Source organism: Blastomyces gilchristii (genome assembly GCF_000003855.2).
Source record: "Blastomyces gilchristii SLH14081 genomic scaffold supercont1.3, whole genome shotgun sequence".
In the NCBI taxonomy this organism is placed as follows: Eukaryota; Fungi; Ascomycota; class Eurotiomycetes; order Onygenales; family Ajellomycetaceae; genus Blastomyces; species Blastomyces gilchristii.
In genome coordinates, this window is record NW_003101680.1 from 127,850 (window position 1) to 253,060 (window position 125,211).

A 125,211-nucleotide genomic window follows, 5' to 3' on the forward strand; every position below is an offset into this window, starting at 1 on the left:
GATTACTGAACTGAAATTGAAGGTCTGTACATATACAAGGATTCTAAACAAAATCAAGGTCTTGTGTATGCAGTGACAGGCTGAGACAGAAGTCAAATAATAATTAACATTCACTGTGAATCAAGCATTCACTATGAAGAGCTTCACTGATGCAATCATCATTATTAATAAGAATAGAGAAAACCAGATCTTAGATCTGCAGTAAGAGATTGAATATTTATATAGATAGATGACTATATCAAATCTGAAGATCTTATCACAATTGTTCACAATCTCTTCAGAAGTATACACATCATCAGAGATCACTGTGCAGGATGAGAATCTGAGCATGAAATATATCAAGCTGAAAGATCTGCTGAAGTTATCAAGCTTCAATGACAACTGAAAAAATGATGCTGCAATCAGCTGACTAAGTCAGATGCAATTATATTATTGAATTAAATGAGAACTCATAGACAGACAGTCAATGAAATTTCAATAAGTCTTAAGATCTGCTGCATTACTTTACAGAAAAGCGAAGTCATTATGAATGACTGATGAAAAGATGAATCTCACAGATCTGAAACAATATTCATTCTCATGAATATAAAATGAGTTTTCCAAATGAATCTTACACAACTTTGAGAAAGTGAATATGTGAGATAAGTGTTATAAATACTTCACTGAGTATAGACAAGTGAGCAATCTTATATTATACTTCACACACTTCAGTTTATACTATCTCATGTTGAATGAAGAGTGTAAGAGGCCTACGCCGAATAGATCAGTATAATATTGATAGATCTTATATAACAAAGAGAAAAACGTTAGAGAAGGAAAGAAAGAGAAAGTGCGAGAATCAGTGATCAAAGTGAATATTTATATGTGTATGTGATGATGTATGCAGTGGTGCTTCGGGGTGGAAGAATATACACACATTCATAGTGGCTGAGAATCAGTGATCAGAACATACACATTCATGGCAGCTGAGAATCAGTGATCAGGAATGAGACAGTAGGAATCTATGAAGTGTATGAAATAGTCTATATAATTGATTGAGCGCAGCCTGCCACATTAGTCCTCTCTTTTCAGAAGCAGTTCTCATCAGTCAAGGGCCGCTGTTTTGAATAATACAGAACTCAGAGTTCAGGTCAGTTGATCATAGCTGACTCATTTCATAAGATATTATTGATCACAGCTGTATAATCTCTCATTGAGAATATCTTCAATCTCTCACTCAAGCTCATTATCTTCTTCTATGATCTCTGGCAGCTGTCAGTTGAAAGTTAGTTGAGAAGAGAATGAATCAGTGACAGTACAGTGAAGCAAGCTTGTATGAAAGACATTGTAAATTTCTGATAATATGTCAAGACAGTAGTTATGACTATCTAGAACTTCTATCACTTTATACTTGACATGGCAGTAATCTAGTATACAAGATGAACATGTGATTCATATGTTCTTAAGATTCAATCATACTAGATCTTCTATCTTATATTGTTCAGTGAGATCTTAGTGAACATTGATTTAATTCTCTTGAACTTGTTTTTCAGTTGCTATGAAGATCTCTGCTCAATCACAGACATCTCAGAGCTTTGTTACTATATTATCAGTGATCTGAATTGAACTGCAGAGGTTCAGTGTGAACTGTGTGATCTCTAGAAGATTTAACATCTTCATGTGATAATCATGTGTAAGAAAGAATGAGCTTATATCTGTTAAAATAACATCTTATTCATTGATAGTGACCTCTGCATGTAGAAGCAGATCATGTCAATTATCTTGTAAGTAATTGCAGAACTTACAGAGATAGTTCTTTACAGTCTGAATTATCTGTTCTGATGCATCATCAGTCTCAGAGTGATAGACAGTTAATAGATAGTATATAATCTTGAGAACTTGACAGATTCTTATTCAGAGAGCACTCATGAATTGATAGCTCTGATTCAATACTATTGATCTTAGCAATTTATATATCTGATAGAATGAACTCTGTAAGAAGGCTTCAGTGACTTGTTCAGCATTCATCTTATTATAAGATTTCAATATTACATCTTTACTTAGTTAATCAATGATGATCAGAATGTTTCTACAATTCTTACTCTTAGATAGATTAACAGTGAAGTCAATCACTACATCTCATCAGATTCTATCAGAAATATCAAGTGATTTCAGTAGATCTTTTCTACAGTTCTTTCATGAGATAATAGAAGAACAGTGATTGCAGTTTCAGATGAAGCATCTGATACTGTTTAATATCTCAGGTCAATAAAACTCTCAGAAGATCATTCTATACAGTTATTCACAGTCTGAATAATCAGTCATATGTGAATCATGCATCTCTTGTATTATTCAGATGTGTAAGAGTTCAGAGTGAGAGACTCAGCATCATTCATAGAATTGTAGAGTATTATTATCATTGATTGAACATTCTGAGATGTCAGTTCTTACACATAATTCTGAAGAAAATCAGAATGCTTCTTATTATACTGCTTCAGTGAGTGCTTGAAGAAGTTCATCAGTTTGAGCTGCTGTATGTCATAGCTCATCTAATATAGATTCAGAAGAAGTTAAGATATCAGTGACAGTTCTAATCAGAGAAGCATGTATAGTGCTGTGAGCTGTTTCATCTTGATCAACTAGTATCTTCAGATTCAAGAGTCAGTGCTCTCAGTTCATCTAGCAAGTATCTGTTACATTGAATAGCATATCTTGCTCTTATCATGAGAGAGCATCTGTCATTGAGTTCTGACTGTCAGGACTAGACTGGCCGGCGGGACCATGAATTTCACATTTGGTTCCATTTGGTCTGATCTCATACATTTCTTAGCGTGAGTCCCACCAGGACCAAGCCTTAAAAAAATCTGAAAATGGACCATTTCTGAGAGAAATGGTGTGAAAAATGACCAGATTTAATTCAAGAACAGTGAAATGAGAGTAATTTCTCAGAATAAACTGTGAAAGATGATCATTCTTTCAAAATCAGAATGAGACTGAGACTGAAGATTAAAATCAGTCTCATTCAGTTCATTCAGTGATTGCTTATATAATCAGAATTTGATAACAATTATTGATAACACTCATGAAACAACTAAATACATTCTTGTGTAAGTTTATTCTTCATCTTCTCATGAAAACTACACTTCTCTAATATACTGTGATCAGAGGTATTAAACTGTCTGATAATTTCATGTTTTATAATCATGAGTTTCTTGATTATTTCTCCTTGTAATTGTTCTCAGTAATAGTGATAAATATCTCAACTTGAGTTGAACTTTCACTTCATTTTCATCTCTGTCAATGAAATTGTCAGAATATCACACATCATCAGTGCAACAGTTGAATATATACTCTCAACAATTTTTTATAACTCTAGAATTGATTTGATGTGTAAATTCATCAGATCATCTTGAAGATAGCAGTCAAATTCAGTTTTACAAGTATGTAGTTTTGCCTGATTTTCAGTTGTAATTGATGTATATAAGTTCTGTTTCAAAGTTAGTATTATAGTTCTATGTAATATGAAGTATTATCAAAGATTGTTACTTACTAGAGAATTGTATTTCACTGTCTTCACATCTCAAACATCTGCTCATTCAAATCTCTGATAGTTGATATTGTAGTAGTCTCAGACTAATTTAATATATAAGTCTCATTTCTTCTCTATTCAATCTTGAGAAGTGTAGATATTAACTCAATGAAAGAGATCTAGTAGAGCTGCTACAGTATAGTACTCTGTAAAAGATTGTTCAGTTTTGCTGTAGTAATATGCCAGTTTATTCCTTACAGTAATAATAGCCTGCACTATAGCATTATCTCAGACTGAATTTCTTTTTAAGTGATTCAACTGCTTCTTAAGATGAGTAAATAAACTGTTATACATTCATCAGACTGACTGCAGCATTGATGTATAAGTAATTAAGACTGTCTTTGTTATCTTATAAAACTGAAACAGTAAATCAATTACATATTTCAACTAAGTTCACTTCATATCAGAAAGTTTTAATATCTGAATCTTTTTCTGATCAGAGTGTTACACTCAATGATTAATTATCTGATATAATTGAAGAGTCTGAACAGTCATCTCATATGTTGAACTTCATCATATTCTAATATTCTGTATCATATTCAGTGATATGACTGATTTGTTTATTTATTAAATATCATGAAATTGTTATTATTGTTTAGAGAAGGTACAAATCACATTAGCAATATTTCAAATCTGTGATATTTAAATTATTAATCAATCTATTCAAAATTAATAGTAGTGTTATTAAAAAGTGTTATTAAAAAGCAATATTAAAAAGTGTTATTAAAAAACATTATCTTTTGTAAAGTGAATATAAAAGTTATTTAAGTAATCACTTTCATCTCATTCTCATCTCAAGAAACAGCTATCTCATTATTCTTCATCTCAATGTTAAGATTCTTTATCAGTGTTTGTATCACAAGTTAAATCACATGAGCAATGCAGGAGATATGACCTTGTTTATTATTTCAGAAATACAAAGCTAATTTTTACTTCAAGCTCTTCATCATAGTATAGTTATTCACAGTATTATCAGTTATAATTATAAAAAGACTGAGACTAATATCTCAATAGTTATTTTTAATCACAGTTATTAATATCTCTGTTATATAATTCTCAGTATGACTACTGATCAATGATTCAAATTCAATTAATGTCTCTTAATAAGTTCAGTTCTTATCAATGTAATAACATATAACTCTTATAAATGCAAGATTGTTTATACTAGTTCATGTATTCACTGTGAGAGACACTCTTCAATGATTCTTCAACTCTGATTCTAGATATTATATATTGACTTTATAGTGTATCTCAAGATTGAACTGAAGACAGAATTGATATGAAATATGAAGATTTGAATTAAGCATTTAAAGAAGTGTTCAGAATTCAGAGTTTTCAATTGATCAAAGAGAAAGATTCAGAGATATATACATGTGAAGTAATTATTTACAGAAGTTATCAGATAAGAGTTATGAAATCAGAGTACTGATATATGATCATTTTCATATAATTTTCTTTAAATTAGAAAGTTAGTATTATCAAAAATCATTATCTGATAGAGTAACTTATCAGCTCAGTAGTAATTTTCTGATTATTTTTCTTTTACTGTCTGCATTCTGATGACTTCAGATGTTGAGAAATTTCTTCAGAACTATGACTAGTTTATAATAAATGTTTCTGAATGAAGTTACAGTGATTGTAGTAGAGAGATGACTCTTCAGTAATCTGTAATGTAATCTATTAATAATTATTTCATAGTTCATCTCAATATTTGTGTTGAGTTTCTATAAATTTTATGACCTGAAATCAGATGTGAAGAATGAAGTGATTATTTATTATAATTAAAAGAGAGCATTCTGTGTTAAATTGTAAATAACATAGACTTTGTAATTCACAGTGATTTCTTAAAGAGTTTATGAATCTTCAATAGAAGTAAAAGAAGTGAAAGAAGTGAATTCAGAAGATGTGATAATAATTTAAGAAAGATAATAATTTATTTTTAATAACTAATCACTGATGTGTGTAAGAAGAATTAATATAAAAGAAAATAATCTTATTTCTTAGCTTAGTTATAATTTTAGTACTAACTCAGATTGAATATCATTGATGTATAAAAGTAAATAAATAATCTTGATTAATCTCTGTCATATTTCTTGAAATATATTAATATTGTGAAAGAGAGTGTTATTAAATTATATTATCAGATAATATCATTAAAAATATATTAATATTATGAATATCAATGTTGAAAAAATGTTGATACTTATATATTATAGTGATTTATGAATCATGATAGTTAAATATATATATATATATATATATTATTCCTGACTTGATTACAACTTGTACAATAATTTTTAAAAACTCAAAATTAATTTCAATGATTAATAATTATGAACTTATAACTAATTAATATAAAAAGAAAAAAACTTTTTCTACTCATTATCTTTTTACTCTTTCTCATTCTTCTTATCATTCTTCATAATTCACTTCTTATTCTTCTTCTTCTTCTTCTTCTTCTCATCTGAGATAATAATTATCTCAAAATCTCTCTTCACTATCTTCTCAGAGAAGAGTTCTCACTGCTTCCTCTCAGCCAGGTCAATCTGTATCTTAAAATCCTGCATTTCCTGATCTACTGTCTCAGATTCCATCTCAGCAGTAAGCAGATTAGCATGCTCAGAGAGCAGAACTGCCTTCTCAATGTTCTGAATCATAGAGCACATTCAAGACCTGAACAAGGCCTCAATTCCCTTCTTCTCTGTCAGCTTCTGCTAATTAATTAGAGAACAGAAGTATTATCAAAAATCATTATCTTTTAATAAATAAAAAACTTATCAGTTTTAACTTCTTTATCTCTCACTTTAATACTCTCTCAATCTTCTTCTACTGCTGCTTATTTATAGTAACACTCTTCTTCTCTCTCTCTCTCTTCATCTTAGTCTCAAATCATTCTTGAGACTTCTTCTAATCTTATCACTGCTGTATGAGACTCTTCACTATCTTCTTCTTCAATCTCTCACAGGCAGTGTCATTCACATTATTTCTATACTTACTTCAGTCTAAATCTATCAGAAGTATTACTTAAAATTGTTATCATTTTTTCTCTCTTACAGAGTCTCTTCAAGGTATTATAATATTTCTTATAATCTGTCTTCTCTTACTTAAACATCTTCTTCTTCTCTCTCTTCAATCTGTGACAGTGCTCACACACCTTGATGATCTGCAGAACTGTAGAATATTTGAAGATAAATGACATGATTGATTTCAGTGAGTGTTGAAGAGAGATGAAGACAGAAGAGACAGTCAGAAATAATATAATAATAATGATAATAATGATGATAATGATAATAATAATGATAGTAATAGTGATAATGGTGATAATGATGATAATAATGATGATGATAATGAAAGAGAAAGTGCATTAAAATATATTACTGACTTATCAAATATAAAAAGACTTAAAGAAAATATTAACAGCTTTCAGTAATGTACAGAAACAGCTACAGTATTGCATAGCAATATTATCTTCATTCAATGCATACACTGTTGATATTCTTTATATACAGTTATCATATAATCTGTATCAGAGATACATGCAGAAAACAGATCTTTGTTACTAGAACAAATGATTGCAGCAATTCTCTGTTTTCATATTATGAAGATAAGTTATTCTCATTTCTTTCTTCTCTCTTTTCTCTTCTTCAATCAATCACTAATTTCAAGCTGGTATGAAAACTATTAAAACACTCTCAGAAATTCTCAAATTAAAGAGTATAGACTAATTAAATTTCAAATACAGAAGAAATCAAATTATCTTCTACAGATTCAATTACTCATTTTCTCTTAAATAAAACAGCAGTTATATCCCTCTCTCCTCTCAATTAAATGAAACATGATCTGTGAAAAGTGAGTATCACATCAGATTATAATGACTAACACAGTCTCAGCACATAGAGCTGCATATACACAGTATATACTGAACTGAGAGACTGTGTGAATTATAAATCAGCAGTAGCATCTCAGAGAGAGTCATACAGCATGAGAAAGTCATAACTCTCAGTCATATATACAGAGAGTGAATCACTACAGTAAGTGTATATGTATTGAAGTAATACTTTTTGATAATACTCAGTCTCTGATATGATGAAAATAGAGTCTCTCTATGAGATCTGTTTTTATCAGAAGTCAGAGAATCTTATATTTCTCAAGATTATCTTCACACACCTTATCTGTGAAATTGATGAGAAGAATCATTGATTTCAGTGTTCTACTCTTGATGTCATTCAAGTGACAGCAGAGTTCACTCTGATCACACTTTTTAAGTGTATGTTTTCTAATTATTCACATTTATATAGATATATACTGATTATTTATTAGATAATATTAAGACAATAACTCATCACAGCTGTGTTACTCTCACTGTGAGAAATACACAGTTGATAATAAATATTATGAAGACTCTGAGAAGTGAGTATTTTGAGAATGCTGCAACTCTGCAATCTTGATTTTTTTTTATTTTTATTTTTTGTTTTTTTCTTTTTCTTTTCTTTTTTTTTTTTTTTCTTTCTCTTTCTTTCTCTTTTTTTCTTTCTCTTTCTTTCTCTTTTTTTCTTTCTCTTCTTTTTTTCTTTCTCTTTTTTTTTTTTTTTTGTTGGGATTTTTTCTTATTGTTTTATTTTTTATTTTTTTGTTATTTTTTATATTTTATATTTTTTTTTTAATTAAAATGATATTAATTATGATCTGTGTTCAGAAAAGTAATAATATTTGATAACACTCTCTATTGAATTTTCAACAAATGAGTACTATGTTATGATATTATGCAAGTGAGAAATGATTTCATAGTCTCATTTAATGCTATTTTCAATAATAAGATCAGAATGAAAATGTGACTAAGAATTCAAACATATTCTTTATCTGAGACTAGATTTTTATTTGAAAAGTGAATCTGAGACCTTTAATATTTGAAATAACATGATTTGAGAGCAATGTAATGAACACAAACCATGATCAGAAGTAATGCTTTTAGATAACATGACAACTGTAAAGTTTGATCCTGGTCTCAGACACGGTCACACGGTCAGTCTAGTCAGAACAGTAGTGTATTGTAAAATGAAAGCAGCTTAAGAACTCAGATCATTGCATCTGTTATCCAGTGAGTTTACAGATAGTTGTGAAGTATTTGAGGTTTTTATGATCTGTGACTATCTCAAATTCAGAGACACTTCAGAGTTCAGAGTCTCATTCTTCTAAACAGTGTATAATCATGAGAAGTTTCTTATCATAGATCTCATAATTGCATTCAGCAGGACTCAGTTTCTTAGACATGAAGACACATGATTGTAGAACATCTTCATCATTATATTATAATCTCACTTCTCCTGTCACATAGTCAGAGGAATCAGCTTCAGTAACTATCTTGCAATCAGAATTGAATATTATTAGCAGAGAAGTATTGATGAACATCTTCTTCATCTGTGTAAATGCAGCTTCAGTGTTCACTGATCATTGAAATACTGAGTCCTTCTTAGTGACTTCTGTAAGTGATCTCATGATATCTGAGAAATTTTATATAAATCACTGATAGAAGTTAGTAAATTCAATGAAGCTTCATACATCTTTCACAGTATGTGAAGCTTCTCATTCAAGAATGACAGAGATCTTCTCAGAATTCATTCAAATTCTCTTATCAGCTTCTATGATGAAATCTAAGTATTTAGTACTCTTAACTTCAAAATCACACTTGTCAATATCAATTGATAGTTCTGCTTCTCATAGTCATTGTAATACTCTTCACACATGCTCTTGATACTGTTTTCTGAATTCATCAGTGAAGATGAGAATGTCATCTAGATAAGCAGATACAAACTCATCAAGAAAATCTCAGAGTGCTCAGTTGATGTACTTCTGAAATGTACTGAGAGCATTAGTCAGTTCAAAGAATGTGACTATTCATGCAAAGAGATCATAATATGTTCAGAATGCTGTAAGTTATTCATCTTCTTCAGTGATACAAATCTTATGAAATGCAGCAATGATATCTAGCTTTGTAAATCATTGAGCTCATCTGATATATGCTAGGATTTCATTGATAAGAGATAAGAAATAATGATCTTTCTTTGTCAATCTGTTCAGATCACAGTAGTTCACACAGAATCAGAGTTCTTCACCTGGCTTCTTTGCAAAGAGAATAGAAGCTGCAGTGGAAGAGTTACTAACACATATGAATTTCTTGTTCAACAGATCATTGAGTGTCTTCTGAAGAAGAAGGAGTTCATCTTGAGACATATTATAAAGAGAGTCTCATGATAACTCAGAGTTCTTATCATTCTTCTTTTCTAATTTGATACTGTGATTCACTTCTGAGCCTTATAAAGAAGATATATTCATAATGTTGTCTTGTCAGAAGATATCTAGATATTCATGATATTATTGAGAGAGTTTTGTGTGAGAATCTGTTATTGTAGTACAGAATAACCTTTCTAAGATCTTTTTAATATTGATCAGACTGATGAAATAGATTGATATATGATTCTGCTATCAGTGAACTTGTCAGTGACTCTGTTGATAATTTTGATGATGACTTCTTTTTCAGAGTATTTCATAAGTGTTGGCAGAGATCTGTGTAAGGTTCATAGTCTTATAAATATTATCTTCATGAATTCTATCATCATTAGAGAATATCAAGCTCCTGTTTCAAGCATTCAGCAAGATGTCTTATTCAGATAGTCAGGCAAGTTCTAACATAAGATTATAATTGAGATTATCAACTTCATATACATAGGCATCTTTACATTGATGTTCTCTCACATCTATATTTAGTTTCATCATGTAACAGATACAAACATCTTTCAGATCATTAAATTCTGCAAGAAGTCAGAATTTTGATAAAGAGATATACTGAAGGTTATAATATCTTATAACTGAAGATTTTATCATTGCATAGTGATATAGACTGCTGTCTATCATGGCTTTCATATTATACATGTTATCAATTACAGTAGATACAAGAATCACATTCATTGTCATTTTCTCTTCAAATCATTGTCATCTGATCTCTTCAAGCTTCTGTTTATGAATTTGAACAGAAGCTAATCTTTTCTCTGTTTCACTGAGGCATTCTTATAGTTATCTTTCAAATCTTCCTTCACTGCAATGTGGTTGGCACGGACAGACGCTGATTCATCTTTTAAATAAGAAGACACTGATCTTTCTCTTGATTGGAGAGGTATATAGATTGATTGACAGTTGAAAGCAATGTGCTCTGATCAGTTACAGTTGATGCACACTTCTCATTGATATCAATCAGTGACTTCTTCAGAAGTGATCTCAGAAACTCAGAAGCCTGTTCAGACAGCAGAGACCCTTGCTTGTATGTAGATATTCAAGTCTACTTAATCCATGACATCTGCATCATTGTTATTCTTCAGTATGAGTGTATGAGTTGCTGAGATGTAATGTCTTCTGCCACTGTTCTGTATACTCTTAAGCTTGATAAGATGATCATTCAATGTCTGAAGCTGTGTGCAGAAGTCTTCATAAGTCTGATCTTCATCTACACTTACAAGGGCCTGTAAGAGTTTGAAAGTTAATGTCTTCTTGAGCATACTAATCTTCATTCAATTCTCTCAAGATTGATCTCCTGCTTCTAGAATTTTGATGTTGAAGTCAGGGATAAATGTTGTAAGAGAAGTGTTTCTCTGTCAGACACTCTATAATTAATCTAATACTTTCTGTTGTATAGCAGTGTCTCAGAACAGGATATCAAGATGTTTGATAATGTTATCAGGTGTTTGTAATACTGATTCATATACTTTCATTCATGAATGAAACTTCTGTTTCACGCGATTCTTCAATTATCTATTAATATATCAATCTTAATTGATTAGTGAACTGATGACATCTTCATCTATACTCAGTTTCACAAGCATTTCCATCCTCTATGATGAGTAGAGAGTGAGATCAGAAGTATCAAAATACACAGAAGTATCTAAGTGTTCTTTCAGTGCTTTTGTATTTGATTCTGTAGATGTTGAAATTGCATGAGTTAATCATTGAATCTCTTTGTATTGAAGTTATTGAGTTGTGTGCATGTCTGCTATCTGTTGCTGTTGTAATTTCAACATTGCTTATAGTCACTGTGATATCACTTCTATGCTCACACTCGAGGGTTCTTCCATATTATCATTAGACATGATTATATTGTTTGTCAGATGTGTGATATCTGTGAAATCTGAAGAAGTGTAATCATATTCTCATATGTCTGAGTGTCAGAACTCTCAGGTCTTTCACTGACATTCTCTTTGTAAGATCTTATTGCAGGGTCAGAATGACTGATGAGCAAGCTTCTATCTGAGAACTTGATGTCTGCTTAACTGTTTCTCTTTCTTGCACATTGTTACATGTTCAGATATCTCTCAATGAATAATTGTTTCCTAATAAGAAGACAATGAACATTTTTCTAGTGTAAGAGGCCTACACTGAATAGATCAGTATAATATTGATAGGTCTTATATAACAAAGAGAAAAACATTAGAGAAGAAAAGAAAGAGAAAGTGCAAGAATCAGTGATTGAAGTGGATATTTATACGCGTATGTGGTGATGTACACAGTGGTGCTTCGGGGCGGAAGAATATACGCGCATTCATAGCGGCCGAGGATCGGCGATCGGAACATACACGTTCGTGGCGGCCGAGGATCGGCGATCGGGAATGGGGCGGTAGGAATCTATGAAGTGTACGGAATAGTCTATATGATTGATCGGGCGCAGCCCGCCACAAAGAGCTTTCAATATCTTTCTGTTTACAGATCTTTATTCATGATCTTACATCTGAGTTGAGAGTAAAATGAAAATACTTAACCTCATAATCAGACACAGTGAAAGAAGCATACAATATTCTCATTATATAGAAATAAGTGAGTTAATTACAATAGAAAATACTGCAATTGAGTATATCTCAGTAAAGAATAAGTAATCAGACTTCTACAATACAAGTTACACACTCAGATACAATGAATCTAGATTTGAATATCATCACTAAAGTATCAAATCATCTGAAAAAAGAATCCCCTGAGTGAAAATCTTGATATTATGAGCATCAAGCTTGCTTCAACTGCAGATGTTAAAATCATGATATAAAAGATTGCACACAGTGTGCATAGTCAAGAGAGTTAAAAAACTAGCAGAATTAGTGAGCTCAGAGACACTTGCTGATATTCTATGAAAAGTCTTCAAAGTGAAAGAGATGCCTGTATTAGATGATTCTCTGAATTCTGTGAACATTAAGAGAAAGCAGGCTTCTGAATGAGATGCAGGTGAGAATGAAGCAGACATTCATCTCAATGTCTTAAGACTTAAAATATTAATGTATAAGAGACACTTGAGTAAGAATTAAGAGATGACTGTAAAAGTGTTAGTAGATATAGAAGTATCTATATAATATATTAATAATTATATAATCTGAAGACTGAAAGAAGTTCATTGATTGAAGAATTCCTGATGTATAAGATTGTCTGATAACTGATATTTGATATTATCTGTAAGAGTAAGAGTTCTCTTGCACTTCAGAGAATGATCTTGCTATATTTGAGCATGAGAGCTGCAGAACATGAAATACAATCTTATTCTCAGACTTAATTGATTTCAAAGATTCAATTCACAGATTCAATGATGTACATGTTATATACAGTTGACTGATAGAAAGAAAACAGTTCATACAATTCTATCAACTGATATGAGAAGAACATTTCACATCTCTGATATAGAAGAATTAAATCTGCTTACACACTAATAAGCAAAGAGAACAATTTATAAGATCTCATCTAAAAGCATTCTGTATATTATACAGAACCTGAAAGCAGAGAAAACTAAGATAAAGAATATACAGAAGAACAAGTGTATGAAGAAGCTTCTGAAGAAGTATGAGAAGATCTTATGAACAGATCTTTCACTGAAATTATCACCAGAATAAGGATTTATACATGAGATTGACACAGAGGACGTGAAACCAGTCAATCAGAATGCATACTCTCTGTTACAAATGCATCTCAAAGAACAGAAGCATCAGATCACAGATCTTCTAGAACATAATCTCATACAACTCTTATCAAGTATATGAGGCTTTTCAGTCCTATTCATGAAAAAGATGAGTGAGAAGTGATAAATATGTATTAATTATCAAACACTCAACAAGCTTACAATTAAGAATGAATATTCACTGTCATGAATTCAATAACAGTTGAATATGATTGAAAACACTTAATACTTATTAAAGATTAATCTTCTCTCAGAATACTGACAGATCTGCATGAATAAACTATTAGTCTTATAAACTCTATTTAATACATAATGAGAGAAGTTCAAATTTCTGATAATATCATTCAGTCTAATAAATGTATCTGTCATCTTTTAAATAATAATGAATACAATTCTTCATAAACAGAATAAAACCTTATATCTTGTATATCTCAATGACATTCTAGTCTTTTTAAACTCATACAATGAATATCTGAAGCATCTCAATGAAGTGCTTATAACTCTGACAGAGTATAAGCTCTATATGAAATCAATAAAGTGTATGTTTAAAATGAAAGAGTTGAAGTTTATAGAATATGTAGTGAGTGATGACTGTATACACCTTATTCTGAAGAAATTGAATGTTATAGTAAATTGATTACAGCTGAGAAATATATATCATGTATAATAGTTTCTTAAGTTGATCTCATATTACTGCAGATTCATCAAGAATTTCATATAAATATCTGTATCACTCTCAGATCTCTTAGAAGAAATAAATGCAAATCTGTGAAAGAAGAAGTTTTATTCAATCATCTGAAATGTTATGTGTGAAGAGGCTTTTCTCACACTGAGAGAATGTATAATAACATTCTCAGTACTTATTCAATCAGATTATAATAAATCTTTCTATATTAAGACAGATGTATCTGAATGAGCTATCAGAGACACTCTTCTACAGATGAGTAAGAATAACAAGCTGCACTCAGTGATATACAATGATAGAAAACTATCAGATACTGAGCTCAATTACTCAGTGTATGAAAAGAAATTACTAGCAATCAAGTATATACTGACATTGTGAAATAGATATATTAATAACAGATATCTAACAACAGTGATCACAGATTATAAAAGCCTCATCTATCTATAATTAATAATAAAACCTTTTAAATACTTAGTACATTGAATCTCAGAGTTTCAAGCATATAATCTTCATATTAAATACTGAAAGAGATCAGACACTGTAGTATCTGATGTAATTAATCACAGATCTGATTTCATGAGTGAGAGTTCTGTGAATCAGATATAAGAGAAGTTTGTGTTAAATATACTGAGAAGATGTAAGAAATCAGAATAAGTGAATGCAATGATCTCTTACTTGAAGAATGATAAGATATTGAATAATAAGTGTCTTGTAAAAGTAGTAGAAGAGATGCTTCTGAACTTCAAGCTGAGAAAATTGAAAAATGATGTTATGCTTTATCACAATCTAGAATATACAGAAGCTCTCTATCTAGAATATTCATTTAGACATGACTTGATGACTTACATGCATAAGGAATTCAGTCACTTAGAAAGTCCTGAACTCATGAGCATACTTAAATCAAGAGTATACTAGTCAAGCATGGCTGAGAATATTCAGACATACACTCACAAGTGTCTGAATTGTCAGATTGTGAAAGAATCTAAGAAAGGATTAGAATATGAGAAAGTGTAATATCAGATGAAGTGTACAATACAACTGTTCAAACAATAAGAGATCAATCTTATAGACATATTACTGCGAATATCAAATGAAAATTAATGAATAATCACTGCTATTGATTACACTATTATTATTATTATTATTATTATTATTATTATTATTCTTTCATTATACTCATATGCAAGCGGAGCTAATGATGAGTCCTTGCGTGATGTTAAATACAGGTCAAGTGTTGATTATACAGGAGGAAATACAGGTGTTGAGACCACGCCAAGATAACAAGAACATAGGAAAATACAAAGGAGTGACAATTAGATACATGCGATAATAACTTCCCAGCCCAGGAACATAGAGCAATTCATTGAAGCGATTTGTACACCTCTGTATTTATTAGGAACCTGAGGTGCTTGAGTTCCGGATTTAATGTATCCCCTGCGGGTTTCGAACCCACGCGCCTTGGTTTCCCACGCCAAGGCGCTACCGGGTGGCCGCATTAACCATTCGGCCACCGGGGCCTATTGATTACACTACTGACTGGCCAGTTGTGAAAGCAGTTTCAGAGATGACAGAGAAGATGATAATGAAGTTTCTACATGATGAGATTTATATCAACTATGAAATGCTGCATGAGATTCTAACTGATAACAGTGTGAACCTTGTAGAAGAAGCAGTGAGATATTTCATAAATCAGTTACAGACAAGATATTATAGAACAATATTATATTATTCACAGATGAATGAGAAGATGAAACACTTGAATAAAATCTTGAACAACATGCTGATAAAATATCTAGTAAGCAAGCCTATGAGACTATGAGATGAATATCTTGAACAGGTGCTATTAGTCATACAGATTCAACAGCATGCAGTCTTCAAATATTCATCATTCTATCTGTTGTATGAATTGCATCCGTGTATCTTGAAGAATACTTCAGAAAAGATGGAAGAGAAAACAGCAGTTGCAGACACATCAGTTGCAGATGCAGCAGGAATAGCAGTTGCAGACACAACAGTTGCAGATGTGGAATCAAGATTGAAAGAGATCAGCTATATATATATAAAAGCTAATAAGTTACTCCTGAACTGAGTAATTCAATTGAAAAGAATATGAGACTTACTAGTTAAGAAATTAAGTCTCAAGATAAGAATGTGAGTTCTTGTATATAATGAGAGTTCTGAGAAGTTTCAATCTAGATGATTTAAGTTATATAAAATACTTAAATCACATTCTCTGAGAACATACACATTGAAAGAATCAGAGAGACAGATCTTATATAACTTAATAAATGATTCACAACTTATAGAAGTAAAGATATAAGACTTAAATGAATTATGATTATCTACAGCACTATCATCAGTGTTGAAAAAGTAGAGACTTATAATTAAAAAGTCTTGTGAAGTAAGAGAAATTATAGATACTTATAAATCAGATGATCTCACTTATTTCAATCTTTTCATAATTATAAGAAAAGAATGAGAAGCAATGAAGAAATCAGATGAACATCACACTTTAATAAGTGATAAAACTGTAGTCAGTTATATAATAATACACTGCAGATAGTGAGTGCAACACAGTAAAGAGCAGTCTCAAAGTAGCAGACTTACATGTGAATCAGATCACAGAAGAAAAAGAGATTCAGAGTTGAATTCAACTGTTTATATCAGTTCAATTACAGAGATTACAGAGAATGAATTATCTGAAACATTTATAAATGCATGAGATCAAATTATCTTGATTTCTGAAAATGCTCAGAGATTGAATAAGGTTAGTTTTAATGAGCTGTTCACTGTAGTGATCTGAGTGAGTGAAGAGAGACAGTATAATGCATGAGACAGAATTATAAAAGATGAAAGCTGCTGAATCTAGTCACTGAACACTGTATTATATAGAGGTCATGTAAGAGTAGTAACTAGCAGATAAAGAAAAAGTGTAAGAAAAGAGAAATGAATTAATTATCAATTATAAGAGTCAGCTGTAAAAGACAAATGTTATTATATATATCTCATTCATTTTCATATATCACATATTTAATCTATTTCCAACACCACATCACTTGAAAAACATTAAAAATAAAGGAAATCTCAAAACTCAAGATCTGTAAGAGATTCAAGAACTTTAAGTCACTCTCACAATAATGCTACACATGTCTCTGATTTCTCTACTGCTCTGTATACAACATTAGGCCCGGTGGCGTAGTGGTTAACTACGCTACCATGGAGCCCCAATTAGCGGCCTTCCCCCCAGGGAATGAATGCCAAGAGGGGGCAGGTTCGAACCCTGCAAGAGCCATCTTAACCACAGCTTCCACTGTTAAGTCACAAAACAGTACCAGAGGCCCCCGGGTGCACTATAGTGAATCATCATCAAGCTTAAGATGTTCATCCCAGCAGTTCCCGGGTGCTAATTCTCACTGATCTTAGAATTAACAGCTCTTCAGGCGCTTCAAGTTAGATCAGTATTAGAGTGATTGAGATCTAGAGTGTCCACAGAATAGTGAATCATCATCAAGCTTAACTGGCCAGGTCTCATCCCCCTCACTCTAGGCACTCACTTCCAGGGAATGAGATTTAAAAACTATTCAATTAGAACACCCTGGGCCTAGCAAGGACCTAGATGAGACAAGGCCTAGGCACCCTTAATAGGTGATTAGTGTAAGCAAGACTGTGACAGCCAATTGATAGGCTGGAATGCTGAGATTGGCAGCTGGAAGATTAGAGACTTAACTAGAATTGAGTAGCTCTGGTGTTATTCTTAGTGAGGATCTCACTTATGAGTAAGCTAGTTACAGAAGCTAGCTGGGCGGCGGCCCTTTAGAGGGAATGATAATCCCTGGAGCGGGCCTGAGAGAACAGAGGCGGCGGTCGGTTATATAGAGTGTTAAAATATGTATATAGCTTAAAGTGTAAACTGCAGAGGTCTTGTTCTGTAGCTATCTATTTAATGTGTCTATCTTTAAGACTGTGTTCTCTTTTCCTTTGTCATGATATTGTCAAATGATTTCAAAGTATCAGAAGATGTTAAAACACTGTAATTTATAAACAGTTTTTGTATTCTGAGCTGAAATTTTCTGATTTTGCATATCTGAAATTGATGAATGTATAATAGTTAACTTTACAGATATAGGAAAAACCCTGAGAACTAAAAGTTCTCAGGTAGATGTCATAGTCTCTGACTGTATACATCTATAATTGAAGAATAATAATAATAATAATAGTATACAACATTAATGTCATTTATCACAAGATTAACTGAAATATCAATATAGAAATGTGTATGTGTACATGTAGAAAAATTAAAGAAGAGGATAGAACTCACAGAATCAGAAGTCAGAGCAGAGAGAATGAAGATGAAAGAAACAGAAGAAGAAGAAGATACAGAACTGAATAAATAATAGTGAAAGTCACTCAGAGCTGAACACTTACAATTTAATATACACATAATCTTTCTCACAGAAGAGAAAGAGAATGTAATGAGAGAAGCTTGAAAGTAGAAGAGAGTAGTTTCAGCAGTGTTATCATCTTCAATTAAAATGATCTCTGACACTGAAGTAACTAAGAACTATTATTAGTGTACAAAAACTGTAAAAGCAGGGATAACAATTACTGAATGCATATCTAATGACCTTAGAATTATACACACAATTACAACAGACACAAGGCTTCTCAGAAAGAGAGAGAGAGACACAGAGAAATACAGAAAGCAGAACACAGTATATAAACAGCCTATTCTCACAATAACATCTCAGATAAGATATACAAGTCTCATATCTGTGAGTGTAAAAGAGTACAATATCTGTGTTTTCATTTCTGAAAACACAGATATTCTTCACCTGCATTACAAAGTCAGATAATAAACATCAGAGAATAGGCTGATACAGATTAATTATTCTGAAGATATTCACTAGAATAGATATATCTGTAATATTGAATTTAACAGTTGTAAAAAGTTTCTTGATGTCTGTGAATGTCATAACTTCATATATAATAAAACTCATAACAATTTTCTCTAGAAAAATCAGCATTGAAAGAGAAGAGAAAAAAAAAAAGACTTATAATCTCAACACTGTTGAGAAGAAGAGTAATTCTTCAGTATAAATGAATAATTGTCTCATCACAAATATTTGAAATAAATGTAATAATCAGTGTCTGCAACTGAGCTTTAAATAGTTGTGTCATACACAGTCTTCATACAATAGATCATTCTAGAGGTTGATAAGAAGAGCAGAAGTGTATACACTGAGAAATATGATTCATTAAGTCTATGCAACATCTTCTTGAAACAGAGAGAGTTGATAACAAAAGCAGAGACAGCAGAAGCAGAGGAAGCAGAAGTAGCAGAAGTGAGAGTTGTGAGAACAGAGATAGCAGAAGCAGGAGAATCAGAAACAGAGACAAGAATAGAAGATTGAGAGAGAGCAGCAGAGAAAGAAACAGTGATAGAAGAGACAGAGAGAGACACAGAAGACTCAGGCATACATGACACAGACAATTTCTTTATTATCATATTCTTCAAGTTTTCAATCAATGATTCAACATTGAGATATTCACTATCATTAACAGATGCAGATCTGTCAACATGTGAAGATTCTATATGAATAAAACCAAACATCAGCATCTGCATCTATGTAAAATCATGTCAGAAAACATGATCAGAAGCTCACTGAGAAGAAAAACAGTCAAGAATATATAAGAAGATGAAGAAGATATGTTATTCATGATAATACATTCTAATGATTGTTAGAAGAAAACAAGTTCTGGTCACATTTCATAACATGTTACACTTACTGCTAATGAACTGCCTGATATAAGTACTACAATAATACTTGTTATGAAAACAAGAGATCATCACCAGAAACACATACAATATGATAGATAAATGAATAGAAGGTGTTGAACAGAAGAAGAAGTAGAAATCTTGAATGAGATAATAACATTCAATGATGATGATGATGAAGAAGATGATTGAAGAATGAGAAAAGTTAGTGAATGAGTGATGTAATATAGTGAAAGTTTCTTTGTGAGAGTGTACACAGAATGCTAGCTGAATCAGAGATAGATTACACAATTACAAACACTAGTGACACACTAATCCACATGAAGCTAGACAGATGTTATGATCATGTGAGTGTGACTGAATCTGGTGAGAGAGAATGTGATTCAGAAGAACATACAATCATCAAATAATAACACAGCCGCTTCTGAACTTGCTTACAAATGTAAAGAGGTCATAGCGGCCATCAATTAATTTAGTGTACAGTATATAAGAAGCTGATGTACGCCTGTAATCGTACACTGACTCAAGCAACCTTTGAATCACAAACTGAGAAAAGAGTCTGTATAACTAAATTCAATTGAGTTCAGACAAAGCAGAAGAAATGTCTCTATTCTAGTATATACAAAGACACTTGAACAGTCAAAGATCTCTGAAGTAAGAGTAGCAGATTTGAAAATGAGAGTTCATGAATACAAAGACTTAAGAATGAATCTCAAAGCTCAAACACAGTGTTCAAACTGTCAAAGATATTAACACTTTGTAATCTCTTATTTTAGAGACTCAAAATGTGCATTCTATGCCAGAGATCACAAAACTAGTGAGCATAAATGTGAAATATGCTTAAAAAGAGATGAAATATGTCAACACACTATGCTTAAATACTCTAATTGCAAAGAAAAACATGTATCTAGCTCAAAAGAATGTATGTTTACTTCAAGAACTCAAAAGAACTGAAGAAAAGATGAAGCTCAAAGTAAATCTAGAACTGAAGAGAAGAGTGAAGTCAGTAAACTCACAACTGCAAGCTTAAAAAGAAGAAACTCTCAACTATCTAAATCTTCAAACTTCAATTCTTCAGCTAAATGTAAACAGAATTTGAATCCTCAAACTTCTGTTAAGATTAGAGAATTGAGAAATGACTCTGATAATAAACTAGATATAATGCAAGCAGTTGAGATTTCTACTTTTCAGAATAGTTATAATCTACTATCTGATGACAGTGATTAGATTCTACTCTACTCTCTTTTAGTATAAATATACAACAAAAACAACAAAAAAAGTTTAAAAACTCTTCAAAAATCACATTTATTTAAAATAATGTGAATAGAAACTCAAATGACATTTATTCTTCTCTTCAAATTGCATTTGAATAAAAAGTTGATTTTGTACTGCTTCAGAAGCTGAATTTTGATACTGAGTAAAAATATGTCATTTCTCATTCAAGCTACTACTGCTTTCTATCTCAAAAGTCTGAGATAAAGTCAAGAGTAGTGATCTATGAAGGAAAGAGATCAAGATATTAATTTAATCTAAGATTTGATATCATGTCTGACCCTGATATTCTGATGAGTGATATTATAGATAAAGAGAATGAGTTTAATACTATACAGCTTATAAATATCTATAATGAAAAGTCATTGAAGAAAAATAACAATATCTGAACAATTAATAGAGGATTTCTGAACATAACTTCATTAAAAAACTCTATAATTGCAGGAGATTTCAATGCATATCATCTCTAATGAAATTCAGAATGCAAAAGAGCAGTAAGAGCTGATAATCTGATTGAATGAACCTTTGAACATTTAATAGATTTAGTTAACAAGTCTGATTAATAAACATTCTTTAGAAAAGATATGAAACAGAAATCTATTATAGATCTAATCTTCATGTCACAAAATCTAATGAAAAAAAGACTTGTAAACTGATTTATTAATTCAAATGAGACATCAGAATCAGATCATGAGATTATTCAATTTAATATTGAACTGAGTAAAGAATAAATGAGTGAAAATCCTCTTCTCTCTAATCAGTTTAACTTTGAAAAAGCTGATTGAAAGGCAGTTGAAGAAAGAATAAAACTGTTAAAATCTGAAAGACAGAGTGAGCTATATTGAAATCCTGATCAACATATCTCAAATGAAATGCTTGAGAATAGTGTGAAGCTCATTACATCTATTATTCTAATAAGTGTTAAAGATAATATTTCAAAGAGAAAGTCTTCTGAGTATTCAAAACCTTGATGAAATAAGAATATCATATCTAAAAGAAAACAATTAGCTACTGCTAGAAGAGATTAAAACAATAATATAATTTCTGATAAAGAGTTTAAAGCTGTCAGAAATGAATATTTTTCAGATATTAAAAGAGCTAAAACAGACTGCTGAAATAAATTTCTTGAAGAAGTATAAGAAAAGGAAGTTTTTAAAGCTTTTAACTATACTAAAACAAGAAGTGTAGCAAAACTTCCAGTCTTAGAATATGAGTTTCAGAATGAATGATATACAGTACACTCTTTTAAGGAAAAATGTTAAGCTTTTATAAGAACTCTCTTTCAAAACTTATCAGATTCAGATTCAGAGAAAGAGAATATATCACTTCTTAACTATATTAATGAAAATAACTGAAAATGACCTGATCTTACACAAGATGAATTAGAGTCAGCTATCTTCTCAAGTTCAGTTAAAACTGCTGCAGGGCCTGATTCAATTAATCACTTGATTATTTAAAATATATACTTCTACTTAAAGAATGAATATTTTAAGCTTCTTTTCAATCTCTTGAAAAATGAATATCATTCTGAATACTGAAGAGAAGTCACTGAAGTAATTCTTACAAAATCTAATAGAAAAACTTCAATTTCTAAGTTATATAGAGTAATATCTCTATTGAACTGTCTAGAAAAGATTTTAGAAAAGATAATAGCTATTTAACTATCTTTTATAAGCTCTATTAGTAATTCTCTTTTATTCAGTGAATAAATGAGAGATAGAAAACAATGTTCTGCAATTAACACTGTTCTCTCAGTTATTTATGATATTCAAATAGCAAAGCATGAAGATCTAGTCTTAACTGCAGTTTTTATTGATATAAAAGAAGCATTTAATCATGTTTCAAAGTCAAAGTTATTTCAGACTTTGAAGATGTTAAAACTGTCACTTTCTCTAATAAAATGAGTTAACTGTTTTATATCTAAAAGAATCATACAACTTTTCTTTGATGAAATGAAATAAGATAAGACTGAGATAAAAATAGAAGTACTGTAAGAATCTTCAATCTCACTCATTTTATTTATAATATACACTGTATATCTATTCAAAAATAGAGCCAGCGTGGCCCAGTTAATAAGACTGGTAATCAAGGCCGCACACATTAGAGGTGTGTGGGTTCGAATCCCACCACTGGCACCTGTCACTTCTTACTCATGAAAGCCCCCATGTAATAGAGGCTGAGCCTAATTAGTAAGGCTTGATGCGGGGTAGAACTCTCTACTGCAAGCCAAGTCACTAGTTAAGTGAGATTCTGTGAACACTTATCAGAGCTGATATGAAGTGTCAATGTCTCACTATTCTACTATACACCTGTCAAGGTTCTAACAATATAGAGTCAAGCCTAATGTAGTGATTATACACTACTTAAGCAAGTCTCTAACTAGGACTGTCATTGAAGCCTAGCTCTCTCTCAAATACAGAGAATGATTTTGAAAGTCATCTGACTAGCAGGTCTAGATGCACATCTAGGCTCTAGACAGAGCACTCTGATAGGCTAGAGCCTGTAAGCTCACTGCTAAGCTCTAATACTGATAGAGAGAACTGCAGTCATCAAGTCTATTGTTAGTCTCTAACACAGGACAAGGTTATGACAGCTGATTGATAGGCCTATGAGCATCTAATGAGGCTGAGATCAGCAACCGGAAGCTTGGTGTGTATGTCATCAAGTGAGCAGTGGCAGTCACTAACTAACACCCCTGGAAATTAGTGGCTAGCCCGAGAGGACGGACGCGGTGGTCGGTTAATTATAGAGGGTTAAATGTAATTAGCTTAAGATGCATTCTGCGGGTGGCTAGCACCTATAGACTTAGAAATAGTCAGATTCATAATGATCAAATGAATCTTGAACTGATCTTAAACTCTGTTTTGAAAATTCAAAAGAGAAGAATATCAAAACTGATAATTCATCTACACTGAGTTCCTGCTCATATGAATATTCATGGCAGTGAATTGGCTGATTCAGCTGTAAAAAAGAGTTCAGAATTAAGCAGATCTATTCAAAAAATTATGTCCTGATCTTTTATAAGAAGAAAAATAAAAGAATCTTGTTTAGACAAGTGAAATGAAAGCTGGCAGAAACAAAAGAAGAGTATATATTATTCAAGATTTGAAATAAAACTCAAGTGGAAATCTTGTTCAATTAAATGTAAAAAGAACATATTCTCATCTATAATACAGCTGAAACTAGAACATGGCTATTTTAAATCTTATATACAAAGATTTGATGATAGATTTGATTCAATAGAATGCTCATTCTGCAATGTAAATGAGAATTCTGAGTATATTGTAATGCACTGCACATTATACAATAGTCTCAGAGTCAGATTGAAAGAGAAGTATGATCTAAATTAATTAAATATAAGATTCTTATTCTCAACTGAAACAGGAATTAAATACTTAATAGACTTTCTATCAGAAACTCAAGCAGCTATAAGAAAATAGGTAAATTCAGAAATATCTGAATATGAAGAGAAGGAAATCAATCAGATATAGTCTGTTAAAGCAGCTATATACTATCTTTTAATAATTTGTTTTATTACAGTCTCTCTTTACTTTATCTTTTTCTTTCAATTTCTTTCTATCTATCTATTTAATGTGTCTATCTTTAAGACTGTGTTCTCTTTTCTTTTGTCATGATATTATCAAATCATTTCAAAGTATCAGAAGATGTTAAAATACTGCAATTTGTAAACAGTTTTTATATTCTGAGCTGAAATTTTCTGATTTTGCATATCTGAAATTGGTGAATGTATAATAGTTATCTTTACAGATATAGGAAAAACCCTGAGAACTAAAAGTTCTCAGGTAGATGTCATAGTCTCTGACTGTATACATCTATAATTGAAGAATAATAATAATAATAATAATATTCAAAAATAGAAATATGAGAATAGTGCAATCTTCAAGTTATGTGAATGATATTGATCTAGTCTACAGCTTAAAAACTATTAAAGAGAATTTAAAAGTGATTGCAAAAGCTGTAAAAGAAATCTTTGTTAGAGCAGATATCAATCAAATTCAATTTGATATGAATAAAACTGAGTTAATTCATTTCTTTTCTAAATTCAATGAGAAAGAACTATCTCTAACTCTTTTAAATAGAGAGATTAAACTCAGTGTAAATATCAAATGATTAGAAGGATGATTAAACTCTAAATTGAATTTTAAATATCATATTTAACAAAGAACTGTCAAGGCAGAAAGACTATTGAATAACATAATCAGACTATCAAATACAGAGAGAGGTCTATTCTTTCAGACTATGAGACAGTTATATATAGCCTGTATTATCTGAGTAGCTGATTATGAAGTTCAAGTTTAATGAAATAATCAAGAGAATTTCACTGAACTCTTTCAAAGTCTGCAAAACAGAGCTTTAAGAAGAATTCTGAGAGCATTCAAATCATCTTCTATTAAAGTAATGAAAATTGAAGCTTCAATTCTCACTTCTGCTATTAGATTTGAAAAGGCCTGTATGAACTATGCTCTGAGAGTTATAAAGATAAGCTCAAATTATATAATCAGAGAAAGAGTCTCTTCTTCACTTTCATTAATTAACTCTGGAAATGAACTGAATTGAAACAGATTTCCTGATTGAAATGAAAATAATTCTTTAAAGAAAATATCTTCTCAACTGTACAGACTATACTCACTGATTAAAAATCAATTTTCTTCTTTAAATGTTGAAAGAGTTGATCATGAGAAGATATTTCTCTGAAGAGAAAAGCTTGAATCTCTTATAGACTTGTAAATAAGTGAACTATCTAAGAAGAAAGAATATGAACAGTATTTGAAGAGAATTTCTACAATCAATATAGAAGACTCTATTCTGATTTATTCAGATAACTTCAAAAATGAGAATTTGAATAGATTAGGTGCAGACATTGCTTATACTGAAGATAATATCAATTTTATCTCAGATTTCTGAAATTTAGACTGTGAATCTGAAGTCTTTGATGCTGAACTATTTATAATAGTGAAAGCTTTCAAACTCATTGAAATAAAATCTTATAAAAGAGGAAATAGTTTGAAAGAGACATGAATATTCTCTGATAGTCAAGCTGCTTTAAAAAGACTTAGAAATAGTCAGATTTATAATGATCAAATGAATCTTGAACTGATCTTAAACTCTGTTTTGAAAATTTAAAAGAGAAGAATATTAAAGCTGATAATTCATCTGCACTAAGTTTCTGCTCATATGAATATTCATGACAATGAATTGACTGATTCAGCTGTAAAAAAGAGTTCAGAATTAAGCAGATCTATTCAAAAAATTATGTCCTGATCTTTTATAAAGAGAAAAATAAAAGAATCTTGTTTAGATAAGTGAAATAAAAGCAGACAGAAATAAAAGAAGAGTATATATTATTCAAGATTTGAAATAAAACCCAAGTGGAAATCTTGTTCAATTAAATATAAAAAGAAAGTATTCACATCTATAATACAGCTGAAACTAGAACATGGCTATTTCAAATCTTATATACAAAGATTTGATGATAGATTGAATTCAATATAATGCTCATTCTGCAATGCAAATGAGAATTCTGAGTATATTATAATACACTGTGTATTATACAATAGTCTCAGAGTCAGATTGAAAGAGAAGTATAATCTAAATTAATTAAATATGAGATTCTTATTCTCAACTGAGACAGGAATTAAATACTTAATAGACTTTCTATCAGAAACTCAAGCAGCTACAAGAAAATGACTAAATTCAGAAATATCTGAATATGAAGAGGAGGAAATCAATCAGATATAGTCTGTTAAAACAGCTATATACTATCTTTTAATAAATTTGTTTTGTTACAGTCTCTCTTTACTTTATCTTTTTCTTTCAATTCCTTTCTATCTATCTATTTAATATGTCTATCTTTAAGACTGTGTTCTCATTTCTTTTGTCATAATATTGTCAAATGATTTCAAAGTATCAGAAGATGTTAAAATACTGCAATTTGTAAACAGTTTTTGTATTCTGAGCTGGAATTTTCTGATTTTGCATATCTGAAATTGATGAATGTATAATAGTTAACTTTACAGATATAGAAAAAACCCTGAGAACTAAAAGTTCTCAGGTAGATGTCATAATCTCTGACTGCATACATCTATAATTGAAGAATAATAATAATAATACAATAACAGATTCTTATACAAAACTCTTTTAATAATATCATGAATATCTAGATGTCTTCTGATAAGATAATAATGTTACAAATGTATCTCTCTTATAAGGTTCAGCAGTGAATTACACTATTAAGCTAGAAATGAAGAATAATAAAGACTTTGAATTATTATACAACTCTTTTTATAACATGTTCTGAGATGAAATTCTTCTTCTTCAAAAGACACTCAATAATCTGTTAAATAAAGAATTCATATATATTAGTAACTTCTCTACTGCAGCTTCTGTTCTCTTTGCAAAGAAATCAGATGATGAACTCTGATTCTGTGTGAACTATCAAGAATTGAACAGATTAATAAAGAAAGACTGCTATTCTTTATCTCTTATCAATGAAACTCTAACTCATATTAAACAAGCTCAATAATTTATAAAGATAGATATCATTACTACATTTCATAAGATCTGTATCACTGAAGAAGATGAGTGACTCACAGCATTTCAAACATAATATAGTCTCTTTGAATAAGTAGTCACACTCTTCAAACTGACTAACACTCTCAGTATATTTCAGAAGTATATCAACTGAGCACACTGAGATTTTCTTAATGAATTTGTATTTACTTATCTCAATGATATTCTCATCTTCACTGATGAGTTCAGCAAAGAATATCAAGAATATGTATGAAGAGTATTATAATAATTATAAGAAGCAGAACTATTAATAGATATTAATAAATATAATTTCAAAGTTAAGAGTACAAAGTATCTAGATTTTATTATAGAAGCTGATGAGAAAATTTAAATGAATTCTGAGAAGATCTTCATCATTCTTGAATGAGAAGCTTCATATATTGTGAAGAGTGTATGAAACTTCATCAGATTTGCTCACTTTTATCAGCAATTTATATGAAACTTCTCAGATATTACAAGATCACTTACAGAACTCATTAAGAAGAACTCAGTATTTCAGTGATCAGTGAATACTGAAGATGTATTTATACAGATGAAGAAGATATTCATTAATATCTCTCTGCTGATAATATTTGATTCTGATTATAAAACAGGTATTGCAGCTCATTTCTCTGACTATATTACAGAAGAAGCTATATTATAATATAATGATAAAGATGTCTTACAATTATATATCTTCATGTTTAAGAAACTAAGTCTCATTGAATACAATTATAAGATCTATGACAAGAAACTTCTTATAATTATACACTGTGTAGAAGAATGAGACTCTGAACTCTGAAGTATCTCTGAATTTGAGATAATCACAGATTATAAGAATCTCAAGTACTTCATAATCACTTATAAACTTACTAAATAACAGATGTGATGATCTGAGTTCTTAAGCTGTTTTTATTTTATAATACACTACTGTTTTAACAGTCAGAACTTGATAATAGATACTCTCTTATAATAAGAGTAAAATATGTCATCTGATGTAACAGATACTTACTGAATAAACTCAGAACACTGACTCTTAAATCTGAAGAAACTAGTTAATTATAATGAGATCACTCATGACACTATACATATTTCTCTGATTAGAACACTCTCTCTTCACAATGTCACTGATATCTTAACTTCTCTCAAATCTACGCTGAATAAATTATAATATATAACAGCTCAAGCTAATGAACTTCTTCAAGTACTTACTTAAGCGGTATCTCAAGAAGCACTCAGATTTCTCTCAGAACTATGTATAAGAACTGGTATCTTAAAACACTTAATCAATAATAATAACACTCTGCAATTTTATAAATAACACTGAGTCTCTTACTCTGAATTTCTATATATCTGAATAATGTAAGAGATGCATAATTCTCATATAATCAGCTATTCAGATTATTAATAGCTGTATTAAATGATCTCTCAAGAGGTCTACTGATCTGAGATATTAAACAGTATCAGATGTTTTATCTGAAACTATAACTATTATTCTTTTATCATCTTATGAATGAATCATAGAAAAGCTCTACTAAAATCACTTAATATCTCTAATAGAATCTAATGAGATGTACCTATTAATTTCACTTTTAATCTCTCTAAGATTAAGAGTTGTAAGAATGTTCTGATCATTATTAATTAATTGAGTAAAGATATCATATTAAAATCTTGTAGTAAGATAAATACTGAACAAGTCACTGAAGCCTTCTTATAGAGTTCATTCTATTAAATATATACATTACTGAGATCTATTATATCTGACTAAGGTTATCAATTCATAAGTGCTCTCTGAATAAGAATCTGTCATATTCTCAAGATTATATATTACTTATCAACTGCTTATCACTCTGAGACTGATAATATATCAGAATGAATAATTTAGATAGTAAAGAATTATCTTTATAAGTTCTGTAATTATTTATAAGATAACTGATATAATCTTCTTCTACATACTGAAGTTACTATCAATGACTAAGATGCTATTTTAATAGATATAAGCCTGTTCTTTCTTATATATAGATATCATATGAAAGTGTTAAATCTTATAGAGATTATATAGTTTATATCAAATCTCTGAAGTCTGATTCAGATTGCTGATATTATAGTAATGAAGTTTCAATTCATCTGTGACTGAGTAGAAGTCTTTATAATAAGTACTAAACAAGATTAAGAAAGTTAAATTAATATTTATCAAGATTTCACTGAGTAATATAAGATAGAAGATCTGATATATTTAAATCTTAAGAATATACAGATCACACACTCATCTTATACATGAAATCACTGTTATATTATTATTATTATTATTATTCTTCAATTATAGATGTATGCAGTCAGAGACTATAATATCTATCTAAGAACTTTTAGTTCTCAGGGTTTTTCCTATATCTGTAAAGTTAACTATTATACATTCACCAATTTCAGATATGCAAAATCAGAAAATTCCAGCTCAGAATACAAAAACTGTTTACAAATTGCAGTATTTTAACATCTTCTGATACTTTGAAATCATTTGACAATATTATGACAAAAGAAATGAGAACACAGTCTTAAAGATAGACATATTAAATAGATAGATAGAAAGGAATTGAAAGAAAAAGATAAAGTAAAGAGAGACTGTAACAAAACAAATTATTAAAAGATAGTATATAGCTGTTTTAACAGACTATATCTGATTGATTTCCTCCTCTTCATATTCAGATATTTCTGAATTTAGTCATTTTCTTGTAGCTGCTTGAGTTTCTGATAGAAAGTCTATTAAGTATTTAATTCCTGTCTCAGTTGAGAATAAGAATCTCATATTTAATTAATTTAGATTATACTTCTCTTTCAATCTGACTCTGAGACTATTGTATAATGCACAGTGCATTACAATATACTCAGAATTCTCATTTGCATTGCAGAATGAGCATTTTATTGAATCAAATCTATCATTAAATCTTTGTAAATAAGATTTGAAATAGTCATGTCCTAGGTTCAGCTGTATTATAGATGAGAATATTTTCTTTTTATATTAAATTGAACAAGATTTCCACTTGAGTTTTGTTTCAAATCTTGAATAATGTATACTCTTCTTTTATTTCTGCTAGCTTTCATTTCACTTATCTAAACAAGATTCTTTTATTTTTCTCTTTATAAAAGATCAGGATACAATTTTTTGAATAGATCTACTTAATTCTGCACTCTTTTTTACAGCTGAATCAGTCAATTCATTGTCATGAATATTCATATAAGCAGAAACTTAGTGTAGATGAATTATCAGCTTTAATATTCTTCTCTTTTGAATTTTCAAAACAGAGTTTAAGATCAGTTCAAGATTCATTTAATTATTATGAATCTGACTGTTTCTAAGTCTTTTCAAAGCAGCTTGACTATCAGAGAATATTCATGTCTCTTTCAAACTATTTCCTCTTTTATAAGATTTTATTTTAATGAGTTTGAAAGCTTTCACTATTACAAATAGTTCAGCATCAAAGACTTCAGATTCACAGTCTAATTTTCAGAAATCTGAGATAAAATTGATATTATCTTCAGTATAAGTAATGCCTGCATCTAATCTATTCAAATTCTCATTTTTGAAGTCATCTGAATAAATCAGAATAGAGTCTTCTATATTGATTGTGAAAATTCTCTTCAAATGCTGTTCATATTCTTTCTTCTTAGATAGTTTACTTATTTACAAGTCTATAAGAGATTCAAGCTTTTCTCTTCAGAGAGATATCTTCTCATGATCAACTTTTTCAATATTTAAAGAAGAAAATTGATTTTTAATCAGAGAGCATAGTCTGTACAGTTGAGAAGACATTTTCTTTGAAGAATTATTTTCATTTCAATCAAGAAATCTATTTCAATTCAGTTCATTTCCAGCGTTAATTAATGGAAATGAAGAAGAGACTCTTTCTCTGATTATATGATTTAAGCTCATCTTTATAACTCTCAGAGTATAGTTCATACAGGTCTTTTCAAATCTAATAGCAGAAGAAGAAATTGAAGCTTCAATTTTCATTACTTTAATGAAAGATGATTTGAATGCTCTCAGAATTCTTCTCAAAGCTCTGTTTTACAGACTTTGAAAGAGTTCAGTGAAATTCTCTTGATTATTTTATCAAACTTGAACTTCATAATCAGCTACTGAGATAATACAGACTATATACAACTGTCTCATAGCCTGGAAGAATAGACCTCTCTCTGTATTTAATAGTCTGATTATGTTATTCAATAGTCTGTCTGCCTTGACAGTTCTTTATTGAATGTGATATTTAAAATTCAACTTGGAGTTTAACCATACTTCTAATTATTTGACATTTACACTGAGTTTAATCTCTCTATTTAAAAGAGTTAGAGATAGTTCTTTCTCATTGAATCTAGAAAAGAAATGAATTAACTCAGTTATATTCATATTAAATTGAATTTAATTGATATCTACTCTAACAAAGATTTTCTTTGCAGCTTCTTCAATTACTTTCAAATTCTCTTTAATAGTTTTTGAGCTGTAGACTAGATCAATATCATTCATATAACTTGAAGATCACACTATTCTCATATTTCTATTTTTGAATAGATATGCAGTGTATATTGTAAATAAAATGAGTGAGATTGAAGATTCTTGCAGTACTTCTATTTTTATCTCAGTCTTATCTTATTTCATTTTATTAAAGAAAAGTTGTATGATTCTTTTAGATATAAAACAGTTAACTCATTTTATTAGAGAAAGTGACAGTTTTAACATCTTTAAAGTCTGAATTAACCTTGACTTTAAAACATGATCAAATACTTCTTTTATATCAATAAAAACTGCAGTTGAGACCAGATCATCATGCTTTGCTATTTGAATATTATAAATAACTGAGAGAACAGTGTCAATTGCAGAACATTGTTTTCTATCTCTTATTTATTCACTGAATAAAAGAGAATTACTGATAGAGCTTATAAAAGATAGTTGAGTAGTTATTATCTTTTCTAAAACTTTTTCTAGACAGTTCAATAGAGATATTACTCTATATAACTTAGAAATTGAAGTTTTTCTATTAGGTTTTATAAGAATCACTTCAGTGACTTCTCTTCAGCATTCAGAATGATATTCATTTTTCAAGAGATTGAAAAGAAGCTCAAAATATTCATTATTTAAGTAGAAGTATATATTTTGAATAATTAAGTGATTAATTGAATCAGGCTCTGCAGCAGTTTTAACTGAACTTAAGAAGATAGTTGACTCTAATTCATCTTGTGTAAGATCAGGCTATTCTCAGTCATTTTCATTAATATAGTTGAGAAGTGATATATTCTCTTTCTCTGAATCTGAATCTGATAAGTTTTGAAAGAGAGTTCTTATAAAAGCTTAACATTTTTTCTCAAAAGAGTTTGCTGTATATGATTCATTCTGAAACTCATATTCTAAGGTGGAAAGTTTTGCTACACTTCTTGTTTTAGTATAGTTAAAAGCTTTAAAAACTTTCTTTTCTTATGCTTCTTCAAGAAATTTATTCCAGCAGTCTGTTTTAACTCTTTTAATATCTGAAAAGTATTCATTTCTGACAGCTTTGAACTCTTTATCAGAAATTATATCATTCTTTCAATCTCTTTTAGCAGTAGTCAATTGTTTTCTTTTAGATGTGATATTCTCATTTCATCAAGGTTTTAAATACTCAGAAGACTTTCTCTTTGAAATATTGTCTTTAACACTTGTTAGAATAATAGATGTAATGAGCTTCACTCTATTCTTAAGCATTTCATTTGAGATATCTTGACCAGGATTTCAATATAGCTCACTCTGCCTTTCAGATTTTAACAGTTTTATACTTTCTTCAACTGCCTTCCAGTCAGCTTTTTCAAAATTAAACTGATTAGAGAGAAGAGGGTTTTCACTCATTTGTTTCTCACTCAGTTCAATATTAAATTGAATAATCTCATAACCTGATTCTGATGTCTCATTTGAATTAATAAACCAGTTTACAAGTCTTTCTTCCATCAGATTTTATGACATGAAGGTTAGATCTATAATAGATCACTGTTATATTAAATATAAAGTGATAGAAGTTTTAGACAGTTGTAACTACTATCTTAATACATTATTAAAAATTTATAATATCTTTTATATAGACTTACTTCACTGTACTGTCACTAATTTATTATCTTCTTAACTAAGTTCTGACTGAGAGATATCAGAACTTATAAAATAAGATAATAAACTTGAATAAGAGTAGACTAGTTAGTGAGATCATGAATTTCATATTTAGTCTCATTTAATCTGATCTCATACATTTCTCAGCATGAGTCTCATCAGAATCAAGTCTTAAAAAAATCTGAAAATGAATCATTTCTGAGAGAAATAATGTGAAAAATGATCAGATTTAATTCAAAAACAGTGAAATAAGAGTAATTTCTCAGAATAAACTGTGAAAGATGATCATTCTTTCAAAATCAGAATGAGACTGAGACTGAAGATTAAAATCAGTCTCATTCAATTCATTCAGTAATTGCTTATATAATCAGAATTTGATAATAATTGTTGATAATACTTATAAAATAACTAAATATATTCTTATACAAGTTTATTCTTCACTTTCTTATAAAAACTACACTTCTCTGCTATACTGTGATCAGAGATAGACTGACTGTGTAACCGTGTCTGAGACCAGGATCAAACTTTACAGTTGTCACATTGCCTAAAAGCATTACTTCTGGTCATGATTTGTATTCATCACATTGATTTCAAATCATGTTATTTCAAATATTAAAGATTTCAGATTCACTTTTCAAATAAAAATCTAGTCTCAGATAAAGAATATATTTGAATTCTTAGTCACATTTTCATTCTGATCTCATTATTGAAAATGGCATTAAATGAGATTATGAAATCATTTCTCACTTATATAATATCATAACATAGTGCTCATTTGTTGAAAATTCAACAGAGAATGTTATCAAATATTATTACTTTTCTAAACATAGATCATAATTAATATCATTTTAATTAAAAAAAAATATAAAATATAAAAAATAATAAAAAAATAAAAAATAAAACAACAAGAAAAAATCACAACAAAAAAAAAAAAAAGAGAAAGAAAAAAAGAAGAGAAAGAAAAAAAGAGAAAGAAAGAGAAAGAAAAAAAAAAAAAAGAAAAGAAAAATAAAAAAATAAAAAAAAAAAATAAAAAAAAATCAAGATCACAGAGCTGCAGTATTCTCAAAATACTCACTTCTCAGAGTCTTTATAATGTTCATCATTAACTGTGTATCTCTTACAGTGAGAGTAACACAGCTGTGATGAGTCATTGTCTTAACATTATCTAATAAATAATCAGTATATATCTATATAAATGTGAATAATTAGAAAACATACACTTAAAAAATGTGATCAGAGTGAACTCTGCTGTCACTTAAATAATATCAAGAATAGAATACTGAAATCAATGATTTCTCTCATTAATTTCATGAATAAGGCATGTGAAGATGATCTTGAGAAATATAAGATTCTCTGACTTCTGATAAAAACAGATCTCATGAAGAGACTCTATTTTCATTATATCAGTGACTGAGTGTTATTAAAAAGCATTACTTCAATGCATATGTACTTACTATGATAATTGACTCTCTGTATATGTGACTGAGAGTTGCAGCTTTCTCATGCTGCACAGCTCTCTCTGAGATACTGCTGCTGATTTGTAAGTCACACAGTCTCTCAGTTCAGCATACACTGCATATATACAGCTCTGTGTGCTGAGGCTGTGTTGATCATTATAATCTGATATAGTACTTGCTTTTCACAGGCCATGTTTTGTTTAATTGAGAGAGAGAGGGAATGCAACTGCTGTTTTATTTAAGAGAAGATGAATAATTGAATCTGTAGAAGATAATTTAATTTCTTCTATATTTGAAATTTGATTAGTCTATACTCTTCAATTTGAGAATTTCTGAGAGTGTTTTAATAGTTTTCATATCAGCTTGAAATTAGTGATTGATTGAAGAAGAGAAAAGAGAGAAGAAAGAAATGAGAATAACTTATCTTTATAATATAAAAACAGAGAATTGCTGTAATCATTTATTCTAGTAACAAAGATCTGTTTTCTGCATGTATTTCTGATACAGATTATATAATAACTGTATATAAAGAATATCAACAGTGCATGTATTGAATAAAGATGATATTGCTATACAACACTGTAGCTGTTTCTGTACATTACTGAAAGCTGTTAATATTTTCTTTAAGTCTCTTTATATTTGATAAGTCAGTAATATATTTCAATGTACTTCTTCTTTCATCATCATCATCATTATTATCATTATTATCACTATTATTATCATTATTATCATCATCATTATTATCATTATTATTATTATTATTATATCATTTCATTTCTGACTATCTCTTCTACCTTTATCTTTCTTCAATACTCACTGAAATCAATCATATCATCTCTCTTCAAATATTCTGCAGTTCTGTGAATCATCAAGATGTGTGAGTACTATCACAGATTGAAGAAAGAGAAGAAGAAGACATTTAAGTAAAAAGAGACAGATTGTAAGACATATTATAATATCTTGAAGAGACTCTGTAAAAGAGTAGAATAATAACAATTTTAAGTAACACTTCTGATAGATTTAGACTGAACTAAGTATAGAAATAATGCAGATGATACTGTCTGTAAAAGATTGAAGAAGAAGATAGTGAAGAATTTTATACAGTAGTGATGAGATCAGAAGAAGTTCTGAGAATGATTTAAGATCAAGATAAAAAGAGAAAGAGAGAAGAAGAGTATTACTGTAAATAAGTAACAGCAGAAGAAGATTGAGAGAGTATTAAAGTAAGAGATAAAGAAGTTAAAACTGATAAATTTTTTATTTATTAAGAGATAATAATTTTTGATAACACTTCTGTTGTCTAATTGATTAGTAGAAGCTGATAGAGAAGAAGAGAATTAAGACCTTGTTCAGGTCTTGAATGCACTTCATAATTCAGAATATTAAGAAAACAGCTCTGCTCTCTGAGTATATCAATCTACTTACTGCTGAGATGAAACCTGAGACAGCAGATCAGAAAATGCAGGATTTTGAGATACAGATTGACCTGGCTGAGAGAAAGCAGTAGAAACTCTTCTCTAAGAAGATAGTGAAGAGAGATTTTGAGATAATTATCATCTCAGATAAGAAGAAGAAGAAGAAGAAGAAGAATAAAAAGTGAATTATAAAGAATGATAAAAAGAATAAGAAAGAGTAGAAAGATAATAAGTAGAAAAAGTTTTTTTCTTTTTATATTAATTAGTTATAAGTTCATAATTATTAATAATTGAAATTAATTTTGAGTTTTTAAAAATTATTGTACAAGTTGTAATCAAGTCAGAAATAATATATATATATATATATATATTTAACTATCATGATTCACAAATCACTATAATATATAAGTATCAACATTTTTTAAACATTGATATTCATAATATTAATATATTTTTAATAATATTATTTAATAATATAATTTAATAACACTCTCTTTCACAATATTAATATATTTCAAGAAATATGACAGAGATTAATCAAGATTATTTATTTACTTTTATATATTGATGATATTCAATCTGAGTTAGTACTAAAATTATAACTAAGCTAAGAAACAAGATTATTTTCTTTTATATTAATTCTTCTTACACACATCAGTGATCAGTTATTGAAAATAAATTATCATCTTTCTTAAATTATTATTATATCTTCTAAATTCACTTCTTTCACTTCTTTTACTTCTATTAAAGATTCATAAACTCTTCAAGAAATCACTGTGAATTACAAAGTCTATGTTATTTATAATTCAACACAGAATACTCTCTTTCAATTATAATGAATAATCACTTCATTCTTTATATCTGATTCCAGGTCATGAAATTTATGAAAAACTCAATATAAATACTGAGATGAACTATAAAATAATTATTAATAGATTATATTATAGATTACTGAAGAGTTATCTCTCTACTATAATTACTGTAACTTCATTCAGAAATATTTATCATAAACTGATTATGACTCTGAAGGAATTTTCTGACATCTGAAGTCATCAGAATGTAGATAATAAAAGAAAAATAATTAGAAAATTACTACTGAGCTGATAAGTTACTCTATCAGATAATAATTTTTGATAACACTAACTTTCTAATTTGAAGAAAATCATGTAAAAACAATCATATATCAGTACTCTGATTTCATAACTCTTATCTGATAACTTCTATGAATAATTACTTTATATATATATATCTCTGAATCTTTCTCTTCAATCAATTGAAAACTCTGAATTCTGAACACTTCTTTAAATACTTAATTCAAATCTTTATATTTCACATCAATTCTGTCTTCAGTTCAATCTTGAGATACACTACAAAGTTAATATATAATATCTAGAATCAGAGTTGAAGAATCATTGAAGAGTGTCTCTTACAGTGAATACATGAACTAGTATAAATAATCTTACATTTATAAAAGTTATATGTTATTACATTGATGAGAACTGAACTTATTAAGAGACATTAATTGAATTTAAATCATTAATCAGTAGTTATACTGAGAATTATATAACAGAGATATTAATAACTGTGATTAAAAATGATTATTGAGACATTAGTCTCAGTCTTCTTACAATTATAACTGATAATACTGTGAATAACTACACTATGATAAAGAGCTTGAAGCAAAAATTGACTTTGTATTTCTGAAATAATAAATAAGATTATATTTTCTGCATTGCTTATATAATTCAACTTATGATATAAATACTGATAAAGAATCTTAATATTAAGATGAAGAATAATAAGATAACTGATTCTTAAGATGAGAATAAGATGAAAGTGATTACTTAAGTAACTTTTACATTCACTTTACAAAAGATAATGTTTTTTAATAACACTTTTTAATATTGCTTTTTAATAATACTTTTTGATAATACTACTGTTAATTTTGAATAGATTGACTAATAATTTAAATATCACAGATTTGAAATATTATTAATACAATTTGTATCTTCTTTAAATAATAATAATGATTTCATAATATTTAATAAATAAATAAATCAGTTATATCACTGAATATGATACAGAATGTTAGAATATGATAAAGTTCAATATATAAGATAACTGTTTAGACTCTTCAATTGTATCAGATGATTGATTATTAAGTATAATACTCTGATTGAGAAAAGATTCAGATATTAAAACTTTCTGATATGAAGTGAACTTAGTTAAAATATATGATTGATTTACTGTTTCAGTTTTATAAGATAATAAAGACAGTCTCAATCACTTGTATATTAATACTGCAGTCAGTCTGATAAATGTATAACAGTTTATTTACTCATCTTAAGAAGCAGTTGAATTACTTAAAAAGAAATTCAGTCTGAAATAATACTATAGTGCAGGCTATTATTACTGTAAGAAATAAACTAGTATATTACTACAGTAAAACTGAACAATCTTTTACAGAGTACTATGCTATAGCAGCTCTATTAAATCTCTCTTATCAAGTTAATATCTACACTTCTCAAGATTGAATAGAGAAGAAATGAGACTTATATATTAAATTAGTCTGAGACTACTATAATATCAACTATCAGAGATTTGAATAAGTAGATATTCAAAATATAAAGACAGTGAAATATAATTCTCTAGTAGATAACAATCTTTGATAATACTTCATATTATATAGAACTATAATACTAACTTTAAAACAGAACTTATATACATTAATTGCAACTGAAAATCAGACAAAACTATATACTTATAAAACTGAATTTAACTGCTATCTTTAAGATAATTCAATGAATTTACATATTAAATCAATTCTAGAGTTATAAAAAATTGTTGAAGTACATATTCAACTGTTATATTAATAACACATGATATTCTGACAATTTCATTGACAGAGGTGAGAATGAAGTGAAAGTTCAACTCAAGTTAAAATATTTATCACTATCACTGAGAACAATTATAAGAAGAAATAATTAAGAAACTCATAATTATAAAACATGAAATTATCAGACAGTTTAATATCTCTGATTATAGTATATCAGAGAAGTGTAGTTTTTATAAGAAAGTGAAGAATAAACTTATACAAGAATGTATTTAGTTATTTCATAAGTATTATTAATAATTATTACTAAATTCTGATTATATAAGCAATCACTTAATGAACTGAATGAAACTGATTTTAATCTTCAGTCTCAGTTCTATTCTGATTTTGAAAGAATAATCATCTTTCACAGTTTATTCTGAGAAATTACTCTCATTTCACTGTTCTTGAATTAAATCTGGTCATTTTTCATGCCATTTCTCTCAGAAATGGTTCATTTTCAGATTTTTTTGAGGCTTGGTCCTGGTGAGACTCACATCAAGAAATGTATGAGACCAGACCAAATGAGATTAAATGTGAAATTCATGATCCCGCCGGCCAGTCTAATCAGAGATATTACACTATCTGATAATTTCATATTTTATAATCATGAGTTTCTTGATTATTTCTTCTCATAATTGTTCTCAGTAATAGTGATAAATATCTCAGATTGAGTTAAACTTTTACTTTATTCTCATCTCTATCAATGAAATTATCATAATATCATATAGAATCGATCTTTGAGGGCTACGACGGCCGAAAGTGGAAGGTGGTTACGCTGCTTTCGGCCGCTCTGGCACCGCGGATTCGCACCCACTCTAAGAAACACTATACCTATTCTGGAAGTCATCAGTCGCCGCTTTTTGAGAACCCATTTACGCCACGCCCCATCTCACCTTCTGCTCGCGCGACTGCTCGCGAACCGCTCACCCTGTCCCATTCACTACATTCCCTCATTCGCCCAGCTAGAGCGCACCGTTCCTAGCGCTCAACCCTCCAAATATGATGGCCCCCTAGATAGTCATGGCCTCCCCATTCTATAAATACCATCATGTCCCCCTCCTCAGGTTGCCGTTGGTCCTTTTCGAACCATTATACGCATGTTACCAGTCCCTTCTCCTCTCCGTCCCATTTCCTCTGCAGACAGCGTCCCCCTCCCTAGAATCTCTTTTCTATCTACCTACGTATCAGCGACAGTCTCACGCGCCCACTGAACGGTATGACGGTTGGAAGACCCAGAGTGCCGAAAGCTGGCAGGTCACACACGGCAGGTCGACAGCATTCACCCAGAAAGCCGAACTACACAGCCATATTGAAATGACATGAGGCCGCTGGCCGCACATCCAGAATTTACTCTGCAAATGCTGAGAGAGACAGAGGGATGGTCCAGTGGAAGCTTCAGCGGTAAGTGTTGATCTGTGTGAGGAAATTGAATTAACCTTCTTACAGAGACCAGCTTCTGCTCTGCTGAACTCAAGACTACAGAAATGGAGTTCTTTGAGAATCTGACAGCAGGCTGAGTCAAGACATATTTTGACTGGCTCAAAAACACCCACTGAAACAGCATCAAGGCAGCATCAGCCTTTGACGGTTACTGGCAGCTTCTGAAGACCCTGTATGTGGAGCACACCGGTCATGGTATGGATGATGAGATGGCACAGGATTGTCTGAATGTAGGACCATCAGAACTACTGATATGGCTCCAGCTGACAGGCTCCCTACACAGTATAAGAATGTCGTGATCAAGCAATGGGGTCTGCGGCGGCGACCGAAGAGAAAGCCGTCCGGCACCAAGGATGATGTGTACCACATCCTCCATTCCCATTGAACGCGGTGCACGAAAGCCTATGCTGATGAGAAACAGCGACACTACGTTGCTACAGGTATCCTCCTGTCCTTCATCTCCGGTGCGAGGCTGGTCTCGCTGTTCGACACCCGGATCAAAACAATTGATGAGAAAGCCGGATACGGACCGTCAACGGGAGCGTCGCACACAGCCCACAAGGACTCAAAGAGCAGGACTGACCGTCGCCGTCACCGTCACCGTCCCCGAGGGACAGGGTCCCCCGACCTCTACTCGAAGGCGGGACCCCGGATCGGCCAACACGATAACAGACCCATAGCACCCGTAGCACCAGAGAAACGCAAGAGGGCTCATTCCGATGACGACGAGGAATATCGCGATCCAAAGATGGCACGAATCATGGCTCCTCGGAGCTGTCGCTCCGCCCGAGAAGGAGCATCCTGCAGCAAATACGGGATGCCCGGTGAAGACATTATGTTCGATGCCCAGGATAGCGACCTCGATAGCCATGGGGGCAATGATACGGACTTTGACTCAGGGTATGTTGATGAGGAAAGTGACAGCTCTCGCAGCAATTCCTGTGAACCCATCTTTAGTGAGCCCGTGCAAGAAAACGATACCGACACCAAATCAAGTATGGGGTCAGTGAAAAGCGGCTCCACCAGCGGTATATCTGCTGGCAATGACCTCAGTGAACTTGACCGCTTCATAGATGACGTGACAGACAATGAGTATGATGCTGGCCCTGAGGAGACTGGGGCTCTTGTCTGGCAGTATATCGAATTCCACATCATCCAGAGCCCCTTGGCTGGCCGGCCAAACATTCTCCTGGCTAAGGTCACACTTCTTCACACGAAGGGTGAAGACAAGAAGCCGCGAGTGTAAGGTGAATGCAACTTCTCTCCTCTCAAACCCTGTCTTGTTGTAAGCTTCAATGACTGACTGACACTGCAGGAAAACATTTGTCATCAGTCACAATCCGGAGCCGCTCCTGGACCTTCTGAGGCATCTTCTCTTCATGGCAATACATGATGAGATCTTCGCCCCTGAATTCAAAAAGCTTGAAGATATCTACTGATATCCCATCCCATCGCACCGAGGCGGTATGAATCTAAAGATCAAGGCAAAGATGCTGGACATGCCGGTTTTTCGCCAGCCCGAACGCACGGGGAATGAATATCGAACATCAGAGAGAACACCTCTCAAGGCGTCTACATGGAGTGGCTACCTCAGGCACCTTGGCCCGGTGGCCGGGCTCAAATATCGTCTGACCCAGTACGTCTGGCGACGTTCTCTCATCAACGCCATCAACAGTATGTGCCTCCCTCTCATTGGTCCCTGTCGCGCCAGTGCTCAGCTTCGTCATTCTGTTCCTTCTCGCTTTTATCCTCTCTTTCTTTCCTTCCCCCCTGGCCATCATACAAGAATTTTTTGCTGACCTACCGGATCCGCAGACAGAGCTCCGTCTTCTGTTCGGGATCAAGTCGCCGACCACGAAACCAACGCGGTACGGTACTATCTAGACACGATCATCCGGTTCGATCTGGAAGCCGCGGCCATGGAGCTGCCATCTAATGATGTGGTTCAGAAAGCAGCCCATGGGCTGTTCTTGAACACTGACACCACCGCCCTCACAGAACTTACAGATGAACTGAAAAGAAAGATCACTGACAACTCAAAGATTAGAGAACTTGCTGAGCAAAGTAAAGAGCTGACTCAGAAGCTCAGGGCAATGAGATTTCATTCTGTGCTGGCAGCGCGGGGCAAAACTCCACTATACAAGAAGAAGATGAAGGCAGTTTCTCAGTTGAACTGCAGCAAAGTTTATCTTCACTCCAAGCTTATCAAGTGACAGAGACAGTGACACTTTCAGCATGCTGATACAGAGTGATTCAACCAGCAATTCTGCAACAGCATGACTGATAAGTCTCTGAATGAGTGTCCAGCTCCACCATCACTTCAGATCCTGGAACAGAGATGGATCATTGAGCTGATGTGTGCTGGCACTCAAAAACTGACTGAGGATGAGCAGTTCGCGCGCTGGTGTGCATGCATCATTGTCTGGTTCAAGCTGCAGTGTCAGAAGCAGATTCAGCATCAGGGTCATCATAAGAAACAGCAGCCGCCCCAGCAAGATTTCCAACCTGACCCACCCCTAGACACCATGTGAGTGAAAGAATCTATTCCAGTGAAGCTGGGTGAAAAGCAGTGCTCATTCTGCATCACTGATACCTTGTTGTCTTGGAGAGAGTGGATGAAGGTTTGAGAGTGCATGAACAAGTTCTGGAATCATATTGAGAGCATCCACTGTGAGCAGCTGGAGGTGTACTCCTCCGGACAAAAACACTGCAGGATCTGTAAAATACAGGGCATCACCTTCATTCCACCCTGCCTCATGGAATTCAAGAGTCATACTTGGAGTGTACACGGCCCCCGTCTACGTCCATAGGTTTTAACAGGGGACGTCTGATGATTAAACCATATCTCTTTATTATTTCTAATCTTTCATTACTTTTAATACTTTTGCTACAAAGTGCCTATAAATCTAAATGACAACCGGAAGTGACAGAGCTGTACTGCAGCCAATACATAAACACAGATTATTCGCTGCCACCAAAGACCCTAGAGGGAACTACAGCGACGGATCACGGCCATCCACGCTGTCAGTGCATACTGCGGTGTTCGCCCAAGTACAGGATGCTCGCACAATCTGCGACACGCGTCGGCACCGGTGAACCCGATGCCCCGACTGACTGTCTGTCACCGAGCTCCCGACCATCTTGGTTTCCGCCGGGCAACCAGGGCGAGGAGGCGAATCATCAAAGTGGGGGTTTATTGTGTGCCTGGAGATCCCCGTTCGTCTCACAGATCATTCACAATTCCTCACGTCCTAATCTACCTTTCTGTTTTCTTCTGCATTTGATAACAGATAAACTACTGTGGCTTAGGAACAAGTGGTTATATGCTATTTATTTACTCCATCTTCACAGTAAATTTGCTGTATTTGTATATTGTTTTGAATTAGATATGTTTTACAGCACTAGTCAAGCTACGGTGATGTTTTCTACCCAATAATTTTAATTTTGCTTGTTCTACCCTCTATTTCCACAATGTGAAGTACTCTATACCATCCTTCATTGCCTACAAATGCCAAGTTGCAGTTGGCTCGCTTCTTAATCCATTCCAGGCTTCATTCCGTAAATGAATTCAGGCTGTGGCATTACACCCTGGAGCTCTGAAGAATAGGGATTTTTTCCCCTAGGAATGATATCTGCCATGACCAGGGGCTACTCTGAAGAATAGGGGTTTTTTCCCTAGGGCTGCACGGAGTGAATGTCGCTCTCGTCCAATTGCCCGGCGCCACGTACCAGAGTTGTTTCAAAAATACCCAACCCTGAAATGGGGAAAAGCTCTGGGAAAAGCGACCACACATTTGATCTAACGGCGCAACCTGGTAGTAAATTAGGCATCAGCTCTCCGGCTTCAAAAAACCAATAATAAATTTTAGAATCGCTACCTCCTTCGCTATCTTTTACTTCTACCTAGCACAGCAACTTAGGAGAATCATCATTCATGGAAACCTCCTGAGCGCGTACATGACATCATCTAGGGGCTACCTTTTTGACCGTTAAAGCTTAGCTGTTTCTTGGCGTGTTGGTGCGGCTTGCCTGCGAAAAAGCGATTTTGCAGTTTTGCAATTTTGCATTTTCACTTTTTAGCGTTTTGTACGCAAGCCAGCAGGAGATTTGGGTCAACATACATGATTCGATGGGCGTGTATACTGTGGCGCTTATGATCTCTGCCGATGGAGGCAGCCATAACTCAAATAGCAGGTTATTGCAGCAGAGATGATTTTTCCATATTATGTAACTTTACGTAGACTAAAGAGAGTCCTCCAGCTCATTCTTGAAAGCCAATCCAACAATACATCTTGAAAGCAAATAAGGTTGTAAAAGGGAGTGAAATGAAGAGATGACTAAAGGATACGCATAAAATTAAGGAAAGGTCTAATGACAGCAGAAGCCCAGCACAAAGAAGTAGCATTAGTAGTCTGGCAGGGTTTTAGCGGACAGTTCTACGTATCTGCCGAAATCCGTGTCACGAAAAAAGGAGCAGCGCCAGGAAAAGAGCAACTCCAGGACAAGGGCAGCTCCAGGACAAAAACTGTCCCAGGACAAGAGCAGCTCCAGGACAAGAGCAACTCCAGGACAAGAGCAACTCCAGGACAAGAGCAACTCCAGGACAAGGGCAGCTCTAGGACAAAAACTGTCCCAGGACAAGAGCAACTCTAGGACAAGAGCAACTCTAGGACAAGAGCAACTCTAGGACAAGGGTAGCTCCAGGACAAAAACTGTCCCAGGACAAGAGCAGCTCCAGGACAAAAACTGGGGAAGTACAGAAATGTAGAAATGAAGATATGATAAAATTAAAAAGGGCAGAAATCTAGCAATCCAGATCGTTGTAAAGGAATATTAGCGTTCACGTGAAAATACGGTGTGGATTTTCTGGGGCGCGTTATCCATGACTAGGACAGATTTGGTTCTGGCCACATCATTCCACCACTCGGCCAGGACATTGCAAATTTGCTCTGATGCTGGGGTGAAACTACTTTACCACCCTGTTCACCAAGTCTAAATCCAATAGAGGAATTCTTTGCTGAGTTCTTACAACCACTCTGTTAAAGACAAATCAGAAAAATGCTGAGCGATTGAAGTGAAATTGTAATAGAGCAGGTTGGACTGGTTGCGGGTCAACTCAGAGCGTTTTGAATCAGACCACCCTCATTGGTTGGTGTAAGTTGTGAGATTATCAAGCAGAGTATAATGTGAATGAGAAGCTCCATCTCATCTCTCTCATCAACTTGGAACGGCCCAAACTCCTGAATTCGAAGAAAGTGTTTTTTCCCCCTTTGAGTAACAACAGGTACATCGCCAGGGCTAAAAATGTAGTCAAGGTACTCTTTGTCGTAAGTCCCAATGCTAATGTAGAAGGACAGGAAATCTTGTGCAATCATGAAAGTATGGTAAGTTCCGGGGTTCCTCGGCTACACAGAGGTATTAGCCGTCAAAACTTCCTTTGAGGGAAACGGGAGGGAGAGAAAATTCACCAATTGATCATTTTTGTGTCGTTTCCAGATATATGCAACATGCTCCATTGACTGCTGCCCCACAACAGTAACACCTTGGCCAGTTTCACGACGGGCACGCTTGGCTTCGAATATCACCATTTCAGGAAGATTTTTGTCCGGAGGCAGGCTGAAGGGGATGCTCCCGTCTATACGTGCTCGGAACTGTACATGATTTGAAGCGATCGGACCATTCGGAAGTGGGCCAAATTGATAGGTTGTCTCAAAGGCATTAGCCACGCAAACAGTCCGGTAAGCAAGGGGCTGTAAAAGGCATGCTAAACCCCCGAGAAGATTGACCATAAAATCGACCACCAGAGTCTCAGTAGGAGTCCGTGGGTCCGGGATGTCATCCGGAATTTCGTCTAAGGTTTCCTCTGTTAGTTCAATGTTAGGCGGAGTAGGAGGCTCGCTTGGAGCCGGATGGTCATCGATGGCATCAAAATCTCCTAGGCGCAAGCGCTTAGGGTGCCTGGGGGTCGGAGAATCAGGAATTTGGCCTGATGAACTTTGAGAAGCGTTGTAATGCCCCTTTCTTGGCGCGTAAGTTATAGGGAGAGGCTCCTCTCTTGGAGCAGTATGCAGTCCTTTGTCTAGAATTTGCCTTTTTAAACTAACAAGCATTGAGAATGGGCCTAGTCCATCTGCAAGCGTGCATAACCATTCACGAGGTGTCTTTGTTTGGGAACAGATGACATCAAACAGAGTGTCTAACTTGTCGAGTCCGAGAAGTTTCCTATTGATAAGCTTTGTAGCCTGGGCAACATGTTCGTCACTGAAGTACGACCCCGTCCTGAGAATATATGGTAATGCATCCCCAACAGCCATCACTTCTGGCCAAATGCATCGGACAGTGAGGAAGGCTTCTTTAGGCACTGTTGACGCAGAGAAAGAACCTTATCCCGGAGAAATAAAGTTAGGGAATGCTGCTAACTTCTGTTGAAGTACTTGAGGGGCCTACCATAGGAGCACAAGTCCTGGAGTTTGGCATTGACCAAGCTATACGTTGTGACCATTTCAAGCCACTCCTGCTCAGTGGATGGGATCTTATCTAGGCCATCAACTGCCTTCCGCCTCCGTCTGGGAAGCTCCGCCATTTCGAAGAATAGACGCGCGAGTGGGTCGGTTAGGAACAAGGCACTGTAGGACTAGGTTGAAGGTAAACGTTAGTATGGAGTTTGAAGGACCCACAGTTGCGAAGACTAGCGACCTTTTTCAATCCCGCTTATACTTCAGAAGAAAACGTACTTACTGATATAGAATCCAATGCCGGAATGTGCGCAGCCAAAAAAATGGTGAAAAGTCGCAAGACAGTAAAAGGTGATAGAGCGGATTAGTTGCTAGTATTCGAGGCAGGCTACAGCGGTCTAACGACAATAGGTTGGGGTCACGTGCCAAAGTGGTGTGAGAGGCAAAAGCAGATGAAGCTTGCCTTGGATCGACGACTTCAGCGTCACGTCAAAACATCAAGCGTCGACTATCATGGAATGCGTCAACTTCAAGCCTTTCTCAGACCCGCATGAGTTCAGTGAACTGATGTGTGCACTTTTTCACATGTATAGATCAGAAACTCCAGATCTGTTCTCCTTTGACTGGCTGCAGAAAACATTGGATTTGGAAGTGGTTTGCAAGGACACGACAAAGGAAGAGGTTGGGATTTCAACCCCGCCGAGTCTTGAACGAGCTATCCGGAAATGTGCGAGGATCAACTCCCCAAATTCCCCGAATTTCCTCTGCCCGCCCGCCGACTATAGTTGGACTGGTTGGATGGGATTAGCTATCGATGACTTGAAAAAAGAAGTTACAATCAAAACTGAAGCAAAGTAAGAGAATAAACAGTTTTCCTTAACTCTATTGGTCTACGTTGTGACTCTTTGTGACTTACCGTCCCTTTTTCCTACAGGTGTGATGGTCCATTGTTTTCCATCCTCGGTCAAGGCTTGGCCGCTGACGGCCACCGCCGCGTTCTTGCGCATCGTCTCTTTCGACATAGGCCAGATCACTGGGGCATTATGATCCGAGATCACTCACCGTTGAACCAGCACAAGAGCTGTAGGGATTATCTTCTTCGAAGTGAAATAATGGGAATCACTTCGATCATATACCGCCAGATGAATGAAGTACGCTGGGACCCCTCGAAATCCAAATATACGGAGCCGGAATTAATATACTCGGGTGGTCCTTTAGTCGTATGTTCATCGCCCATTTCTCCTCCTTTTTAGATGGATGCAACGCTGACATTCTTCTTGGCCACGGTTGTGACCTTTATTCCCGGCAAAGTACGGGTGGTTCAGGCGACTTGCGATCCGTCAAACGCATCCACCTCCCTTACGTTCGCACTGAGAGCTTTTTATAATCTTAGCATGTCTTGCTATGACAAGACCACTGCTCAGAAGGTTCTGAAATGGGTTCTTTGCCCGCCAAACCCGGCTCAGGGTCCGTGGAGAGGAAAGACAGCATAACTGCTCTTTTCAGGTCACGCTTATTCTTAAAAACTGAGGAGTGCAGGCAAATGATGGTGTTATTAATACGAACGCATGCAATTATCAGCAGTTAATACCCCGCTCCCTCCCCCCCTCTCCTTTTTATGATTAACATTCCTGTTTTTGTTGGCTTTGGTTGGCATGTTCTCCTGTAGGGTAGAAGCACCGCAATTTCACAAGTTTACTTGGATGTGCCTCATAATTGTCTGAAGTTATCGTGTCGCTCTGGATCATTTTCCACATGGTCTTACTGATGAAAATCACTGAACATTCTCAGGACCCACGCTTTTAAGCAAGAAAAGATGGCGCTGAAACTTTACTATCGAAGCTTGACAAATTCGTGCTACAGTATACAGTACTCTCAATCATACCACTGTGTTTTAATACGCAGCAACATCACCACTTTCTTTATCCGGGCACCAGTGCAAGTCGTTCTTCAGCAGCTTGGAAAGTGAATACACCTCGCCTTCATCGGTCATGCAGCTCCCAAGAACCGGCTTAGGAGCGCTCAAGGTCGGTCGAGGAGGGCAGCCGCAATTGCCTTCTGCTATCTTTTGGTCCCCGTCCGGTTGACAGGTACGGCGGTGCGTTAGCTGCCAGTGAACTTCGGCAACAGAGTAATTCAGTACTTCATTTCCGTATGCTTTGCACGCCTCGATGTGCTTTTCTTTGTTTATATGCAACATCTCGCGAAATAACTCTTTTCTTTCCTTCTTCTCCTCTTCTTCTTCTCTTTGGTTTTAAATACTTGACTATTGCGCTCTATTCGTATGTTAGGTCAAGTAGCATTCTCTTTAAGCCTAGCTGTCACTGGGATTCCCTGGTTCATGAAATGAATAGACTCAGTCTATCAGTAAGATGTTGATTTGTGTTTGCTTTGTTGTTTGCTCTACTGTTTCTCTCTGTTCTCTCTATTCTCTTTGTGCAGGTCAAGGAATTTTAAGAGACTCTCAGTTCCCTTTCACCTAGTTATAGCTACGAGCGAGTGTTGTGCTTCATTGAGCCAAAAGTCGTTTTTTAAATGTGTACTTCTGTCAGATGTGACTAGTCGCTTTGTCGCGGCGCTTGCATGCTTGGGCCACGATCTGCGATCTGAAACTGTGGCCTATTCGAAATCACACCGTGCAGAAGATGAAGATGATGATGATGATGATGATTATTCCTTTCCCCTTTCAGCTTGGTGGCTACGCAGGGCTACAACTAAGTTCTAATATACATTCAGACAATGGGCGTGGTCATCTTTTAGCTCTTGATCAGTTGGAATGGTCCTAAGTGTTAACGGTTAGAATGTTGAGGGTCCATTTGTTCTCAAGGGTACGTTTCTCGAGCGCCAAGTTTCTTCATCGGCTACGCGGCTGGGAATGGCACCTCTCGTCGGTTTGGGGCTTGACCGTGCAGAAGATGGAAGTACACAAATGTAGAAATCGAGATTGCAGGAATGCAAAAATTGAAACACGCACTTCCATACGCCAAGAAACGGCTAAGCCTTGCTGCTTGTGGGATGTGGAGGTGCCGTATTGATTGTTAACCAGGTACGATGAGATGCATTGCGCTAGTCCGTAATAGGGATCGAGAGCCCAAACGGGTACCTCAGCTTTAGCCGCTAAGAAGCGGCGCAGCTGGTTCAATATGGGAAGAACTGCTGAGAATAACGCCAGCGCGATTCTGTTTGTCCTCACAAAACTTAAAGCATATAAGAACCCATCCAAGGAAAGGTCTACAACATGAGAAAGCTCAGTGCAAAGATATCATTCTGGGTCTGTAAATTTAGAAAAGTTCTCAAGACAAATGCGGGAATTGTGCTGGAGCAGAAATTATGCTGAGGCAGTCTTTTTTCTGTGCTGGCACTGCTTTGCCAACGACTCGATAGAAGATCTAGAAGTGTGACGTCGGATGGCCTGCAAAGCTGGAGTGGCCTTCGTGAGGAGAAAAGGGGAGATGGAGCGATAGAAGCAAAGCGGGAGGAAGGCTGGCTTTATATGCCTTCAGACCCCTGGTCTACGTTAATTGTCCTCCTGTGACCATGAAAGACCCGATTCGTTAGTGATGATTATAACCTGGGTTCCAGCAGTCTCCCTAGGCCAGCAGTCTCCCTAGGCCAGCAGTCTCCCTAGGTCAGCAGTCTCCCCAAGCCAGAAACCTCCCTAAGCCAGCAGTCTCCCTAGGCCAGCAGTCTCCCTAGGCCAGCAGACTCCCTAGGCCAGCAGTCTCCCTAGGCCAGCAGTCTCCCTAGGCCAGCAGTCTCCCTAGGCCAGCAGACTCCCTAGGCCAGCAGTCTCCCTAGGCCAGCAGTCTCCCTAGGCCAGCAGTCTCCCTAGGCCAGCAGTCTCCCTAGGCCAGCAGTCTCCCTAGGCCAGCAGTCTCCCTAGGCCAGCAGTCTCCCTAGGCCAGCAGTCTCCCTAGGTCAGCAGTCTCCCCAAGCCAGAAACCTCCCTAAGCCAGCAGTCTCCCTAGGCCAGCAGTCTCCCTAGGCCAGCAGTCTCCCTAGGCCAGCAGTCTCCCTAGGCCAGCAGTCTCCCTAGGCCAGCAGTCTCCCTAGGCCAGCAGTCCTCCCTAAGCCAGAAACTTCCCCAAGTCTTCCTTAAGCCAGACATCAATCACAGTATAATTCTTCAGACAATTGTCTGATTGCTTGAATATGTTTTTCTTTCTACAATTCTATAAAGTTTTGATAGCCCTGCCCTTCAGGTCCACATTGTTCTAACTTTCACCACCTGCTATTCTTACTGACAGAGTAATTGTCTCATTTCAAGGCTATACATGGAATGCTCCTGTGTTTTTACTCCTCAACATAAAAATGTTCAGTGAGAATAGAGAGATGTTGAGTGAGAAACAACAACAGAAAGCACTACAGTTGCTAGAAATCAACAGTGAGAGCCAAATGGGCTGCAAGCGAAATGGATTGCGAGCCGATGGATAGTGAAATGGCGATGGATTGCGAGCGAAACGAAATGGGATTGCAAGCGAAATGGATTGCGGGCGAAATCGGATGGCATGTAAGGAATTGTATGTACAGAATTATATGGTTCTTAATTAGGTAAGGAATAATGTTTAATATTAAGTAGGAGGTTGGTTCTAGGAACAAGTCGCAGCAAAGGAGAGAGGAAGAAACTAGCTCGAAGCATCTCCCCTGGGTAAAATAGGGGGAAATAATATGTCACGTGGCACATTAGCAGCATGCTATTTACTGCGCCCGGAAAATTAGAAATTCCGGATGCTGGGTGACGAATTCTACCAAGCTGTAAGAATCTCTTTTGAAAACCTAAGCTATTCATCCCAAAGGCATTGTATGTAGTCAAAAGAGACGACACGAATAAGCTAGCTATATTAATCGTGTTGAGGCCACACTGCTGCAGGCATGAAACGCATAGCTTAGCTTTTCCCGTGTATTCGTCCGCCAATGGTGCTACTGTAGCGGCTACAAAGAGTGGAGGTGAGTTTCTCTCAGAGCCCAGACGCTGCGCTAGGCAAGGAATCATTGTTGGTGGAACTATCTAGACTAGCGCAATGATGTTACGCTGGTCATAATCTGTATTAGAAACTACTCAGCTATGAAACAGACTTGGCAAGGGCAGCTCTTCTGAAAGCAACAAGACCTAGCCATGCTCGGTCGAGGGAGCAAAGGGACTGTTATATAATTTCGATCCACCCTGGGCACACTGCGCTATCCATCCCCATGCTGGCCGAACAGCAGCGACGCCAGCCTTTTACAGGCACCACTGGGGCGAGAAGAACAGAATGCTGACTAATCTTGCTGGTGGCGGCATACATATATATTTAGCAATTATTACTGAATGGGTTTTCTGATGACATCACATGGTCAATAGAGTAGATCCTCCCTACACATTAGTACTGTAGCAATATGGGAATGGGGGGCCGAATGGATCGCGGGGAGAAATGCATAATCCATCATCATCGCCGTCACTGGCGAGGAGATGGAGATGTGAATGGCAGTGAAGATAGCGGGGAGATGAAGAGAGATGATTAATTGCAATTACCCTCGGGATTTGGCAATCGCTACACAAGCCCACCACCGTCAGTCCAAGATCTTGCAGGGTCTAAGGCGGGCTTGAGCCACTGAATCATGTGATGTCTCTAATCTGAATGAGACCTTACAGCAGGAGGTAATTTTTATGTTAGTAATTACAAAGATATTAGCAGATAGAAATTTTAATACATCTTTGAATTAGCTGAATCATAAAACATATCTAGTAATGAAAAATAATTATATTTAAATAGCACAAATGCTGATCAGTGAGTATTGCTGTGAAGATAAAGTAAAGAAATAGTAGTTATAAAACTGCTTGTTCTGAGGCTAAAAAGAATTATGCAGTAGTTTAACTAAGTAATCAACATGTGAATCTCTCAATTCTTTCACCTCTTTTCATCACTTATGAAGAGTTAATCATAAAATTTTCTATCTAGTAGCTCTTAATAACATCAGTGATAATCTGATAATATATTTCACAGATTGTATCAATGAGGAAAACACATTCTGAGCAATACTGATATTCATATAGAAGAGTTCTTCACTCTAATAAGATGATATAACAGATCTGATATTGACATTGATGCTTCAGCTCACAGACTTCAGTCTTAAGCTCACAGATTTCAGTCTCAAGCTCACTGACCTACTTATTCTTTCTAGTCATTTCTGCATGCAGGTGCTGTACTTCTTGTTTCAGTGCTTTTCTCTTCACATACTCTGTCTTGAAAATGTTATGAATTCTCTAGTTCACAGTTTTCTAGCTCAATATCAGCAAGAAAAAGAGTCTTATCATGAGTTATATAAGAAAGAGTCTTATCAAAACTGTATTCAAGTTGAGTATTTTATATTTTTTCAGTGACTGTCATATTTCAGAGAGCACTGAGTCATTAAATAGAGTCTTATACACTGAATAGCTGTAGTCTGTGTGAGATCTCTTTCTTCACAGCTTTCATATTGAAAACTAATATTCATTCATCTCTGCATCTGAACTGATGATGATGTTATAAAGCTCATCACGGGGACTATCAGCTAATGCCATGATTGAAAGATATGCTCTGAAAATGCAGCTCACTAGAAATGACTTGTGCTGTAAGAAGGTGATTCAGATATGAGACTGTGAGTAAACAAAGAAGAATGATGCAGAGTACTAGTGAGAGAAAATAAGTTCTTTTATATTCACTCAGTCATCTTCAAGTATGTAAAGGCCTCTTGACGGGTTTCAGTCTCATGGTGATATAGAATGAGAAGTGGAAAAGAAATTGAAAGAAAGATGAATTCAAGAAGAGAGAGAGCTTATATATATACTCAGAGCTGAGAAAGCAGTCACATGAGTTCAGGCTGTACTGTCTCATCTGTTGAGAGTCAATAAGCCTTCTCAAACATGTGCAGGGAAATAGTATCACATAGTTTTTACTGGCAGTCAACACTCTGAGACTCTAGAGAAAAGCTCTAGAACTGAATGAGCCTGCAATCTTCATAGAAGGCTGTTTGCTCTTTCACTTCAGAGGAAATTCTGTGACCAACTTCTCGCAGCAGTATCAAATTACTTCATGATTGTTATGTATATCTTCATACAGCAAGATGCTTCAGAATTGTTCTATCATCTTACAAGAGAATCTGAGAATTCAGTATCTTTTTGATCAGTTATCTAAGAAACACTTTTCACAGTCATATCTGTCTTAACAGACATATTAAGATAGTCACTGGAAAAACCACTTCAATTCAATTCAGAAGAGAATAGTGATATGCTCATTAATATTTCTTCAACTCTTACTAGAAGTTTGATTTTATCATTTAACAAGATCTTCTTCAAAATTCTGTCAAAGTCATTTTCTGAACTGTCAGATAACTGTGATTATTAGCTTGTAGACTGAGAAGATATAAGAGATGCAATAAAGAATAAATCTCTACAGTTACTATAAAATACAATTTCAGCTGTGAATAATGTAGTATTAAGAAGTAAGAACTGCTTCTGACTTCACTCTCATATTATATTGAGTGTATAAACATCTCATTTTCAATCATTCTGAATAAAAACACTTAATATAAAGTAAGATTCAAGATACAACTGCATGTCAGTGCTTCTTATCAGAGAGTGCAGTGAGATAGATGTTGAATCAAGCAAACTTAGACTCTTATTCAGTTAGTATTAACCTGATGAAAGAGACAATTCTAGATCAAATCAGCACTTGAACTAGTCAAGTTATTCCTCTTCTCTCTTCAGTGACACACTAGGAAGTCAAATTAACAAACTATCAGACTCTTTTCTTCAGTTAATAAGGCTGAAGTACAAGAGGCAAGGAATAAGAAGCTGATATGTAATGAACAGATCAAGCTGTCAATGCTAACTATCTATGCTGAAATCAGTGTAACAGTGCATCTGGCTTCATCTCTGTGCTATATCAAGCTTATAGACATCTCATTTCCAATTACTTTAAATGAAAAGACTTAATACAAAGTAAGATTCAAGATGTAACCTGCATTGAGACTTATGATTTTGTGATGCACATACTCATAAGTACAGCTTGAAAATCTTATGAAGACTTTATACATGAGAGTAAGATAAAGCAGAATTCAAAATGCAGCTTATGCTCTGCTTCTATCATTCATGCTGGCTTCTGTTCAAAGAGTGCAGTGAGGTGAGCATCAGATCAAGAAAACTTCAGGCTCACATCTGGTCAATATCAACCAGGTGAAAGAGACAATCTCACAGTGAATCAGTACTTGAATCAGTCAAGTCTTCTCTCAACCCTTCTGATACGCCAGGAAGTTGAACCAGCAAACTACCAGACTCTTTCCTTCAGTCAATAAGGCCGGAGGACAAAGGACTGGTATGTAATGAAAAGATGAAGCTACACTCAGAGTCAATCATCTGCATCAGAATCAGTAAAAGCATCTCTAACTTGACCCTGTGCTGTTTTTACCAGAGGGTGCGGCGAGATGAGTGTCAGATCAAGCAGACTTAGACTTCTCTTCAGTAAGTATGAATCAGGTGAAAGGGAATTCTGATAGGCGGTGCTGTCAGTCAAATGAATATGAGCTTGAGATATAAAAGACTATAAAAGACACTTCTCTCTCATTTGAATATAGTCTTCACTCTTCTTCAAATATTCTTTCTGTTTTAAATATTTACTCATCTTACTTCAAATATTCATTCTCTACTCTGAATTTCTATACATTTTCAATATGAATAGATAAGAAATCAAGAACTCTTTATCACTACTCAGTCAGTATTTATTATCTAATATACAGTAAAACTGTACTCTCTTAACTTATTATAAGATATTGAATAACTTTCTTCAGAAAATATTATCTCAAACTTATACCTTAGGTAAGAATTTAATAATATATTTTTCTTTCTTTCTCTCTCTCTCTTACTTCTCTATTATGCTCTTTATAATACTGTCTTTCATTTCTATTTCTCATGTAAGACTGCAGCTTCTCTTAATGTCTCATCAAAGTAGCTGTCTGTTAACAAGATCTCAAATAATCAGTCTCAACATTCTGAAGACATTGAATCTGAAGACAGAGATGATATCTCAGATTCTGAGACTATAACAGAATCTTTGACTTATAATAAATAAGAGAATTATCACTATCAGTATAAGATGCAGCAGATTAAAGATAGTCTTAAGATCTGTTATATTAAAGAAGAAGTATAATAAAAAAATAAATATATTCACTGTATTCTTTATGTGATAGAGATATATCTCTCAGACTGATCACTTTCAGACAATGTAAGACTCAAGCTGCAGAAGCAGAAGAAGAAATAAAGAAGAAAGAAGAAGAAGAAATAATGAATAAAACATCTGAACACATTACATTCTTGACTGTTAACACATGATTGATAGAAAATGAGTTATTTACTTGTTGATTATGCTGATCAAACCACTCATTTGTTTATCTTATTAAATGCTAGAAGCAGGGGCTTCTCTGCGGGCCGACCACCTCCGCGCTGCCACGTGACAAACAAAGAGATCTGCTATACGGGGCGCTAGTCTGTAAGAGAAAGCTCTGGCTTCAACATTTCAAACTTCGTTGTCATACAAATCAACCTCTCGTCGCACACCTTCAGCAGCAGATTGAGGATCAAAAAGTCATCATAGAGGCGCAGGCAGCCACGGTGTCAAGATGCATAAAGGAATTAAGTAAAATCTTAGAGAGAGAATAGAAATGAGTAACTAGATATACATGTGCCGGGGCAGAACATGTGTTCTTCTATGATTTGTAGCTTTGGCAGGGCTTTTGAAATTCTTTATAGAATATAACATCTGCCAGATACCTTTTTCTTAGAGAAGACAATTTTTTATTAAATACACTCATTAGTTGTGATTTCATAGAGAACAACATAATTTCAGTTTAAAAGATCAGCAGTTAGATTTTCCCTGAGATATCATGCTTCTTATGAATTGATTTCTGATTTTAGAAAAAACCTCATCTGCAGAGTTCATCAGGGAATTAAAGTCTCTAAAGAAAGAGAACTGATTTCAATGAAAGATCAGTAGTTACACTGTTCCCTGAGAAAGTATTATTCTTATGAACTGATATCTCTAAAGAACACAATAATTCTTATCAAAGAATTACATATTCAAGAACTCTTCAGAGTGTTAAGTCTCTGAGAAATTAGTGTCTCTGAAGAATGTAATGATTTTTATATAAGAGTCACACTTACAGAAACTCTTAGAGTAATAAAGTCTCTAAAAAACTATTTTATCTAGAGAGAGAAACTGCAGTGAGAATATCATAATTTTTATAATTAAGGTCATCAGTTCTTAGAGTGATAAGTTTCACAAGAATAATTAACATCTGAGAAGAATCATAATTTCTATAACAGAGTCACAATTATATAATTAGTCAGAGACTCTCTGAGAGTGATATGTTTTACTACTATTAGACATCAATCACTGATTTATTCTAAGAAAATATAGAATGTGAGTGAAAAGTCAGTGAAAAGCCACTTCTTCTGTTTTTCATAAGAGAAGCTATCAGACTAAGCTGATACCACCATTTTCATGTATTCTCAAGGCATTAGCAAATTGTGATATTTTAGTTCTAAATAATATAGTCCGTGAGCTGAAGATATGTTGTTGTTATCACTAGCTCTACTGAAAGGTCTACGCTAATACATTGATGTTAAATCGGAGGTGTTGCGTGATATCTTGCGGGGGGTGCTACAAGATGCTAAGAAAATAAGCTTAGTACCTACGATTCTGTGTCAGGTGGAAGGTCGAGTATTAATCAGAGCTTACAAGGGGAATGTTGATATGATGATGAGAGTTTGAAGAGAAGACTCATCTCAGACAAAAAGCTTCTGACCTTCATATGAGACATTGATTAATTGAAGCAAATTTCCACGAAGTGACATCGCTATAGACATGATGATTCTTCCAACTCAGTTCATCAGAGTTGTGAAGTTAACAAGTACACGAGGCCACAAAGAATGAAGAACCTTGAGAGACACTAACTTTTACTGACCGTCTACAATACACTTAATAAAATTTAGACTAGATTACTTTTCAAAACAGGCAAAGCCTCTGCTTAGTAATTTTCTCGAATTCATTGTAATTTACAACAAATAAAATTTTTCATTCAACTATTCACTCTTATTCTTGAGTTTTTCTTGTTTTCTTCTCTTTCCCTCTCTGAACTTCAGATATTTTGTGTAGTTCTCACACATTGTTTGAGACAGAGAGAGATAATACTTCTTCTGTTTCTGTAAGAGTGTGTCTTTTCAGAGCTGTACTGAATATGACACTCACTATATCTTTGTCTGATGATGGAAAGTGGCTGCTCAAAGCATCAGACTTATTAAAATTAGTTATAAAGTACTGATTATCTTTATAAATGAGAAGATAGACATCTTTACAGCAACAGTCATTAAAGTAGCTACATAGTATACACTAAAGTATGTTTTTTCATTAATAACATATCTGTATAAGACTACTATACTCAGTTCATAACTTCTTGACATACTTTAAGTTTGATAATTGCATAATATAGAATTTGATTTTAAGAAAGATAAAGAATCTAAGACTTGATAATTATCATTTAATACTATAAAAAACAATCTTAATTTATAGTTATAAGTGAGTGTTATCTAGAAATAGAGTAGTCTTCATAGATACTTTTTAAAAGTATATACTTCTGTTAAATATTATTTCAAGTGATCAGTCATTTTACTGCAGTGCTTACAGACTTGAATTACAATTTATAATCTAAAACTGTAACTCTCATTATTCTGACTGATTATTCAACTCAGTCTTACAATTCAACTTCATAGTTATGATTTATAATCTGAATCTGTGACTCTTCACATATTAGAAAGTATGCTCTTTTATTTTATTAAAACAGAATGCTCTACAGTTAATATCAGAATATGTAAGATATGACTCTGTTATCTATCACTGACAATCTCTCACCATGACTACTAATTACTTTGACAGAGATGATTAATGAGTTTTTCTAGATAGTTAATTGATGTATTCATATACTCAGACTTGAATCAGAATATCAAGTCATACTGTCTGATATTTCTTATAAAGAAGAAGAATTGATTTTTGAATAGCATTCTCTCTTCTGTAATTTATTGCATATTCTTCTAAAAGGTGGCTGCAGGCTCACTCTCAGAGATGTCATTAACTCTCACAGTGAGCTTCTCTTCTGCTTCAAGAAAGCTCAAGAGTAACTCATGTCTCACAGAAAGTGTATTTTGAGATACAGACAAGCTTATTACAGTGATACTGTAAGATATATTACTCTGAGAAAGTGCTCTTGAGATAGAGCAGCTCATGTATGAGAAAGTGACCTAGACAATTGCTCACATGAGCTATTTCCTCACAAGAGAATATTTTCAAGAAGAAACTTATCACAGAAGAGGCTTTTTAAATATATACTTCTCAATGATCAAACTTCACAATATTCAATAGCTGTGAAAAAATCCATGTGTACTGGTATCTATGTCTATACAGCTAAAAAGGCTTATATATCTCAGATACCAATACAAGAGAATAACTTTGTGAAATATGAGGACTCACTCGAATCGAGTAACAGTAACTTAAGATAATCATTTTATTCATACAGGCCTCCTGTAAGTTTTTTCTCAGGAACTTGACTGAATACAAACGAATTTGGCGATCCGGCGATCCGGCGTGGTTGGTACGGACCCACATAGTTTAATTCAATCGAATTGTAGTGATCACGGTGTAAGTCTCCAATTGTTTCAAATGCGTGTGAAGACATGCGAAGGTGTCTAAATGTATTCTTTGTTGATCCATGAAAAATTGTCAACTCACCTGAAATGTAATCAACAGAAAATCTGTGCTGCATGGAAACACAAAGGCCCTTCACAAGAAAACCAGGATAAAAAGGACCAGACAGTCACCCAAGTTACAAAAAGTAAAGGTTCACAAAGTATTATGTGGGGCAGATGTGAAGAGCGGGAGACTACAAGATGGCAGAGCAGATGAGATCAAAGAGCAGAGAGAGAAAAGAGGGTGTACAGTACACAGCCAAAGGAACTCCAGCGAAGGCTGCGTGCTGTGTAGGTCCCCGAAGCAAAGGAAAATATATAAACCGCAGCCGGAAGCGCCATGCTGAACTTTGGTAAATCGTCCTCTTGGCGGCGCAGGGCCTCCTTGGATATTTCCAACGAATGTCCTGTGACTCACACCACCTGAAAATACCGGACCCTGGGAGGACTTCACCCCTGTGTTTCTCGAACAGGCCCGACTGTACGTGCTGGCCGACAAATATGGCATAGACTTGTTGTGCCAGCTGATCCTTTCCAAATTGCATCAAACACTGAGAACCTTCAACCTGTATGACACTGGAGTGAGTGGCATTGTTGAATTTGTTCGATTTGTCTACTTGAACACACCACCAAATCAAAGCAGTAAGATCGATGGCATGAGGAATTTCACAACACATTATGTTGTTTCTGTTCTTGATCAAATTGATGAGAATGAATGTTTCCAGGAACTTTTAGAAGAAGGTGGTCCTTTCGTCTGTGATTTCTGGCACATTATTTGAAGTGTTAAGGAAAGCTCTAGCGTATGCTCTGGCGTATGAGATGAATGCGGTTCTAGGGTCTTGTGATGTTTACGATATATGGATGCCAGACCATCTAAAAAGGATCCGGTCTGTCATTGATGAGATCCCTTGTGAAGTACGTTTTGATGTTTCACAGTCCCTGTCATTTTTAGATGAGGATGGCAGCCAACCAAGTCCAGCGAGCTTTGTAGCCTCAGCAAAAGTTACCTAGAGATGGTGGATGGATCATATAACATAGAGAATTTGAGCCTCATTCATGTTAAACTATGGCTGTACAACTCCATATCGAGACTTAGGGCAGGCCAGTCCGATGCTTGTCCCATGATTTCGGTACATGGCCACCTTCAGAAGAACAGATTGTATGAGCTCCAATTTTAGTCTGGAAGCTCCATTCACAACTGACAATGAGCAGGAGAAGCACTATCCTCATACAGTTCGCAAGACATATAAAGATTATCAAGCACCATCTAAAAAGAGGCGCGGACAGAGAGAGACTCTCTTCAGAAAGAGTGTGGAGTACAGTGATAAATGCAGAGCTGATGTCTATGTCATCATCTACGTGAACAATCGATACCTCACCCTGTACACAAACGGAAATCCGCCACCATCAGTGGAGCAAACTGTACGACTCTTGAATCTAGTTTAAGTGCTTTTACTGACCTACAGCAGGCGTATCACTACCCCCTCCCGATTTATGAGACGCCTGTTAGTTATCGACAACAGCTTGACAGCCGTCAGGTTTTTTTTCACAGTCCTGAAAGAAATGATGCCCATTCTTAGCTTTATGATATATGCCCATATACCTAGTTTTAGAACAAATTTACTTACACTTTCACTCCTCACATAATAGTCTTATTATTAGAAAGAGAGTAGCAGCTACTATCTCAGGAAACAGTGTAACTGCTGGCCTTTTATTGAAATCAGTTCTCTTTCTCTAGGAACTTTAATTCCCTGACGAACTCTGCAGATGTGGTTTTTCTAAAATCAGAAACTAATCCATGAGAAGCATGCTGCCTCAGGGAAAGTCTAACTGCTGGCCTTTTAGTTCTTAAGAGAAGCCATGATTTCTAGTCAAGCAGGTGCCATAGTTTTAAGTATGTGATGATTTGATTTTATAAGAAATTCATTGTAATTTACAACAAACAACAATTTTCATCTAACTATTCACACTTATTCTCGAGTTTCTCTTATTTCTCTTCTTCCCCCCTCTAGACCTCAGATATTTCGTGTAGTTCTTGTGAAAGGTGTAAAGCTTGTGTGATTGAAAGGTTGCTAGCTTGTGAAAAGTTATATAGTGGAAGGATTAGTAAGCCAGATCATGTGACCTGACATCCTCACTCATCAGAGTAACTATACATCATGCTATATACAAAATTCACCTTCAAATCAAGTACAGATACAAAAATGACTGGAAAATGTGTAGTAATGAAAAATCAGTTATGAGATACATCATTTTTTATCCCTCTATTTCTCTATCTTCTTTATATTCTCTTTTCAACATGTATATTTCAACATTTCAAGTGATTTAGTAAGCTCATTCATCATGTTCTCAGCAGATGAAATATATTAGATAGATATTTCATTCTTACAGACAAGATTCTGAAGAATGTGAAAACAGATCTCTATATACTTCAAGCAGTGGGAAATTGCTTCAGAAGAGAATAGCTCTATAGTGAACTTATTATCAGCATAAATTGTATAAGTCAGATCATTGACTGTGATGAGAATGAGGTGATCATCAGCATTCAGATTGTTGAGATGAGATGAGATGAATTCAGTGTCTTCTAGAAGCTCTCAGAGACAGACAAGCTCATATACAGTCTTAAAGAATGCAATATATTTGACCTCTGTTGATGATTTGAAGACCTCTGTTTATCAGCAGCTCTGTCATGCAACAGGGTCACCTGTCATGTAGATGATATAATCAGTGATTGAATGAGATTCTGAATCTCTACCAGCTCAATTGACATCTGTATATGCTACAGGTTCAATTTCAGCACCTCTGTGATAGGTTATACTCTCATTGATTGAACTCTGTAGATATCAGAGTGTACACTTATATACAGCTCAGTTCTTTGATGTAGACTGAGAGCTGAATTGTTCAAGAAATTCTGTGATGAAGCTCATATCAGAATATGTATTAATTGCCAGATATTACAGAGATCTGATATCAGATTAATAGAATTATAGAGTAAATTCTACTGTGTATATAATCAGTTTCTCATTATTATTCATAAAATTGACATTCTTCTTCATAGAAGTGAATGTAGAATGATAGTTATTCATTGAGAACTTCTTCAGAAAATTCCTTATAAAGAGAGATTGAGACAATGTTAATGAAGTTGAATCTCTATCAATCTTTATTTCTAGATAGCAGTTAGAATTCTCTACATTCTTGATCTTATAATTAGCAGTGATTTCAGCTTTGACCCAGTTCAGATCATCAATCTTCAGACTATAGAGACAGACATTATTCACATAGATAGTTATATAGACTTATCTTTCATCATGAATAAATAGTCTGATATCATAGAGACTGACTTAGAAGTCTGAGTGTAATAGCATCTTTCACAGCTTCTCATATCATAAGAGTGCTGCTTGCTTAAGACTGTAGAGTCTCTACATCAACTCACATATAAGATTATCACAGTCTTCACAGAATTCTGTGAGTTGATTCATATATATTTATTCATCAGCAGACAGTTGAATATTCAAAAAAGCAGTCATCATATCAATCTGCAGAACATACTATTCTCAGAATGCTGAGATTATCATGAGAGCTTGTGAGATGAATGCAGAGACAATGAGTGCAAAGATTCTTGAGTAATTGACTCTCTTCTATTGAAGATTTCTGCAGATAACTCAGTGAGTCTTATAGCAGATAATCTCACTTATATTATTAAACTTTTTATTAAATACTCATTGGCTGTGAAGAACACTCATTTATAATATTCTCTCAATCAGTTATCAGATCTCTATCTGTTTCAAACAGTTAATCTCTTTAACACAGGCCTTGTAATAATACTTTCATTCCATGAAAGCTTTGACACATGTGAGGTTTTTCAGGATTGAAAGTGCAGCAATCTCAGAATCAGTGAATAGGTCTTCAAGACTGTCTCTCACTGAAGATTCTCTCACTGTAGATTCTCTCACTATAGTGATATCTCTTATAGATGTCAAAGAATCATCAGATTCAACTGTGAGTTTCAGGAAATTCAGTGTATTCTGTACTAAAAAGATAGATATTCTCATGGAGATATCATAGTCAATTCATCAATTATTAGTGAGTATGAGAAATAATGAACACTCAGGTTGAATTTCCTTATCAATGAACAGATTATTAATTGATGAATCAGAAATCACTGCAGTCTCTTGTCAGACTGCAGTGAGTGAGTCTGATATCAATGAAGAAATCACTGCAGCTACTTTACAGACTGTATTAAGTAGAACCTTCAGGTTGTTTGTTATCAGTATCAATGAATTAACAAGATGAAAGTTCTTCTGAAAGATGATGTCTTTTAATATGTATAAATATCTGTTGAAGAGGTTCATCAATCTATAATTGATAAAATCATCATATTTCACAAAAATCAACTCTTTAAAATGAGAAGTTATCTTATTAATGAGCTTGAGAACTATCTTCAAGAATGCTTTGCAACCTCATCAGTGAATGCTGTATGCAGAGAGTAGAGCTTCAAGTCAGACCTTATACAGTGTTGTAACATGACAGAACCGAAGCAGTGACTAGTCAGCGGTGTTATGTAGAAGTAGTTGTTTAAGAAGCTATATAAGTGAGCTTGACTATCTTGCTTGAATAGTGAGCTCATAGACTACAGAGTTATTGTGAGAATATCACAGATATAATACTTAGTATACTAAGAAGATTGTATAAGACATGCAGTAACTCTTATATATATTTCAGTAGAAGAAAAATAAATCACTGACTTCTTTAATGAGAAGTCAGCATCTAGCTATTCTATATAGATAATGAGTGAATACTCTTCTTTTATTTTATAAGTGAGAATAGCTGAAGTAATATCTCAGTGATATCTTACTGTTAAGAAAGAGTAATCTGCTGATCTTATATAGAAGTGAGATTCTTATATTCATTAATTGAATCTTTCTATAATATATCTGAATGATGTTATAGAGTAATTGAAAACTGGTTCAGATAAGATGAAATCATCTGCATGAAAGTGATAAGCTGTGTGAAACTGCAGTGAGATCTTGACACAGCTGAGAGTGTGATAATACTCTTCTCTTTAAGAGCATAGTTCTGATGCTCTTAAGATTACTGAATTAGAAATTATCTTTATTGTATAACAATGATTATCAACTGATTTAACAGCACATATACTGTGTATGATATAAAGAAATAGATGAGTTTTTCTGCTAACTGTATAAATCTTTCTTTTCTCATCTTCATTCAAATCAAACATATGATAAGTGAGTTTCTTATATATTGATTTAAAATGTGAAAAATGTAGTTAATAAGTGACTTACAGATCTCTTATTATATTTCATTCTATATATGAAATTTCCTGCAAAAGTGATGTGTTTTAGAGACAAAGTTAACAGTAGTGACAGGATTTTTTGAAAAGATTCTCTCTCTCTGTAACACATTTTTCTTCTCTCTCTCTCATCTGTAATAGTAAGTGCATGGGAGCATTATTCTTGAGAGACAATAAGAGGCTTATTCTGATGTTTTCTAGTGAGTAAATGTCTTTGTGATGCAGCTGCGGCCTCCGTGACTGCTAAGAAAGCCAGGTTGAAGATGGAGATGACAGCATCAATGAGCTGCAGAAGCACTGCTCTCATTGCCACATCTTCTCCTGCTTCTCTTGCAGCTGTGGTGGTAGTTCCTGTGCCTTGCAGTGAGGTGTCATCCCTTCTGCCAGTTGGTTCATCTGTGTCCAGTTCTTTCTCTGCCTCTTCCATCACTGTTGTGACGCTGCCCCCCCCTCAGTCAACACAGTAGTATATGACCCTGTGTGATCATTTAAAGAGGATCTCAGAGAGAGCTTGATTCTGGAAACAGTGACTCTGAGAAGCTCAATTCATAGTTCTTCTCCTGTGACATGCCTGAGCCCTGCTCAGAATACTGCTGAGTTGAGTCTGCAGAGTTCTGTGATTTCTTTGTCTTCTCTCTGTGAGAAGGCTTCAGTGCAGTCTCTGACTGATACTATCACTTATCTGCACTGCACTAAACAGCTGAAGAAGAGAGAGATTTTATACATCTGTCTCTTCTCTCACTTCTGTTATTTTCATTGTATCTGTAACAATGACTTCTGTCTCTCTGTAAGTATTATCTCATAGAAAGATATTATGTCAGCTCTGATAAGAAGCTCAGATACTCAAGCAGTACAGAGTAAGAGTCTCAGAGCTTTAAGTATTGATAAATTCTATCAAGACTGAGAAGGTCTCTCTTGCTTATCTGTAAAAGAAGATGAAAGTGTGAATCTTCAAGATAAAAAAATACCTCAGAATGACTGATCTTAAGAAGAGATTAGTCAGCACTGCTATTAAAAGCACTATAAAGATCAATTGCTGATTAAAGAGAATCTCACTTCAGTTGAAACAGATAACTGAGATGCTTTATAAGTTGATAAGTTAATACTTTCAGTATCTCTTATACTCTTCTGCAGCATGCTTCTCTGTGATGCTGCAGTACTAACTTCTCAGCAGGCAAAGATGCTGATGCTGAAGACTTCAACAGTGAAGAATGAGTTTGATGAAGATGTGATTGTTGATGAGTAGACTCTGATCTCTTCTTTTTACTTTTTCAGCAGACTGCAGCTCTATTAGAATAGCAGCAGTCTGTGAGTTAATAATATTAATCTTTGTTGATTTCAAATATCTCTTTCTTTTCTTATTAACTGCTTCAGAAATTTTACACTTGTATAGTCTCATTAAACTTCTAAAAATTCTTTGAGAGAAAATAGAAGAAGAGTGCTATAAAGTTAATAAGACACTGACTCATCACTGCAAGATTATCTCTAAAAAACTCTTTAAGAAAAATAAGAAGTCTTAAGCAGCATTTCTTATTCAATATCTCTGATGTGTAACAGAGTGATCTCTACTAGCTGTCTCATAGCTTGTAATCTCTTTCTCAGTATTTTTCAAATGCTCAAGCAGTTCTCATGAATTCTCTGATAATGAATAATCTTTTCATTTAATGAGATATTGAAGCTTACTGTAATATGTTTACTTATTCAATATTTTCTTTATAAGATATTCAGTATTACTCTCAATCTTGATATTATTCAGCTGAGATAGCTTCACTCTGAGACATTGCTTATAGAGCTTTAAATAGAAAATATGAAAAATAGAATGAATTGATTTCAATTCTGAGAGTAATTTCAACTCATATATCTGCTTACTCATCACTCTTGTTACTGAGAAAGGTTCTAGTCACTACTCACTGAGCTTCTTACACAGTCTCATTATCTTGATATTCTTTGCTAAAAGTAGTACTTGATCTTCTATTAAGAACTTCATTAAAAGATGTTTTTAATTATAGTATTTCATCTGCTACTTCTGAGTGTGATGAATGCTTTTCACTGTCTTCTCATAGATTTTATTCAAAAGTTCTAATCTTGCTTTTACTTCTGATACTGAGAGATACTCTGTTCTCTGTACTTGTTCAATATTCTGACTATCTATTCTTCTCTTTGAAATGTTATCTGTAATGTCACTGAGTAATAAAAAATTATATCTATAATAAGTATAGAAAGAAGATATCTTTAAGATTACATTCTTTACATTATTATATACAAATTTGATGATTAAAAGATATTTGAGTCAATTATTCTGATAATATAAACTGAATGCTTAAAGATACTGTTCTAGTGTCTGATTCTAATATTCAGTCTGATCATCTGTCTGCAGATGAAATGCAGTACTGAGAAGATATCTTATTATAAGATGATAGTAAAAAGCTGATCAGTATTTGCTAATGAAGAGGAATTCTTAATCTGTTATTAATGATTTTGAAGCACTGTGATCATGAATAATAGTATCTAAAAACAGGTCAGTCAATTCAGAGGCTTTAATCTTTTTATGAATAGAGATATATTTAATCATCTTTGTAAAATGATCAATAATGATCAAAATTGAGTTATATTCTTTGACTCTTATTGACTTTGACAGGTCAACTATGAAATTCATTGATAGATTCTGTTATAAGCTCTTTGAAACAGACAGTGATATTAACTCACTGTATTACTTATATCACAGAATCTTTATTCTTTGACAGATATTATAAGTCTCAACATACTCTTTAATATCTGCTCAGAGTTTGTCTTAAATATATTTATGTTTTAGAAGCTTCTCAGTCTTCTCTAACCTGAAGTGCTCTGTATGAAGATTATTATGATGAATTCTTAATAACTTCTGACACATTGCTCTGCTATGAGAGATAAAGACTGAATCATTCAGCAGTAGAAGTTCACATTCTTCTAGTTATCAGTGACTTGATTTCTTAGCAGTATCACTCTGCTCAGAGCCTGTCTCTTTCAAGTTCAAACTGAATTCTTTCTTCTTCAACTTCTGAATTTGAGCTGCAGTAGAGGTATTCCTCTTCTGTAACTTATTAATGAATTTCAAAAGTAGTTGAATTGAAAGATTGTAGACTGTTTTATTCTTTGTCAATTCAATAATTGTAAGATATAATATAAGAAGCTCATGATCTTCAGTGTCAGTTCTCTGCAGAGACTTGAGTTTTCTTTCATCTTCTATACTGAGTCATACAGCTGCCTTATCAGCGCTGTTTCTGAGCTTCAGAGAATCTTAATTCCCTGCAGTCAGCTTCTTCTGCAGTGATGACAGAGATTCTTTTGTAGAATTCTTCTCTGTATCAATGATATTATAATTGAGCTGTCTAGACAGTGTGTCAGTGAGGTTAAGCTGACCTGAATGATATCAGATATAGAAATCATACTCTGAAAGTAGCTCTGCTCACCAGGCTTGATATTCTGTCAAGCTCTTTATTATTAAGAAATAACACAGATTTGCATGATCAGTGAGAACTTACACTGAGTACTTACTACTCTGAAGATAATGTTGCCAGATCTTAAAGAATTTGACAATTACTAACATCTTCTAATCATGAGTATCATACCTTCTCTGTGTGAGTGATAACTTCTTGAAGAAGAAGATCACTGATCTTCATTTACAGTGTCTTATAAGTTCTGTGAAAAAGCCTTCTCTCACAGACAATTCATTGTCTGTATCTTCAGAAGTGATTATTCTCTGATTCTTTCAATGTTGAAAGATCTCTGATATCAACTGTGAAAAGATTTCACAGATTCTATTCTCAGATGCATCAGTCTCACACTGACTAAGTAAGTTGAGATTAAAGTGATTCAGCATTGTGACATCTGTAAAAGCTCATTTCAATTTCATAAACATCTGCACAGTGTCTTGAGTGAGAATAAATAATCTCATTTTTCTGTCTTTCACACTTCTCTTTAACAGATCTGTAAGAGAGACAGTAATCTGTGAATATGCATAGATGAATTGTCTGTAGAAATTTACAAATTCTAGAAATATCTATATCTTGTGATATATCTGCAGTGCTGGCCAGTTCTCAATGATGAAGACTCAGCTCCTGTTCATTGAAATACTGTTCATCTTAATAATATAACCTAAGAAATCAATCTCCTGCATGTAGAATGAGCATTTTTCAGTGTTTATATAGAGTTAATACTGTCTCAAGCAACTCAACACTTCTTGAACATGAGTATCATATTCTTTCTCTGATTTCAAGAAGATTAGAATGTTATTCAGATATACTATACAGGAGATGTTGACAAGGCTCTGCAGTGCCTCATTTATATAGGTCTGAAAGATGACTGAAGTGTTACAAAGATTAAAAGATAAAACAAGATATTCAAAATTGCTGTACTTGATATGAAAAGCTGTTTTTCAAACATCATCTTTGTTAACTCTGATTCTATGATAGATATTCTGTATATCAATCTTTAAGAATATCTTTGCTTCAGATAATTGATCAATCATCTTGTCAATTAACAGTAATAAATAGCAATTCTTAACTATTATCTTATTGAGACCTCTGTAGTCTATGCATAGATGTAGTCTATCATTCTTCTTGAGTATAAAGAGTATAGATGTCTCTGCTGAACTCTTTGATAAGTGTATTCAGTTCTTTAATTACACTTCTTCAAGATATTTACACAGAACATTCAATTTCTTTATAGACAAGTTGTAAAGAGGCCTGTACAGCATCATTACACTGTCTTCAAGATGAATCTTATATTGTATCTTGATGTCAGGAAACTTCACTGCTTTTCTTTCTGAAAAGACATTCTTATAATCTGTAAAGAGACATTGTATTCATTCATCTTTAATAATGAATACTGCTGCTAATCTTGCAGTGAGAGTGATGACTTCTTCACCTATTCTCAAGTCTCAGTCATCTGCTACATAGTATATTAATTCTATCTTTTTCTTAAGATTCTTCTGATGAAACTCTTTAGATTTCTCTATTACTGTCTCTTTATCAGTGAGATGATACTGTTACATCTGAGTGACTCAGTCAATAAGAGAATTGTTTTCTCTCAATTATAAAAGACCTAGAATAATGTTCTCATCTATGATATTAACTGTGTGAAGAAGCAGACTGCTCTTCTTGAAGATTTCTTCTGAGTCTGTGATCACACACTTCACTTGAATTATGTTAAAATAATGACATTTCATTTCATCAGTAAATTTTACATGATCTGATGAATCTATCTTCTTTCAATTCTTTATCAAAGAAAAGGAATAGAATATGAAGTTGATATCTACTCTGAAGTTGAGTAGGCATCTCACTGATATCTTCTTATTTGAGATATGCATTGTGATTGTAATATGAACTCAGAGATGTGAGAATTATTAATTCTTTATTTCTTTCTCTTCTTTATCTTCTGTGAATATGTTTATCAGAAGAGAAGTTGACTTTGAGAAGATATCTTCTCAGTTTCTTTTCTTCTTCAGCTTCTTATAATTACTGATATAGTGTTCATCAGCTCTGCAGTTGAAACAGAGATCTTTATTAAATCTTTTTTAACATTTCTTCACAGTGAGTGAAGAATCAGAACACTTGAAATTCTTCTTTACTTTCTTCACACTGAAGCTGTCACAGTGCTGTTTAGATCTCATTATTGATTACTTAGAAGAGATCTTATTGACCTTTTTTTCAGAGAATTGATTATTTAAATAGATCTGAGAAGCCAGGTTGACAAGCTCAGTGCAATTGATTGATGAACTCTGATATTATAATATTATTATCTGCACCTTGTGAGTCAGCTTTATGAGATAAAGCTGTGTTTTTAATTGATTCAAATCATCATTATTATTATTATTATTCTTCCATTATACTCATATGCAAGCGGAGCTTATGATGAGTCCTTGCGTGATGTTAAATACAGGTCAAGTGTTGGTTATACAGGAGGAAATACAGGTGTTGAGACCACGCCAAGATAACAAGAACATAGGAAAATACAAAGGAGTGACAATTAGATACATGCGATAATAACTTCCCAGCCCAGGAACATAGAGCAATTCATTGGAGCGATTTGTACACCTCTGTATTTATTAGAAACCTGAGGTGCTTGAGTTCCGGATTTAATGTATCCCCTGCGGGTTTCGAACCCACGCGCCTTGGTTTCCCACGCCAAGGTGCTACCGGGTGGCCGCATTAACCATTCGGCCACCGGGGCGATTCAAATCATCAGTTAATTCCTCTCAATATTCTTCAAATCTTGCATTGAAATTGAAAGAATTCTTATTATCTTATTAATATAATGAGTTGAATCACTGTGCTGCTGTGAAGCTGTAATTACAGTGATCTTCAATTTGATTCAGTAGAAAGTTCTTGAATTCTTCCCAAGTCATGATAGTATTGATATGCTCAAGCTCTCTCTTCTTGATAGCTCAAGTAGTTGCAGAGATGTCTTCAAGAAGGTTGACAGTGTATATTACTCATATCTTATAAGTATTATACTGGCTTGAGTTAAGGCAGAATTTCTGTTCAAGGGTATGGATAAAGCTGTAGAATTCAGACAAGATGTTTCTCTTATATCTTGAAGAATCTCTGACCTTAATCTCTCTATCTTCATAATAGATGTAGGTGTGTAGGGGCTGTGGTGATAGCAGAGTGGTTGAAGACCTCATGTCAAAATGTGCAGTGAGTTCAGAAATCTCGGATTCCTGTCAGGGTAGAGGTGTACACACTCTAGAAGATGATGTAGTGTTTCTCTCAGAGAGTGAGATCAGGTCAGTCTCAGTGTGAGTGCATGAGATCATATCAGTCTGTTAGAGCTTGACTGATTCAAACTTGTAATCAGATTGAGTGATTCAAATTGTAATATGATGAAACTGAAGTGATGACTAGTCAGCAGTGTTATGTAGAGATAGTTGTTTGAGAAGCTGTATAAGTGAGCTTGACTATCTTGCTTAAATAGTGAGCTTGTAGACTACAGGGTTATTATGAGAATATCACAGATATGATACTTAGTATTCTAAGAAGATTGTATAAGACATGCAGTAACTCTTGTATATATTTCAGTAGAAGAAAAATGAATCACTGACTTCTTTAATGAGAAGCCAGCATCTAGCTATTCTATATAGATAATGGGCAGATACTCTTCTCTCATTCCATGAGTGAGAATAGCTGGAGTGATACCTCAGTGGCATCTCACTGCTAAGAAAGAGTAATCTGCTGACCTTGTATAGAAGCGGGGTTCTCATATCCATCAATCAGATCTTCCTATAATATATCCGAATGATGTTATAGAGTGGTTGGAAACCGGTTCGGATGGGATGGAATCATCCGCATGGAAGCGATGGGCCGTGTGGAACCGCAGCGGGGCCTTGGCGCGGCCGGGAGCGTGACAAGTGTAATCAGTTTTGTATTTTCAGAGCCTTCATACAATATCATTGAGATTGTAAGAGGCCTACGCCGAATAGATCGGTATGATATTGATAGGTCTTATATAACAAAGAGAAAAATGTTAGAGAAGGAAAAGAAAGAGAAAGTGTGAGAATCAGTGATTGAAGTGAATATTTATATGTGTATGTGGTGATGTATGCAGTGAAGCTTTGAAGCAGAAGAATCTATACATGTTTGTGATGGCTGAGGATCAGCAATTGAGAATGGCTGAGAATCAGAGTGTACATGTTTGAGAATGAAGTGATATACATTCAAGAATGAAGTAGTATGAATCTGTGAAGTGTAACAGAATAGTCTATATGATTGATCAGGCGCAGCCCGCCACATTAGCCTTCTCTTTCCAGAAGCAGTTCCCATCGGTCAAGGGCCTCTGTTTCAGATAATGCGGAACTCGGAGTCCAGGTCGGGCGATCATATCCGACCCATTTCACGAGATATTGTTAGACTGGCCGCCGGGACCATGAATTTCACGTTTGGTCTCATTTGGTCTGGTCCCATACATTTCTTGGCGTGAATCCCGCTGGGACTGGCTATCAAAAAAACATGCAAAGTGACTATATATCAGATCTTAAAATGAAACCATGACTTGAAAAAAATGAGAAAGTGGTCTCATTTGGTCCCATTTAGTCTCATTCTTGGCATAAAGTTACTATTTTTAGACATTTTAAGGTTTTTTTTAGACTATTTTTAATTTTTTAAAAAGTAACACTTTTTGATAACACTCAAATAAGATTTAAAGTCATTTAAAGCAATAAAAATAATTTAAATTAAGAAGTGGAAATCATGATCTCATTTGAAAAATATGACAAGAGTAGACAGTAAGTCTCACTGGGACAGTATGAGACTACTATCTAATGTTAAAACTGTGTAATGGGATCAGTCGAATTGGTAATGAGACTATCAAAAAATCTGGTCCTGGTCCCAGACACGGTCACACGGTCAGTCTAGATATTGTCGGCCGCGGCCGCGGGATCGTAGGGCATTATTGTCATCGATTGAACATTCTGAGATGTCAGTTCTTATACGTAGTTCTGGGGGGAATCGGGGTGCTCCTTGATGTACTGCTTTGGTGAGCGCTTGAAGAAGTTCATCAGTTTGAGCTGTTACATGCCATAATTCATCTAGTATAGATTCGGGAGAAGTCAAGATATCAGTATCAGTGTCAGTGTCAGTTCAGAGAGGGAGTGTTCTAATCAGAGAAGTATGTATAGTGTCATGAGTTGTTTCATCTTGATCAACTAATATCTTCAGATCTAGAAGTCAGTGTTCTCAGTTCATTCAACAGGTATCTGCTATGTTGAAAGGCATATCTTACTCTCATTATAAGAGAGCATCTGTCATTGAGTTCTGACTGTCAGAACAGTAGTATATTATAAAATGAAAGTGACTTAAGAACTCAGATTATTACATCTATTATTCAGTGAGTTTACAGATAGTTGTGAAGTATTTAAGATTCTTATGATCTGTGATTATCTCAAATTCAGAGATACTTCAGAGTTCAGAGTCTCACTCTTCTAAACAGTATATAATTGTAAGAAGTTCTCTGTCATAGATCTTATAATTGTATTCAGTGAGACTCAGTTTCTTAGATATGAAGATACATGATTATAGAACATCTTTATTATTATATTATAATATCACTTCTTCTATTATATAGTCAGAGAAATCAGTCTCAACAACTGTCTTATGATCAGAATTGAATATTATCAGTAAAGAGATATTAATGAACATCTTCTTTATCTGTGTAAATGCAGCTTCAGTGTCTGCTGATCATTGAAATACTGAGTCTTTCTTAGTGAGATCTGTAAGTGATCTTGTAATATCTGAGAAATTTCATATAAATCACTGATAGAAGTTAGTGAATTCAATGAAGCTTTGTATATCTTTCACAGTATATGAAGCTTCTTATTCAAGAATGACAGAGATCTTCTCAGAATTTATTTAAATCTTCTTATCAGCTTCTATAATGAAATCTAAGTATTTAGTACTCTTAACTTTGAAATCACACTTGTCAATATCAATTGATAGTTGTACTTCTCATAGTCATTGTAATACTCTTCACACATGCTCTTGATACTCTTTTCTGAATTTATCAGTGAAGATGAGAATGTTATCTAGATAAGTAGATACAAACTCATCAAGAAAATCTCAGAGTGCTCAGTTAATATACTTCTGAAATATACTGAAAATGTTAGTCAGTTCAAAGAATGTAACTATTCATTCAAAGAGATTATAACATGTTTAAAATACTGTAAGTTATTCATCTTCTTCAGTGATATAAATCTTATGAAACACAGTGATAATATCTAGCTTTATAAATTATTGAGCTCATCTGATCTGTGTTAGAGTTTCATTGATGAGAGATAAGAAATATTAATCTTTCTTTATCAATCTGTTCAGACCTCAGTAGTTTATACAGAATCAGAGTTCTTTATCTGACTTCTTTATAAAGAGAATAGAAGCTGTAGTAGAAGAGTTACTAATATATATAAATTTCTTATCTAACAGATCATTGAGTGTCTTCTGAAGAAGAAGAAGTTCATCTCAAGATATATTATAAAGAGAGTCTCACAGTGACTCAGAGTTCTTATTATTCTTCTTTTCTAACTTAATACTGTGATTCACTTCTGAGTCTTGTAAAGAAGATATATTCATAATATTATCTTATCAGAAGATATCTAGATATTCATAATATTATTGAGAGAGTTTTGTGTGAGAATCTGTTATTATAGTATAAGATAACTTTTCTAGAGCTTTCTTGATATCAGTCAGACTGACAGAATAGATTGATATATAGTTCTGCTATCAGTGACTTTGTCAGTGACTCTGTCAGCAGTTTTGATGACTTCTTTTTCAGAGCATTTCATAAGTGTTGACAGAGATCTGTATCAGATTCATAGTCTTATAAATATCATCTCCATGAATTCTATCATTATTAGAGAATATTAAACTCCTGTTTCAAGTGTTTAATAAGATGCCTTATTCAGATAGTCAGACAAGTTCTAATATTATATTATAATCAAGATTATCAACTTTATATATATAGATGTCTTCACACTGATGTTCTTTAACATCTATATTTAGTTTTATCATATAACAGATGCAAGCATCTTTTAAATTATCAAATTCTGTAAGAAGTCAGAGTTTTAATAAGAAGATATGCTGAAGATTATAATATCTTACAACTGAAGATTTTATCATTGTATAGTGATATAGACTGCTATCTATCACAGCTTTTATATTATACATATTATCAATCACAGTAGATACAAGAATTGCATTCATTGTCATTTTCTCTTTAAATTGTTATTGTCTGACCTCTTCAAGCTTCTATTTATAAATTTGAATAGAAGCTAATCTTTTCTCTGTTTTATCAGAGCATCTTCATAGTTATCTTCTGAATCTTTCTCTAATGTAATATGATTGATATGAACAGACATTGATTCATTCTTCAAGTGAGAAGATACATAGACTGATTAGTAGTTAAAAGCAATATGTTCTGATCAGTTACAGTTAATGCAAACTTCACATTGATGTTGATCAGTGACTTCTTCAGAAGTGATTTCAGAGACTCAGAGACCTGTTTAAATGACAGAAATTCTTGCTTATGCATAGACATTTGAATCTATTCAGTTCATAGCATCTGCATCATTGCTATTCTTCAGTGCAGGTGTATGAGTCACTGAGATGTAACATCTTCTGCCACTGTTCTGTATACTCTTGAGCTTGATAAGACAGTCATTCAATGTCTGAAGCTGTGTGTAGAAGTCTTCATAAGTCTGGTCTTCATCTACACTTATAAGAGCCTGTAAGAGTTCAAAAGTCAATATCTTCTTGAGCATGCTAATCTTTATTTGATTATCTCAAGATTGATTATCTGCTTCTAGAATCTTGATGTTGAAGTCAGAAATAAATGTTGTAAGAGAAGTGTTTCTCTGTCAGATACTCTGTAATCAATTTAACACTTTCTGTTGCATGGCAGTGTCTCAGAACAGAATATCAAGATATCTGATAATATTATCAGGTGTTCATAACACTGGTTCACATGCTTTCATTCATGAATGAAACTTCTGTTTCATGCAATCTTTCAATCATTCATTGATATATCAATCTTGATTAATTAATGAACTGATGACATCTTCATCTACACTCAGTTTCACAAGCATTTCCATTCTTCATGATGAGTAGAGAGTGAGATTGAAAGCATTGAAATATGCAAGAGCATCTAAGCATTTCTTCAGCACTTTTGGATTTGATTCTGTAGGTGTTAAAATTGCATGAGTTAATCATTGAATCTCTTCATATTGAAGTTATTGAGTTACATGCATATCAGCTATTTATTATTATTGTAATTTCAACATTGCTCAGAGTCATTGTGACATCATGTCTATGCTCACATTCAAGAGTTTCATATTATCATTAGACATGATTATATCAATCATCAGATGTGTAATTATATGAATATCTCATACATCTGAAGATCAGAACTCTTAGGTCTTTCACTGATATTCTCTTTGTAAGATCTTATTGCAGGGTCAGAGTGACTGATAAGTAAGCTTCTATCTGAGAACTCAGTGTCTACTTTAACTGATTGTTTCTCTTTTCTTATATGTTGTTATATGTTCAGATATCTCTCAATGAATAATCATTTCTAATGAGAAGATAATGCATGAATAATTGTTTTCTAATAAGAAGATAATGAACATTTTTCTAGTGTAAGAGGTCTACACTGAATAAATCAGTATGATATTGATAGGTCTTATATAACAAAGAGAAAAACATTAGAGAAGAAAAAGAAAGAGAAAGTGTGAGAATCAGTGATCAAAGTGAATATTTATACATGTATGTGATAATGTATGCAGTGGAGCTTCAGAGCGGAAGAATCTATACATGTTTATAGCAGCTGAGGATCAGCAATTAAGAATGGCTGAGAATCGGAGTGTACATGTTCAAGAATGAAGTGATATGCATTTGAGAATGAAGCAGTATGAATCTGTGAAGTGTAACGGAATAGTCTATATGATTGATCAGGCGCAGCCCGCCACAGAGATTGACATAAGGTTAAGCAGCTCTGTGACTGTAATAACTGTCTCATCTTACATCTTTTTCAGAGCTGAAGAGTCTATTAATAGTGATCAGAACTTCTCAATAATTAAATCAATCAATCATTTGAATACTTTCTCTTACTGTGAAGTATGAGAGAGAGTCAGCTCTCATTTTATATCTTCACTGAGTATATATACCATAGCTGCATTCAAATTCAATTCTTCACAGTCTGAGTGAATGATTGCAATATCACATTTCAGCAGATTCTTGATGAATTGATTGAAGATCTGTAGATATCTCAATGTCTCATCCTTGCATTTCAATAGAAATATTCACCTCATTCAGATAACATCATCTGTAATCATCATTGCAAGCTTCTTGTCAGTGTAAGATGATATATCATTCTCAGTTTCAAGAGTCTCATCATCATCAAATATATTCACTCAAATCTTCAAGGCCTTGCGAGTGGCATGACATGATGTGAAATTCTTGTAGAATGCACATTTCTGCTTAGCCTTAACACATGTGAAACAGAATGATAATTTCTTCAGACTGATAATAATAATATCAAATCATGAGTCTCTGATCATTTTTAATATACTATTTTCACTTATATGATCAAGTTGATGATGTCATTCATCTATCAGAAGCAGTTTTGAAAGAACTGTAGATAATTGAGATGAAGATGAGATAACAAAGAAATCAGTATCTGAATTCTTAGAATTGATTAACTGTTCAATCTTCTCATAGCTGAAAGATCTCAAAGACTCTGCATTCAGATCATAATCTGTTGAGATTGTCTTTGATTTCAGAACAGTCACATATGTCACTACTTTATACATTGAGTCATTCATTATCTCATGAAATGTCAGTGAGCTGTTGAATAGAATGTAAATATTATTGTAGAACAGATTGGCATAGAAGATATCACTATTAATAGATGATAGAAACTCAAAGTAGTTTTCAGTATTAACTTGTATATCACAGTGAATATAGCTCTGACATTTCATAAGCTCAGCAGAGATCAGATTTGTAGATAGTTCTGACATGTAGTATACATAATTAAATTCTATCAATCTTTCACTCACTGAGATGAACACAGTGCTGACACTCTGAACCTTCAGAATAGTCTTATTGATCACTTAAACTGTTGAATTATTGATTGCTATAAGTTCTGAAAATCATGATCTATCACTCACTATGTAGCATTCAGTGCTACTATCTTATATAGTGAGAGAATCCTTGTGAAGTTTCATAAAACAGGCTGATACATTGATAATCTCTGCAAGGTTTGTCATCTGATAGGTCTCTGATTCATCTATAATAAATAGTTAAGTTCTATTCTTACTATTGTTCTTTTTCTTCTTTTTCTTGAATTTCTTTATTCTCACAGCATTGTTTATTCTTCAATTATTCAGAGCACTGTCTGAATTGATCAATTAACAGATGTCAAAGTGAGATCTCTCACATTCAGAACATGTTGATGAATTTCTCAATCTCTGATGATTTCAGAAGCTCTCTTAAGTACTATCACAATCATGTTCAGTACAGTCTTCACAGGCTGAATTCAATGTATTGTTGTTAGAATTGATAGATATAGTAATTATTGTAGCAGTAGTTATTGTAGCAGAGTTAACTGCAGAATCTGTATTCTGTAGATTCTTTTTATCTTTTAAAGAATTAAGCTGTGAACAGATCTTTTTCATGAGAAGATCAATATTTAATATCACAACTGTGAATTTGAAATTCTGTATCTTCTCTATCTTCTTCTGAACATAATTTCTTCAATTGTTGAGTAGAACTGAGTAAAAGATATTAAATATTCATACATCTGAGAGAGAAGTATTCATCATCTTCAATTTTATAATAATGAACTGAAACTTATTAAAGAATGTATGTAGATTAATGATCTGTGTATTATCAAGAAACATGAATTTCAGAACTGTCTCATAATATAACTGTGTTTTAAAAACAGAGTATTTCTGTTCAATCACATTTCATAGAGTATAAGTAATCTGATTTTCATTATATTTGAAGAAACATGGTCTGACACCTGCACTCAATGAGTTCAAGATGAATATGTAAAGTTATCAGTTTCTGATATTTTAGAATAGTACTCATTCATCATCTCTTTATAGAGAGTTCTGAGTCTGTTGTTTCTCTATCATATATTAACACTATGTATCAACCAGTTTCAATTTCATGAAGATACTTCATGTGATGTAATTAAATATGTTAGTTAGACTGTTTAATCTCACAGTATTCTTGACATCTTTCTTAAATTGAGAGATTGTCTTATCAACACAGCTATTCAGTTTACAAAGATTGAATTTCAACCTTTCACTGAGATTAGAATCTCATGTGACTGTACAGACTGTTAAGATAATGACAGAATAATTATTAACATTCTGTGATTAATCTGTGAAGATTGAGAATCTCTGTTAACAGAGTTTTTTCAGTTATAGTTCAAGTTCTAGAACTCTTCACTTCTTCTTCTTCATTTTAAATATTATCTTAAGATACTTTATCTGTTGATCTGATCTTATCTCATCTGAACTGTTAACTTCATAAGAATTAGCTTTATTAAGCTATTAAGTAGATCAGAGAGCCGGCCTGATTATGTCAAAAGCTGTATTCAAATCAGCTTCAAATTGAGAGAGTGTTTCAGAGTGTTTATTAATGAAGCTTTCAAATACTTTAGAAGAATGTTCACTGATAGAGTAAGAGTGTAAAGAATTATCATCATCAACTGTAACTAACTCAGTGAAAAGAATACAAGATTGTAAATATGTATATAAGTGAGATTGTATTGAATTCATTATCTTAATATTTATTTATTGAATTCTTGTCAATATTATTCTCTTTTTCTTGCTTTTTTTTTACAATGTGATGCATTTTCTGCAAGCCTCTTTTTTTTTAAGTGAGCAGTAGTATTATTGATCAATAAGATCTCAATACTGATAGAATAAAACAATTTTAACTTCTGATAAGTGTATCAAATGAAGCAGTAGTTAAATAATGATTATATTGACAAGGAATTCTGAATTGGCAGTGATTTTGCACAAAACAGGTCTCATAACCTGTGAAAGGTGTAAAGCTTGTGTGATTGAAAGGTTGCTAGCTTGTGGAAAGTTATATGGTGGAAGGATTAGTAAGCCAGATCACGTGATCTGACAGTTCTCGCACGTCGTTCGGGACGGAGGGGGGCAAATATTTGCTGGGAAGTTCATCACTTTACTGTCGATGACGCTATAAATGTATACATGAGACATGTCAGGTGACTTTTGGTTCTGCCTGGCTTGAAAAGATATGACACCGCGCTTGAGGATCCTCTGCACTGACGTTACATGTAGCTTGGTGTTAGGTTACATTTTCCAGCGTCAATACCAGAAATACATCTAGTGCCGTGGGGTCAACGTCGCGGGGTCACGTGCTCGAAGCTAGATGACACGAGGCAAGCGAGAATGCAAGGATGAGAAGGCGGGGCAGTTGAGAGAAGTTGGCGTTTGGGAGATGCAACGAGAACGACGCAGGAATATATATTTATATACGGATAGAAACTTTCGACTCTCCATACCAACCGTGACCTACCAGAGACAGCTTTCGAAGCAAATTCACTCTGATGGATTTCCCAGTCTTTGCGACAATGACCGATAAAACGTCTATCTTTGATCACTTGGGTGACAGGTGGAGGCAGCCTGTGACCAAGGATGTGCGACCAATTTCGAGCGTCATCCTAGATTTGCAGGTGATAGAATATTTATTACAGGATGTCCGTGACTTCCTTGACCTGAATGCTTGAGAACAGTATCGTGACATTCCATACTGACGAAGCTATCTGTTTCATGGGGCTCTGGGAATGGGAAAGACAAGCTTGACCTTGTCCATCGCAGGGTGTTTTGGTTTGAATATATACACAATCAACCTTTCCAGCATCGATGACAACGGCCTGAGGAACTTGTTCGCCAACCTTCCTGGCCACTGTGTTATTCTTTTGAAAGATGTGGAGGTCGTCAATTCAAGCTCGCCTGAGGGAATGGCTTCTCTGACAACACTACTCGATGTTGTCGACGGTGTAGGAGATGGCTAAGTGTTAATCATGACAACCTGTCATGTCAAACTAGTCAACAGCGCACTTTTGCGAGCCGGTCACATGGATGTGAAAACCGAGTTCCACCTCGCAGATAAAGAAACAATAGCCCGGCTCTTCTGGTTTGCCTTTGAACAGGAGGCAGTCGACCCACTAGCACATGAGTTTGCTGGTAAGGTACCGGAGCTGGAATTCAGCCCTGCTGAAATTCTGTCATTCCTGATAGAGAACAGGCGGTCTCCTAAACAGGCTGTTGATAACGTAGCGGCATGGATGGCGGATATGAGGAGCAAAAGGAAGAAGGGTGGAGTTTAAAAAGGCTGGTCCTCCCGCCACACACTTCGACCACCTGAAGAAGCTGTTCCTTCAACGAGACAGTAACTTTAAATGCTAGTCTCCTTGAGTTTATGGCATCGGCCGGTTCAATGGGGTCCCAGAAACTGGCGAGCGGTAGTTACATTTTGCATGTTAGGATGACGCGGACCTCGAATATGTATCTACCACTAAATACCATACCTCTATTTTTAACACTTCTTTGTAGGACTTCAAGTTGCGTTTGCAGACGTGATACGACATCGAGTAGGTTTGGGAAAGCGATTTTGGATCCATCAAGGTTCTAGGCGTCTTGAATAATCTCCTCACCATTCAGTACAAGGGTCTGTAACACGGCAGTGGACATTCTGGAAGGATGGAGAATATTGTTTGGGGGTCTTACAGAGGGCAAACAAAATGGTGTACTTGGGGGGTCGAGATAGGTTAAAACTACTTGGTGCGATAATGAGATCCCGCTTCGCGGGGGCCTTCAACCTTTCGAAAGCCCTTGAGAATTTCCAAGCCTTCAATACACACAGAACAGTTGGCTAAGGAATTGTACGGTAGATCTCAATCAGGTAAGGAATAGTGATTAATATTAAGTAAGAGGTTGGTTCTAGTAACGAGAAGAAAGAGAGGAAGAAAGGAGGAAACTAGCTCGGAGAATCTCGTCCCCAACACAAGTGAGGAGAAAGGGAAGATGGAGCGATATAAGCAAAGCTAGGAGGAGCACTAGCTTCATATGCCTTCAGCCCCCTTAATAATCATCCTTCAAGACAGACGGAGAGCGAATGTGAAAGACCGCATCGTCTACAAGATTCATTAGATGAGCTAGGGACAATTTCATTGATCAGATGAGGGTGTATTGAGCAAGTTCGGAGAAACGGTAACCTACGAACAGAGGAGAGATTCATATGACATCTACAGTACGCCCTCCACACTTCCCGTCGATGTATGGCTAGTGATGTTTACAAAATTTGACTAACTTCCATCAATTATTGAACTACGACAGAAAAATCAAACAAGGCGGATCTTGCACTGGATAGAACGCGACTCATCGAGATTCAGCGTTAAAACAAGCAGCGTTGCCATACAATTACTGACCGAAAAACATGAAGAAGTAAGAAGGAAAGAAGAAAGGAAGGAAAGAAAGAAAGAAAGAACAAAGCGCGCGCATTAGTCCCAGGAGGAGGACTGCCTGACAGACGACCTCCACAAACAAAAGAGCCGGGGAAGAGGTTTAGAAATCCGTCCCAGTCCATCTGCCAAGAAGGTAAACTCCGAAATAACATCTCGTCAAACAAAACGCTAGAGTGCCTCCAGATTGATCATCCACATCAAACATTCCACTACAAAACATAAAACTGAGACGCAAGAACATGTTGGGTCGGCCAGACTTCCACAGTGGATCATGTGTTGTGCACTTGAGTGCTCTCTGTAAGGTTCTTGAAAGAGTCTGTGGGATTGATAATTGCATGTGCCCTGGTGTAATTCTTCACCTTTCCTCTTTCTTTGCTGGTTTTGGCAATCCAATTCTCCACATCAGCCACTGCGTCGGTAGGCAACTGCTTGTGTTCAAGCAGGAACAATAGCAGGATCTCAGCTGGGCTGAATACCTGATCTGAAACCTTGACAGCAAACTCATCTGCAAGTCACTCAATTGTTTCAATATTGAACTTCTTTTCTGTAGTGCGCTGATCCTCATCTGACCACTTGAAAATCATGCAGAAAAGATGAGAACTCATTTTGTGATCAGCAAGCTGAAATAAAACCTGTCTATTCACACAGCCAGAGCAGATGAGTGTGTCATTCAAACACTCAATGTGATTTATCATTATAATCAGCAATTGACCTTTCTATGAAGACACATCATTCAGAGCATTAAGAAGTATGAGCAGAGATACATTTCTCTGAGACTTACTCTTCTGTGAAGAGTCTACTGCAGTCTGACCAGTGTTTTTCATTGTTTCACTGTCTTCTGTTCATACAGTACTAGCAGCATTGATATCTTCTAAGAGAATGACACAATGCAGGAGAAGCTGGATAAATAAACTGCTTAGACAGCTGTTATTGATGCTTGAAAGATTGAGTACATAGATATCTAGCTCAAAATACCTGGTGACAGATAAGCTGAAACTGAACTTCTCAGTTTTAAAAGACTCATACAGCAGGAACTCTCTTTAATAGAGAATTCTATATCTTGTATATCAGCTCTGAGCTCACTTGTTCAGGAAATTCTTAATATCTTTCAACAGAGCTGTTTTCTCACTCTTATTTATAATAACTGTTGAGATTGATCTGATGTCTCTTGTCTTTGCCTTTCTTCATTCATTATTATAATGCTCAAAGACTGTAGTCTTTCTCTGAATAAGTTTAAGATACTCAGCTCAGCAATTACTAAGAAGTGCTCTCAGAATTTACAATAATCTGCTGATACAGAAAATGAAGATCTATTTCTTAATCTCTTTTATTATGCACTGAAACTGAAGCAGATGATTTCTATACATGAAGAAGAATAATTCATTTCAAGATAAAAAGTGCAAAGATTTTTTCTTATACTCATTTAAAAGATTATCAGTATATACTCTTCTTTGCATGCTGCTGATAATTGTATAACTAGCTACAGTCTCATCACTTATTGAAATATAGCATTTATCTGATTTCTTCATTTCTTCTCATTGTTTTCTTATAAATGTGAAAAGATCAGAATAAGTAAGATTATCTGATTTGTAAGTGTCTATGATTTCTCTTACTTCATGAGACTTTTCAATTATAAGTCTCTTCTTTTTTAACACTGATGATAGTGCTGTGAATAATTATAATTCACTTAGATCTTGCATCTTTATCTTTATAAGATATGAATTATTTATTAAGTTATATAAGACTTGTCTCTCTAGTTCTTTCAATACATATGTTCTCAGAGCATGTGATTTGAGTATTTTATATAACTTAAATCATCTAGATTGAAACTTCTCAGAATTCTCATTGTATATAAGAACTCACATTTTCATCTTGACACTCAATTGCTTAACTAGTGAGTCTTGTATTCTTTTCAATTGAATTGCTCAGTTCAGAAGTAACTTATTAACTTTTATACATGCATGACTGATCTCTTTCAATCTTGATTTCATATCTGCAACTGCTATATTCCAGCTATCTATTGCTGTTGTAATTTCAACATTGCTCAGAGTCACGGTGATATCACTTCTATACTCGCATTCACAAGAACCCGCCGATAGATCCATCGAAAAGCCCTCGATCATACGAGCATTTTGACCCCATCGCCGACCGCATACCCCGTGTGGTGGTGGAGTTATCCAGCCAAACGTGAACTGGACGTTGTTCGAAGCTCCTGTGTGGGATTATCCCCCGTTCTCCCCTACCACACCACAACCCCGGGCCAGAGTGCCATACAAATTGTAAGGTGAAGTGACCTAGCCATATGCACCAATCTTCTCGATTTTGGAAGATCCCCGACCTGTAGTTGTGGAGATATCCGAGGAGCGACCTCCGCGAAAACCCTGTCCATCTTTGATGTTCCAAAACACCAACGCCAAGTCTCACCCTCGTACCGCCCTTCCCAATCTGGCCCATCCCCGGCAGAAAAATACAAAAAGATACCTCGGCGATAATATCAAGCACATAATCAACGGACTCTTCTGAAGTGCAACCTCCACGGTCCGCCGCCAGTGTATCTAGACTTCAACACCAAGTCTCACCCCTGTACTACCCCTCTCAATCTGGCCCATCCCCAGCAGAACGATACAAAAAGATACCTCGGCAACAGCATTCAATACATAACCAGTGGACAACGAGTCAACAGCACACCAACAACTATAAAATCAGTATACCCCAAGGTCTGACTGAGCCTTTGATCCCTGCACAGTGAGATATATTAAATCTAGTTTTAATACCTCAATATTCAATAGATTCTGCAAGGGATTGAGAACAGCAACACTAGGTTTCTATTGAATTTGAGAATTAACTCTATATTGATATAATCATTGACAAAGTCTTCTATTTTGAGATATAAATAACCAGTTCCTCTACATCCCGCTGGCAATATTTATATTATCATATAGAAACAGACTTATATTCTCTATAATATCAAGACTCTGAAGAGGGAAAGTCTTGGTAGGGAATATACAGTAGTGCATATCTTAGCAGTTTCTATCTCATTCTTCTGCAGCAGTTAATGCAAAAAAAAAGATCTTAGAAATAGTTTTTTACTTCTCTTGAAAAAGTAAGGTGTTTTTCTCTGGGTTTTACACAATATTCTTACAAAGAATTAAAAGCAGAGTTGTTTTCTGTCATAATTTCATATTCTTTTAAGTAAGAATTACTTTTTCAGTGGCTGAAGAGCTTTCATTAATACTTAATTCTTTTTTACACTCTTTATTAACTGATTTGAGTTGCACACTTGTTGTGTGAGGAGAATTGAATGATTTAGAATAAAATTGAATAGTTTTAATCAATTTCTCTGCAAAAAATTGATTTATTTTTTGTCAGTTTTTCTCTCAAAAACTGTCATATTATCTGATTTATTATCAATTGATATCATACTTTTCCTCACTGTATCCCAAGAAAGAGATTGTAAAGATTTTATTGATTTATCTTAAAAATCAATTTTAGTTTATTAGATTCTCTTCAAAAATCTAACCTAGTTACTGAACTAGTGTGAAAAAAATCAGGTGTTTTATACACAAAAGTCTTTTATTCTTCTTTTGAAACAGTCTGACCAACTTTTCAATTGAAAACAGACTTAGAAATATCTCAATTGAAACAGTCTGACCAACTTTTTATTGAGTGAAAACAATGAGTTCAAAAATACACTCAGTTGATATGGAAAAAGATGCTCTCTCAAATGCTATTTCTGAGATTGAAATTCTGAAGAGAAGAAAGAAAGAAGAAATAGAGAAACAACAAGTTCTTGAAATACAGGAACTTGAAAAAGCAAGCAAGATTCTTGAAAAGCAGTGTCTGAGTGAGATGAATGAAGAAGTTCTGTTAATTCTTCATGCTCAGGCTAGACAACTACAGAAGGTGATCAAGTTCAAACTTGGAATCTCAAACACAGTTCAAAAAACCTTGAAAATTCCTAGTATAATCACTGACTCTTCATCTTGCTCTTCTTCTTTCTTTCTTTCTACTTCTTCTTCTTCTTTGAATCAGAAGAAAACATATGCTCAAGCAGCTGAATCTGCTGTCTCTAAATCTGCTGTCTCAAAACCTGCTCAAAATTCTGAGAAAACTGAGAAGAATACTGCTCATGCCTCTATTCATAGAAAAGTGAAAAAGAAAATGCAAAAAGAGAAAAACTTCCAAATCTTCAGAAATAGAAGACTTATTCTCAAAGTCTCAAATCAGGACATTCTGCAAAGAAACAAGCTAAACTCAAATCTCATTTTCAAAATCAGAAATGAAATTAATCAGTAGTTCTTTTCTCAGTTGATGACTGATATTGAAGTTTAAAAACCAGTTATAGCTTCAATTGAGTCATCATTCTTTGGAAACTCCATCATTCTGACTACAATGCCTGAATTCAGTGCTGAATTCCTTATTCAGAATGAGAATCTCTGAAAGTCAGCAGTAGAATCATTGCTAAACACAACAATTCTATCTGAAAGAGATGAAAAGTGAGACAAATTCATTCTTCATGATATTCCAGTTGAAATTTTTGACTGTGAAGAAGAAATGCTACTTCTTAAAAATGAATTGAAAGAATACAACTCCATTCAACTGAGAAAGAAGCCTGTATGACTAAATTCAATTGAGTTCAGACAAAGCAGGAGAAATGCCTCTGTTCTAGTATATACAAAAACACTTGAACAGTCAAAGATCTCTGAAGTAAGAGTAGCAGGTTTGAAAATGAGAGTTCATGAATACAAAGACTCAAGAATGAATCTCAAAGCTCAAACACAGTGTTCAAACTGTCAAAGATATGAACACTTTGCAATCTCATGTTTTAGAGACTCAAAATGTACATTCTGTGCCAGAGATCACAAAACTAGTGAGCATAAATGTGAAACATGCTCAAAAAGAGATGAAATTTGTCAATATACTCTGCTTAAGTGCTCTAATTGCAAAGAAAAACATGCATCTAGCTCAAAAGAATGTATGTTTGCTTCTAGAACTCAAAAGAACTGGAGAAAAGATGAAGCTCAAAGTCAATCTAGAACTGAAGAGAAGAGTCAAGCCAGTAAACTCACAACTGCAAGCTTAAAAAGAAGAAACTCTCAATTATCTAAGTCTTCAAACTTCAATTCTCCAGCAAAATGTAAACAGAATTTGAATTCTCAAACTCCTGTTAAGATTAGAGAATTGAGAAATGACTCTGGTGATAAACTAGATATAATGCAAGCAGTTGAGATTTCTACTTTTCAGAACAGTTATAATCTACTATCTGATGATAGTGATTAGATTCTTCTCTACTCTCTTTTAGTATGAATATACAACAAAAACAACAAAAAAAGTTTAAAAACTCTTCAAAAATCACATTTATTCAAAATAATATGAATAGAAACTCAAATTGCATTTATTTGTGTCTTCAAATTGCATTTGAATAAAAAGTTGATTTTGTACTGCTTCAGAAGCCGAATTTTGATGCTGAGCAAAAATATGTCATTTCTCATTCAAGCTACTACTGCTTTTTACCTCAAAAGTCTGAGATAAAGTCAAGAGTAGTGATCTATGGAAGAAAGAGATCAAGATATCAATTTAATCTAAGATTTGATATCATGTCTGACTCTGATATTCTGGTGAGTGATATTATAGATAAAGAAAATGAGTTTGATACTATACAGCTCATAAATATCTATAATGAAAAGTCATTGAAGGAAAATAACAATATCTGAACAATTGATAGAGGATTTCTGAACATAACTTCATCAAGAAACTCTATAATTGCAGGAGATTTCAATGCACATTATCTCTGATGAAATTCAGAATGCAAGAGAGCAGTGAGAGCTGATAATCTGGTTGAATGAATCTTTGAGCATTTAACAGATTTGGTTAATAAGTCTGATCAACAAACATTCTTTAGAAAAGGCATGAAACAGAAGTCTATTATAGATCTAACTTTCATGTCACAAAATCTAATGAAAAGAAGACTTGTAAACTGGTTTATTGATTCAAATGACACATCAGGATCAGATCATGAGATTATTCAATTTAATATTGAACTGAGTGAAAAATAAATGAGTGAAAATCCTCTTCTCTCTAATCAGTATAACTTTGAAAAAGCTGATTGAAAAGCAGTTGAAGAAAGCATAAAACTGTTAAAATCTGAAAGACAGAATGAGCTATATTGGAATTCTGGTCAAGATATCTCAAATGAAATGCTTGAGAATAGAGTGAAGCTTATTACATCTATTATTCTAACAAGTGTTAGAGATAATATTTCAAAAAGAAAATCTTCTGAGTATTCAAAACCTTGATGGAATGAGAATATCTCATCTAAAAGAAAAGAATTAGCTACTGCTAGAAGAGATTGAAAGAATGATGTAATATCTGATAAAGAGTTCAAAGCTGTTAGAAATGAATATTTTTCAGATATTAAAAGAGCTAAAACAGACTGCTGGAATAAATTTCTTGAAGAAGCACAAGGAAAGGAAGTTTTTAAAGCTTTTAACTATACTAAAACAAGAAGTGTAGCAAAACTTCCAGCTCTAGAATATGAGTTTCAGAATGAATCATATACAGCAAACTCTTTTGAGGAAAAATGTCAAGCTTTCATGAGAATTCTCTTTCAGAACTCACCAGATTCAGATTCAGATTCAGAGGAAGAGAATATATCACTTCTCAACTACATTGATGAAAATGACTGGGAATGGCCTGATCTTACACAAGATGAATTAGAGTCAGCTATCTTCTCAAGTTCTGTTAAAACTGCTGCAGGTCCTGATTCAATTAATCACTTGATTATTCAAAATACATATTCCTACTTAAAGAATGAATATTTTGAGCTCTTTTTCAATCTCTTGAAAAATGGATATCATTCTGAATGCTGAAGAGAAGTCACTGAAGTGATTCTTGCAAAACCTAATAGAAAAACTTCAATTCCTAAGTCATATAGAGTAATATCTCTATTGAACTGCCTAGAAAAGGTTTTAGAAAAGATAATAGCTACTTGACTATCTTTTATAAGCTCTATAGATGATTCTCTTTTATTCAGTAAACAAATGAGAGATAGAAAACAGTGTTCTGCAATTGACACTGTTCTCTCAGTTGTTCATGATATTCAAATAGCAAAGCATGAGGGTCTGATCTCAACTGCAGTTTTTATTGATATAAAAGAAGCATTTGATCATGTTTCAAAGTCAAAGTTAATTCAGACATTGAAGATATTAAAACTGTCACTTTCTCTAATAAAATGAGTTAACTGTTTTATGTCTAAAAGAATTATACAACTCTTCTTTGATGGAATGAAACAAGACAAGACTGAGATAAAAATAGGAGTATCACAGAGATCTTCAATCTCACTCATTTTATTTGCAATATACACTGCATATCTATTCAAAAATAGAAATATGAGAATAGTGCAATCTCTGAGTTATGTGAATGATATTGATCTAGTCTACAGCTCAAAAACTATCAAAGAGAATTTGAAAGTAATTGAAGAAGCTGCAAAGGAAATCTTTGTTAGAGCAGATATCAATCAAATTCAATTTGATATGAATAAAACTGAGTTAATTCATTTCTTTTCTAGATTCAATGAGAAAGAACTATCTCTAACTCTTTTAAATAGTGAGATTAAATCCAGTGTAAATGTCAAATGATTAGGAGTATGATTAAACTTCAAATTGAACTTTAAATATCACATTCAACAAAGAACTGTCAAGGCAGAAAGACTATTGAACAACATAATCAGACTATCAAATACAGAGAGGGGTCTATCCTTCCAGGCTATGAGACAGTTATATATAGCCTGTATTACATCAGTAGCTGATTATGGAGTTCAAGTTTGATGGAATAATCAAGGGAATTTCACTGAACTCTTTCAAAGTCTGCAAAACAGAGTCTTGAGAAGAATTCTGGGAGCATTTAAATCATCTCCTATTAAAGCAATGGAAATTGAAGCTTCAATTTCTCCTCCTGCTATTAGATTTAAAAAGGCCTGTATGAACTATGCTCTGAGAGTTGTAAAGATGAGCTCAAATCATATAATCAGAGAAAGAGTCTCTTCTTCATTTTCATCAATTAACTCTGGAAATGAACTGGATTGGAATAGATTTCTTGATTGGAATGAAAATAATTCTTCAAAGAAAATGCCTTCTCAACTGTACAGACTATGCTCTCTGATTAAAAATCAATTTTCTTCTTTAAATGTTGAAAAAGTTGATCATGAGAAGTTATCTCTCTGGAGAAAAAAGCTTGAATCTCTTATAGACTTATAAATAAGTGAACTATTAAAAGAGAAAGAATATGAACAGCATTTGAAGAGAATTTCTACAATCAATATAAAAGACTCTATTCTGATTTATTCAGATGACTCAAAAAATGAGAACTTGAATAGATTAGGCGCAGGCATTGCTTATACTGAAGATAATATTAATTTTATCTCAGATTTCTGGAATCTAGGCTCTGAATGTGAAGTCTTTGATGCTGAACTATTTGCAATAGTGAAAGCTTTCAAACTCATTGAAATAAAATCTCATAAAAGAGGAAATTGTTTGAAAGAGGTATGGATATTCTCTGATAGTCAAGCTGCTTTAAAAAGACTTAGAAATAGTCAGATTCATAATGATCAAATGAATCTTGAACTGATCTTAAACTCTGTTTTAAAAATTCAAAAGAGAAGAATATCAAAGCTGAGAATTCATCTACACTGGGTTCCTGCTCATATGAATATTCATGGCAATGAATTGGCTGATTCAGCTGCAAAAAAGGGTGCAGAATTAAGCAGATCTATTCAAAAAATTGTGTCCTGGTCTTTTATAAAGAGAAAAATAAAAGAATCTTGTTTAGACAAGTGAAATGAAAGCTGACAGAAACAAAAGAAGAGTATACATTATTCAAGATTTGAAACAAAACCCAAGTGGAAATCTTGTTCAATTAAATGTAAAAAGAAAATATTCTCATCTATAATACAGCTGAAACTAGGACATGGCTATTTCAAATCTTATATACAAAGATTTGATGATAGATTTGACTCAATAGAATGCTCATTCTGCAATACAAATGAGAATTCTGAGCATATTATAATGCACTGTGCATTATACAATAGTCTCAGAGCCAGATTGAAAGAGAAGTATGATCTAAATCAATTAAATATGAGATTCTTATTCTCAACTGAGACAGGAATTAAATACTTAATAGACTTTCTATCAGAAACTCAAGCAGCTACAAGAAAATGGCTAAATTCAGAATTATCTGAATATGAAGAGGAGGAAATCAATCAGATATAGTCTGTTAAAACAGCTATACACTCTCTTTTAATAATTTGTTTTGTTATAGTCTCTCTTTACTTTATCTTTTTCTGTATCTTTTCCTTTCAATTTCTTTCTATCTATCTATTTAATGTGTCTATCTTTGAGACTGTGTTCTTTCTCTCTTTTCTTTTGTCATGATATTGTCAAATGGTTTCAAAGTATCAAAAGATGTTAAAACACTGCAATTTGTAAACAATTTTTGTATTCTGGGCTGGAATTTTCTGATTTTGCATATCTGAAATTGATGAATGTACAATAGATAACTTTACAGACATAGAAAAAACCCTGAGAACTAAAGTTCTCAGGTAGATGTCATAGTCTCTGACTGCATACATCTATAATTGAAGAATAATAATAATAATAATAACTGCTATATTCATGACTATTGTATTCACAACTATTGTTTCTACTGCATCTGTAATCACTGTTTTCTTTCTCATCTTTTCTAAAGCATTCTCTAGAATGTACAGATGCAATTCATATAACAGATAAAATGATAAATGCTTGAAGACTGCATACTGCTGAATTCACATGACTAATAGTGTCTGACTGAGATATTCATTTCATAATCTCATAGACTTACTCACTAGATATTTCATCAGCATGTTATTCAGAATTTCATTCAAGCATTTCATCTTCTCATTCATTCATGAGTGATATGATGTTGTTCTATTATGTCTTATCTGTAACTGGCTCAGGAAATGCCTCATCACTTCTTTCATAAGATTCACATCATTATCAGTTAGAATCTTGCATAGTATTTCATAGTTGATATAGATCTCATTATATAGAAACTTCATCATCATCTTCTCTATTATCTCTGAAACTGCTTTCATGACTGATCAGTCAGTAGCATAGTCAATAGCAGTAACTATTTAATAATTTTCATTTAACATTTGCAGTAATATATCTATAAGGTTCATCTCTCATTATTTGAAGAGTTGTATTATATATTTTATCTGATATTGTACTTTCTTACATTCTAATTCTTTCTTAGATTCTTTCATAACCTGATAATTCAGACACTCATGAGCATACATCTGAATGTTCTCAGTCATACTTAGTCAGTATACTCTTGATTCAAGTACACTCATGAGTTCAGAGCTTTCTAAGTGACTGAATTTCTTATATATGTAAGTTACTAAGTCATGTCTAAATAAATGTTTCAGATAGAGAGCTTTCACATATTCTAGATTGTGATAAAGTATAACATTATTTTTCAATTTCCTCAGCTTGAAGTTCAGAAGCATCTCTTCTATCACTTTCACAAGATACTTATCATCTGATATTTTGTTATTTCTCAAGTAAGAGATCATTGTATTCACTCATTCTGATTTCTTATATTCTCTCAGTATATTTAATGTGAACTTCTCTCATATCTGATTCACAGAACTCTTACTTATGAAATCAGGTCTGTAACTGATTGCATTAGATATCACAGCATTTAATTTCTTTCAGTATTTAATATAAAGATTATATACTTAGAACTCTGAGATTTAACATACTAAATGTTTGAAAGATTTTATTATTAATTATAGATAGATGAGACTTTCATGATTCATAATCACTGTTATTATATACTTATTGTTAATATATCTATCTTATAATATCAGTGTATGCTTAATCACTAGCAATTTCTTTTTATATACTGAGTAATTGAGCTTGATATCTGATAGTTTTCTATTATTATATATCACTGAGTGCAGCTTGCTATTCTTACTCATCTACAGAAGAATGCCTCTGATAGCTCATTCAGATGCATCTGTCTTAATGTAGAAAGATTTATCATAATCTGATTAAATAAGCACTGAGAATGTTATCATACATTTTCTCAGCATGAGAAAGACCTCTTCACATGCAGTATTTCAGATGATTGACTGAAACTTCTTCTTCTGCAGATTAGCATCTATTTCTCTTAAGAGATCTGAGAGTAATACAGCTATTCATGTGAAATTCTTGATAAATCTGTGATAGTATGAGATTAACTCAAGGAATTGTTATACATGATGAATATTTCTCAGCTGTGATCAATTCACTATAACATTCAATTTCTCTGAAATGTATACAGTCATCACTCATCACATGTCTTATAAACTTTAACTCTTCTGTTTCAAACACACACTTGATTGATTTAATGTAGAGCTTATACTCTGTCAGAGTTATAAGCACTTTATTAAGATGCTTCAGATGTTCATTATATGAGTTTAAGAAGACTAGAATGTTATTCAGATATACAAGACATGAGATTTCATTCTGTTTATAAAGAATTGTATTCATCATTATTTGAAAGATAATGAGTATATTTATCAGACTGAATAATATTGCTAGAAATTCAAACTTCTCTCATTACATATTAAACACAGTTCATGATACTGACAGTTCATCTATACAGATCTGCCAGTATTCTGAGAGAAGATTGATCTTTAATAGATATCAGACATTTTCAACTGTATTCAACTGTTATTGAATCTATGACAGTGAATATTCATTCTTGATTATAAGCTTGTTAAGTGCTTAATAATTGATACATATTCATCACTTCTCTTCTGCCTTTCTCACAAATAGAACTGGGAAGCCCCATGCACTTGCTGAGAATTATATAAGACTACATTCTAGAAGGTCTGTGATCTGACACTTCTGTTCTTCAAGATGCATTTGCAACAGAAGGTACACATTTTAATTGACTGATTTCATATTCTCTATGTTAATCTCATGTACAAATTCTCATTTCAGCAGCAATTTCAGTGAAAGATCTGTTCAGAAGATCTTTTCATACTTCTTCAGAAGCTTCTTTATATACTTATTCTCTTATATATTCTTTATCTTGATTTTCTCCACTTTCAGATTCTGTATAATATATAAAATACTTTCAGATGATGTCTTATAAATCATTCTCTTTACTTATTAATGTGTAAGCAGATTTAATTCTTCTATATTAGAGACATGAAATGTTCTTCTTATATTAGTTAATAGAATTGTATGAACTGTTTTCATCTTATCAGTTAACTGTATATAGCATGTACATCATTGAATCTGCAGATTGAATCTTTGAAATCAATTGAGTCTGAAAATAAGATTGTATTTCACATTCTGCAGCTCTCACACTCAGATATAGTAAGATTATTCTGTGAAGTGTAAGACAACTCTTACTCTTGCAGATGATACTAAATATTAGTTATCAGATAATCTTATACATTGAGAATTCTTCACTCAGCAGATCTCTTTTAGTCTTTGAATTATATAAACACTGATATATTGTATAGAAGCTTCTGTATCTGCTAATACTTTTACAGTCATCTCTTAATTCTTATTCAACTGCTCTCTATACATTAACATTTCAAGTCTTAAGACATTGAGGTGAGCATCTGCTTCTTCATTCTCACTCACATCGTATTCAGAAGCCTGCTTTCTCTTGATATTTGCAGAATTCAGAGTGTCATCTAATATGAGTATCTCTTTCACTTTGAAGACTTTTCATAGAATATCAGCAAGTGTCTCTGAGCTCACTGATTTTGCTAGTTTTTTAACTCTCTTACTTCTCTTGACTCTGCATACTGTGTGCAATCTTTTACATTATGATTTTGACATTTACAGTTAAAGCAAGCTTGATGCTCATAATATCAAGATTTTCACACAGAGGATTTCTTTTTCAGAGAATTTAATACTTTAGTGATAGCATTCAAATCTAGATTCATTGCATTCAGATGTGTAGTCTGTATTATAGAGGTCTGATTATCTGTTCTCTGTTAAGATATACTTAATTACAGTATTTTCTGTGACAATTGACTCACTTACTTGTGATTCAAAGATTGCTTGAGCCAGCGTACGATTACAGGTATACACCGGCTTCTTATATACTGTACACTAAATTAATTGGTGGCCGCTATGACTCCTTTACATTGTAAGCAAGTTCAGAAGCGGCTGTGTTATTATCTGACAGTTGTATATTCTTCTGAATCATATTCTCCCTTATCAGATTCAGTCACACTTATGTGATCATGATATACACTCTAGCTTCATGCAGATTAGTGTGTCACTAGTGTTCACAATTGTGTGATTTATCTCTGATTCAGCTTGTATTCTGTGTACATTCTCACAAAGAAACTTTCACTATATTACATCACTCATTCACTAACTTTTCTCATTCTTCAATCATCTTCTCTATTATTATTATCATCAAACATTATTATCTTCTTCAAGATTCCTGCCTCTTCTCCTGTTTAACATCTTCTATTCATTTATCTATCACATTATACATATTTCTGGCGATGACTCTCTGTTCTCACAACAAGTGTCATTGTAGTGCCTATATCAGACAGTTCATTAGCAGTAAGTGTAATGTATTATAGAATATAATCAGGACTTGTTTTCTTCTAACAATTATCAGAATGTATTATTATAAATAACACATCTTCTTCATCTTCTTATACATTCTTGACTGTTTTTCTTCTCAGTGAGCTTCTGATTGTGTTTTCTGACACAATTTTGCATGAATGCAGATGCTGATGTTTATATTTATTTACATAGAATCTTCATGTGTTGACAGATCTGCATCTGCTGATGATAGTGAACATCTCAATTAGACTGGCCGGCAGAACCATGAATTTCACATTTGATCTCATTTGATCTGATCTCATACATTTCTTGACATGAGTCTCACCAGGATCAAGCATTAAAAAAATCTGAAAATGAACCATTTCTGAGAGAAATGATGTGAAAAATGACCAGATTTAATGCAAGAGCAGTGAAATGAGAGTAATTTCTCAGAATAAACTGTGAAAGATGATTATTCTTTTAAAATCAGAATGAAACTGAGACTGAAGATCAAATTCAGTCTTATTCAGTTCATTCAGTGATTGCTTATATAATCAGAATTTGGTAACAATTATTAGTAATGCTCATGAAATAACTAAATACATTTTTATACAAGTTTATTCTCTACTTTCTCATGAAAACTACACTTCTCTGATATACTGTGATCAGAGATATTAAACTGTCTGATAATTCTATGTTTTATAATCATGAGTTTCTTGATTGTTTCTCCTTGTAATTGTTCTCAGTGATAGTGATAAATATCTCAGCTTGAGTTAAACTTTCACTTCATTCTCATCTCTGTCAATGAAATTGTCAGAATATTACATGTTATCAGTGCAATAGTTGAATATGTACTCTCAACAATTTTTCATAGCTCTAGAATTGATTTAATGTGTAAATTTATCAGATTATCTTGAAGATAGTGATCAAATTCTGTTTTATAAGTATGTAGTTTTGCCTGATTTTCAGTTGTAATTAATGTATGTAAGTTCTGTTTCAAAGTTAGTATTATAGTTCTATGTGATATGAAGTATTATCAAAGATCATTATTTACTAAAGAATTGTATTTCACTGTCTTCACATCTCTAACATGTGCTCATTCAAATCTCTGATAGTTAGTATTATAGTAGTCTCAGACTAATTTAATATACAAGTCTCATTTCTTCTCTGTTTGATCTTGAGAAGTGTAGATATTAACTCAATGAGAGAGATCTAGTAGAGCTGCAATAGTATAGTACTCTGTAAAAGATTGTTCAGTTTTGCTGTAATAATATGTCAGTTTATCTCTTACAGTAATAATAGCCTGTGCTATAGCATTATCTCAGACTGAATTTCTTTTTAAGTGATTTAACTGCTTCTCAAGATAAGTAAATAAACTGTTATACATTCATCAGACTGACTGCAGTACTGATATATAAGTGATTAAGACTGTCTTCATTATCTTATAAAACTGAAACAGTAAATCAATCACATATTTCAACTGAGTTCACTTTATATCAGAAAGTTTCAATATCTGAATCTTTTTCTAATCAGAGTGTTATACTCAATGATCAATTATCTGACACAATCAAAGAGTCTGAACAGTCATCTTATATATTGAACTTCATTATATTCTAATATTCTGTATCATATTCAGTGATATGACTGATTTGTTTATTTATTGAATATCATGAAATCATTGTTATTATTTAGAGAAGATATAAATCATATTAGCAATGTTTCAAATCTGTGATATTTAAATTATTAGTCAATCTATTCAAAATTAACAGTAGTGTTATCAAAAAGCATTATTAAAAAGTAATATTAAAAAGTGTTATTAAAAAATATTATCTTTTATAAAGTGAATGTAAAAGTTACTTAAGTAATCACTTTCATCTCATTCTCATTTCAAGAATCAGTCATCTTATTATTCTTTATCTTGATATTAAGATTCTTTATCAGTGTTTATATCACAAGTTGAACTATATAAACAATATAGAGAATATGACTTTATTTATCATTTCAGAAATGCAAAGTCAATTTTTACTCTAAGCTCTTTATCATAGTGTAGTTATTTACAGCATTATCAGTTATAATTATAAGAAGACTGAGACTAATATCTTAATAGTTGTTTTTCATCACTGTTATTAATATCTCTACTCTATAATCCTCAGTATAACTACTGATCAATGATTCAAATTTAATTAATGTCTCTTAATAAGTTCAGTTCTCATCAATATAATAACATGTAACTTTTATAAATGTAAGATTGTTTATTCTAGTTTATATATTCACTGTGAGAGACACTCTTCAATGATTCTTCAACTCTGATTCTAGATATTCTATAATGACTTTGTAATGTATCTCAAGATTGAACTGAAGACATGATTGATATGAAATATAAAGATTTGAATTAAGTATTTGAAGAAGTGTTCAGAATTCAGGGTTTTCAATTGTTTAAAGAGAAAGATTCAGAGATATATATATACAAAGTAATTATTCATAGAAGTTATTAGATGAGAGTTAAGAAATCAGAGTACTGATATATGATCATTTTCACATAATTTTCTTCAAATTAGAAAGTTAGTGTTATTAAAAATTGTTATCTGATAGAGTAACTTATCAGCTCAGTAGTAATTTTCTGATTATTTTTCTTTTATTATCTGCATTCTGATGACTTCAGATGTTGAGAAATTTCATCAGAGTTATAATCAGTTTATAATGAATGTTTCTGAATGAAGTTGCAGTAATTACAGTAGAGAGATATCTCTTCATTAATCTATAATACAATCTATTGATAATTATTTCATAGTTTATCTCAATATTTATATTAAGTTTTTTATAAATTTCATAACCTGTGTGGCGGGCTGCGCCCGATCAATCATATAGACTATTTCATTACACTTCACAGATTCATACTGCTCCATTCTCGAACACATATCACTTCATTCTTGAATGCATACACCCCGATTCTCAGCCATTCTTGATCACTGATCCTCAGCTGCCATGAACATGTATAGATTCTTCTGCTTCAAAGCTCCACTGCATACACTATCACATACATGTATAAATATTCACTTTGATTACTGATTCTTGCACTTTCTCTTTCTTTTTCTTCCGTAATGTTTTTCTCTTTATTATATAAGATCTATCAATATCATACTGATCTATTCAGTGTAGATCTCTTACACTAGAAAAACATTCATCATCTTCTTATTAGAAAACAATTATTCACACATTGTCTTCTCATTAGAAATGATTATTCATTGAGAGATATCTGAATGTGTAATGATGTATAAGAAAAGAGAAACAATCAGTTAAAGTGAACACTGAGTTCTCAGATAGAAGCTTGCTTATCAGTTGTTCTGATTCTGTAACAAAATCTTACAAAGAGAATATCAGTAAAAGATCTGAGAGTTCTGACCCTCAGATATATAAGATATTCATACAATTACACATTCAATGATCAATATAATCATGTCTAATGATAATATAGAACTCTTGAATGTGAGCATAGATGTGATGCCACAATGGCTCTGAGCAATGTTGAAATTACAATAACAATAAATAGCTGATATACATGCAACTCAACAACTTCAATATGAAGAGATTCAACAATTAATTCATGTGATTTCAACACCTACAGAATTGAATATAAAAGCACTGAAGAAATGCTTAGATGCTTCTGTATATTTCAATGCTTCTGATCTCACTCTCTACTCATCATGAAGAATGAAAATGCTTGTGAAACTGAGTGTAGATGAAGATATCATCGGTTTATTAATCAATCAAGATTAGTATATCAATGAACAATTGAAAGATCATGTGAAACAGAAGTTTCATTCATGAATGAAAGCATATGAACTAGCATTGTGAATGTCTGATAATATCATCAGATATCTTGATATCCTGTTCTAAGACACTGCCATGCAACAGAAAGCATTAGATTAATTATAGAGTGTCTGACAGAGAAACACTTTTCTTACAACATTCATTCCTGACTTCAACATCAAGATTCTAGAAGCAGATGATCAATCTTGAGAGAATGAAATGAAGATTAGTATGCTCAAGAAGATATTGACTTTCAAACTCTTACAGACTCTGGTAAGTGTAGATGAAGACCAGACTTATAAAGACTTCTACACACAGCTCCGGACATTGAATGATCATCTTATCAAGCTCAAGAGTATACAGAACAGTGATAGAAGATGTTACACTTCAGTGACTTATACACCTGTGCTGAAGAACAGCAATGATGCAGATGTCATGAACTGAATAGATTCAAATGTCTATACACAAGCAAGAGTTTTCACTATTCAAACAGGTCTCTGAGTCTCTGAGATCACTTCTGAAGAAGTCACTGATTGACATCAATGTAAAGTGTGCATCAACTGTAACTAATCAGAACACATTGCTTTCAACTGCTGATCAGCCTACATACCTTCTCACTTAAAGAATGAATCAATGTCTGTCTGTGTCAATTACATTATATTAGAGAAAGATTTGAAAGATAACTATAAAGATGCTCTGATAAAACAGAGAAAAGATTAGCTTCTGTTCAAATTCATAAACAGAAGCTTGAAGAGGTCAGATAACAATGATTTGAAGAGAAAATAACAATGAATGTGATTCTTATATCTACTGTGAATGATAATATATATAATATGAAAGCCATGATAGACAGCAGTCTATATTACTATACAATAATAAAATCTTTAGTTGTAAGATATTATAATCTTCAGTGTATTCTCTTATCAAAACTCTGACTTCTCACAGAATTTGATGATTTAAAAGATGTTTACATCTGTTACATGATGAAACTAAATATAGATATCAGAGAATATCAGTGTGAAAATATCTATGTATATAAAGTTGATAATCTTGATTATAATCTGATATTAGAACTTGTCTGACTATCTGAATAAGACATCTTATTGAACACTTGAAACAGGAGTTTAATATTCTCTAATAATGATAGAATTCATAAAGATGATATTCATAAGACTATGAACCTGACACAGATCTCTGTCAACACTTATGAAATGCTCTGAAAAAGAAGTCATTAAAACTGCTAACAGAGTCACTGACAAAGTCACTGATAGCAGAATCATGTATCAATCTATTTCATCAGTCTGATCAATATCAAGAAAGCTCTAGAAAAGTTATTCTGTACTATAATAACAGATTCTCACATAAAACTCTCTCAATAATATCATGAATATCTAGATATCTTCTGATAAGATAATATTATGAATATATCTTCTTTACAAGACTCAGAAGTGAATCACAGTATCAAGTTAGAAAAGAAGAATGATAAGAATCTCAAGTCATGATAAGATCTTTTTTATAATATGTCTTAAGATGAACTTCTTCTTCTTTGAAAGACACTCAATGATCTGTTAGATAAGAAATTCATACATATTAGTAACTCTTTCACTGCAGCTTCTATTCTCTTTGCAAAGAAGTCAGATAAAGAACTCTGATTCTGTGTGAACTACTGAGGTCTGAACAGATTGACAAAGAAAGATTAATATCTCTTATCTCTTATCAATAAAACTCTAGCATGAATCAGATGAGCTCAATGATTTACAAAGTTAGATATCATCACTGTGTTTCATAAGATTCATATCACTGAAGAAGATGAATGACTTACAGTATTTTAAATATGTTATAATCTCTTTGAATAAATAGTTACATTCTTTGAACTGACTAATGTCTTTAGTATATTTCAGAAGTATATCAACTGAGCACTCTGAGATTTTCTTAATAAGTTTGTATCTACTTATCTAGATGACATTCTCATCTTCATTAATAAATTCAGAAAAGAGTATCAAGAGTATGTATAAAGAGTATTACAATGACTATGAGAAGCTGAACTATCAATTGATATTAATAAGTGTGATTTTGAAGTTAAGAGTACTAAATACTTAGATTTCATTATAGAAGCTGATAAGAAAATTCAAATGAATTCTGAGAAGATCTCTGTCATTCTTGAATGAGAAGCTTCACATACTGTGAAAGATGTATAAAGCTTTATTGAATTTACTAACTTCTATCAGTGATTTATATAAAATTTCTCAGATATCATAAGATCACTTACAGATCTCACTAAGAAAGACTCAGTATCTCAATAATTAGCAGATACTGAAGCTGCATTTATACAGATAAAGGAGATATTTATTAATACCTCTCTACTGATAACATTTGATTCTGATTATGAGACAGTTGTTGAGGCTGATTTCTCTGACTATATGACAGAAGAAGTGATATTACAATATAATGATAAAGATGTTCTACAATTATGTGTCTTTATATCTAAGAAACTGAGTCCTGCTGAATGCAATTATAAGATCTATAACAGAGAACTTCTCATGATTATATACTGTTTAAAAGAGTGAGACTCTGAACTCTGAAGTGTCTCTGAATTTGAGATAATCATAGATTATAAGAACCTCAAATACTTCATAACTATCTGTAAACTCACTGAATAATAGATATGATAATCTGAGTTCTTAAGCTGCTTTCATTTTATAATACACTATCATTCTGACAGTCAGAACTTGATAACAGATGCTCTCTCATAATGAGAGTAAGATATGCCTTCTGATATAACAGACAGTCATTGAATGAACTGAGAACATCAGCTTCTAGATCTGAAGATATTAGTTGATCAAGATGAAACAACTCATGACACTATACATACTTCTTTGATTAGAATACTTTCTCTCTGAACTGACACTGACACTGACACTGATATCTTAACTTCTTCTGAACCTACACTAGATGAATTATGACATGTAACAGCTCAAACTGATGAACTTCTTCAAGCACTCACTGAAGCAGTATATCAAGAAGCACTCTGATTCTCTCCAGAACTATGTATAAGAACTGACATCTCAGAATATTCAATCAATGATAATTACACTCTACAATTCTACAAATAATGCTGGGTCTCTCACTCTGAACTCTTATACACTCAAATAATGCAAGAGATATATGATTCATGTATAACTGATTATTCAGGCTGTGAACAACTGTATAGAATGATCTTCTGAGAATTCTACTGATCTGAGATATTAAACAGCATCAGACACTTCATCTGAAACTGCAACTATTGTTCTTTCATCATCTCATGAAAGAACTGTAGAAAAGATCTGCTGAAATCACTTAATATCTCTGATAGAATCTGATGAGATATGATAATTGACTTCACTGTTGATCTTTCTGAGAGTAAGAGTTATAGAAACATCCTGATCATTATAGATTGATTGAGCAAAGATGTAATATTGAAATCTTGTGATAAAATGAATACTGAACAAGTCACTGAAGCTTTTCTACAGAGTTCATTCTATTAGATGTATGAATTGCTGAGATCTATAGTATCAGATCAGAGCTGTCAATTTATGAGCACTCTCTGAACAAGAATCTGTCAAGTTCTCAAGATTACATACTGTCTGTTAACTGCCTATCATCTCAAGACTGATGATATGTCAGAACAGACAATTCAAACTATGAAGAATTATTTTCATAAGTTCTGTAATCACTTATAAGACAATTGATATGATCTTCTTCTACATGCAGAGATCACTATCAATGATTGAGATGCTGTTTCAACAGATATAAGCCTGTTCTTTCTCACACATGAATATTACATGAAAGTACTGAATCTTCTAGAAATCACACATTTCACACTGAACCTTCACAGTCTGATTCAGATCACTGATAATATAGTAATAAAACTCTGAGATATCTGTGATTGAGCAGAGGCCTTCATGACAAGCACTAAACAGAATTAAGAAGATTAAATTAATATTCACTGAGACTCTGCTGAACAATATAAGATAGAAGATCTGATATGATTGAATCTTAAGAATATACAGATAACACATTCATCTCATACACTGAATTACTGATATATCAAGTATGAAGTGATAGAAGTTCTAGATAGCTACAACTATCATCTTAACACATTATCAGAAATTCATAATGTCTTTCACACAAGCTTGCTCTGCTGTGCTGTCACTGACCTGTTCTCTTCTCAACTGACTTCTGACTGACAGCCGCCAGGCATCACAGAAGAGGATAATGAGCTTGAGTGAGAGATTGAGAATATTCTTGATGAGAGACCCTGCGGCCGCAGCTGACAATATCTTGTGAAATGAGTCAGGTATGATCACCTGACCTGGACCCTGAGTTCCGCATTATCTGAAACAGAGGCTCTTGACTGATGAGAACTGCTTCTGGAAAGAAGGAGCTAATGTAGTGAGCTGCGCCTGATCAATCATGTAGACTATTTCATTACACTTCACAGATTCATACTGCTTCATTCTCAAACACATACTGTTTCATTCTTAAACATATATGCTCTGATTCTCAGTCATTCTCAATCACTGATCCTCAGCTGTCATGAACATATATAGATTCTTTCACTTCAAAGCTTCACTGCATATATCATCATATACATGTATAAATATTCACTTCAATTACTGATTCTTGCACTTTCTCTTTCTTTTCCTTCTCTAACATTTTTCTCTTTGTTATATAAGACCTATTAATATCATACTGATCTATTCAGCGTAGGCCCCTTACAACCTGAAATCAGATGTGAAGAATGAAGTGATTATTTATCATAATTGAAAGAGAGTATTCTGTATTAAATTATAAATAATATAGACTTTGTGATTTACAGTGATTTCTTGAAGAGTTTATGAATCTTCAATAGAAGTGAAAGAAGTGAAAGAAGTGAATTCAGAAGATATAATAAAGATTTAAAAAAGATAATAATTTATTTTTAATAAAGATAATAACTGATTACTGATATGTGTAAGAAGAATTATTATAAGAGAAAATAATCTTCTTTCTTAGCTTAGTTATAATTTTAATACTAACTCAGATTGAATATCATCAATGTATAAAAGTAAATAAACAATCTTAATTAATCTCTGTCATATTTCTTGAAATATATTAATATTATAAAAGAGAGTGTTACCAAATTATATTATCAGATGATATTATTCAAAATATATTAATATTATGAATATCAATGTTGAAAAAATGTTGATACTTATATATTATAGTGATTTATGAATCATAATAGTTAAATATATATATATATATTATTTCTGACATTGATTACAACTCATACAATAATTTTTAAAAACTCAAAATTAATTTCAATTATTAATAATTATGAACTTATAACTAATTAATATAAAAAGAAAAAAACTTTTTCTACTCATTATCTTTCTTCTCTTTCTCATTCTTCTTATTATTCTTCATAATTCACTTCTCATTCTCATTCTTCTTCTTCTTCTTCTCATTCAAGATAATAATCATCTCAAAATCTCTCTCTGCTGTCTTCTTAGAAGAGAGTTCTCACTGCTCTTTCTCAGCCAGATCAATCTGTATCTCAAAATCCCACATTTTCTGATCTACTGTCTCAGATTCCATCTCAGTAGTAAGCAGATTGATATACTCAGAGATCAGAGCTGTCTTCTCAATGTTCTGAATTATGAAGCATATTTAAGACCTGAATAAGACCTTCATTCTCTTCTTCTCTGTCAGCTTCTGCTAATCAATTAGAGAACAGAAGTATTATCAAAAATTGTTATCTCTTAATAAATAAAAAACTTATCATTTTTAACTTCTTTATCTTCTGTTTTAACACTCTCTTAATCTTCTTCTATCACTGTTTATTTACAGTAACACTCTTCTTCTCTCTCTCTCTCTTCATCTTAGTCTCAAATCATTCTCAGAACTTCTTCTGATCTTATCACTACTGTATGAGACTCTTCACTGTCTTCTTTTTCAATCTCTCACAGACAGTGTCATTCACATTATTTCTATACTTACTTCAGTCTAAATCTATCAGAAGTGTTACTTAAAATCATTATTATTTTACTCTCTTACGGAGCCTTTTCAAGACATTATAACATGTCTTATAATCTGTCTTCTCTTGCTTAAATACCTTCTTCTTCTCTCTCTTCAATCTGTGACAGTGCTCACATGTCTTGATGATCTACAGGATCACAGAATATTTGAAGAGAGATGACATAATTAATTTCAGTGAGTGTTAAAGAGAGGTGAAGATAGAAGAGACAGTCAGAAATGATATAATAATGATGATAATAATAATAATGATAGTGATAATGATAATGATGATGATGAAAGAAAGAGTGTATTGAAATATATTACTGACTTATCAAATATAGAGAGACTTAAAGAAAATATTAACAGCTTTCAGAGATGTATAGAAACAGCTATAGTGTTGTATAGTAATATTGTCTTCATTCAATGCATACACTGTTGATATTCTTTGTATACAGTTATTATATAATCTGTATCAGAGATACATGCAGAAAATAGTTCTTTGTTACTAGAATGAATAATTGCAGCAATTCTCTGTTTTTATATTATAAAGATAAGTTATTCTCATTTCTTTCTTCTCTCTTTTCTCTTCTTCAATCAATCACTAATTTCAAGCTAATATGAAAACTATTAAAACACTCTCAGAAATTCTCAAATTGAAGAGTATAGACTAATTAAATTTCAAATGTAGAAGAAATCAAATTATCTTCTACAGATTCAATTACTCACTTCTCTCTTAAATAAAACAGCAGTCACATCTCTTCTCTCTTTCTTCAATCAAATAAAACATGGCCTGTGAAAAGTGAGTATCACATCAGATTATAATGATCAACACAGCCTCAGCACACAGAGCTGTATACACACAGCACATGCTGAACTGAGAGACTGTGTGAATTATAAACTGGCAGCAGCATTTCAGAAAGAGCTGTGTGACATGAGAAAGCTACAACTCTCAGTTATATATGCAGAGAATGAATCACTGCAGTAAGTGCATATACATTGCATGAAAGTAATACTTTTTAATAACACTCAGTCTCTGATATTATGAAAATAGAGTCTCTCTGTGAGATCTGTTTTTATCAGAAGTCAGAGAATCTTATATTTCTCAAGATCATCTTCACATGCCTTGTTCATGAAATTGATGAGAGAAATCATTAATTTCAGTATTCTGTTCTTGATATTATTCAAGTAACAGCAGAGTTCATCCTGGCCACACTTTTTAAGTGTATATTTTCTAATTATTTACATTTATACAGATATATACTAATTATTTATTAGATAATGTAAAGATAATGACTCATTATAACTGTGTTATTCTCACTGTGAGACATACACAGTTGATAATAAACATTGTAAAGACTCTGAGAAGTGAGTATTTTAAGAATGCTGCAGCTCTGTGATCTTGATTTTTTTTATTTTTCTTTTTTCTTTTTTCTTTTTCTTTTATTTTTTTTTTTCTTTCTCTTTTTTTTTTTAAATGATATTAATGTTGTACACAGAGTGATAGAGAAATTGAAGACATGTATAGTATTGTTGTAAGAGCAGCTTGCAGTTCTTGAATCTCTTACAGATCTTGAGTTTTGAGATTTTCTTTATTTTCGACATTTTTCAGGTGATGTGGCATTGAAAATAGATTAAACATGTAACATATGAAAATAAATGAGATGTGCATAATAACATTTATCTTTTTACAGTCAATTCTTATAATTGATGATTAATTCATTATCTCTTTTCTTTCTTATACTTTTTCTTTGTCTGCTAGTCACTACTCTTACACAATCTCTATATAATACAGCATTCAGTGACTAGATTCAGCAGCTTTCATCTTGTGATTCTGTCTCATGCATTATACTGTCTCTCTTCACCTGCTCAGATCACTACAGTGAACAGCTCATTGAAACTAATCTCATCTGACCTCTAAGCATCTTCAGGGGTTGAGATGACTTGATTTCACATGTTCACGGATATTTCAGATGCTTCATCCTCTATTGTCTCTGTGATTGAACTGGTGTAAACAGTTGAATCTAACTCTGAATTTCTTTTTCTTCTGTGATCTGACTTATGTATAAGTCTGCTACTTTGAGACTGCTCTTTACTGCATTGCACTCACTGTCTGCAGTGTGTTATTATATGACTGACTACAGTCTCATCACTTATTGAAGTGTGATATTTATCTAATTTCTTCATTTCTTCTCATTCTTTTCTTATAATTATGAAAAGATCAGAATAAGTGCAATTATCTGATTTGTAAGTGTCTATGATTTCTCTTACTTCATAAGACTTTTCAATTGTAAGTCTCTTCTTTTTCGATACTGATGAGAGTGCTGTGAATAATTATAATCTACTCAGGTCTTAGATCTTCATCTTTACAAGATATAAATCATTTATCAAGTTATATAAGACCTATTTCTCTGATTTCTTCAATGCATATGTTCTCAGAGAATGTGATTTGAGTATTTTATAGAGCTTAAATTATCTAGATTGAAACTTCTCAGAACTCTCATTGTATATGAGAACATATATTCTTATCTTGAAACTTGATTTCTTAACTAGTGAGTCTTATATTCTTTTCAATTGAATTGCTTGATTCAGAAGTAACTTATTAGCTTTTGCGTGTGCATGGCTGATCTCTTTCAATCTTGATTCCATGTCTGTGACTGCTATGTCTGTGACTGTTACATCTGCAACTATTATTCCTGCTGTGTCTGCAACTGATATGTCTGCAATCACTGTTCTCTTCTTCATCTTTTTCAAAGCATTCTTCAGAATGTGCAGATGCAATCCATATAACAGGTAGAATGATGAATGCTTGAAGACTGCATACTATCAAATTCACATGACTAATAGTGCCTGTCTGAGATATTCATTTCATAGTCTCATTGACTTGCTCACTAAATATTTCATCAGCATGTTATTCAGGATTTCATTCAAGTATTTCATCTTCCTATTTATCTGCAGATGATATGATGTTGTTCTACAATATCTTGTCTGTAACTGACTCATGAAATGCCTCACTACTTCTTCTACAAGGTTCACATCATTATCAGTTAGAATCTCATGCAGTATTTCATAGTTGATATAGATCTCATTATATAGAAACTTCATCATCATCTTCTCTGTCATCTCTGAAACTGCTTTTATGACTGGCCAGTCAGTAGTGTAATCAATAGCAGTGATTATTCATTGATTTTCATTTGATATTCATAGCAGTATGTCTATGAGATTCATCTCTCAGTATTTGAATAGTTATATCATATATTTCATCTGATGTTGTACTTTCTCACATTTCAACTCTTTCTTAGATTCTTTTATGACCTGGCAATTCAGGCACTTGTGAGTGTATGCCTGAATGTGCTCAGTCATGCTTAGTCAGTATACTCTTGATTTAAGTATATTCATGAGTTCAGAGCTTTCTAAGTAACTGAATTCCTTGTGTATGTGAGTTACCAAGTCACATCTAAATGAATGTTCTAGATAGAGAGCTTCTGTGTATTCTAGATTGTGATAAAGCACAACATTGTTTTTCAATTTTCTCAGCTTGAAGTTCAGAAGTATCTCTTCTATCACTTTCATAAGATATTTATTATTCAATATCTTGTCATTCTCTAAATAAGAGATCATTGTGTCTGCTCATTCTGATTCCTTGCATCTTCTCAGTATATTTAATATGAACTTCTCTTATATCTGATTTACAGAATTCTCATTCATGAAATTAAGTCTGTAACTGATTACATCAGATATCACAGTGTCTGATCTCTTTTAGTATTTAATATAAAGATTGTATACTTAAAACTCTGAGATTTAACATGCTAAGTGTTTGAAAGGTTTTATTATCAATTATAGATAGATAAGACTTTCATAATCTGTGATCATCATTGTTATATACTCATTGTTAATATATCTATTTTATAACATCAGTGTGTGCTTAATCACTAGTAATTTCTTTTCATACACTGAGTAATTGAGCTCAGTGTCTGATAGTTTTCTATCATTATACATCACTGAGTGCAGCTTGCTGTTCTTACTCATCTGTAGAAGAGCATCTTCAATAGCTCATTCAGATATGTTTGTCTTGATATAGAAAGGTTTATCATAATCTGATTAAATAAGCACTGAGAATGTTGTTACACATTCTCTTAGTGTGAGAAAAGCCTCTTCACACACAGTATTTCAGATGATTGAATGAAACTTCTTCTTTCACAGATTTGCATCTATCTCTCTTAAGAGATCTGAGAGTGATACAGCTATACATGTGAAATCTTTGATGAATCTGCAATAGTATGAGATCAACTCAAGAAATTGTTGTACATGATATATATTTCTCAGCCGCGGTCAATTCACTATGACATTTAATTTCTCTGAGATGAGATATATATAGTTATCACTCAATATATATTCTACAAACTTCAACTCTTCTGTTTTAAACACATACTTTGTTAGCCCCGGTGGCCGAATGGTTAATGCGGCCACCCGGTAGCACCTTGGCGTGGGAAACCAAGGCGCGTGGGTTCGAAACCCGCAGGGGATACATTAAATCCGGAACTCAAGCACCTCAGGTTCCTAATAAATACAGAGGTGTACAAATCGCTCCAATGAATTGCTCTATGTTCCTGGGCTGGGAAGTTATTATCGCATGTATCTAATTGTCACTCCTTTGTATTTTCCTATGTTCTTGTTATCTTGGCGTGGTCTCAACACCTGTATTTCCTCCTGTATAACCAACACTTGACCTGTATTTAACATCACGCAAGGACTCATCATAAGCTCCGCTTGCATATGAGTATAATGGAAGAATAATAATAATAATAATAATAACATACTTTGTTAATTTAATATAGAGCTTATACTCTGTCAGAGTTATAAGCACTTTATCAAGATGCTTCAGATATTCATTATATGAGTTTGAAAAGACTAGAATATTATCAAGATATATGAGATATGAGATTTCATTCTGTTTATAAAGAATTGTATTCATCATCATTTAAAAGATGATGAGCACATTTATCAGACTAAATGACATTGTCAGAAATTTGAACTTTTCTCATTATATATTAAATATAGTTCACAGAACTGACAGTTTGTCTACACAGATCTGTCAGTATTCTGAGAGAAGATCAATCTTCAATAGATATCAGGTGTTTTCAACTATATTCAACTGTTGTTGAATTTATAGCAGTGAATATTCATTCTTGATTATAAGCTTATTAAGTGCTTGATAATTGATACATATTCATCACTTCTCATCTGTCTTTTTCATGAATAGAACTGAAAAGCCTTACACACTTGATGAGAATTGTATGAGACTATGTTTCAGAAGATCTGTGATCTGACACTTCTGTTCTTCAAGATGTGTTTGCAACAGAGGGTATATATTTTAATTGACTGATTTCATATTCTCTGTGTTAATCTCATATACAAATCCACATTTCAACAGCAATTCTGATGAAAGATCTGTTCAGAAGATCTTTTTATACTTCTTCAGAAGCTTCTTCATACACTTATTCTCTCATATATTTTTTATCTTGGTTTTCTCTGCTTCTGGGTTCTGTATGACATACAGAATGCTTTTAGATGAGGTCTTGTAAATCATTCTCTTTGCTTATTAATGTATAAGCAGATTTAACTCTTCTATATCAGAGATGTGAAATGTTCTTCTTATATCAGTTAATAGAATTATATGAACTGTTTTCTTCTTATTGATCAACTGTATATAACATGTACATTATTGAATCTGTGAATTGAATCCTTGAAATCAATCAAGTCTGAGAATAAGATTGTATTTCACATTCTGCAGCTCTCATGCTCAAATATAGTAAGATTATTCTCTGAAGTGCAAGAGAACTCTTACTCTTGCAGATGATATCAAATATCAGTTATCAGATAATCTTATATATCAGAAATTCTTCACTCAGTGACCTTGTTTCAGTCTTTGAATTATATAATTATCAATATATTGTGTAGACACTTCTGTGTCTATTAACACTTTTGCAGTTATCTCTTGATTCTTATTCAAGTGCTCTTTATTCATTAACATTTCAGGTCTTAAGATATTAAGATGAGTATTCACTTCATCCTCATCTGCATCTCAGTCAGAAGCCTGCTTCCTCTTGATATTTACAGAATTCAGAGAATCATCTAACACAGGCATCTCTTTCACTTTGAAGACTTTTCATAGAATATCAGTAAGTGTCTCTGAGCTCACTGATTCTGCTAGTTTTTTTAACTCTCTTGCTTTTCTTGACTGTGTATGCTGTGTGCAATCTTTTGTATCATGATTTTGACATTCACAGTTGAAGCAAGCTTGATGCTCACAACATCAAGATTTTCACTCAGGAAATTTCTTTTTCAGAGAATTCAGTACTTTAGTGATAACATTCAGATCTAGATTCATTGCATTCAGATATATGATCTGTGTTATAGAGGTCTGATTATCTGTTCTCTGTTCAGATATACTTAATTACAGTATTTTCTGTTGCAATTGACTCACTTGTTCTTATACAATGAGAATATTATATACTTCTTTCATCATATCTGATTATGAGGTTAAGCATTTTCATTTCACTCTCAACTCAGATGTAAGATTATGAATGAAGATCTGTAAACAGAAAGATGTTGAAAGCTCTTCATTCAATATGAGATAGTATAAACTGAAGTATGTGAAGTATGATGTAAGATCACTCACTTGTCTACACTCAGTGAAGTATTCATAATACTTGTCTTATATATTCACTTTCTTAAAGTTGTGTAAGATTCATTTGAAAAACTCATTTCATGTTTATGAAAATGAATATCACTCTGAGTCTGTGAGATTCATCTTTTTATCAATTATTTATAATGACTTTGCTTTTCTATATAGAAACGCAGCATATCTTAAGACTTGTTGAAATTTCATTGACTGTTTGTCTGTAAGTTCATGTTCAATCTGATAATATAATTGCATCTGACTTAGCCAGCTGATTGCAGCATCATTTTTTCAGTTGTTATTGAAACTTGATAACTTCAGCAGATCTCTTAACTTGATATATTTCATGCTCAGATTCTCATTCTGCACAGCAGTCTCAGATAATGTGTACACTTCTGATAAGGTTGTGAACAATCATGATAAGATCTCCAGGTTCAGTGTGATTGTCTGTCTGTATAAATATTCAATCTCTCACTGCAGGTCTATGACCTGGTTTTCCCTATTCTTATTGATAGTGATAATTGTGTCAGTGAAGCTCTTCATAGTGAATGCTTGATCTGCAGTGAATATCAATTGTTGCTTAGCTTCTGTCTCAACCTGTCACTGTGTATGCAAGACCTTGATCTTGTTTAGAATTCTTGTACATGTATAGAGCTTTAATTCTGATTCAGCAGTCTCAGCTGCTTTTCTTACTACTTTGAGTAAATTCTCTGAGAGGTTCTACATATCTTCTGATTCAGGTAGCAGAGAAGAGTGTTATTTGTATTAACTAGAGAAGATATTCATTTTGATAATTTCTTATTGATTGTATAATATCTATTATTATATCACTATATTGTTATATCACTATATTATTATATGATTTCTGTTATCATTGTATGACTTCAGTGATGATCATTCTTCTTTTATTCTTCTGAGTAGAGAGCAGTCTTCTTTGAATCTGGTTCACTGCTCTTATTTCTTTTCTCACATCTCATCTGTTCATATACATGACATTTGTCTGAGTGTGAAGTTTTTCTCCAACAAGCAGAGCAGTATTAATCAGATACTCTTTCACTCACTACTTCTTTATACACTATCTTTTGAGGTGTTTTAGAACCACACTGACATGATAACTATAAATCACTTCATAGATGAAATTATCATGTTCTGAAGAAGTCTGCACTTCTCATCAGTTTTTAGACATGCTATCAGATGTGATTCAAAGGTTGCTTGAGTCAGTGTATGATTACAGATGTATGCCAGCTTCTTATATACTGTACACTAAATTCATTGATGGCCGCTATGGCCTCTTTACATTCGTAAGCAAGTTCGGAAGCGGCCGCGTTATTATCCGACGGTCATACGTTCTTCCGAACCACATACTTCTGTATAATGAGAATGTTATATACTTCTTTCACTGTATCTGATTATGAGATTAAGCATTTTCATTCTACTCTCAACTCAGATGTAAGATCATGAATGAAGATCTATAGATAGAAAGATATTGAAAGCTCTTCATTCAACACAAGATAGTATAAGCTGAAGTGTTTGAAGTATAATATAAGATTACTCACTTATTTACACTTAGTGAAGTATTTATAACACTTATCTCACATATTCACTATCTCAAAGTTATGCAAGATTCATTTGAAAAACTCATTTCATATTTATAGAAATGAATATCACTCTGAGTCTGTAAGATTCATCTTTTCATCAGTTATTTATAATGACTTCACTTTTTCATGTAGAAATACAGCAGATCTTAAGATTTGTTAAAATTCTGTTAATTATCTGTCTCTGAGTTCACATTCAATCTGATAATATGATCACATCTGACTTAGTCAGCTGATTACAGTATCATTTTTTCAGTCATCATTGAAGCTTGATGACTTCAGCAGATCTTCTAGCTTGATATATGTCATGCTTAAATTCTCATTCTGTGCAGTGATCTCAGATAATGTATACACTTCTGAAGAGATTATGAACAATTATGATGAGATCTTCAGATTCAGTGTGATTATCTGTCTGTATAAATATTCAATTTCTCACTGTAGGTCTATAACCTGGTTTTCTCTATTCTTATTAATAATGATGATTGTATCAGCAAAGCGCTTCATAGTGAATACTTAATTCACAGTGAATACTAATTATTGCTTGACTTTTATCTTGATCTGTCACTGTATATACAAGGTCTTGATTTCATTTAGAATTCTTATACATATACAGATCTTTAATTTCAGTTCAGCAGTCTCAGCTGCTTTTCTTACTGCTTTAAGTAAACCTTCTGAGAGACTCTGCATATCTTTCAGTTCAGGTAGCAGCAAAGAATGTTGTTTATATTAACTAGAGAAGATGTTCATTTCAGTGATTTCTCATTGATAATATATACAGTGTCTATCATTATATTGTTATATGATTTCTGATTTTCAATTTCTGTTATTATTATATGATTCTGATGATAATCATCTCTCTTTTATTCTTCTGAGTAAAGAGTAAAATTCTTTGAATCTGATTCATTACTCTTATCTTCTTTCTCACATCTCATCTATTCACATATGTGATATTTATCTGAGTATGAAGTTTTTCCTTAACAAGCAGAGTAGTATTAATTGAATACTCTTCTACTCACTATTCTTCATATGCTATCTTTTGAGATGTTTTTAGAATCACACTGACATGATAACTACAAATTGCTTCATTGTAAGAATAAGTGCTCGCAGGCAATTATTCAGGCGTTTGCAGCTTGGTGTAATATGTACTGTTAACTACTAGAAGTATTCACAGTAGAAAGATAAAATGTAGAGATTAAATGTATAATAGCATTTAAGCTGAGTTGTGAATAGTATTCATAAACTTCAGTCTATAAAGTTGTATGTAATCAAGAGCTGCTAACTCTATTGATTATATAAGAGATAGAAATAGAGAAAAAGAATCTATGAGAAGTGAGATTTCTTACATACTTCTCCCTCTCTAAGGCTTTGTCTGTGAAGTCTTTCACTGAGTGACTTTGTAGAATCAGCTCAGCACTGCAGTGATACTTACTAAAAACTCTTCATATCTATAAAAAAATCTCAGTGAGGAAAAATCCCTTGTTACTGTGAAGAGAAAAGAGTCTGTCACTCAGTTTCTTATTTCATAAGATTCTTTATAGCCTGCAGATTCTTCTCTGACTATCACACAGATTCATCTCACAGATTCATCTCACAGATGAATCACTCTCTGTGAGATCACTCTTATCAAAGAGAAGTATTTATAAGTTAATCTTTCACTCATTCTCACAAATCATCATTCTTTGACACTGTAGAATTGTGAGGAATTTTTCATTCTTTCATCAACTCTGTAGAATTATAGAATCAAGATATTTACAGTCTGTAATCACTCTTTATAGTTATATAGAAAGATTCAGATCTGTAATTCATAATCACTCTTTATTTACTAGAGTGATCTGACTGTTTCACAGAATCACTTATAGTGTAAATAAATCTCTCTAAAGTAGTATAAATATCTCAGATCTGTCTGCAGAATCTTATCTTCTTTTCTCTTTTTCTATAATAGCTCTTATTCTTATAAACTGTGAGTATCTTCATTCATCTGTGAAGTGTTTTCACTCAGATAATAGAGAGAGAGTGTTTCTGACAATATCTATATATTGATTCAAGAACTTCTCAAGAATAAAAAATTTTTCAATTTCAATATCTTCATGAATAATATCTGATCACTGCTGAGCTTCTCACAGATATTTCTGGAACTTCTCTGATCACTTTTTACTAGCTAATAAAGCAGGAGTGTTCTCACTTACAACAGTGTCTTCACTTCTCTCAGCTCTGTCACTGTATCTGATCTTCAGGTCAGCAGTCAACTCTGTATCTTCTTCAGACTAGTCTCTGACTTTAAGTAGTATAGTTTCACTCTTTACTGTAAGTCTCTCTATAAGTAATTTCTTACAGACTCTAGCTAACAGTTCTTATAAAGCTCTCAGTGTTATCAGTGTCTTCTGCAGCTCTGTGAGCCTATGATTATCTCTTCTTTATTCACACAATCTCTGATCAGATATATGCAAATATGTCTAGATTTTCTATCAACAGTTCTTACACTGCAGCACATTTCTGCAATCTCATTATCAATGAGAGATGAATTCTCAGATATCTGTAAAATCTAAGTAATTAAGATAATGTGAATATCATAAATTTGTGACAGAAGTTAATCTGAACAGATACACTTTCTCTTTACATCTCAATTATTTTCAGGCTGAATACTTCAGCATAACTGAGAGAGTGAATACAGCTATATAAGAGATATCTGATTATATACACAGATGATCAGTTCTCAAGACTCTGCTACAACTGTGTATATTCTGATATTCAGCTTCTCTGAAGTCTGTGCATTTCTGATAATCTTCACATTAAATGTAATAATTGTCTGTATCACAGACATGATACTCTCTACTTCTTTAAAGAGAAGAATTAATAGTCACAGAGAAGTTAAGTGTTACAGATATTGAAAATATAAGTATGAATTTTCTTTATTTTTTCTTTATTAATCTCTAAATTATATTCACAGTTCTGTTTTTATTTTCTTTATTTTTTTTAACTTTTAATAAGAATATGATTTCTTCTTTTCTTTTTATACACTGTAAACTGTTCATCTCAGTAGAAACTTATTATCTTATAGACTAGAATTTACAAATAACAGTGTTAATATCTTTATCATAATCAGGTTTTTAGCAAAGACTGTATCATTCTGACTTATCAGAATTCACAGTATGAAAGTCATGTCTCAGCTTCTTCAGATATCTTATCTGCTCAGATGATTCTTAAGTGAACTCATTTATCTTATCAGAATATTCTTATCACTGAATCTTGAATCAGAGCTTATAATCTCACTTCTCTGAGTTAATAATCTCTTTGATCTGATATTCTCTTTCACTCTCTAGTACTTTATAAATAGAGTGATGAGTCACAGAGTTCTCTTCTGAGAATTTCCTGTATTTATAGAGTAAAAAGATATGAAAAATATTATACATCTGCAACTCAGGTGACAGTTTCAATCTATAGAACTATAAGCTAACTTTCTTTATAATCTTATAAGACTCTGTTTATAAGAGATTCAGCTTCTTATTAGATCTCTATATAATGATGTTTTCTAGACTCAGTCAGACTCTATTATCTTTCTTAAAACTCTTTATAATATACTTAGAGTTATAGTATCTCTTTTAATACTCTTAGATCTTTCTCAAGAATTCATAAGCCTTCTTCTGAATATTCTGAATTCTCTCAGCCTGTTTATAGATATCATCACACTCTATAGTGTACTCTTGCAGGTTTATCAAGATTATTCACACATAAGTCTCAGTGAGTATCTCAAAGAGAGTTTTATCTGTGCTAATATGCTTTGAGTTATTGTATATGAACTCTGTGAGTGATAATCAATACACTCAGTTATCTTGATTATAATTAACAAAGCACTGCAGATACTGTTTTAATATACTTATCAGATGCTCTATCTGATCATCTGTCTGTTAATAAAAAGCTATACTTAGATCTTGTGAGATCTTCAGTATGATTATCAGATCAGATCAGAACTTCTCTGTAAAGATTAATTCTCTATCTGAGATAATATTCACAGATAATTCATGCAACTGAATCATATTACAGATGAAAATATGAGTTAAATTCTTTGACTTTAAGTTCTTACAGATGACTATAAAGTGTGTCATCTTAATAAAGTAATTTACTATTATCAGCACACTGTCAAAGCAGGTATTATATATGTTCTTACTTTCAGAGAGACTTATAAGAGTGTTCATTTCTAGCTGTTCTCAAGATTCTCACAGAATGAATAGAGAAGCAAGTTCTTGATATAATGTAAACTATACTATCTATGAATTCTGATAAATAGTATAAGAATTCACTATCTTCTTTATAAGTTCTTGTATTTTCAGTCAGAAGTATTTTCTTATAAGTAACTTATGAGTTTTAGTATCTGTAAAATAATCTGTTAGAGAAGAGTTATGATATCTTTTAATAAGTTCTATACATAGAAACTTATTCATAGATATATAAATTCAGCTCTCTCTTTATAAGAGATTATTTAAGTTTCTTCAATTCTTTATTTCTGCAGGATTGATTTCTGTTATAAGTAGTTTTTAAATATACTGAGTATATTCATTCTTCAGTTGCAGTTCAGATAATCTGAATAGAAGATCTTATAAAGACTTATACTCTGTTTTCTCTTATATCAGATCTTTCACAGTGCTTCTCAAAGTCTACAAACTTCTCAGATTATAGATACTCTCTTCAAGAATTCTCACAGAGATCTTCAGAGTGTTGACTCTCAGTGTTATAGAGAGTAGTTGTACAGACTTCTTCTCTCTCTTCTCTCTCTTCTCTTATAAGAGATTAAGAGACTCTTCAGTTAATCTCTTTATAACACTCAGTCTGAGCATCTTCTAAAGCTTTTCTATCTTCTCTAGTCTCTCTGTATCTGTCATTCTGATCTTCTTAACATAGTCTGATCTGTGAGAGAATTCATCTGCTGAGTTCTTAGTTCTCTTGATATACTCTATCTTAAATCAGAACTCACTCAGTCTCTAAACTCAGTAGATCTGCTACTGCAAGAGTTTCTTGATTAAAGTAAACTATTACAAGCTGTTATAATCAGTTCTAACAGTAATCACTGTTATAAGACTCTCAAAGTAGTGATATCAGTGATGAAAGAATTTCATTATTATAAGAAGCTCTTGATTATAAATATCATAGTTGATCTCTATGAGTTGCATCTTCTGTGAGAAAAAGATCACTGAAACTCAGTTCTTATTTAACTGTAGTTATAAGATTATTTCTGAAATTGTAAAGAAGAAGATATCTGTCTTCAATCTGATTAAGAGTAAGAGATTAAAGTGAAACAGTATTACTGTGTCTGTAAATATCTATTTCAATCTTACAAAGACTCTGTAAGCTTCTGAGATAAGAAAGTTCTCATAGTTCTCTCTTCTTAATAATCTTTTCATTCTTTATTCACAGAATGACTTCTTCTTGTTTTCACTCTTCAGCATGTCTGTAAGAATTAAGAAGATTCTTATAAATACACAGATAAACTGTCTATAGAAATTCACAAAGCTCAGAAAGATCTGAATCTTATAAATACTAGTTAATTCTGATTATAATAGAATAGTCTTAACTTATAAAGATTTCATCTGAATATCATCTGCAGTGATTACATATTCTAGAAAATTAATTCAATAGATACTGAAGTTGCACTTTATAAGCTTAATATACAGTTCTATCTCATCTAAGATCTTTAATACACTTTCTATATACTCAGTATGTTCTTTCTTCTTTATAAAGTACATCATCACATTATTTAGATATATTATTACAAAGATATTCAGATATATATAAAGTGTTTTATTAATAACAGACTGAAATGTTATGAGAGTATTAGTCAAATCAAAAGATATTACTAGATATTTAAATAATCTCAGTACAGTTCTAAAGACAGTCTTTTATTCATTCTCAGATTATATTCACAGTTATATATATATATTAATTACATTCAGTTATATAAATATGACACCTCTTATAAGACAGTTAATTACATTCTTAATCAGAGATAGAAAATAGTGACTCTTTATTATCTTGAAGTTCAGATTACAGTAGTCTATATATAATCTGAGATCTTCATTCTTCTTCTTTATAAATATCACAGAGACTTTCACAGAGATCTGTGAAGATTAGATAAAGTTATTTTTCAGATTCTTCTTTACATAGATCTGCAAGATCTCTGTCTTATAATGAAAGAGCTTATATATTAATTCTCAGAAGAATTTCTGCTCTTCTACTAAATCTATTATCAGATTCTTCTTATGATGAGAAGAAAGCTCAGCTGTCTTTGCTGAACTGAACATCTCTATGAGATCTCAGTATTTCTCTGATATCTGAAGCTCAGTTTTCATGATCACAAAGTTCTCAGACATTTATAAAGTTATTATATAGATAAGCTTATCTTCTCTAATTAACTCTATAGTATTAACTGATTCTATCTCTGTGAGTGAGTCTGTCAACACTGATCAGAAGTATAAACCTGACTTATAGACAGCTATGTACAGATTGTATCTTTAAAGTTATACAAGTTTTAAATATATATTATCTGTGATATCTGTAATAATCACAGTTTTTATAAATCTTCTTCAGATTTCAGAGAGATCTTACAATTCAAAGATAATTCTTATAAGTTTCTCAGCTCTCAGATCTGAGTTCTCACACTCTGCTTATAATAAGAGCAGATTCTCAGTTTTTATTATTCATCTTATTCACTTCACAAGCTTTAAAAACACTATAGTGACCTGAGATTCTGAGTTTATCAATACTTCTTATACTTACAGAGTAGTAGTACTGTGATACAGTCTTTTCTCATAAGTATATATTTTCATTGAGAGAGTAACAGATTCAGATGTCAGCTTTAAAACTCTTAAGAAGGCTGTTGCTGACTCTGTCTATAACTCTTCAAATTTCTATTTTAATTTATTCAGACAGTTTATACAGAGATATTCTGATTTAGAATAGATAAAGTAGAGACTCTTTTTCTTAATCTCTCTATTATATACTCTATTTACAGAAGCTTATGAAGCTCTCTCTCTCTGCTTAGTAGTTAGATATAAATCTCTATATATCTTATTATCTTTCTCTGATAAATCTGCTCTCTGTTATTCTGACTCTTATAGAGCTGATTAATGATTCACTCTTCACAGATCTGTGACTCTCACAGTGATCTGTAAGTGATGAATAAGAGTCATCAGTTTCTTCAGAGTTAAGAACTTAGAGTCTTACTTAATAAGCTTATTCTGTATATTTTTATTCAGTCTCTTTATAAATATTATTATTCAGATCTTATTTCAGAGCTCTGTTTTCACAGATCTCAATTCATATTATAATTTTATAAAGTGCTGTGAGTAGTCTTTATCAGATTTCTTATCTCTTTTTCTAATATTAATGATTACAGCTCAGATGTTCTCTGTTCAGTTTATAGAGTTTCTTAACTTATTCTCTAAATAGATCTTGAGAATAGATCAGTGAAATCTCTTATAATTATTCTCTAGATAGTTCAGTCAGTTCTTGACTTCAGTGTAGTAGAGATCTGTTATTATATAAATAACAGTTTCTTCATCTTTTATATCACACAGCTGAGCTTGTAAGTCAATTTCAAATACAAACTTATAAAAGCTTTTATAAATTGTGATTCAATAGTTAGTCTTAAGTAATTGTAGCTTAAGAAAGTTTCTTTTCAGTTCATAGATATCTCTGAAGATCATGTCTAGAGACTCAGTTTAAGAGTGTTTACAGATAGTAAGCATTTCTTATAGAAAAATAGCTTGATCTTATAAAAGATACTCAAGAATGTTCTTCACTGAGATTGATTTATTCATGAATTCAGAGAGTTTCTCTGTCATAGATGTAGAGAGTGATATTTTATAAGTGATTAATAAGTTCTCTGAAATTTCTTTTATAGAAGTTATTCATGATTCAGATAGCTGCTTCTGAGTGTCTATAGTAGAGTTTACAGAGATTGAAGCATGTAAGTTTCTAGTTCTTTCAGTTATAATAAGCAGTTACTAACTGACTGAGTTTGAAATGTAAGAATAAGTGCTTACAGACAATTATTCAGATGTTTACAGCTTGACATGATATATACTGTTAACTACTAGAATTATTCACAGTAGAAAGATAAAATGTAAAGATCAAATGTATAATAGTATTCAAGCTGAGTTATGAATAGTATTCACAAACTTCAGTCTATATAGTTGTGTGTAGTCAAGAGCTGCTAACTCTATTAATTATGTGAGAGATAGAAATAGAGATAAAGAATCCGTGAGAAGCGGGATTTCTTATATTCATAGATGAAATTATTACACTCTGAAGAAGCCTGCACTTCTCACCAGCTTTTAAACATACTATCAGATATGATTCAAAGATTGCTTGAGTTAGTGTATAATTACAGATGTACATCAGCTTCTTATATATGTTATCTAAATTAATTAGTGGCCGCTAGAGCCTCTTTACATTTGTAAGTGTCTTCAGAAGCGGCCGCGTTATTATCTGATAGTTGTATGTTCTTCCGAATCACATTAAATTAAATCTAATCATTTTTTACATCATTTCTCTCAAAAATAACTTATTTTCATATTTTTTTAATACTTGGTTCTAATGAGGCTTATATCAAGAAATATATGAAATCAGATTAAATAAGATTGAATGTAAAATTTATAGTCTCACCGGCTAGTCTAATTGATTATATAAGAGATAGAGATAGATATAAAGAATTCATGAGAAGTGAGATTTCTTACAATTATTTAACTTTAATAAGTACTTTAAGCTTTAATACTTTTAAAAATATTATATTTAAAACAGTAAGTTAAAGTCAGTGAAATAATTCTCAGATTTATTTATAGATTAATAATTATATAAACTTTTAAATACTCAGTATTTAATTACTTTAAAACTTTAACTTTTAAATATTAAATAATTAATAATAATATCTTTCAGATTATCATTAATTTATAAATCTTAATTTATAAGTTCAGTAATATAATTAGTAAGAGTTATATAACTAGAAATAAAGACTATAAATATACTGATCATCAGAATTATAAATTTCATATTTAATCTCATTTAATCTGATCTTATACATTTCTTGGCATGAATTCTGCTGAGACTAGTTATTAAAAAAACATGCAAAGTGACTATATATCAAATCTCAAAATGAAATCATGACTTGAAAAAAATGACAAAGTGATTTCATTTGATTTCATTTAGTCTCATTCTTAGTATAAAGTTACTATTTTTAGACATTTTAAGGTTTTTCTTTAGACTATTTTTAATTTTTTAAAAAGTAACACTTTTTAGTAATGCTTAAATAAGATTTAAAGTCATTTAAAGCAATAAAAATAATTTAAATGAAGAAGTGAAAATCATGATCTTATTTGAAAAATATGATAAGAGTAGACAGTAAGTCTTACTGAGACAGTATAGAACTACTATCTAATGTCAAAATTATGTAATAAGATTTAGACTGACCGTGTGACTGTGTCTGAGACCAGAACCAGATTTTTTGATAGTCTTATTATCAATTCAACTGATCTCATTACACAGTTTTAACATTAGATAGTAGTTTCATACTGTTTCAGTGAAACTTACTATCTACTCTTATCACATTTTTCAAATGAGATCATGATTTTCACTTCTCAATTTAAATTATTTTTATTGCTTTAAATGACTTTAAATCTCATTTGAGTGTTATCAAAAAGTGTTACTTTTAAAAAAATTAAAAATAGTCTAAAAAAACCTTAAAATGTCTAAAAATAGTACTTTATACTAAGAATGAGACTAAA

At 33.0% G+C, this 125,211-nt stretch overlaps 11 protein-coding genes and 3 pseudogenes across 14 annotated transcripts; 7 read left to right on the forward strand and 7 right to left on the reverse strand.

Annotated features, from left to right (window-relative positions):
- Positions 1-15,660: 15,660 nt before the first annotated feature.
- On the reverse strand, positions 15,661-15,749 carry BDBG_16448 (annotated as a pseudogene). The gene has a single exon. The product of its transcript is annotated as a tRNA-OTHER (tRNA).
- A 25,353-nt stretch (positions 15,750-41,102) lies between these two features.
- Positions 41,103-42,603, forward strand: BDBG_16449 (uncharacterized protein; the record flags this gene model as incomplete). Its single annotated transcript, XM_031724397.1, has 5 exons — positions 41,103-41,125; positions 41,286-41,394; positions 41,448-41,522; positions 41,586-42,406; positions 42,480-42,603. The coding sequence occupies 5 exons, from the start codon at positions 41,103-41,105 to the stop codon at positions 42,601-42,603; spliced, it is 1,152 nt and encodes a 383-aa protein (XP_031576620.1).
- Positions 42,604-42,654: 51 nt separating this feature from the next.
- BDBG_16450 (uncharacterized protein) lies at positions 42,655-43,377 on the forward strand (the record flags this gene model as incomplete). The annotated part of the gene is made up of 2 exons (XM_031724398.1): positions 42,655-42,838; positions 42,980-43,377. 2 exons carry the CDS (start codon positions 42,655-42,657, stop codon positions 43,375-43,377), a joined length of 582 nt encoding a protein of 193 aa, XP_031576621.1.
- Positions 43,378-43,440: 63 nt separating this feature from the next.
- Positions 43,441-43,695, forward strand: BDBG_16451 (uncharacterized protein; the record flags this gene model as incomplete). Its single annotated transcript, XM_031724399.1, has 1 exon — positions 43,441-43,695. The coding sequence occupies one exon, from the start codon at positions 43,441-43,443 to the stop codon at positions 43,693-43,695; it is 255 nt and encodes an 84-aa protein (XP_031576622.1).
- A 2,580-nt stretch (positions 43,696-46,275) lies between these two features.
- Positions 46,276-47,747, reverse strand: BDBG_01666 (uncharacterized protein; the record flags this gene model as incomplete). The annotated part of the gene is made up of 3 exons (XM_031720432.1): positions 46,276-46,569; positions 46,633-47,546; positions 47,612-47,747. The coding sequence occupies 3 exons, from the start codon at positions 47,745-47,747 to the stop codon at positions 46,276-46,278; spliced, it is 1,344 nt and encodes a 447-aa protein (XP_031576623.1).
- Positions 47,748-48,132: 385 nt separating this feature from the next.
- On the forward strand, positions 48,133-49,112 carry BDBG_01667 (uncharacterized protein; the record flags this gene model as incomplete). Its single annotated transcript, XM_031720433.1, has 3 exons — positions 48,133-48,473; positions 48,554-48,839; positions 48,873-49,112. 3 exons carry the CDS (start codon positions 48,133-48,135, stop codon positions 49,110-49,112), a joined length of 867 nt encoding a protein of 288 aa, XP_031576624.1.
- A 401-nt stretch (positions 49,113-49,513) lies between these two features.
- Positions 49,514-49,819, reverse strand: BDBG_01668 (uncharacterized protein; the record flags this gene model as incomplete). The annotated part of the gene is made up of 1 exon (XM_002626951.1): positions 49,514-49,819. One exon carries the CDS (start codon positions 49,817-49,819, stop codon positions 49,514-49,516), a length of 306 nt encoding a protein of 101 aa, XP_002626997.1.
- A 16,019-nt stretch (positions 49,820-65,838) lies between these two features.
- BDBG_16452 (uncharacterized protein) lies at positions 65,839-66,108 on the reverse strand (the record flags this gene model as incomplete). Its single annotated transcript, XM_031724400.1, has 1 exon — positions 65,839-66,108. The coding sequence occupies one exon, from the start codon at positions 66,106-66,108 to the stop codon at positions 65,839-65,841; it is 270 nt and encodes an 89-aa protein (XP_031576625.1).
- A 5,694-nt stretch (positions 66,109-71,802) lies between these two features.
- BDBG_16453 lies at positions 71,803-71,891 on the reverse strand (annotated as a pseudogene). The gene has a single exon. The product of its transcript is annotated as a tRNA-OTHER (tRNA).
- Positions 71,892-76,752: 4,861 nt separating this feature from the next.
- Positions 76,753-76,965, reverse strand: BDBG_16454 (uncharacterized protein; the record flags this gene model as incomplete). Its single annotated transcript, XM_031724401.1, has 1 exon — positions 76,753-76,965. One exon carries the CDS (start codon positions 76,963-76,965, stop codon positions 76,753-76,755), a length of 213 nt encoding a protein of 70 aa, XP_031576626.1.
- Positions 76,966-81,657: 4,692 nt separating this feature from the next.
- On the forward strand, positions 81,658-83,106 carry BDBG_01672 (mitochondrial chaperone bcs1). Its single transcript, XM_031720434.1, has one exon. It carries the CDS (start codon positions 82,269-82,271, stop codon positions 82,572-82,574), a length of 306 nt encoding a protein of 101 aa, XP_031576627.1. The 5' UTR covers positions 81,658-82,268; the 3' UTR covers positions 82,575-83,106.
- A 2,684-nt stretch (positions 83,107-85,790) lies between these two features.
- BDBG_01673 (uncharacterized protein) lies at positions 85,791-86,341 on the reverse strand (the record flags this gene model as incomplete). The annotated part of the gene is made up of 1 exon (XM_002626956.2): positions 85,791-86,341. Exon 1 carries the CDS (start codon positions 86,163-86,165, stop codon positions 85,791-85,793), a length of 375 nt encoding a protein of 124 aa, XP_002627002.1. The 5' UTR covers positions 86,166-86,341.
- Positions 86,342-101,344: 15,003 nt separating this feature from the next.
- BDBG_16455 (uncharacterized protein) lies at positions 101,345-101,569 on the forward strand (the record flags this gene model as incomplete). The annotated part of the gene is made up of 1 exon (XM_031724402.1): positions 101,345-101,569. The coding sequence occupies one exon, from the start codon at positions 101,345-101,347 to the stop codon at positions 101,567-101,569; it is 225 nt and encodes a 74-aa protein (XP_031576628.1).
- A 10,031-nt stretch (positions 101,570-111,600) lies between these two features.
- BDBG_16456 lies at positions 111,601-111,689 on the forward strand (annotated as a pseudogene). The gene has a single exon. The product of its transcript is annotated as a tRNA-OTHER (tRNA).
- The last annotated feature ends 13,522 nt before the right edge of the window (positions 111,690-125,211 follow it).

What these genes read in the sequence shown, in the direction of transcription:
- BDBG_01672 (XM_031720434.1), top strand. Translation starts at nt 82,269, where the DNA reads ATGACAACCTGTCATGTCAAACTAGTCAACAGCGCACTTTTGCGAGCC.